The sequence below is a fragment of the Lutra lutra genome, chromosome 13 (genome assembly GCF_902655055.1).
Source record: "Lutra lutra chromosome 13, mLutLut1.2, whole genome shotgun sequence".
Taxonomy (NCBI): Eukaryota; Metazoa; Chordata; class Mammalia; order Carnivora; family Mustelidae; genus Lutra; species Lutra lutra.
The window spans coordinates 53820337-53964515 of NC_062290.1; positions in this window are offsets into that span (position 1 = coordinate 53820337).

Sequence of the window (144179 nt, forward strand, 5' to 3'; positions counted from 1 at the left end):
CGTACTTTATAGGAGAGTAAAATAAAGGTCAGAAAGGCCATAAAGCTTGTGAGTAGCAGAGCTGAGATCTGAACCAAGTCCTTAGAATTCTAAAGCCCAAGCTTAAGAGCCAGGGATGGAGAACGAGCAGAGGCAGCATCAGACATTTTGAGAATGTTGGAAAGTTCAACAGGAAAAAGTGCTGTGATTCATGACTCATGTCTGTTATGGGTGTGGAATAGAGAGTGACAGTACAAATACGGCAACTGACATTATATTTGAAACATGCTGTCTTTCCTGGCCATACCATGCAAGCAAAATGGGAGGATGATGTGTTTTGCTTAAAATGAGTGGAATGAGGAAAGGGAAGTTGAGATGTGAATTAAATACTGTGTTTGCTTTAATTCACATTTCCCCCCTTTTTTTAATACCAGGAATTTATTCTTGCTTACTTGGCTGGTCATAGGGCTAGCAACAACTCCCTGAAATGACTGCTCTCGCAACTGGACTGCCCTGTCACTAATTACAAATCTAATCTGTGGGTCTGATCTGAATGCAACATTTTTTTTTCCTCAGAGAACACAAAAGGCGGGGAGTGAAAATAGCCTTCTTTAAATGAAACAATTCCTTTATAAGAAAGATCTCACAGAAATATTTAAATTTACACTTTAGTTCAAGCTGTTAGTTTCCTAGCTCACCACAAATAGAATCAGTACATCGTGGGTATGAATGTTACTCAACATGGCTCTGCACTGTGAGGTTAGGTAACTCTTCAGTGCAGTTAGAGGCCTCCAAGTCATAAACTGCCTTTTTTGGTTTGCTTTATTATTTTTTTTAATTTTTTAAAAATTTATTTAACAGACAGAGATCACAAGTAGGAAGAGAGGCAGGCAGAGAGAGAGGAGGAAGCAGGCGCCCTGCTGAGCAGAGAGCCCAATGTGGGGCCCAATTCCAGGACCCTGAGATCATGACCTGAGCTGAAGGCAGAGGCTTTAACCCACTGAGCCACCAAGGCACCCCTGGTTTGCTTTAAATAGGAGCTCTTAAGTTCTGCCACATTCACACTCAGGTTGCCATTTATCTCTATACATGTTCAGGTCTAGTGACAATATACGAGAAGCTCTAAACTCAATAAAGATAACATTTTTCTCTCACTTGCATGGTTTTAGGATGCTTATGAAATATTTAAATTTTTTATAGAACAGGGTTTTTTTGTTTTTGTTTTTGTTTTTGTCTTGTTGTTATTGTTTTGTTTTGTTTTTAGAGAGAGGGAGACAGAGAGAGGAAGGGCAGAGGAGGAGAGAGACAATCTTAAGCCGGCTCCATGCCCAGCACGGAGCATGAATGCGGGGCTTGATCTCACAACCCTGAGATCAGGACCTGAGCTGAAATCATGTGTCTGGTGCTTAACTGACTGAGCCACCAAGGACGCCCCTACACAACAGTTTTAAATAAAATAAAACAAATACTAGTCAAACCTATCAGGAGTCAGACATGGAGCTAGTTATAATGATATAGATAGACTTACATGGTTTTTCGAGTTTTGTTTCCAGTGGCTACATAAATTTCAGTGATCGTTTATTCCTGAGGGTACCATAGATGGGATTATACATTTGAACAAGATTCTTAATTATGATATACTGTCTTGTCAGTGTACACAAGGTTTTAATCACATTACTTAGGGAATAAATACAAAGCCAGGAGTTTGCTGTCAGCACAATGATAACTCTATCTGATTAGAGCCAAAAATATAACTGAATCTATTTGTCTAGCTCTGTCAGACGTGTAAGTGCCACTTCTCCAGGGGTGATGTGGTTACTCGCAAACTGTCAAAAGAACCAAGAGAGAAATACAGTGGTATATCTCGGAAATTTTTCATCTGGCTGTGATTCTTTGGGCTAATGGAGCCAATATTCTATTTATCTCTGTATATCTATTAATCTAGTATATGCTCTAGGTACAGGAGTTCAGTAATTATATTTCAGTAATAAACGATTCAAGAATTTTTGTAGTAACTACATAATATATGATAAGAATTTCTCCCCTGTTCCTTCAACCTCTATCATTTCAGGGATTGATAATTTGGTATTCGTGTTGAATCCTTCAAAACCAATTTTTAAATACTCGAAGCAATAAATTACAAATATAAGCAAAGAAGTAAGTGTGCATGCTTAGGGAAAAGATTGGGGGCACATTTTATTGATAAATGCACTTTAATGTACATTATAAACAGTTTCAAGCAATCTTAAAAAAAGACTTCAATTGTTGAGTCTGTTTCCTGATTTGTATCTCTTTGTTTTTTTCTCCATGCTCATTCGTTTTGTTTCTTAAATTCCACATAAGTGAAATCATACGGTATTGGCCTTTCCTGACTTATTTTGCTTACCATAATACTCTAACACCATCTACGCCATTGCAAATGATAAGATTTCATTCTTTTTTTATGGCTAATATTCATATATATATATATATATTCCTACATATATATATTCTTATACTACATATATTCCATATATATACATATATATATTATGGCTGACTACCTCTTCTCTACCCATTCATCTGTCAATGGAAACTCCAGCCGTTTCCATTGTTTGGCTATTGCAGATAATGCTGCTATACACACTGGGGAGCATGTATCCCTTTAAATTAGTATTTTTGCATTCTTTGAATAAATACCTAGTAGTGCTATTGTTGGATGTAGGGTCATTCTATTTTTAACCAAGAAACAGACTTTTAACTATAGAGAACAAACTGATGGTTACCAGAGGGGAGGTGGTTGGGGGATGGGTTAAACAGGTGATGGGGATTAAGGAGTACATTTGTGATGATGAGCACCAGGTGATGTATGGAAGTGCTGAATCACTAAATTGCATACCTGAAACATATTACAGTGTGTTAACTAACAAAAAACAAAAACAGAACAAAACATTGAAAAGAGAAAGGTTCTCAATGAAAATATTTTCACCAAAGTTTGCAAATTTGAAATTTCCCTCTTTCTGCTCTTTTATACTCTAATCCTCTGATATATTCCTAAATAAGAATATGCATGTGTCTTTGGCTTCCGTTCAGCCATCAGAGTCCAAGATACTGCATACCTCATCCCTCTTTCAAACTTCTTCCCTAAATTCCTTTCTTCTTATGTGCAGTTTATTTCAACTAGATGTTAAAAGATAACAATATGATTTTGCTAATATCAATCAATGTAAGCATAATTAAAAGGTAATTTTCCAAGGAGTATTTATTATTTTTCAGGATAGTTGTTTACTCATCCATGTATATGTCTAATTGCCATTGTGATAAGTATTCTTGGATGCATCGTTATGAACATGATATACCTCCTCTTACTATGAGTTAATCTGGTCTTACTTTTCAACTGACCTATTCTTATATTTTATATTAATTTTGTGAGAATGTTTCTGAAAAGATTGGCTTAATATTAAATTTTATGCACTGCATTAAAAATACCAAAGTATACATTTATAGTTACAACTTAACCCCTTTCAGGAATTAATTTTCTGGAGAACACACACACACACACACACACACTATACAATAAGTATATCAGAACTACTATTACAAGGTATGAGCATACCAATTACCCTCAGCAAATGAATTTAGTTTACAGAGTTTATCCCTACTGAAAAAAAAATTACTTAGAAATTAGAAAAGATTAGAGAGTTAGGACTCTAGTCATGAATTTAGTGTACATTCTGGCATTCTGAAAATACCTCTGTGCTGACTATAGTGATAGAGCTACTTCATCAGCAATACAAAGGGTTCCAAACAGAGAGCCTTTATTCCTCTCAAGCACATATGTCATTTTCATTTTCCACCAGTTTTAAGAAATTAGTCTCCACAGATACACTGCTCCTTTCTGTTCTTCCCTTACTTACATTGTCCTTTATCTTTTCAAATGTATAACTAACTGTGTACCTGCTGTGCAGAAAGCCTGTGTCAAGCTTAAAGATACTCACAAGAGAGCTCATGTATTGTTCCATGGCTCTTAGACATGTGTAGAGCGGTATATTGCAAACTGCAAGTTGTAGTTTGACCCAGGTTAGGAGAGCAATCTAAAGAATGTTTACAGGGGCACCTGGGTGGCTCAGTCGGTTGGGCATGCCACTCTTGATCTGGGATCAGGTCATGATTTCAGGGTCGTAAGATCGAGCCCAGCATCAGGCTCTGCACTTGGTGGAGAGGCTGCTTGAGATTCTTCCTCCCTCGCCCCTCCCCACCTCTATAAATAAATAAATAAATAAATCTTTAAAAAAAATAATGTTTACAGAATTTCTTAAAACATGGAATAGACTGGAACTGAATAGGGCAAACACAAAATAAAACAGAGTACTCATGTATAGGGTAAAGGATCAATTGTTCAATAAACATTTGATTCAGCTTGGGGGTTGCGCACATGTGTGGAGTAGGTTGCAATCTAAAATATATTACTTCTTCTGGATCCCAGTCAAAAAGTTTTGAAAGCCACTTTAATATAAGAAAGGAGACTGAGTTGCAGTTTTTATAATGGCAAAGTCTACTTCAACATCATATCTAATGTAGTACTTCCTCTTCATAATCAAAATAATCAATATGGTAACCACTAGCTTTTCTCTCCTTTGGCTAAACATGCCATAATATACTTTTTTGGTAGTTCATGTGACTAGTTTGTTTATTCAGCTTTTATGTTATTATTTTTAACCACATGCTACTCTCCAACAAAGTTTAAATAAAAAGAGTGTACCACACCGCCCACTGCATTCATGAGCATATCATAAAAATGAGAACCTTCTTAATAACAGTAGAAGTTGACCTCAATATAAAAGATTTAATGTTTCACATGATCAGCAAGCTCACCTCCTTTCTACTCAGGCTATTTGGTAAAGTAAGAGTAAAGAGAGTCAAGTGAAATTTTCAAACTAAGTAAATTTAAAAATATGCATGTTTGACCTCAATCCATACACTTATTCCTCAATCAGACCTAAGGATAAGATCTTTATCATAAATTTTCTTTCAAGAAGTTTATTTAACTAAAAACATCTACTGCATATATATCAACCACTAAATACATATAAACTATCAACCACTAAGTACATATAAACTAACTATAAATAAGCAGGCTTCCTTGGCAACCTAAAACGGCAAATCCATTTCCCCACCACAGAGTTATGCAATTTCATTTCTTTTTTACATTGACTATGAGCATGAGCATTCACTTGTTTTACTATTTAGCCCTATAACTTTCCTGGGTTTTCCAGGCAGGTGTTAAATTGTGGAATTGCCTTGGAATTTCTTCTGAGGTTGGTCTTGGCATAAATCTTATTTCTCTTTTCTACTGCTACTTTATTTCACTGTTGTGATTGCTCCAGTTATGTTCCTTCACCTTTCCCCTTTCTGGGAAGATATGAAGTAAAAACACTATTAAAAAAAAATCATTGCTTTTTCTGTCTCAAAGAGAGGTATTCCTACCCCAAAGAATTCTCTATCTTCATCGCTTGCTAAATCATTCAATCTTTTTCATCCTTCAATTATTCTATACTAGCCCTTAACATTATGCTTCTGTGTATTTGTGTGCAAATCACTATGCTGATTGATTTTTAAAAATATTTTACTTATTTATTGGAGAGAGGGACAGAGATATGATAGAGTATGAGCAGGGGAGACAGGGAGAAGCAGGCTCCCCGCTGAGTAGGGAACCTAAAGTGGGGCTCCATTCCAGGACCCAGGGATCATGACTTGAGCCAAAGGCAGATGCTTAACCAACTGAGCCACCCAGGTACCCCTGTACTGATTGATTTTCTTTGAAAAAGTAAAATAATGCATTTATCACAGATATTTCTGATTATTATCATGAGTATTCAATAATCTTGGCTATGTTTATGAAAATAATATGTTTCCTGTTTATTTTCAAATGATTTAAAAAGTTTAAGGCTGCAAGTTTTTTTTCTTAAACAATAACTAAAAGTACTCAACAAGTGCATGAGTAAGATAATACTAATTTTTACACTTGATATGTGTCAGGTACTTTCTAAATATTATAGATAAGTTAACTCATTGAATGTTTACAACCACAGAAAAGGTACCTTCCACAGAAAAGGTACTATGATTAACCCCATTTTATAGGGAAAAAAGTGAGCCATATAAAGATTAATTAATTTGCCCAAGGAGACATAAGTAACACTATATCAGCTATGACTTGAATCCAAGGAAACTAACTCCTGAGGCAGTGTTCTTTTTTTCCCCTTGGTTTAATATTACTGCATTTATTTCATATAAATAGGTTAAGTAAGGAAAATAATCTTTTTTTAAAGATTTTACTAATTTATTTGACAGACAGAAATCACAAGTAGGCAGAGAGGCAGGCAGAGGGATGGGGGGTGGGGGTGGAAGCAGGCTCCCTGCTGAGCCGAGAGCCAGATGTGGGGCTCGATTCCAGTATCCTGGGATCATGACCTGAGCCAAAGGCAGAGGCTTTAACCCACTGAGCCACCCAGATGCCCCAAATAAGGAAAAATAATCTTTACACTGAAAAAGTATTTAATAAAATCTAATTTATCTATTATTAAAAATCAATCAATACTTTAAAAAGTTAATAAAAAATTGTCTCAAGCTAAAAGCTACATCATTCTTAATGGTGAAACAAAAGACCTTTTCTTACTATTGCATTATTTTTTACACTATGTTGTTTATTTATTTATCTATGTTGTGTTATATAAGTCACCATACAATACATTCTTTTTTTTAATTTAATTTTTTCAGTGTTCCAAAATTCATTGTTTATGCGCCACACCCAGTGCTCCATGCAATATGTGCCCTCCTTAATACCCAACACCAGACTCACCCAACCCCCTCCACCCCCCTCCCCTCCAAAACCCTCAGTTTGTTTCTCAGAGTCCACAGTCTCTCATGGTTCGTCTCACCCTCCGATTTTCCCCAACTTACTTCTCATCTCCCAGTGTCCTCCATGTTATTCCTTATGCTCCACAAGTAAGTGAAACCATATGATAATTGACTCTCTCTGCTTGACTTATTTCACTCAGCATAATCTCTTCCAGTCCTGTCCATGTTGATACAAAAGTTGGGTATTCATCCTTTCTGATGGAGGCATCATACTCCATTGTATATTTGGACCATATCTTCTTTATCCATTCATCTGTTGAAGGGCGTCTTGGCTATTTCCACAGTTTGGTGACTGTGGCCATTGCTGCTATGAACATTGGGGTACAGGTGGCCCTTCTTTTCACTACATCTGTATCTTTGGGGTAAATACCCATAGTGTAATTGCAGGGTCATAGGGTAACTCTTTTTTTTAAATTTTAAAGGAATCCCCACACTGTTTTCCAAAGCGGCTGCACCAACTTGCATTCCCACCAACAGTGTAAGAGGGTTCCCCTTTCTTCACATGTTTTTTGTTTTGTTTACAGTTTTGTTTTTTTTCCACATCCAACACATGTTTTTTACTGCCTTGTTAATTTTGGCCATTCTAACTGGTGTAAGGTGGTATCTCAAAGTGGTTTTGATTTGAAACTTCCTGATGGCTGATGATGAAGATTTTTTTCATGTGTCTGTTAGCCATTTGTATGTCTTCTTTTGAGAAGTGTCTGTTCATGTCTTCTGCCCATTTTTTGACATGATTTTCTGTTTTGTGTGTGTTGAGTTTGAGGAGTTCTTTATAGATCTTGGATATTCAGCCCTTTGTCTGTAGTGTCATTTGTGAATATCTTCTTCCATTCTGTGGGTTGCCTCTCTGTTTTGTTGACTGTTTCCTTTGCTGTGCAGAAACTTTTGATCTTGATGAAGTCCAAAGTTCATTTTCTCTTTTGTTTCCTTTGTTTTTGGAGACATGTCTTGAAAGAAGTTGCTGTGGCCGATGTTGAAGAGGTTACTGCCTATGTTCTCCTCTAGGATTTTGATAGATGCCTGCCTCACATTGAGGTCTTTTATCCATTTTGAGTTTATCTTTGTGTATGGTATAGAGAATGGTTGAGTTTCATTCTTCTACAACAGCTGTCCAATTTTCCAAGCACCATTTATTGAAGAGACTGTCTTTTTTCCATTGGATATTTTTCCCTGTTTTGTCAAAGATTATTTGACTATAGAGTTGAGGGTCCATATTATTTATTTATTTAGTGTTTATTTATTTAGCATTATGTTAGTCACCATACAATGCTTTCTTAGTCCATGGACTTCATTTTGTATATATGGTGTGTTTGTGTGTGTGTGGTGCATGGACCTGAATTCTGCTGTACATTTGATAGTAAGATGGAAGAGTAGAAAGAACATAGACTTACTGCCATACAAACCTGAACCAGCTTTCCTCTTGCTGGTTCTGTAGCATTTTATGTGTCTCAGTAGATACAGATACATCTACCTGACAAAGTAAATAGAATTGAATAATATTGTGTGTATGCCAGAATGTGTACAACATGGTGGTATGCTACACCATAGTCAATAAACATGCTTCCTCTGATTTTTGGCATTCCTCATACGCATTCAAACATATGGAGAACTATTTGATAACATCCTTGTCATCTTTCTTGCCCCAAATTCTTTTCCTTCAGAGGAAAAAAAAATTGCCAATTTAGGGTCCTAACTGTTATGCCAACTAACACTAATATATATCAATACTACTACTAATAATATATATAAATAATAATAATTTATATATATCAATTCTTGTTTTTACTCTCAGTCTAAAGACAGAGTCATCTGCAATATGTAGAGCCATATAATCTACACCAGTCTGCCCCTGCCATGAATATATAAATTTGAGGCAAACACTTTGTTTGCATTTTCCAGGGGGATCAAGTTTCAGTCACAGTGTGGAAGCTGTCGGCCAACCCTCCCTTATATCACTTCTCTGCTTCCCCACCAGTGTTCTCAGCATTTTCCAAATAAAGTACTTGTACTTTAATTCTGCTTCTGGAAGAACCAAAACTTAAGCAATGTGCCTCCACATTCTTTAAATAAACACTTGCTAAGCATCTTGTACATTCTAGTTACTAAAAATACAGCAGTCAACAAAATGGTCAAAAAGTCCCAGCTTTAATGGAACTTTCCATTCTGGTGGTTAAAAATGGAAAAAAATAAAGAGAAAAACACAGACATGTTTGTATGTGTGTGTCTGTGTGTGTGTGAGAGAGAGAGAGAGAGAGAGCCACACACAGAAAGAAAGAGAGAACAAAGGGATAGGAAGTTAAGGGAATACAAAGGATGGGGACTGGGATTATGATAACCAGGGAGACAACACTGATAAGAAACTGGAACAGAGACTGAAGGAGATGAAGACGCTACTCGTGTGAGTGCTGGCAGAAGAAATGTTCTGGCTTAGAAAACAGTGATGCAGAGGTGCTGGGGTGGCCCAGTCGGTGGAGCATCCAACTCTTGGTTTCAGCTCAGGTCATGATCCCAGGGTCATGAGACTTAGCCCCATGTTAGGCTCCACACTCAGTGATGAGTCTGCTTAGGATTCTCTTTTTCTCTCTCCCTTGTCCCTTCCACCTCTCATGCTCTCTTAAATAAATAATCTTAAAAAAAAAAAAAAAAAGAGTAGGGGTGCCTGGGTGGCTCAGTGGGTTAAGCCGCTGCCTTCGGCTCAGGTCACGATCTCAGAGTCCTGGGATCGAGCCCCGCATCGGGCTCTCTGCTCGGCAGGGAGCCTGCTTCCTCTTCTCTCTCTGCCTGCCTCTCTGCCTACTTGTGATCTCTCTGTCAAATAAATAAATAAAATCTTTAAAAAAAAAAAAAAAGCGAATAAAAACAGTGATGTGAGTGTCCTATGTCAGAAATGTGCTGACCTTTTTAGATGACGAGCAAGGACACCAACATGTCTGGAATGAAGTAAACAGGGAGGGTTAATGAGAGGAAGTCAGGGAATATTTTGTAGGGAAAGCTGAAGGACTTCGGTTTATGTGGCAAATGAAATGAGAAGCCACAAAAGGTTCTGATAAGAGGGCTAATGACCTGACTTGAGTTTTATTACCATCACTCTGGCAGTACTGAGAATAGCCTGTAGAATTCTGGGCACATTTTGAAGCAGAACCAACAGGATTTTCTTTTTTCTTTTCTTTTTTTTTTAAAGATCATTTATTTATTTATTTGACAGAAAGAGAGATCACAAGCAGGCAGAAAGAGCAAGGGAAGCAGACTCCCCACTAAGCAGAGAGCAGGATGCGGGGCTTGATCCCAGGACCCTGGGATCATGACCTGAGCCAAAGGCAGAGGCTTAACCCACTGAGCCACCCAGGCACCCCCCCAACAGGATTTTCTAATGGTTGGAAACAAAGTATGAAAGACTGACAGGATTTAGGGATAATCCCAAATTTGGGTGTTTGTTTGTTTGTTTCATTTTTGTTTTTTTTTTTACCTCTTTAACTGTATAATGGGAGATAAGGAAACTACAGAAAGATCAGGATTCATGAATATGTACAGTTTAAACTCTACTTGAAATCTAAATAAACAAGTTGAGTATGCAGATAGATATAAGAATCTAGAATCTTAAGAGTTAAGGGGTGGAGATGTACATTTAAGAGTTGCCAGCATGCAGAGGTAACCTGAAAGTAAGAAAACTTGCTGACATCATCATTAAAGAATGTAGACAAGAAGATAAGATTGAGGATGGAGCCCTGATAAGCACTTCAACATTTACAGGTCTGGATGATGAGGATGGACTAGCAAAGGATATTGAGAAAAAGCAGGGAATGAAGCAGGAAGAGGATCAAAATGGAACAGTCTGTATTTCTGTCTACTTTTCTATAAATTACAAACTTTCTAAAATGCACTTATATTCCTATAATTTTAAAAAAAATTAAACAGGTAAAATTTTGTTCTCCAAAAGTAGCAAAAATATAACATCAAAATGTTTTACTAAAATTCACAGTAAGGGGGCATGTGAGTGGCTCAGTTGCTTGGTTGATCCTCTGATTCCTGGTTTCAGCTCAGGTCATGACCTCAGGGTCATGGGATCAGGCCCTGCATCAGACTCTGCACTCAGCATGGAGCCTGCTTGAGAGTCTCTCTTTCCCTTCTCCCTCTGTCCCCCTCCCTCCCTCTCCCTCTCCCTTTAAAATAAATAAATTAATTAATTAATTAATTAAATCTTTAAAAAATTATAAAAAATACAATTCACAGTAAGTTTCTTACTTATTATATACTTTAATATTACTAGTTATTATAAAATTAAAGTTTTCTGTGAATTGTTATAGGCCATATATTTTTAGATTTCTTTAAAAATAGATATCACCAGGGAACACATATATAAAGCTTAAGTTAAGATAAATGAGTACATAAGAATCACTACATTAACTTGCTCAAAAAATATTATGTATATGTATATATATACATATATATGTATATATTTATACACACACACACACAAACACACACACATTCAAGGGTCCAAGAAGGAATCTGCATTTTTAAATAAGACTCCTGAGAATTTTCATTTTACAGATGAGAAAAACAAAATAGTGTTCAAGTGATTAAGTTATACAAGTTCTGACAGCTACTAAGTGGTAAAAATGGCATCTGAATGCAGATAATAGAAGGAAAATACATAATTACACATTAAAAAAACATTATTCTTCTAGAAGAAACTAAGAATGGCATGATCTACATGACTAAATACAGTAGAATGAAAGTGCACAAGGAATAAATGATGTAATGGAAAAGGAAGAAGGGTCTGTGATTTTGCATCCAAACTCTACCACTTAATGTTGCAATAAGCAAATTACTTCACTTACTGAAACCTCAATCTCTTCATCTGGAAAATGGAAACAATATCTATACTCACAGTGTTCAAACCAGCTTTCAAAACTCAAATAAAACATTCGTTTCTTAATCTAGACTCTGTTGCAGTTTTGAAGCACGAAGTCATAAAGTTTCTCATACTTGCACATTAAATTTGCATAACTATATACACATATAAAAATTAATCATTAGAAGCAAAATAAAATGTTTCCCAGTAAATGAATTCAAATCAAATAGCATCTTGTCTTCAAGGAGCAGCTGAATGTAAGCACCACCAATAGGTGGGCAGATCTCTTCCTCAGAATCATGCATTGTCTTCATACTTCGGTCTGGTACCTACTGAAAGACATGTACCACTATATTCAGATTCTGTGAATCAGCACTCTACTCTCCCTCTTGGTCACTAGAAAAGTCAAACTTCACTTAACTTGACTCATGGAAAAGAACTTTATTTTCTGTATGTCTATCCCAAGATATGTACAATTATAAAAGGTAGACAGAATAAAATCATTCAAGAGGTAACGACTACCTTCTATATCGTAGCAAATATGCTTCCAAAAACATTAGAAAGATCACTGAGGCATTATCAATTTCATAAAACATGGAAGATATAAGTGAATTTAATAACTGGCCATGATCCTCTGCTGTTGATCACTGACCAACATTTAAATTGGAGTCCATCCTCTACATAGACATACTCTGTGTCCATGCTTTGTGAACAAATTAGGAAGAACTCCTTTAGCACTTTACCATCCATATGACACCCTTTATTAAGGTAAGAAATATTATACCTCATGAAGTAATTCTTCATGTAAAGGTATTAGCTAATACCTATTCATTAGCTAAGAAGGAGGAAATTATTTTTCAGTGAATTCAATCAACATAAATGCCCATGGCACAATTTGTAAAAACTGCTAAAAATCTATTAGGAAAAGGGACAAGAATAAATAATGGTAGTAATGACAATATTAGTTCACCTTTATAATTGCTATGCGTAAGACACTATAAGCACCTTGGATCACTCATTTCATGGTCAAAACAACTTAAGATGCGTTATTTAAAAGCATACTTAAAAGAAAAAGAATTAAAGAACTCAATTGCCCAAACTCACCTAGATAGTAAATAGTGAAACCAGGTTAGATGAAGCAACTGCAGAATCTGTGCATTCTTACCCTCCCACTTACTCTCTTTAGTTGAGTTCTTTCTTTGTCATATGTTAATTTTCACATTAACATGCTAACATTGGTATTCAACAAAATGACAAATAATAATAAATATCTGTTGTATTACCATTACTATTCCTAGTAACAAAAGATATAATTAGGACCTTTCCCAAATACAGAAAGTAGAAAAGTTCAGTATTAGCTTTTAACAAAAACTTAATGGATTTTTTTAATGCAATTTTACACATACATAGTAACTGGAAATTCTTATTTGAAGTAAGTGTAATAAAAATATCCATCTTTATTTTTAGTCACTTGAAATTATCTTTCATAGGATTGGTTTGGAAGAATGAATAAATCTATCTACATTACACCTTGACCCTCTGGAAACCATGTGTAATTTTAGTATATGAGGAAAGTTTCTTTTCTCTTAGTGAAAGATATTATGTCCTGGATAAAATCCCTACAGTTCATCCAGGCAGTTCATCACGCTTCCCAAAAGTTCTTAATTTCAGCCATCCCAAGATGATTACAGTTAACAGAGCTTTGGCAAGGGAAGCCTGAGACACAAGTTTTAGATTACTTCTCCCCACCCTAGTTCATAGAATGGGAAAATCTTGTATTGACTGCAATCGTTCTGCTAATACACAGCTAGGGAGAAAGCCATTTATTCAGCCAGATTCTTCTAACTTCAATTGCTCCCCAGAGTAAAAAACAGGCACTCTGAGAAACTCATTCACTTTTTCAGACCTCTTGGGAAGTTTGCAAGAACTGTTCCAATGTGCTAAATGGCACCCCAGTGAGCTCTGAAAATGCATGTACCTAACAAAGTCCCCAACTCACTTTTTGGATGTAGTTTATACTTTAGGGGGAGCATCTAATTTAATATTTTATTATGAGTTTCTCTTGGTGGCTCACTTTATAGCTCTTTAGTTGCTATACCTATAAAATGATCTAGATTAGCATAAAGCATCCCAAGACAATAATGTAAAGAACCCTAAAATGTTTTCAACAATAGTGTAATTCCTTAGACTCTGAAACATGGAAATATATCCACTTGAGTGCTCAATGTCTTTGAAATATAACGCTATGAGAACTTCGCTTTTATCGTGGGGGAAAAAAGCAAAGAACTCATAATTAATTTGTATTCTAGCAGCTGACAAAATGAAAAGTGCCTCAGCCTCAGATTCAATTAACATATTTACTATATCCTCATTGAAATGCAGAAATACATTGGCTTGTGTTTATATAAATCTCATCATATTTCCAGTGGGAGAACAGAAATTTCAACATTTTATATGGATGTCCATGATCTAATTTTCCTAACAGGAAAATAGTATAACAGGCAAATTTTATATGTAGTGCTCAAATTGTTCTCAACTATCTAGACAACTTAATAGTAATATTCATTCTTTATGAGACACTTCATTCCCTTATTGATTCTCCTTTATATTCTTCTCAGTATCTTTATTGTTTACCTGACTTCCTGACATTTAACATTCTCCTATTGGTTCTTCATTTCTGCTCTCTGTCTCTCAATTTCCTTCTTTCATTAACCACATATAAGAAGAAATTCATTTATTTTTTTTCCTTTAGTCACCCCCTCAATAAAAAGAGTTACTTACCAGGAGCTATGCAGCATATATGTTATGGAGGTCTACTTATCTTGTTCCTTCCACATCTTTAAAGAAGATCATAGAAAAATATAGTACAGCTAAATCCATTTGAAAGAGTCTTTACCCTCACCATGTGAGTAATTCAAATGTGATGTGTAGGCCACACTCAAATAGACATAAATAATTGAAATTTCTTATCTCACAAATAATCCCATTTCAAACTGTCATTGGGTCCAGACAGATCAGATGATATATATATATAATTATATGTATAAAAATTATAATATCAACTCATATTTGAATAGTGCTTTATTTTCTTCAAATCACTTTTACATATATCATCTCATTTCTTGTTTATAATACTATGAAACAGAAATAATTCAGAGAAAAAAATTCTAAATACTATAGTCATCTTCTATACAAGGAAACAAAGATGAAAAAAGAGTAAGTGACTTGTTTAATACCCAATTAATTAGTAAATTTAGCCTAGACCCAAATCAAGTTGTTCCTAATAAAACAGTAGTATGCATCTCATCTACACAAGTACACTTAGATATAACAGGAATTACCTAAATAGTCAAGATCTCATATCAGGGGAACTGTTGGGAAGTGGAGTGGAGATCTGCACTGTGGTTGTATTTTTCAGGGTATGGTAGGGGGCCACAAGACCTACACCATGGGCAAGTAGCATGCATGTAAAGAAGTCATGACTGATTAACTTCTTACTTTCTCACCTTGTTTCTCTAACAGCTTTCACTCAGTATTTTAACAATCATTCTGACCAAAATGACAAAGAAACAAAAGGAAATCATTTTTAAGAACATGCTCCATCCCCATGGTCACTGGAGCATTATTCACAGAATCCAAGACAGAGAAACAACCTAAATATCCTTCCACAGATAAATGCATAGAGAAAATGCAAGGCATTAAATTTTGCTTCTAATAATTAATGTATATATTAATGCAAATTTAATGTACATCTTGAAAACCATAATGATTTGTACTTCAAAACTGCAGCACATTTTAGATTAAGAAAACCAATGTTTTTTGTTGAGTTTTAAAACCAGTTTGAGGGACGCCTGAGTGGCTCAGTGGGTTAAGCCGCTGACTTCAGCTCAGGTCATGATCCCGGGGTCCTGGGATCGAGTCCCTCATCGGCGGGCTTCTTGCTCAGCAGGGAGACTGCCTCTCTCTCTGCCTCTGCCTGCCTCTCTGCCTGCTTGTGTGCTTTCTCTCTCTCTCTTTCTGACAAATAAATAAATAAATAAAATCTTAAAAAAAAAAAAAACAGTTTGAGTACTTTGAGGATAGATGTCATTTCCATTTACAGATGAGGAGACTGAGGCTTAGGTAGGTTAAGTAATGTGCTTGCTGCCACACTGAGTAATAGAAATATGTGATCTTCACTGGTGATCTTAATTCAAATAATTAACTGTATTTAGGACAAATCAGCCATAAAAATGATCTGAGAGATGTTTTTAAACATAAAGTTATCCCATGAACTATTTGCTACTATATGGTTTTCCTCCATCTTGACAACTGTGCTATCTTTCCACCCATTTATCCAGATCGTTTTTCAAACAAAAATAAAAAATAACCTGAAACTCTGCTTCATTTAAGTAATGTAGATAAAGCCTTGAGACTAAATAAGAAAAGGACACAACATACAACACGGGGCATATGTTTTATTACCACTGAAATGACATATAGTAATAACTTAAGGGTTAGACTCCTAACTATATTTTTTTCGGTGTTTGTGGTGAAGGAAGAAATGTAGTTCTTCAGGGAATGCAGTCACACATGTGATATGTATTACATCTGCAAATACATGAGTTTTATATTTCTCAGGAGAGAGTAGGCATTCCAGTTTTGAGTTTATTGGTTAACCTTATGGCACACTTCTGTTATTTATTTCTCCTGTTAGTGCATGGGGCCATGATGAAAAGGTGACCAAGAGATGCTTTAGCAGAACCAATTACTTCTGTTGGTCTTCTACTGATAATCTTACTCTGATACTGATCATATTTTATCTAGTGAAATTGAATAGTTGAGTCCAAGTCTGCCACTTACTCTGCTTACTAAGAAGCAGTCACTGCCATTCTCATTCCTATTATTCCATGGTGATTGGCATAGTACTTTGACATAATAGGTATTTGGGAAATGTTAGTAGCACTGGACTAAGAGTTAAACATTTACAATTATTTCTAGAATGCAAGCAAACAATGGACAACACACACACACACACACATAACTTTTTGGAGATACAATAATATTTCTAAGTATTGATTATCAGGTGTCTCCCTATTTCTTTCCTTAAGAATCAGAAGAGCTTAATTCCTAATAAGTGCGTTGAGTTACACTTAATCAAAGAAGGTATAGAATAAGCAATGATACTCAGTAGAAAGATTTTTAGTGGATTTGTTGGGATATAAAAATCCTTGACACAGAAGTTGCAAATTCAGCAACTTCTATAAAGGGAAGTGAACTTACGGAAGAATAGCACAGGATGGCTAAAGGCATATGTTTAACAACCATATGTTTTGCTGAGTGCTCCCATTCACAGTTTAATGGGAGATCCAATATAAAATTCCACTTACACCTGAGTGCTTAAGGTAAAACACTGAAATGGCTAACATAAGCTGAAAATGATTTAGGCACTTATCTTCTCATGCATATACATCTTTCTTGCAAAGAAACATAGTATGGAATGCAGGGCTTTGGAACTAACGAACCCAACTGTGGAGGCAAAAGTCACACACAAATACACCAGAAAATACTGACACAGGCAAATGAATAAAAAAAATTAGGGCTTCTTTTTTAACCAAGACCATACATGGAACCCTCAATCCTTTTACTTCATCATCCATTCACAGAAATAATAATTATATTATCAGGTGTGTCTATTCTAGAATAAAGGATTTGTGCTTTGTTAATTTACAGTAAATATAGGTTTAGCTAGAATAACAAAAACGACAAAGCTCTAGACTGTGGTTTTATTAATAGGTGAGCCCTACTCAAGTTTCTAAGAAGCTGGGAAAAAAGAAAACCAAGAACCCCAACTCCAAGTGGAAACAATATTCATCATTAGAAGGCAGTGATTAGATCCATTACTTAGGACAGGAAACCAGAAAAGAGGCTATCTTGGTCCTGGAAGCCTTTATGGAAAGGTAAGAATAGAGCTGGACCTGTAAGAAATGGCATATCCTATCTTTCACTGAGAAAGGAAGAAGAATAGGAGTGATGGCACACACAAGAGCATTACATTGGGAATTAAGGAAGTCAGCAAGTAGTGAGGAAACTGACCTAATTTGAGCACAATGTTGGCGGAAATGGGAAATATAACAGCAACAAGCGAAATATAAGCTGTAAGGTAAGGTATAGGAATTAAATTAGGTTAAGGAAAGTTAAGGAGGAGATGAGGATTTTAGGCGGAGACATGAGAGCAAGAATATAATTTTTTTTAAAGGAAGATTAGCTTAGGGATGCTAAGCTTGGGTGGCTCAGTTGGTTAAGCATTGGCCTTGGGCTCAGGTCATGATCCAGGGGTCCTGGGATCCAGCCCTGTGTCAAACATCTGTTTCTCACTCTGCCCCTCCCTGCTTGTGCTTGCTTCTTCTCTCTCAAAGAAATAAATAAAATCTCTCTCTTTTTTTTTAAAGGGGGAGGGGCGTTAGGGTGCCTGGGTGGCTCAGTGGGTTAAGCCTCTGCTTTTGGCTCAGGTCATGATCCCAGGGTCCTGGGACTGAGTCCGTCACCAGGCTCTCTGGTCAGCAGGGGGCCTGCTTCCCTCTCTCTCTCTCTCTCTCTCTCTCTCTCTCTCTGCCTGCCTCTTTGCCTACTTTTGATCTCTCTCTGTCAAATAAATAAATAAAATCTTAAAAAAAAAGAGAGGGGGGGTTAAATTATCCTAGTTAAGTGAATTGAAGGAGAAGAAATCAGAGTCAATGAAGTTATCTCAGAGACTCTTGTTGAAACACTGGCTTCCGTGTAGTTACTTGCTAGGGTCCCCATTTGACTGTACAAGACAGAGAATATTTGGGACAATTCTCTAATCCAACAACAGCACGATGTTTTTCTTTATTTAGATCAAGCTCCAGATGGGTCATTACAGAAGGAAGGGAGAGAGAGAAAGAGCAAAATGATAGGAAAAGAAGGCCCATTGTTACAAGAATGATATGTTGGAAACATGTAGCCGTGGGAAGAGAACTCTAAGGATTCCAGCCAAATGCACCTTTTCTCACATATTGCAAAAATCCGTACTACAGTAGAGCTGTATATGCAAGTGTAGTTTGTGAATCCCAGTAAATAAACAAAAAGTAAAACAAACCCTAAGAGCCTACGATATGACTGAATCCAGTTCACTCACATTATTTTGAAGATGAAACTGACACATGGAGATCAAGTTATAGAAATCCATAAGGAAAATACAGTCAACTAATAAAGCCATGAAACCATCACTGTAGCGATTTGAGTGTCACTGGGCTTCAGTTTCCTCAGTTGTAAAATGAGAGGAATGCATATAAGACTACTGGACAGATTAGTCTGATTGGCCGTAAATAGAAATGCTATGATTTTTATTATACCGCAAGAAAATCAATGTTCATATTTTCTTTGTTTTATTTTTGCTTTTGTTTTCTATAATATTCCCTGATCTATTTCTTTGCTCTCAATATGGAGCACTTTTCAAATAAATGTTTTAAACAGATTAACATAATATATCACTTTACTAGAAGAAAATGTTTATCATGAAGTAGCACATATATTGGGGTTACATTAATGTTGCATATGGCACTGAAAATGGAAGAGTTAAGAAAAAAATATAGATTTATTTATATATTTTTTAAAATCTTGGGATATTGCCCTGCTTTCTTAAATTACTGGTGATCCTCCTATTAAAAGTTTGATTTTCGGGGCACCTGGATGGCTCAGTTGGTTAAAGCCTCTGCCTCTGCTGAAGTTCAGGTCATGATCCCAGGTCCTGCCTTGTTGATCAGCTCACTCTACACTGTGAGTTGGGGGATGGTGGGTTGGGAGCTGGGAGCAGGGGGGAGCTGGAATGGGGATGGGAGGAGGGCTGGTTGTTGGGGATCTGGGCCAGGAATATCAGTGATGCTCTGACACAGCTGCGGATTATGGCTCACAGCTCTGAGCTCACAGCTCAGTCCAGGCTGTGAGCCAGACAACCACCCACTGGGATAACTTGGCCCAAGAACCCCTCTCCCTGACTTTGCATCTCCTCCTCACATGGGAAAACAACACATCGGACCCCCCACCTTTGGTAGAGATGTTTCAGGGGTCCTTTAGATGTTCCATTCTAACGTCACTTTTTAAAAATATATTTTAAACTATTCTTAAAGCAAACTATTCTGTACCAAAAACAGTAGACACTTTCAGACACCTTCTCTGCTCAGATTTGAACACGAGCACCAAGTGTTCACAACTCCGGCTTCTCCTGGGTCATTGAAGAGTGTCCCCGGGAAGCAAGTAGGAAGAGAGGCAAGCAGAGAGAGAGAGGGAAAAGCAGGCTCAGCAGGGAGCCTGTTTCCCCCTCTCTCTCTCTGCTTGCCTCTTTGCCTACTTGTGATCTCTCTCTCTCTGTCAAATAAATAAATAAAATCCTAAAAAACGAAAAAGTTTTATTTTCTTTCACGGTTTTATCACGCTATAAAGTTTCTAAAAACTTATTGGTTTTCTCCTTTGTAGAAAAACAAAAATGAAATTTTGCATATGGAAGCATCCTGAAAATATTTTCAGTGTTATAGGGGAAGAAACCAAGGTACCAAGTGGTCAATCAGCTAGTCCCTCATAAGGTATTTGTTCTCTGTGCCTACCACAGGATCCTGGCTAGGCTACCTTTCACACTCATACAGAATAGTGTCCGGTCCTAAATGAATAGTGTTCACAGTATGGTTTCTCAATTTATATCTCTTCTCTGGGTTGTATCAACAGAGGGGTCTGAGTTTTGATTTTATTATTTCTGTCCAGCAATTTTCTTTCAAGGCCATGGCTGAAATTCAATTAGTTCAATCAATATAGAACTCATTCTATGTGGGTTTTTATAGTTGGCCTCACAATTCAAAACCTATTTTTAAAAAAATGTTGTGTGTTTTTTGTTGTTGTTGTTTTTTTAAATGCTGACTTTGAGTTTTCAGGTGTAATTTCCTGAAACAATGCTCATAAACTAGACTGTGCCTATTTATACACTGGCATTTTATAACTATTGTAAGGGATTTTTTTTTTTTACTACCTCAAAGTAATCAAGCAATTAGACATGTTCTTTTAAGCAAGCTTAATCATTCTCTTCTCTCTGGGTCAAATAGTGGGTACTCTTCATTGTGATATAAGAGCACTTATCAAGGGGCCTGGTTACTTTATGTGAACATTCTTCTTACTGAGTTCTGAAGACAATCTTATTTGTCTTTATATTTCCAATATCTAGCATGCTATCTGGTGCTTAGTCAGCATACAATACACATTTCTGAGTAAGTGAACCCAAATAATCAGTGAACCCAGTAAGGTCACAATATTCTCTTTGAGTCAAAAAATATAGATACATTATTACAAAATGCCTTGCCTTTTTTTTTTTTTTAGTAACTAACACCATGCTGCCTACATTCCATTCAAATAAATACTTACTGGCTCACTAATCAAGTATCCAACAACACCTCTACACGATCAAGGCAGAAAAAAAGGTTCTGGTTAATCAAACTGGTTATCTAACCTTCAAAAGTACAAAAATGGATTAGATAATACACAAAAAAGCATCTCTCTTTCATTTTCCAAAATAATTTTTTGGAAATAAATATGGATCTTGGAAAATGGAGGAAAAGAGGACATTTATGACAAAGTATAAAACAAATGTCTAATAATCTAAAAATAGTAAGATACTGTATATTTTAAAAAATATTTTTAAAAATTAATTTTTCAGCAATTGCAATATGGTATCTACTGAAAAATTATCTTTCCATTTGAAAAAATACATAGTAAATATAAGTGAATGTTACAGCCATTTGTTTTGGTTATCTTTTTTTATTTAAAGAATCTTCTTGGGGCGCCTGGGTGGCTCAGTGGGTTAGAGCCTCTGCCTTCAGCTCAGGTTATGATCCCAGCGTACTGGGATCAAGCCCCGCATCAGGCTCTCTGCTCAGCAGGGAGCCTACTTCCTCCTCTCTCTCTGCCTGCCTCTCTGCCTACTTGTGATCTCGCTCTCTCTGTCAAGTAAATAAATAAAATCTTAAAAAAAAAGAATCTTCTTGAAATTAATCTTTAATATGCCTAACATACAGATCTAAAAATTTACAAAATAATGGTTACATATTATAAAACTATACTTAAGGTACTTTTACTTTAACCTCAATCCCAAAAGTCATCCTCTAGAAATTCAAATTAATAAATATCTAAATTCACTTTATCCAATAAAAAATTAAAAAAACATATTTGTATAGTTTTTAGTCTAAACTCCACTAGCACATGTAAGAATAAAAATCTGACAATCAAATACTTAATCTGAAAGCAAGAATTTTTTTTTAATTTTTTAAGATTTTATTTATTTATTTGACAGAGAGAGATCACAAGTAGGCAGAGAGGCAGGTAAAGAGAGAGGGGGAAGCAGGGCTGAGCAGAAAGCCCTATGCAGGGCCCGATCCCTGGACCCTGGGATCATGACCTGAGCCGAAGGCAGAGGCTTTAACCCACTGAGCCACCCAGGCGCCCCTGAAAGCAAGAAATTTTGAGTACCTGTAATCTTTGTGATCTAAGATCACGGATTAAAAAAATTGTGGTGTCAGACCTTTAGGTATTAAGCTGTTAAAAGAGCTGCCTATATCCTTGGTATAACAATATGTATATAACGAAGTTCAACATTTTCCTAGGAAGCAGTAATTTTTTTTTTTGCTAAAAGTTAATACCTCCATGTGTCCAGAGAAATACAAATATCCCCTTCTTTTTCCTTCATTTGCATACTTAGGACCTCCTGCTACCCACTAGCAATGCAACCCTCACTGCCCATTGCAAATGGAACAAAAGTCTCTGAATGCCAGCACCAATAAACCCCTTCAAACTGCTCTCCAGTCTCTGTTAGAATTTTCTGGCACAGGGACAGATCTGATCAGCTTTCAGGGTTATGTTAATGTCTACAGAAAGCAAAACACTTAACATCCGTGAGTGACATATGTGACTTCTTAGAATTTTATAATACACCTATTATAGGACTCTATTTTTTTTATAGGATTTTAAACACAGTATAAGAGCTACCTATAACTGCAATATCTTGGGAGGAAAAAAGTTTGAGGAAAGGGACTGCATCTTATTCATCATCTCATTTCTAGAATTAAGCACATAGCAAGTACTGAATAAATGTCAAAATAAATGTTGAATGTATGCATGTTAATCATGGCTAAATGAAGATTTAATGACATTATTTCCCATTCAAGTTCCTGCTAATTTGACTACGGTGGGGCCAACAGGCTGTATACCTTTAAATACATTCATTAATAGATACTAACAGGTTGTCATTTTAATAAGCAGATTACCCACAGAGACAAGCTTAATTTTATAAAATTATCTACTCTAACAGTCCGGTGCTTGGTGGGAATGGGACAGAAAGAGGCAGACAAAGTGAGTAGAGTGTTACTGAAATGAATGAAATGTGTCTCCTGCATAGTGACACAATCCCTAACCCTGAGATACACATTATGCTCAGCTTCCTACTACACTTCTGTGACTTTGCTAAGATGTATGCTTACCAGTAAATACACTTTGATGAAATGTGTGTTTCAATCCGGAAGATATCAGTTCAACTTGACTATAAATCTCATGTCTACCACTTTGTTGTTGTATTAAACCTGTCTGGTGGCAAAATGGACCACCTCTTCCCTTACCGAAGCCATAAATGACTCATATTGTTTCCTAAGAAAGAGAGTACTTTTATTAAAAAAACACCAACTAGAGCTCCCTGATGATGTATCCATTGTATCTCCAGTAACAGATGAGAACATGTTCCTTTCACAGATGGTATCTATTTTTCAAACATTTGCAGAATCTCAGCTTAATAAAAAGGAGAGAGGAAAGAAAGAAAGAAAGAAAACAAGGAGTAAACGGAAAACCCCTGATTACTGAGAATAGAAGTGAAATAAAGAATGCTGTGAATCTCGGAAACACTGGGAGGAATCACCTCCAGGTCCGTGCGTGTTACAGCTCCCTTTGCAAATACTACAACATTAAAACCTTTGTGCCTTTCATGAAACACTAGACTATTTTTTCATGTGTTACAGTGAGAACTCATGTTTAGAATATGTGTAGTTTAAATGTCAAACAAAAGAATACACACATAAAATATAAGAAATTCATCAGTTGTATAATGAGTGACTTGCCTAGCCAATGTTCTCTTCTATCACCCGCAGAAAACTACAGATATATTTATGTTATTGCTATTCTACTGTGACATTGTAACTTTCCCAGCCTGAGTTTCTTAAGGATGGGGACTACATGTCCATGTTTGTACTAATGTCTAAAAATTAAGACTTTCTATAAATGATCCTTTGGTAACTGATTAAATGAAATTTAGAAAATTTTTACTCTAATGATATTAATACAATGACTTATCGTCTTTCATTCCCTGATGTTTTAATTTATTTAAAATTTTTTAAGAGAGGGGAGGGGGACAGAGGGAGAAGGAGAGGGAGAGAGAAAATCTTTTTTTTTTCTTAAAAAGGATTTATTTATTTATTTATTTACAGAGAGAGAGAGAGAACACTAGGAGGGGCACAGGGAGAGCAAGACACTTCATGCCTTGCTTGGAGCCCAGAACCAGGCTAGATCCCACAACCCCAAGATCGTGACCTAAGCCGAAACCAAGAGTCAGATACTTAACCCACTCCGCCACCCAGGTGCCCCCTGGAGAGAGAGAATCTAAGCAAGCTCCATGCCAAGCACAAAGCCTCACACCACGCTGTCTTATGACCCTGAGATCATGACCTCAGCCAAAATTAGGAGTGGAACGCTTAACCAAATGAGCCACCGAATTGCCCCTCATTTCTTGATTTTTATTTCTATTTATGCTAAAAACGTTGAAGCTATATTATATGTATAAAGAACAGTATATATATTTATATGATGTATGTCAACTATGCAGTTTAAAAAATGATGCATAAATATTGGAAGGACATGCTCCAAGCTATTAAGAATTACTTCTGACTATTGGATTTATTTTCATTCTCTCTACTTTTTTGTTAATATTCAATATTTTGTAATGAATATGTAATACTTTCATAATCAGAGACAAACGGTTAAAACATCCTGTGCTAATTCTCATTGATCTGATCAATCTAAGTTGTTTTGGGCACCTACTGTTACATGAACCACCTCTATGGATAAGACGTACATCTTAGTTTCCTATAAAATCACACATTCCTCATTCAAAATATTAATTTATTTTCTTAATTATTTGACACAGAGAGAGAGAGAGAGAGAGAGAATAAGCAGGGAGAGCAGCAGGCAGAGAGAGAAGGAGAAGCAGACTCTCCACTGAGCAGAGAGCCTGATACTCAATCCCAGGACCCTGGGATCATGACCTAAGCTGAAGGCAGTCACTTAATCAACTGAGCCACCCAAGTGCCCCTCTTCATTCAAAATAAATGCAGTTATTACTAATCCATGTATCTGGGCAATATGGATAGAAAATATTCCATTACTTAGCAACATATTTAAACTGAACAAAAAAATACAGAACAACAAAATGAGAATAATGTCTCAAGAACATTAATATCCAAAAGAGTATTAATAGCCAGTGAAATTTTTTCAATAAGGTCAAAATATTACATCATATTTCAACGAATGTTATAAACCAGTGATTAGTTTATAAGAAAAAAGTACATAATCTAGAAAGGATTTTTTTAAAAAGCTATGATAATATATATAACATGCAGTAAACAATACAGGAGAAATAAAAGGAGACCAACAAATGTGTGAAATAACAGGTTCATTTATAGCCTTAGAAAGTTGAAGTCCAGATCTTACTCAGAAAAATTTAAAGAACACAGTTCCATCATCAAATGAAGAATCACATTCAGTTATAAATTATAACCCCTGATTCTATTAGGCAAAGATGAGTTTATAAATTGTTTTTCTTTTTATTTTTTCTTAAGAGTTAATTTATTTGAGAGAGACAGAGCATGAGCAGGGGTGAGGAGAAAGAGTGAGAAGCAGACTCACCACTGAGCAGAGAACCCGACACAGGGCTTGAACCCAAGACCCCAGGATTATGACCTGAGCCGAAGGCACTTAACTGAGTCACCTAGATGCCCCTCTACATTGTTTTTCTTAAAAAGAATTAGGGGTGGGCACCTGGGTGGCTCAGTGGGTTAAAGCCTCTGCCTTCGGCTCAGGTCATGATCCCAGGGTCCTGGGATCCAGCCCCACATCAGGCTCTCTGCTCAGCAGGGAGCTTGCTTCCTCCTCTCTCTCTGCCTGCCTCTCTGCCTACTTGTGATCTCTGTCAACTAAATAAATAAAATCTTAAAAAAAAAAAAAGAATTAGGGATTGTTCTAATTTCTTAATTGTTCAATGATTTCCAGAGTCAATTTCATTTTTAGGAAATGAACTTCTATGTTAAATAGATCTGGGTTCAAACTCTGCTTAAAAACTTAAACTGTGCCCTAGACAATTTATGTAACTGCTCTAAATTTCTCTTTTCCATCAATAAAGTGGGAATAATACCTAACTCACAGTGATGCTAACAGGACTACATGAAATACTGTAAGTAGAGTAACTTAGAGTGCACTTAATAACTTAGTAGGTAGAGTAGGAACAAACATTCCTTGCCACTATCAAGGAGAGATTAAACTTGTGGAAAGAAGGTGATACCAAACTTTCCTGATTCTTGAGGCAAATAAGCTATACTAAAGAAGACTTTTAAAAAGTGTGCCCCCTCACCACAGAGAGCAGTATATTTTGCAGATGACTGGCTACCCAAAAAGGCCTTCTCACTCTCAGCAAACTGACACTTGCTACACAAAAGAATGCCAGATTTCAGAGTATGGTAGAAATCAGTCGATACTCCTGAGCCTATCTTCTAGCTCTTCACATAAAAGTTACAACTGCAGATTGAATCCTTTCATCTGTGTCAAAAAGCAGACCAGTATTAGTAGATTCTCAGAAATAAGAGACAGCTAGGCTGTAGTGGACTGATAAATGTGAGATAGAAACATGGGCAGTTGAGGGAGTGTTTCAGGTAATGAAGTCATAAAATTCTCTTTGTAGAAGAGAACATTGTGTGTGTGTGTGTGTGTGTGTGTGTGTGTGTGTAACTGACTGCAAATATATCTCCAATTCTTCATATCATCTTTGAAATGTGACTTCACCACCCTTCAAATCAACAGATGGAATATATATACTCTTCCTTTGAATCTGTCTAGGCTAGCCTTGTGACTTGCTATGTGCAATACTATGTGATAGAAATAATGCTGTCACTGTTCTGAAGCTAGATCTCAACACTTTGCACTCTCTCTTAGAGTCCCATTCCCCATGTGAGCAAAGCCAGGCTAGCCTGCTGAATGATCAGAGACGTGAGGCTAACTGTCAGCTACTCAAAAGCCAGACACATGAGTGAAGCCACCCAGAAGGGCTGTCAGCAGAAGTTGGAAAGATCAGTGAGCCCGCCAAGATTAGCCAATCCTAGTTCATAATACAAGAGTGACCTAGCAAATCCAGAGATTCTTGGGTTTATTATTGAAGATGAACTTGGGGTAGTTTACTATGCAGTAGTAGCTAGACACATGGTGTGAGTTTTATAGCATGACCTGAGAAAAAAATGAAGGATCTAGCTAATTTCCTGGTTAACTGAAAATACTCAGCCCTCATTACTTCCTTGATATTTGTCCTGTGGAAACAAGAGGATTTAATCTTTCATTCTTAGAACTCTTCAAAAGCTAGATGAGTATTTTCTTCATCTTTGAATGCTCAGCTCCTGCCTACACGGTGATCCAGCAGTTAAGAATATGGACTTTGAGATTATATTTCATAGGTTTGAAATCTGCCTGAGTGATGTTAGGTAAGTTGCTTCATATTTACAAGTTCCAATTACATAATCTCAAATACTAGTCTAATCCTGTTATCCAACTAATAGGAATTAAGTTAAATAATGCACCATCATAATGACTGATGTTGATGCACACTAAGCAAAATTATGTTAATTATTATTAGATGCTCAAAAAAGACTGTTAAAATCAACCCTTAAAATGTACAGGGGAGAACTCTGTGGACTTTATCATCTCTGGCCCTATAATCAGAGAGTTCAGTATACACCCCCTCAGGAAATGCACTACTGTGTGATTGATCATGCTTAGAATGACTATTTGTTGGATTGAGGATGATGAAAATAGTGATAGATTTTATATGAAGATGGTCAGCTTCATGTCTCCAAACCCATTTACTTCAGTATATTAAACACCAGGAAAATACAGCACTTTAAAGGACAAATGTAAAAAGCTACTGGGTGCTGCAAGCCATCTAATGTATTTGTACACACACCAGGAGGTGGATTGAGGTGGGGGCTGGATCCTCCCCTCTCTTCAAGCAGGTTTCTGCCTCAGTTATTCTCCAAGACAATGCCATTTTGAATACATAAAACAGCACTGCTTTTGTACCAACTGATATGATAATATGTAACCAGACACTTACAAGATAAAACTGGTACTGACTGGTATTAGGAGCATATGCTTTAAACTATCAACAATAGCCAAACTATAGAAAGAGTCCAAACGTCCATCAGCAGATGAATGGATAAAGAAGATGTGGTGTACACATGCAATGGAATATTACTGAGCCATCAAAAAGAATCAAATCTTGACATTTGCAACTATGTGGATGGAGCTAGAATATATTAGGCTAAGTGAAATAAATCAGTCAGAGAAAGACAAATACCATATGATCTCACTCATATGTGGAATCTAAGAAACAAAATAGATGAACATAGGAGAAGGGGGAAAAAAGAGAAAGAGATGGAAACCATAAGAGACTCTTAACAAGAGAGAACAAACTGAGGGTTGATGAAGGGAGGTAGGCATGGGATGGGTTGAATGGGAGATGGGTATTAAGGAGGGCATTTGTGATAAGTACTGGGTATTATATGTAAGTGATGAATCACTAAATTCTACATCTAAAACCAATTTTACTATATGTGTTAACTAACTAAAATTTAAGTAAAATCTTGAAATTGAAAAAAAAAGGGCAGCATATGCTTTAAATGTGTTATCTGTCAGTAAAAAAAAGTGAGATTGCTACATGTTCTATGGAATGCTAGTATAAATTCATGTGTACTAAACTGACCCCCATTTGGACTCCCAAGAATAGTCACATATACTTTAACTTGTTACATATTTGTAAAGACGTTTGACATTCTCTAAGAAAAATAATAATAATAATAATTATTATTATTATTATTATTATACCAGGAAAAAATCTGGATGAGCTAAAATGTCTCTACATTGAACTACAGTGCCCAAATGATGGAAGTCATTAATTCCATAATGCATATATTGGTTATTTTTGATTTGAAGATAATGTTAGACTTACTAAAAAGTTGTAAAATAATAGCTTCATATACCCTTCATGCAGCTTCCTCTAAAGAAACTCAAATCTCACTAGTTTTTCTATTAATATCTTATTTTGGTTCCATGATCTTATCCAGGATGCAGTATTACATTTAACTGCTTTTTCCCCCCGCTCAGTTTCCTTCAAGCTATGATAACCTTACTTCGTCTTTCATGATTTTTACACCTTCCAAGAATATCAAAACAATTATCTTGTAGAACACCCCTCAAATTGTATTTGTCTAATGTTTTCCCATGATTAAATCCTCTCAATCCATCATACCAAAGGTTTCGAGATACTGCTATGTCTTACAAATGGTGATGTTAATACCGTTCATTTGGTTAAGATGGTATCTGTGGGGTTTCCACACTGTCAAGACTTTTCCCCTCTGTAATTATTATCTTTTAGAGAGATACTTTGAGACAAGATGCATTTCCTGTTTCTCCTTGAACTTTTGCCCCCTATATTTATCAATCCTCAGTGTACCTGATCTGCAACAATTATTCCTGAAGTATGCATTTGTAAAAATGCATAATGTAACTATAATCAAGATCCATCTTAAAACCCATGATCCCTTACTTTTGCTCTCAGCCATTTAGCATTCAGATTAGCTGCCACAGTCTGCTTCTTATTTCTGGTATCATGACTGCACAAATGCTACTGTTGTATATTTTAAATAACAAACCACATATAGATTAATAGAGGCAGGAATATGAATGCCGGTTGCCATGCGAACACCTTGCACTGACATCGCCTGATAACATTAAGAGGGTCCCAACAATAAAAGCCACTGAAGGCATGTTGGTAGCTGTGAAGAAAATCCAGAAGATACCATACAGGGACGTTGTCAGGATCTGCCGCACCCCGGTGACTGTGAGCACACAGAGAACAATGGAGTATTGTTTTATTTTTTTAAAACTATATCTATAAAAAGGACAAAATGTGATTTAAAAAAAAAATGTCAGACCCAAACTTTCTGGAAGAAATTTTGGGAAGGACAACTACTTTACTTCCTTCATATTTTTTATATTGACACAAAAATGAGATATATTTTTAAAAGTTACATAAATCAGCTGCCTGGGTGGTTCAGATGGTTAAACGTCTTCCTTCAGCTCATGGTCTTGGGATCGAGCCCCATGTCTCCCTCTCCCTCTGCTCCAGCCCCCTAACACACACACACTCTCTCTCTCTCTGTCTCAAATAAATGAATAAATTAAAATCTAAAACACAATTACATAAATCAGTCCAAAACTGTACCACTGATTTTGATGAATAGTGCTTACATTTTTTTCAGCATCTTTAAGATAAATAAAATAATGGGATATCTTTTCATCACCGGCCTTGTTTCAATCACGTGGCAAAATACTGAACTGAGGGTGACCCAAATTTTAGGGGTAGATTAGGATCTCCTTTGGCAAAGAATGCAACTGTGCTATGAGTTTTGGGTCCTGCAAGTTTCCTGGATGAAAGGTTCTAACACAGATTAGCAGTGAAGTCAGATTTCCATGATTATCTTCTACTGAGCAAGAAGCAAAGGAGACACTTGGACACAAGCCATCATACTTTCAAATATTTCCAAAGAAAAAATATATTTGGTGGATAAACATACTGCCTACAGGAAGAAGCTTAATACAGTAGCATATTCCATGATTCATTTATAGCTACTAGTATACACTTCTGAACTGAAGACAAAAGAAAATCAATGTCAGTTTTTAAAAAAGATTTTATTTATTTATTTGAGAGAGAAAAGGGGAGCACGAGCTGGGGGAGGAGCAGAGGAAGAGGGACAAGCAGAAACCAAGCTGAGCATGGACCCCAACGTGGCGATCCATCCCATGACACTGAGATCATGACCTGAGACGAAATTAAGAGTCAGATGCTCAAACGATTAAGCTATGCAGAGGCTCCAAACCAATGTCTGTTTTTAAGGTAATCTGTCAAATGCAGAGCAATGGTTTTCAGCCTGACTTTCCTGGTATAATTGGAGGTTCACCCAATGTTTCCAGGACACGCTTCCCTCATCTACCAAATAAGCCAACTGGAAACAGCAAAGATTTTTTGAATGTTGATAATGACTTTAAAAAATGGAATAAATCAAAGTAAAAATATGGTGCAACCCACATACTAAAGATTTTTTTCTTCTTTATGGAAGTTTTTTTGTTTTCTGTTTTTGTTTTTTAGAATTAACATATTTATTTTAAGTGCTATTCATGTCTATCAGTTCTGGCAACAGTAATCCTAATGACACTTGGGATATTTCTTTATGGCACTAAAGAGTTACCACGAATGAGTGCCATTCATCAGAGAGGCAAAATACTGCATTAGCAAAACTGTAGAAACATTAAAACACTGACAGCAGAACAGAGAGCAGATTGTTTTTACAAAAAGCCAATGCATTTTCATCACATAGCTACAATATAGATATATTATATACGCATCACCCTCTGAATGAACAATATCAAAATACTCTATTCCACTTGAAATAATCCCTGGAATTATTCCCTCCCACTGCAAAGGTCATCTGAGAAACATCTGTATGCATGATGTTATCAATTTAATTTAATTTAATTTCTTACTGGGAATTACTGGCCAATAAAGTCTGAAATCCACTGGCTTAGATAATCTCTAAGAATGGTTGGTTCTTGCCTTAAATTCTATGGTATAAAATGTAGTGATCCGAAGGGGCATGTGCACCTGAATGTTTATAGCGGCAATGTCCACAACAGCCAAACTATGGAAAGAACCTAGATGTCCATCAACAGATGAATGGATAAAGAAGATGTGGTATATATATAAACAATGGAATACTATACAGCCATCAAAAGAAATGAAATCTTGCCATTTGCCATTTGCGACGACATGGATGGGACTAGAGGGTATTATGCTAAGCGAAATAAGTCAATCAGAGAAAGACAATTATCATATGATCTCCCTGATATGAGGAAGTGGAGATGCAATGTGGGGGGTTTGGGGGATAGGAAAGGAATAAATGAAACAAGATGGGATCAGGAAGGAGACAAACCATGAAGAGACTCTTAATCTCGCAAAACAAACTGAGGGTTGCAGGGGGCAGGGGGAAGGCGGGTAGGGAGACAGAGATGGGGTTATGGACATTGGGGAGGGTGTGTGCTATGGTGAGTGATGTGAGGTGTGTAAACCTGGTGAATCACAGATCTATACCCTGGGGCTAATAATACATTATATGTTAATAAGAAAATTTAAAAAATTAAAAAAAAATTCTATGGTATAAGCAAAATTTTGTCAAAGGAACATTTGAATCACATAGTTTAGAAACAGATGCCAAAGAGTCTGGATCATTATGTCTACACTCAACGATATAGGAGCCTCTAGCCACATGTGCCTATTTAAATATAAATAATAATTAAGTGAAATTAAATATTCAGTTCTGTAGTACAACAGCTACTTTTTAAGTACTTTATAACCACATGTGGATTGTGGCTACTATATTAGAGAAAGCATATGTAGAACGTTTCCACATTTTGGAAAGATGTTAGGGAACACTGCTCTAGAACTACCCAGGCATTTACCAGTGTGTTAAACACAGCCTGATTAACCCAATCTTGGGACAAGTAGAATTAATATGATTAAAATTATAAAAATTAATATGATTAAAAATATGTCATATATATGGAAAAACACTAATATTATTTCGTAATACATACTTTAATGATTTAGTCACACATCACCCATCTCACCATTTCAGGCTTTTTCCCTGCCTTGCCATTAAATTGGCACAGTTTCCTGTCATTCCATTGCATTCTTTTTGGGGTTTTATTTAAAAATTACAGTCTCCTGTGGATGGACAACTTATTCCAATCCTTTATTATGCTTTCATGTGTTTCCAAAGTTCATGTGAGATCATGGTAAAAACTCCTTTGCCTCTCTGGAGCTCTGAATGTTTCATTCATTGCTATTCTTACCTGGTGCATGTGAAACAGGAAAACATGGGGAAAAGTTCCCTGCCTTTGGTTGCTTTTCAGATGTGTGATTTCTCCTTCTGTATAAACCTGCTATATTACAAGACCATTATTTTGGATGACTGTCATTTGGCAAATGGATGAGGTCAAAGTATTTTTTTAATGGCTGTGAGCATCATTCTTACTATATTTGCTGTTCAGAAGAATCATTAACATATAAGTCAAAAGATATGGGTTTAATTTCTGGTCTTGGTGCTAACTTGCACTTAGACTAAGTCTCCAAATCCATTCCATGATTTCTACTTCAGTAATAAAATAAAAATAATCCTACTTGTACTATTTCCCTTGTGGAGTGGTTGGGAGAGTAAAATGCTAGTGTAAGTAAATACCTGCTCATTGAGATCTGTTAGAAAACAGAAATGCTATTACTTTAATATCCTGGTTTCCTGAGTTCATTATATATACCATATACTCACCACTTGGCACAGTATCAGAGACATACTAATCGTTTCATGTTTGTTAAATAAATAGATGGATGGATGGAAAATGAATGTATGTATCAACTCTAAATTGTTAAAGACTTTTAAAATATTCTTAATATACATAAACATACATATTATAAAAACATAAATATACAACATATATTTCATTGATTTAATTAAGTTCTACCTTATTTCACCAGAGTGTTTAATATAGCATGATATTTATTACATTATGTGGTATCAAGATGTATTCAACTTTAGAAATTCCTTATTTGTATACCTGAGGCTACATCAGGCTTTGTCACTAACCTATTACGTGACCTTGAACAAGGAATCTAGCCCACTGAAAGCATCTGAGTTTGCAAACCACAGCTTAAAGACTCCAACCATAAATTAGTCTCTGCCATGATTTTGTTAGTTTGTTCCTTTTTTGGAAAGAGGGACTTTTCCTATTCCGTTAAAAAAATAAAAAGTCCATAACTATGACTTTCACCACTTTTCTGATCGACATTTTGCTCTAAATACAAGTGCATGTATCAGTAGTTATTTTAAGATACCCATTTGATCACTAATCATTAAAATAGAACACTATCAAGCATTACTGAGGTAAAGAAATCGGAAGGAATACCATCCTTCTACCAATGCCCAGTCTCTGTTTATAGTGACCCTGTGGTAAGTCCTTCACCCTTCACGTCCGCTGCCTTTAGCACCACAGATTTATTGACAGTGATATAATGAACTTGCCTCTGATCTTGTTCTAAAATATCAAAAAAAGTAAATGTGAACTTTATTTTATTGTTCCTAGTTTAGAAAAGGTGAACAAAAGTCAATTTGAAATAATACATATAAAGTGTTCAGAATCACAGGCCTCAATAATGTTAACTCTGACCAATACTATTTTGATTTTTAAGTGGAGAATAGGTCAGTTCACTGCATCATTAAAGCCCCTTAGATTATTCAATAATAAAACCTCGAAAGCTATATAGAATACACATCAAACATAAAGAAAAATATAGAAAAGGCATAGTATGATATAATCCTTTAAAAATTACTAAATCATCACATATAGAACTAGAAAGGACCTCAGAGCCCCCATAATCAAAACCCCTGATTTTATGATGAAGAAATGTTGTTCAGGAGATGAAGGTCACACAATGGAACTGGTGGTACAGATGATTCCACTCTTGACATACCAGTATCTTTTTATTTAGTTCAACAATATTCCTCCTGGCTTGAAAATTCTAGAGAATACATTATACTATTAATGAAAATTAGTTTCCTCAGCCCAGATTTGATTGAATGCGCTTTACTGACTACATATGTCGAAGCAGAGAGGAAAGGGAAACATGTTTCAAGGGAAAGGGGTCAGCATTCACAAAAGCCTGGAGTCAAAACCAGAAAAGGTGCACTGGGAGAAGAGAAAAAAATGCAGCATTGATGGGAAAAGGGAAACAAGAGAAGGATGACAAACAAGGGCAGATAGCAAGAAGACAAAAACATACAAGGTCTTGTAAGCTGTACTGAGCAGGGAATCCGATGCTGGGACTTGATCCCAGGACCCTGAGATCATGACCTGAGCCTAAGGCAGAGGCTTAACTAACTGAGCCACCCAGGTACCCCTAGAATATTTTACCTCTTTTAGAAGGCCAAATAGTATTTATTATATATTCTCCACATGGTTACTCTGGATTGTGAAATTGTTAAGATTCAGTGACCTCATGAAAATCACAAGTGTTAAAAAAAAGAAAAAAAGAAAATCACAAGAGCTAATTTAGAAATACTGGCACAGGTGAAAAACTGGTTCAAGGTATTCACACATTTAACATTTTACATTAAGCTCAGAGTTAAGTATATAATCTGGAAAACTGGTGCATAAAAGTTACTTTAAGAATTGAATGAGATGGAGGGGCGCTGGGTGGCTCAGTGGGTTAAGCCTCTGCCTTCGGCTCAGGTCATAATCCCAGGGTCCCGGGATCAAGCCCTGCATTGGGCTCTGCTCAGCGGGGAGCCTGCTTCCCTTCCTCTCTCTCTCTGCCTGCCTCTCTGCCTACTTGTGATCTCTGTCTGTCAAATAAATAAATAAAATCTTTAAAAAAACAAACAACAACAACAAAAAAGAATTGAATGAGTTGGGGCGCCTGGGTGGCTCAATCATTTAAGCATCTGACTCTTGATTTCATTCATATCATGATCTCAGGATAGTAAGATCAAGTCCCATGCCAGCTCACGGAGGAGGTTTAAGATTCTCTCTCCCAGGCGCCTGGGTGGCTCAGTGGGTTAAAGCCTCTGCCTTTGGCTCAGGTCATGATCCCAGGGTTCTGGGACAGAGCCCCATATCAGGCTCCCTGCTTAGCAGGGAGCCTGCTTCCTCCTCTCTCTCTGCCTGCCTCTCTGCCTACTTATGATCTCTATCTGTCAAATAAATAAATAAAATCTTAAAAAAAAAAAAAAAGATTCTCTCTCTCCTCCACTTCTTCCCATTCTCTGTTTGCATGTGCTCTCTCTCTCTTTCAAAAAAAAAAAAAAAGTTGAATGAGTTCTTTTATTTTGGAGGGGGGGGCTTGTTAGTTTTTATTTGTTTGCTTTTGTTTTCATTTTATTTTGTCAAAGGCTTCTATGAGATTTCATGGAAGGTTTAAAATAATTTAGAAGTATAAAACTAGCTGAGAGTCTTAAGACTCAGAGAAACCAGAGAAGAGAAACTAATGAACTATTACAGCAACATAGATCAGGACTACCAGAGAGGCGTTCAACTCTAATATGAAGACTTCTGGATGACATTAAAAAAAAAAAAAAAAAAGAGGAGTCTGGAAATTAGTCAAGTGAAGTGCTGGAATACTAGCCAGAAGGACATAGTGCATGTAAGAATGCATAATCAACAATGAAAAAGAGCAGAACAAGGGAAGTATCACCACAGTGGGGAGCAGGGCAAGGAACTTTGTCACAATTCTACTTCTAAGCATTATCATTTCTTGCATCTGACCAAAAACTCTTGGTTTTGTTTGTTTGTTTGTTTGTTTGTTTAAAAGAAAGACAGCTTACCTTATTCCCTGCTACTACTGAAAGTTTGAGAGACAGACTTCTGACAGAATTTTTTTACCTTCCAATCTATCATTTACTCATGAGAAAATCTTACTGCTTGTTATCATATTCGAACTTAAAATTCAATAGTTTTATTTGGTAGTGCAATTGCTGGGGGGTAGAATAATTCTATTTTTAACTTTCTGAAGAACCCCAATACTATGTTCCAGAGTGGCTACACTGGTTTAAGTTCCCACCAACATTGCAAGAAGGTTCTCCTTTGCATCCTCACCAACACCTGTTGTTTCTTATGTTGTTAAATTTCAGCCATTCTGACAGACGTGAGGTGGTATCTCATTGTGGTTTTGATTTGTATTCCCCTTATGATGAGTGATGTTGAGCATCTTTTCATGTGTCTGTTGGCCATCTGGATGTCTTCTTTGAAAAGGTGACTATTCATGTCTTCTACCTATATTTTAACTGGACTGTTTTTTGGGTGTTGAGTTGTATAAGTTCTTTATGCATATTCTTGATGTCAACCCTTTATCAGTTATGTCATTTGCAAGTATTTTCTCCCATTCCGAAGGTTGCCTTTCAGTTTTATTGATTGTTTCCTTTGCTGTGCAGAAGATTTTTATCTCAATTAAGTCCCAATAGTTCATTTTTGCTTTTGTTTCTTTGCTTCAGGAGACATATCTAGTAAGAATTTGCTTTGACATCAGCTAATGTCAAAGATGTTACTGCCTCTGTTCTTCTCTAGGATTTTAATGGTTTCCTGTCTCACATTTAGGTCCTTCATCCATTTTGAATTTATTTTTGTACAGTGTGAGAAAGTGGTCCAGTTTCATTCTTTTGCATGTTGCCATCCAGTTTTTCCAACACCATTTGTTGAAGAGACTATATCAATAGTTTTATAAACAAAAAGCTTTAGTTTTAAGAGTCAACTGAATTTTTCACTGCCAAGTGTTTAGCAATTTTATTAATTTTTACATATGCTTCTGGGCTATATGGAAGTTGAAACATTACCTAGTTGTACCACAAAATGCATGACTCATTCCGATAGGGAAATATTTTTTCTATAAATATTTTATTAATGTTTAAGCCCACACCAGCCAAGAACTAAACTGCTTCATTTACTGTTTTATAGGTTTTGTATTAGTAACAGAAATAGGAATCTGTTCATTCTACATATTTTCTTGGCTATATTAAAAAGCTCCATAATCTAGGGCAAGTTTTTGCTGGTTTTCAGGATTCCACTAAACATTTCAATGTTGTCTTTTATCTCCATAACATAGGAAGTATGGTTCTTATTTAGCATCTATATCTCATAATTCCAACACCTGGAATACCAATTATTCTGTTTCTCTAGAGTTTCTGCTGGTTCTGTTGAATACTGTCTCCTTATGTGCCTGATTTTGTTTGCTGCTATGTCAGGCACTCCAAGTGAAAAAAAAATGTAAAAATAATTTGAGGTTTATGACAATATCCTCTTTATCCAGACAGGATTTTTGTGTGGTTATTCTAAACATCTTAATTCTGGAATGACTTAGTCCATTTTCAAAGATTTATATATCTCCTGTGTCACCCTCATGTCCCAAGGCAGGGATTCAGTCCCTGTGAGTGTTGATTAACTTCTGATCTATTCTTGGGTCCAAGTCCATCCAGCCCCAAACCAACTGTGGGAGTTTATTACACCTCTCACTTTTGAGAGGCCCTGAAACTTTTCAGACAAGACTGAAACTTTTGTTCTTGTAACCGTTTGTGGCTATAAAATTTCTGCTCTATCACCCATCATCTCAGTATTGTCTTCTAGAAATAGCAAATTCCTCAGGGAAAACAGGGCCCCTTGAGTCCTTGGGTCATTGCTCTGAATTTTTTACTTCTCTCAAATTATGGGCCTTTAATTCTTCACTGCATTGTAAGCTCTCTGATGCTTTCATACTTCTATTTTTTTTTTCAGTATCTTGAGTTTTCTTTATTGGGAGGGTTAGACTAATTTACCTAGTGTGCATTACTGGAAGCAAAAATCTTAGTACTATGTCTTAACCTTTACGAACAATTTTAAATACAATTTATTAATTTTTCCTATTTATTCTATTTCATTTATATATTTTTATATTACATAGAAATAGGTGGAATATTGGTTTAGCAGTTAGTATAAATGTATTACAGTCAACATTAGAAATCAGAAGCATTCCTCTCACTGATTTTCCCTTTTGCCTTACTACTGCACCAATTTTTGTGGTGGCTACCACAAAAAAAAAAAAGAAAGAAAGAAAAAACGTCACCTGAGTCATTCTGAAACTCCTCAGGTTAATTCTCCTCTTTACATCAATAGCTACTTTTCCTTCAACATACAGCATGTACCAGGCACTATGCCAAACACTTTATTTTTTTCCCCTATAGCCTTGAAAATAATTTGACAAGTATGCTATTCTATTTTGTTGATAAAAATCTGAATCCTAGAGAAGATAAATATGTCATATAGTTAAAAGATAAATAAGAAGATAAATAAGTCATATAGTTAAAAAGTGTTAGTTGTTGAATTTAACTCTAAGTCTGTTATTGACTGAAACACAACCAATTAACTCCTACACAAGTTATAAACAAAGTAAGAAATAAACTATAAGCTCTGAGTAGAAAAAGAGGTGTTTTTTTTTTAACTATTATTAATACTGTTGTGATTAGTTACTGGCCTTGCTATCACTTAGGAGTCTATAATTTAGAAGAAATATATAGAAATAAAAGCTATAAATTTAGTATTGTAGATTTCATTGGTTAGATAACTCACAAAAAAAGTCTACATGGTTTTAGTAGTCTTGGGTCTTTCTGGGTTCTCATCAACCTTTTGGAATGAAGTAATGCACCCATCTATTACAGGAGATATCCAAAGTCAGAGTTCCTAAACTGTTTATACTCACTGTACAGTTCTGAATTCCATAATTTTTGAGAGGTTCAGTTCGAAGTCTTAGACACTAAAGAACCACAGACAAATCCACATTAGTTTTAATAGGATCCCGACTACAGTGTAACTAGCTCCCCATGCCTTTGTGTTCACATGCATCCATCTATTCCTAAGACTGTGGTCAGCAGCACTCTCCTGGTTTGAGTGGGAATATCTGATTATACTGAAGGAAATGTTCACGTATGATTAAATAAATTCAGTTTCTTCTGGCTCCTGAAAGCCATCATCCTGTGTTCTTCACCTCTTCCTCAGAGCACACTGGACTTTTTGCCACATGAAAACTAATGGATTTTGCTAATATAGAGAGTTAAAGAAAAAGAAAAATTTACAGACAGATCAGAATTTAGCAGCATATCTAGAAATGGTCCATGGCAACCGGGTAAGATGGGCTGCTCTAGAGGGTTAAACAGAACACACTAACCATAAGTAGCACCTAAAAAAAAGATAGGGAGTCTGTTTGGTCTTGAGGGCAGGTAACATCTTTTTCATATACATACTTATTTACAATTTCAAGTTCTTTTATTATTTTAAAAAACACACGCAGAAAATAGAGTTAGATTAAGTGAACTATTTCCATTTTGGAAGAAAGGGGAAATTGAAGATGTTAAGATGCTTTAACTTAGCAAATGTTCAATAGTGACTATAAATGGTGTCTACCAACTTTATGCCTTGTTCAGGAACCCTCCTGCCATTGCTCATTAGGCTTTAAATGAGTATACATTACTCAGGTATCCATCAGTGACTACTTAAATAATCATTACTTAGTGCTAATTGACTGTATTATAGACTGTCTTTTCAGGTTGATCTAAATAAGCAGGCCAACAGCTGCACAATTTGTTACAAGTTGATCCCAGTTCATTAAGCCAGGTTCTGTGAATTTGAAACATCCTAAATTGGGCATGTGTAACAAATTTCAGCACCAGCCAGAACTGGAAAGCCCACCTCCACCCAGTTCACTGCTGCTGAGAATACATTTCCTAAAGATTCCTACCCTTTAGCATAGATCTAAATTGATTTCAGTTTGTCTTGGATCTGTAATAAGGGGAAATGGAGAAATACAGTCTTTGTGTGCATGCATAAGCCTGCCCAAAAGAGTGAGGTAATGTTCCTGGGAGAAAAAACAAAAACTGGTGCTTGCTGGATTGTCCCCTTGTATTAATTAGGGTATTTTCACTTCAATAATGAGTCACTGATATAAAGATATGAATATAAACTGATATAAATCTATAAGCAGCAAAACACTAAGCTCACTAGGAATGAAGACAGCACTTAGGGATAACACCACCTCCTTCCCTCTTACGAAGTCTCTTCTTCCCTTGTTGGACCCAATCATTCCCTGTCTTTCTATCTTACATTTTTTGATTGTTTATACCCTCTATTTCTTCATTACTCCGCCTTGCCATGGCTGCCCCAGCCTTTCTAGCTCGAAGTCTTCCCCATGGAATTTCAGGTTCATTCCCAAAGCTAACCTAATTCCAAAAAAAGGTCTGGTTATATCAGCATAACTGGTCAGTTATAGACAGGCTGTAGTTGACTAAGGTCCCACCACTCGTTCAAGATGGAGACTAGCAGGTGACTGGAGCTACAACAGGAGAACAAGAACTGATGGGAAATGTAATACAGTTATTTTAGGTTCTCTGAATAACAGTATTCCAACTGATATCTAGGCTTCTTTTCTTTGGTCAAATTTTCATTTTTCCTCCCTTCTTTTCAACTCCAAAACAAAAAGGGTCAACGGTTTTATTCTACGGCTTTAATTTGAAACTATTTTTATGGAAATATTTCTGATATTCACATCCTGGTAAAATGCTAATTTTAAAAATTACATTATTGGTTACCTATTTCTGATCATGGCTCCAATTGTGTATTATATTCTTTCTTCAGATCCCTTCCTAAGTAATTATAACATTTTCTTGGCTATCTATTATATTGTCATGCAACTGCATCTAGAGATTGCTGAATTTTAGTAGTGGCTGAAAACTTTCAGAATTGATAAAATTACCATGAGCTTCTGCGGCATAAAGGTAAGATATAAATGTAGAATTATTATTATACTTACATTCATTAAATTATGACCTGAAATTATCCTGTAGATGTGAGTATTATAACACCAACAGCTAACTGAGAGAAATTTCATAGGTTTATAACAGCCACCCTTTTGTAAACCTGGGTACATTCCAGAAAATCCATTCACAGCTTAATAGTACATTCTTTTCATATAAAAATACTGGTTATGTACTCCCAATGTGCGTATCAAAACTAAGGGTCTCTTTGAAGTGTGGTGGTTGGGAAATCCTCTATATGCCTCTTTGTAAAACAAAACAAAACAAAACAAAAAAGACATATAAATAAGTCTCATATAATTTCCAAAATGCATGACATATAAATTATTAGGAAGCTTGTTTCAAAAAAAAGTAAAAATCAACATAAGTTAGGCTGGCTTACTACAATGCCATAAAATCAGCAGCATGCAATTAAATTTAAATTATTTAGAATTTCCAAAACTGCTCAGTAAAATCACAATTCCTAAAAAATACTGCCCAAGAAGCAGAGTTAAGTTTTCAAATGTTTAAAATAATACAAAAATATGGGTAACCATAGATTTAGATTGTAATACAAGTATATTAACAATTCTATATTTTTTAGCATTAAGCCACAGTTTAAAGGAGGAGTTTGAATTGGTGGTAAAAAGAAATACACAGCAAGGGAAGTTCACAGTTCCAGGCAATTACTGTCATTAGGTTCTATCTAAAATACAGCTCCTTTTAACCTATGTGTCTCTTGCTTTGTTCTCAGACAGACAATGTTGGGCACAAAATGTCTTTTCATTAAGCTGTGCTGGTTCTTATGACATGCATTAGATAAATAACAAAAACTACATGTCTGAGTTCTCACCTATTCCTCCTTGTCCATACTTTACATGAACCTACCTCATTAATTCTCAAAGAGATGTTTTGTCCGTTTTTAGCACTTCTATAGTTCTAAAAGTCTTTTCCACTTTTTTTTTTTTTTTTTAATGTGAAGCCCGATAGTTTCCTACCTTGAGAATACTTCTAGTAAAGAATACCTACGAGGCCTTATTGCAATGCATTAAGTGGGTTTTGGACTTAGCCTGGGTTTTGGATTTTTGTCCACCCCTCAATGACTGTATGAGCTTGAATTACCAGACCTCTTTGTGTTTTAATGTCTTCATCTTAAAACAGGAATAACAATATTATTTACAAACTGGATTCTTGTCATGATTAAACGTGATGGAGCTCTTGGAAGGTGCTCAGCATAACATCTGATAATCACAAGCACATGTATGGGACTGTGGACTTTGAAAACCTTAAAGGTAATGCTATTCTATAGAATACCAGGTATTTCCATGAATTACATGAAATTGTTGATGTTTAACCGTCTCTGACTTGTAAAAATGGCAATTTCCTATGTTCAACCTAATACAAATCTGTGGCTGACATTTTGGTATCGCCACACGTAAATAAGCATGGAATCTACTTACAATACACCGATTATGGAACAGTAAACCTCATTCTGTTGATAAAGGGACTGGAGCTCACAAGGCCTCAAACTTACACTATTTCCTCCTTTCTGTACTGCCCTTTTATTCATCCATCTAGCAACTGAGACCAATGCTAGCCAGAAATGATATTAAAACACTTTAACACCAGCATAAACAGCTTCTGGTAACGAGTTCATTGCTGCTCTGGAAATATAAAGTGTAATATGTCATTTTTACATGTATAATAAAGGCCCTGTCACATTATGATAAGCATCTCCCAGGGCAAGAGAGCAATGCACTGTCTATTGGCAAAATTTCATTACTTTTAACTTTCCATAGCAAGAGATTTATTTTCAGAACTCTAACTTCAAAGAACTCCTCTATATTTAAAAAAATCATTTAATATTTTCAAACTCAAAATGCGCTATGTCTTTTATTGCTGTTGAAGTCACATATGCCAATTCCGTTTTGACAATTCTCTTTGCCTGAGCCACAATCACTGAAAAGAGTTGGCCTTTCTTATTTGAACAAACTCCTTCTGATTGGAGCAGAGACAGGACCTGGTGTGAAACTGAAGTCTTTTCTGACCTGGCCATTGGTACTACCAGTCTGGACCTTGTGGCTGTCTCCACTCATCATTTATATTAGTTGGCAACTTATCAAGTATTAATTGTAAAAAATGACAGGCACAGAATGACTAGTATTAAGAGAGACCCACTGCCAGAAAAACTGAAAAAAAAGACAAAGCTTTCTTGCTGAGACATTCAGACCAATATTGCAATGGATATTATCAGTTCATCCCCTTCGTGAATGCCATTATTACACAGGTCTTAGTTCCTGTGCATATATGTTGCTTTCTCTGTCAATCTTTGTTGTAAATATATTTTCTCTCCTCTATCTTGAGTATTCCAGATGTTCTCTACTACCATGTGTTACTCTTTGAGGAAAGGTAAAATAAAGAACAGGATGACCCTGCAATTGCACTGCTGGGTATTTACCCTAAAGATACAAACGTAGTGATCCGAAGGGGCACGTGCACCCGAATGTTTATAGCAGCAATGTCTACAATAGCCAAACTATGGAAAGAACCTAGATGTCCATCAACAGACGAATGGATAAAGAAGATGTGGTATATATACACAATGGAATACTATGCAGCCATCAAAAGAAATGAAATCTTGCTATTTGCGACAACGTGGATGGAACTAGAGGGTATCGTGCTTAGCGAAATAAGTCAATCGGAGAAAGACAACTATCATATGATCTCCCTGATATGAGGGAGAGGAGATGCAACATGGGGGGTTGAGGGGGTAGGAGAAGAGTAAATGAAACAAGATGGGATTGGGAGGGAGACAAACCATAAGTGACTCTTAATCTCACAAAACAAACTGAGGGTTGATGGGGGGAAGGGGTTGGGAGAGGGGGTGGGGTTATGGATATTGGGGAGGGTATGTGCTATGGTGAGTGTTGTGAAGTGTGTAAACCTGGCGATTCGCATACCTGTACCCCTGGGGATAAAAATATATGTTTATAAAGCTGTAAAAAAAAAAAAAAAAAAAAAAAAGAAAGAAAGAAAGAAAGGATGAATACCCAAGTTTTGTAGCAACATGGACGGGACTGGAAGAGATTATGCTGAGTGAAATAAGTCAAGCAGAGAGAGTCAATTATCATATGGTTTCACTTATTTGTGGAGCATAACAAATAGCATGGAGGACAAGGGGAGATGGAGAGGGGAGTTGAGGGAAATTGGAAGGGGAGGTGAACCATGAGAGACTATGGACTCTGAAAAACGATCTGGGAATTTTGAAGGGGTGGGGGGTGAGAGGTTGGGGCACCAGGTGGTGGGTATTGTGGAGGGCACAGATTGCATGGAGCACTGGGTGCTGTTATGCTGAAAAAATAAAAAAATTAAAAAAAAAAAAAAATAAATAAATAAATAAATAAATAGAAAACAAAAAAAAAAAAAAAAAAAAAAAAAAAAAAAAACAAATCAAGGTGAATCTGGCATAGAAAAGAAAATGTTTTTGTGTGGCTTATACCTTCTATAGGATGTAGAAGGGAACTCTATGTTGTTGGTAATGGCAGGATTTCCTTCTTGGCTCAAGACTGAACAATATTCCAAAATATTCCAAAATATTCCACACACACACACACATAAATAGTACATTTTCTGTATGCACTCATCCACCAATGGCCGACCCGTTGGTAGTTTCCCCATCTTGGTTATGGTGAGTAACGACTCAATGAGGGATGTGTGGGAGGGAACTAACATTTTGAGATCCTGATTTCAATTCTTTTGGATAAATAGCCAGGAGCAAGACTGGTGGATCATATGATAATTATACTTTTAATTTCTGGAAGAACCTATGAACTGTTTTTCATACTGGATATGCCATTTTGTTAAGGAGGTAGATCTCATGTTAAGTGTTCTTAGTGCAATTTTAAAAAAATAAAAGACTTACTTGGAGATGTGAGAAGGTCCCTAAAAAGGGAATACTTTAAAAAAAGAAGAGGGGCGCTTGGGGGGCTCAGTGGGTTAAGCCTCTGCCTTGGCTCAGGTCCTGATCTTGGGGTTCTGGGATCGCCCCACATTAGGTTCTCTGCTCAGCAAGAAGTCTGCTTCCCTCTCTCTCTCTGCCTGACTCTCTCCCTACTTGTGATCTCTCTGTCAAAGAAAGAAAGGAAGAAATAAATCTTCAAAAAATAAAGAAAGAAAGAGGAAAAGAAGGTATAAAGTAATTTATGTAATTTAAGCTTTGTGTTGGTAAGTTAAGTAGATATTACTCAAACACGTAAAATTTCTCCTTACCTTGTCAGAATCAACATTTAATAGCTGTATTATGTTATTTCAAATACCCAGGTGTATAGTCACACTGCTCTATCTTCCCTGACTTCTTGGCCCTGCCATCTTCACCTTATAGTGCATGTCCACCCTCTTTCAAAGTTGACATCTTCTTTTTGAAGAAGTATTTTTCCTCTCTTTTATTCCTCCAACCAAAATTAACCTCTCTCCATCTTTTAAATTCTAACAGTATATGATCCACACTTTAATTATATTGCTTATATTACAACGAAGTGCATCATTTAATTCATTCTTTGGTTTTTTTGAAATCCTTATAAACACATTTTTTTTTGAGAGAGAGAGAGATTAGCACACAATGAATTTATGACAAAACATGAGATTGACAACTTGTTGAATTTGGTTAAAGTTTGAAAGACCTGGTAATTAACTTTTTGATCCACACAACTGAATACTGCCTAATCCCCCAAAATGTTACATAATGCCCATATTTTTAAAACTCTAAATTAATTCTTCTTTTACTAGTAGCTTTGGAAAGTAAAATATATAAAAGAGTTTAACTGGTATCTTTAGGCAATCTCTATGAATAAGCAATTGAATCCATGATGTTTTCCAGCAACTTGTGGTGTTTACTGGCATACATACTTCAATTTAAGAGCTCTTTAAGGTTCAATATTTGATATGTATATAGAAAGTGTGTGGACAAACCATAAGAGACTCTTAATCTCAGGAAACAAACTGAGGGTTGCTGGGGGGAGGAGGGTATGGAGAGGGTGACTGGGTGATGGACATTGGGGACGGTGTGTGCTACGGTGAGTGCTGTGAATCATGTAAGACTGATGATCCACAGACCTGTACCCCTGAAACAAATAACATGTAATATGTTAAAAATTTAAAAAGAAAAAAAAAAAAAAACTGTGTGTGTGCGTTTGGTTTGGTTGTTTCTCTTTTATGGACACGACCCTAAATGCCTTTGTTGTATAGGGTTTTCTGAAGTAGTTAAAATGAAATTATTCAATTACTGATATTATTAGAATAGATTTTTTTTAAAAAGTAGGTTTTTTTAAACATGTAGTCAAAATGTTTTTGAAGGATAGATTAACTGTTGTTTACAGTGGAATACTGTGTAATTTGCTGTGTATAGGGACAACTGACCGTGATTGGAAACACCAGAAGGTGACTAGTAAAAGAAAATTAATAAAATGCTTTCAAAAGATTTATTTATAACTAAATTATTCCTATCTGGAGAAAACATAAAAAGCAAAACACCTACATTTTCATGGAAATGAACAGTTTCCTGACAGAATGTCTGAAAAGGATGATGGCCCACTTTAACACTACAGAGTCCTTCCTCCAGTTTCATCTTAATAACAGTAACTCTGGAACACAAATAAATGGCCCAGAATTAATAGCCAGAAAGAATTTTGGCAAAAATTAATACCTAACAAAACAACGCATACTCCCATATTATTGGAAATATGACCATAGAAGAGCCTAAAACTTTTAAGGGATATGAATTATTATGCTTTTTTTTTCTTTTACTTCTAAGCTTTCTTTAAGGAGTTTTCATTTACAATTAACACTAAAAATTACAATGCACTGTGCCTTCCATCCCTCCTCCCACCTGCTGAGGCAATATCTAACTTTGATATAATTAAACTCCCAGCCCAAAGGTGACTGAAATGAGCCCTTCTTCCAGAGTTAAAACTTAAAAATTACCCCAATTATCAGATTAAATATCAAGCAGTTTCTCTAAGTACAGTAGGCAGTCAGCCAAAAGCATATCAATTCAAGAATTCAAGTCAGTCAGGGAAGGTCAGACCCAAGCTCAACTCTGGAAAAACGCTTAGTGGCTTTCTCCATAGCCAAGTGTGTTGCTAGATAGAAAATGCCCAAGAAAAGTTCTGTCAGATGGGCCAGATGAATGCCCAGATGCCATCTCTGATACAACACAATTTAGAGCTTTGTGGTTGGATGCTTCATCTGGCAGCAGTAATCTACGAGCATAGCACAGGACTAGAAATTCTGGACATCGGTGAGAAAAGAGGGCTAGAGCTAGGTGGGTTGAAAAATGGCGAACAGAGAACAAACAAGCTAAAATTATGTCTCTTAAAAATTTGCCATTTTGATTATGCCATTTAGAAACAAGTGAAGGCTATCAGATTTAGGTTCCCAGCCATGGAAGAATAACTGATAATAAACTGTCCCTACCACTATCAATAAACATAAATGGACAAACAGTTATGAAAGAACACTTTTCAGACATAGGCAACTAGACCCAAACTGTTCATAGGATCTAGCTGAGCTAAAAAGGCAGAGATTGAGTTTGGTGCAACCGAGTGACAGGAATTTGTGAGGCAAAATCCGAAGAGAAAGGAGCTATCCAGAGAAGGCACTCAAGAATCCATATAGTGGGCGCCTGGGTGGCTCAGTGGGTTAGGCCGCTGCCTTCGGCTCAGGTCATGATCTCAGGGTTCTGGGATCGAGTCCCGCATCGGGCTCTTTGCTCAGCAGAGAGCCTGCTTTCCTCCTTCTCTCTCTCTGCCTGCCTCTCCATCTACTTGTGATCTCTCTCTGTCAGATAAATAAATAAAATCTTAAAAAAAAAAAAAGAAATCCATATAGTGCTCCCCTGAGTCTTCTTCCTTCTTCAGATTTATTGACGTATAATTGACACATAGAAACTATATATACTTATGCTGCATAACTTGATGCTTTGATACATTTATGTATTGTGAAATGATCACCACAACAAGCTAATTAACATTCTATCATCTTGGATGATAACATCCAAGAAAATGGATACCATTTTCTTTTTTTTTTTCCATGTGTGTGCTGAGAATATTTAAGATCAACTCTGAGCAAATTAAAAGCATACAACACAGTATTGTTAACTGATAGTCACCATGCTGTATGTTAACTCTACAGGACGCATTCATCCTGTAACTGGAAGTTTACCCCTTGTGATCAGTATCTCCCCATTTCCTCCTCTGTCCAGTCCCTGCAACCACATTCTACACTGCTTTTTTTTAAGATATTTTATTTATTTATTTGAGTGAGAGAGACAGATAGTGACAGAAATAGTAAGAAAGAGCACAAGCAGGGAGGAAAGGGAGAAGCAAGCTCCCTACGGAGCAGGGAACATGATGTAGAACTTAATCCCAGGACCCTGAGATCATGACTTGAGCCAAAGGCAGACGCTTTAACCAACTGACTTAATCCCAGTACCCTGAGATTATGACCTGAGCCAAAGGCAGACGCTTTAACCAACTGAGCCACCCAGGCGCCCCCGCTTTTAACTATTTTAGATCCCACATGTAAGTGAGATCATATGGTACTGGTCTTCTGTATCTGGCTTTTCTACTTAGTCTAAAGTCTTTCAGGTTCATTCATATTGTCTCAAGTGGCAGAAATCCTTCTTTTTTTAATGGCTGAACTATTCCTGTGTGTGTGTGTGTGTGTGTGTGTGTGTGTGTGTGTGTGTGTGTGTGTGTGTGAGTTTCTTTATACATTCATCCACTGACAAAAGTTTAGGTTTTCTTATCTTGGCTATTGCGAATAGTGCTGCAGATGCTGCAGATATCACTTTGAGATCCAGGTTTTCTTTCCTTGGATATATACCCCAAAGTAAAATTGCTAGATCATATGATAGCTATATTTTTAATTTTGGGGGAAATTGTATCATATTTTCCATCATAGTGGTACCAATTTACATTCTCACCAACAGTGTAAAAGTGTTCCCTTTTCTCCACAGTTTTGCCAACACTTACCTGTTGTCTTTTTGAAAATAGACAACCTATTGGGCATGAAGTGCTATCTCATGGTGGTTTTGATCACATTTCCCTGATGATGAGTGATGCTGAGCACCTTTAGTGTAGTTATCAGTCATCTGTATGTCTCCTTTGGAGAAATGTCTATTCCAGTTCTTTACGTATTTTTTAAATGGGTTATTTGTTTTGGAAGTTTCCTTTTTCTTTTCCTTTTCTCTCTCTCTCTCTCTCTCTTTTTTTTTTTTTTTTTTTTTGCTACTGATTTGTCAGAGTTCCTTGTGCATTTTGGATATCAAGCTCTTATTACATATATGGTTTGCAAATAATTTTTCCCATCATATGGGCTATCTTTTCACTTGATTGTTTCCACTGCTGTGCAGAAGTTTTTTACTTTGGTGAAATTCCACCTAATTTTTATTTATTTTTATTTTTTTAAAGATTTTATTTATTTCACAGAGAGAGAAATCACAAGTAGGCAGGCAGAGAGAGAGGAGGAAGCAGGCTCCCCGCTGAGCAGAGAGCCCGAAGCAGGGCTCGATCCCAGGACTCTGCGATCATGACCTGAGCCGAAGGCAGAGGCTTAACTCACTGAGCCACTTTTTATTGCCTGTGCTTTTGGTATCATATTCAAAAAATCATTGCCAAGACCAATGTCCACAAGTTTTTCCCATATGTTAGAGTTTCAGGTCTTATATTTAAGTCTTCAATACATTTTGAGTTCATTTTTTATATAGTGTCAGATAAAGTCCAATTTCATTCTTCTGCTTATGGATATTCAATTTTGCCAATACCATTTATTGAAGAGACTATCCTTTCCTCACTGTAGGTTCTAAGCACACTTGACTCTAAGTTTTGGATTTATTTGTGTTCTCTATTCTGTTCCACTGGCCATATGCTTGTTTTTACGCTAGTATCATACTGTTTTGACTACTGAAGCTTTGTCGTATATTTTGAAGTCTGGAAGAGCAATGTCTCCAGCTTATTCTTTCTTACGATTCCTTTTGCTATTCAGGGTCTTTTGTGATTCCATATGAATTTAAGGATTATGTTTTCTACTTCTGTAAGGAAATATAATTTGGGTTATATCCTGATACAGATATATCTCCCATGGCAGCATCCATAATAAGCACATTCTTTTGAGTAGGAGAACTAACACGAGTGGGAGAGGAAACTTACAGAGAAGCAGAAGGTGATACCCACATGTCTCTCACTATAATACAGATATAATACAGTAGATGTTACATATCTACATTTGTATAGTATAATATACACTGTATTGTTAACATGTGAGCCTATATCCAGAATCCACAGTATTCTATTGCATTTGTTAGTTTAACCTAACAGTTTCATGGGGGAAAATCTTTGCATATAAATAATACACTAATTTAGGTTTTCAAGAAGATTTATCCATGGAGGAAAACAAGCAAAAAAGCACTGACTACTTCTTGAGTCCTTACTTTGTGTGACATCAATTACTGCTTAGAATTAGGTTAAACCCTAAAAATTTGTTCCTTAACTCATATATCACAAGCTCAAAGGAACCCTTTAAAACTACCAATGAGTACACAATTATTGCTGATTTCTAAGGCTGTGAAGAGTGGATTTTAACTTTCTTTCTCCTACCATAAGTAAGCTTGAAATAAGACATTATTCTGAACACATCTTAGGCTGTTGATTCAGATAAGCAAGACTAAAATGACTTCCCACAACTTAAAGCCATATGAATATGGCCAGCAAAGATGAAGTACATTTCTCTGACCTGCCCCTTTCTACTTGTCAATAAACCGCATCAACTTAAAGTTTGTAGATGAGAAGATTCTGTATAGAATCCGATTAACTTATCAACTTTAATCTAGGAAATTTATAACCCAGTGGGTGAGAGTTATGAACAAAAAAATTCAGAGTAAATACAGCATAATCTACACTCAAGAACTGGATATTGTAATAAAAATACTCTAGGAATTGAGAAAAATGAGAGATCGTGTGATTTGGGTTAACCTGACAAACTTCTCCAAGGAAGTTAAGGATGCTGAGAGATGGATATGGTTTTGAAGAAGAAAGAGAAAAGAACAATAATCGCATGCCTGTGGGGGAGCATACATAAAAATATAGAGAAAGTCATGATCATTACAGGTAAGGAGAATGTAGGGAAAAAGGACTAACTGGAGTTGCTGGCTCCTACTGAGATCCAGGGGGATTTATAGTGAGGAGGTGAGGCAGCCAGCTCATGAAGCTGCACGGGAAAAGGAGTCCAGATTTAATAGACACAGTAAGCAATAGAAGAAAACAAGTGATTTATGAAGGTTAGTCTGACATTGATAAGGAATCACGAACACCGCAGCAATATCGAGAAATGAATTCCAAACACACAAAATGCACCAAACCCAGAATCCTTTTTTTTTTTTTGGACAGATCACAAGTAGGCAGAGAGGCAGGCAGAGAGAGACAGGAGGAGGAGGCAGGCTCCCCGCTGAGCAGAGAGCCCGATGTGGGACTCAATCCCAGGACCCTGAGATCATGACCTGAGCCGAAGGCAGAGGCTTTAACCACTGAGCCACCCAGGCGCCCCCGCCCCCAGAATCCTTTTTAATGGTTCTAAGACAGATCATACACTTAAACAGAAAATATGATATAAGCTAAATGTGGATGTATTCACTTTCTTTTATAACATGGAGCACTTCCAGGTATAAGAACACATAATAATTAGGGATATTTCTTGCAGAAATAATTTTTTTATTTTATTTTTTATTCATTTATTTTTTTTATTTTTTTTTATTCTTAACATTGTTTTATTTTTTTTTCTTTTGTACTTTCTTTTTTTTTTTAATTTTATTTTTTATAAACATATATTTTTATCCCCAGGGGTACAGGTCTGCGAATCGCCAGGTTTACACACTTCACAGCACTCACCATAGCACATACCCTCCCCAATATCCATAACCCCACCCTCCCTCTCCCAATCCCCCTCCCCCCATCAACCCTCAGTTTGTTTTGTGAGATTAAGAGTCACTTATGGTTTGTCTCCCTCCCAATCCCATCTTGTTTCATTTACTCTTCTCCTACCCCCTCAACCCCCCATGTTGCATCTCCTCTCCCTCATATCAGGGAGATCATATGATAGTTGTCTTTCTCCGATTGACTTATTTCGCTAAGCATGATACCCTCTAGTTCCATCCACGTGGTTGCAAATGGCAAGATTTCATTTCTTTTGATGGCTGCATAGTATTCCATTATGTATATACACCACATCTTCTTTATCCATTCGTCTGTTGATGGACATTTAGGTTCTTTCCATAGTTTGGCTATTGTAGACATTGCTGCTATAAAGTTTGGCTATTGTAGACATTGCTGCTATAAACATTCTGGTGCACGTGCCCCTTCGGATCACTACGTTTGTATCTTTAGGGTAAATACCCAGTAGTGCAATTGCTGGGTCATAGGGTAGTTCTATTTTCAACATTTTGAGGAACTTCCATGCTGTTTTCCAGAGTGGTTGCACCAGCTTGCATTCCCACCAATGGTGTAGGAGGGTTCCCCTTTCTCCGCATCCTCGCCAGCATCTGTCATTTCCTGACTTGTTAATTTTAGCCATTCTGACTGGTGTGAGGTGATATCTCATTGGGGTTTTGATTTGTATTTCCCTGATGCCAAGGGATATGGAGCACTTTTTCATGTGTCTGTTGGCCATCTGGATGTCTTCTTTGCAGAAATGTCTGTTCATGTCCTCTGCCCATTTCTTGATTGGATTAGTTGTTCTTTGGGTGTTGATTTTGCTAAGTTCTTTATAGATTTTGGACACTAGCCCTTTATCTGATATGTCATTTGCAAATATCTTCTCCCATTCTGTCAGTTGTCTTTTGGTTTTGTTAACTGTTTCCTTTGCTGTGCAAAAGCTTTTGATCTTGATAAAATCCCAATAGTTCATTTTTGCCCTTGCTTCCCATGCCTTTGGTGATGTTCCTAGGAAGATGTTGCTGCGGCTGAGGTCGAACAGGTTGCTGCCTGTGTTCTCCTCAAGGATTTTGATGGATTCCTTTCTCACATTGAGATCCTTCATCCATTTTGAGTCTATTTTCGTGTGTGGTGTAAGGAAATGATCCAATTTCATTTTTCTGCATGTGGCTGTCCAATTTTCCCAACACCATTTATTGAAGAGGCTGTCTTTTTTCCATTGGACATTCTTTCCTGCTTTGTCGAAGATGAGTTGACCATAGAGTTGAGGGTCTATTTCTGGGCTCTCTATTCTGTTCCATTGATCTATGTGTCTGTTTTTGTGCCGGTACCATGCTGTCTTGATGATGACAGCTTTGTAATAGAGCTTGAAGTCCGGAATTGTGATGCCACCAACTTTGGCTTTCTTTTTCAATATTCCTTTGGCTATTTGAGGTCTTTTCTGGTTCCATATAAATTTCAGGATTATTTGTTCCATTTCTTTGAAAAAAATGGATGTTACTTTGATAGGAATTGCATTAAATGTGTAGATTGCTTTAGGTAGCATAGATATTTTCACAATATTTATTCTTCCAATCCAGGAACATGGAACATTTTTCCATTTCTTTGTGTCTTCCTCAATTTCTTTCATGAGTACTTTATAGTTTTCTGTGTATAGATTCTTAGTCTCTTTGGTTAGGTTTGTTCCTAGGTATCTTATAGTTTTGGGTGCAGTTGTAAATGGGATGGACTCCTTAATTTCTCTTTCTTCTGTCTTGTTGTTGGTGTAGAGAAATGCAACTGATTTCTGTGCATTGATTTTATATCCTGACACTTTTCTGAATTCCTATACAAGTTCTAGCAGTTTTGGAGTGGAGTCTTTTGGGTTTTCCACATATAGTATCATATCATCTGGAGTCACACTGGCTGAGTTCATGTTATGGAACTACCATAACCTTAGTCACATTAACCTCTCTACCCATCATTTCATTTTTTTTTAAATATAAAGAGCTGAGGGCATTAAATCAGATAAGACAAAACTCAATAAGCATTAGTTGCCATCATCATTATCATCATGGAGAATATATTTATTTTTAATTTGGTCCTTACTAGTGGTAATTTACTGGAAAATATAATTTAAGAGTACCATATGAAGAAATGACAGCTCATGACTTAAACTTTCCCTTTTTTCTGACTCCTTTGAATTAACATTCTCTGATTCCTTTGAATTAACATTAACATTTTTTTTCCGATTCTTTTAAATTAACATTTGAAATCAAATATCTCACGGTTGTTTTATATTAAAAGTAAAACATGTAAACTATTTTTATTCTAATTACATTATTTCAGAATATGCCCGTAAGATACATATTGTAGCTATGACCCTCTGCTAGAGCTAAACTTCTATGATGGTTACTATTAAAGAGATGATTAAAATAAATTACTTTGCAGGGGAAAATACTATATATGCTGCCTTTATATTGGTTAAAAGAATGGAGAATGTTATTTTTAAAAAGAACCTTAAAATGCTTAAGGAAAGCTTTCCCCTCTTTGCATGCATATATCCTAATGGATTAAGAAATTTTGAGCAAGGCACTGTTTTCAGAATACATTTACTTTAATCACCAGTAGAATTTTCATTTCAATGATCAGTTGAATAACAAATATACAACAAGAGCATAAATAGAACTGTCAGAATTTAATTGCTCATTGTGCAATGTTTTTAGATAGACTTAAGAAAAAAAGGCACAAAATCAGTTGAGACTCCACACCAAAGCACTGGGAGAGATTTTTTTTAAAGTGTTGTAGGAAGAATAAGTCTTCTTCAAAAATGTTTTAGGACAAGAGTCTCAGAACTCTGAGATTCAAAGGAGATAAAAGATAATGCAATTGTAGCACAGGAAGTAGCAACAAAATAATAAATTTTCATTTATTTCTTTCATCTTAGAGCATCTCAAAAAAATGCTATGTGTTAGACAGTGGAGGAAAGATTTTCTTATTTTAGATTGAAAAACTATTTATTTCTTTAGTAGCAAACCCAGCTGGTAGGAGTTCCTTGCAGAGAAGTGTACCTTGTGCCATTTAATCTACTTATGAAGTATCAGAAAACTTCTGATAGTTTTAAAGAAATTAAGTGCAATAAGGTACTTCATATAGTCAACTGATGTTTAAAGGTTTTATAAAACATGCTTAGACTGTGGGTTATTTTCTCTCTTAACATGATCTAATGATTTATTACACCTGGCTTCTCTGAAGAGAGAGAAGGAAGAAAGAAGAATGGAAGGAAAGGGGATGATGAGGGAGGGCAAGAAATTTCTATTTATTTGACATAATACACATAGGAATTAAGTTGGAAATTCCTGAATCCAGATGTGATAGAAAAATGGAAGCCCTATCTAACAATCTGTCCAACAGTGGAAACAAGTTTATAGCTTACAGAGCACTTCTGCATACATGATCCCACTTAATCCTCCCAAAATTTAGAAGATAAATATTATTTTCACTTGAAAGGAAAGGGCTTTGTCCAAGGCCATGTATTTCACAGACGGCAGAGCAAGGTGAAAACTTAAGAATATTGACTCTATTTTCAGACTGCTTCCCACTTCATCATCAGAGCAACTCCATGATACTTTTTTTTTTTAACTTAAAAAAAAATTTTTTTTGAAATGGCAAGGAGTTTCTTCCTATCATAGATAACATCTGGTCACTATCACACTATCAAAGTCCCAAATTCTGTGTGTGTGTGTGTGTGTGTGTGTGTATGTGTGTGCTGTTGTATTATTATGTCAGACATCATATAACCTTAAATTCATGCTTTCTAGGAGCCAGGGACATATACTGTTGAAAAGCTAAAGGATAGTAGCACAGAATTTGGAGAGAAATAAAAATGAAGTTAAGAGATTTTTTTTCTCCACTGAAAATTATGTGATGATATTCTATGCCCAAATATGTTAACAGTTCACATGTGTTACTTCCATGCATTAAATGCCCACCTCTGGTTGCACCAGAGATTAGGGATTTGGACACATAAGTGTTATGATTTACCAAATACTTCTTATGTCGCAGGCATTTTGATCTATACAGCATATACACTGTATCATTTAACCCTATCAACAATCAGCCGTGATTAGAATTAACACCTCTATATTAAATGTAAGGAAAATTAAAGTTAGTAGACTTGCCCTAAGTCACACAGCAAATTAATGCGGTGCCAGAAATGAAACGGAAGTCAGCCTGGCTCCAAAGCCAGTGTTCATCCTCAGAATTCCTCTTCTATAAAAATTAAGATAATTAAAGATTTCCTTCTGTATGTATTTTCCTCAGCTATGTATGTTCTTGATTGATTATTTTTGCAGTGGTAGTCACTGCTGTGAGAAATACTGAGGAAAAGAATACAAGATTTAGTTAAGTTAAAGGCAGTGTAGAGACAACCTAAGCTAAGGTGATGAGAAAACAGACCAGAGATTTCCCCTCCAGGATGCATAGCAGGAGAACTGAGTCATGTTTTAGAAGGGCTGACAGCAGGTGCTTTGGTGAGAAGATATTGTGGCATAACTAAGTCTTAATAATCCTGGGTACTGAGAAGGGACTTTGAGATATGCATACTCAGCTATGCCAACTAGGTTATATAAAGGTTATTCAAAGTGTTTTGCATAGCAAGCATCCAAGATACTCAGTGTATTTGGGATCATAGCGGCACCCTAGAGACAAGAGTTAATATCCCTGAGTCATAAAACCAGAAAGACACTGAATATTTGAATGGAGGGGAAAATTACAGTGTTAAAATGCTTCTCAGTATGCAGCAAAGCAAAATGAATTTATGAGAATCTAGCTAGAACTGAAACAAGGGCGGTGGGGTGGGGATTTAGGGCAGGCAAGAAAGCCAAAATTTCTCATTAGTAAAGGATGTAGAAGCTGAAGTTAATAGTAAAGTAACAATTATTTCTAACTTAACACATAAAATATAGTATGGTTAAAGTCTTAATTTGTAACTATTACTGCTTTGAATTTGAAGACAAGAAAAATGATTTATGATGGTTTTCTCAATCAGACCCCTCCCAACTATTACTCACACACTCTTAAGTTAACCAATGGCAAAAATTCACATAGCAATTACTAGAACCAACTCCAGTCAGGTTGGGAAGTGCAACTTAATTGTCTAACACTGCACCGGAAGGTGGTTCACTGCACTTGGGCAGGACTTCACACTTTTCTAAGGAGTCAAGGGAACACCATGAAATATGAATAATTACTTTTTAGTCATAGAGTTATCATATTATGTAGTTTTAAATCCTGAGAAAGACAGGATCAAGGAAGGAAATATAACCTATTGTGAGAACACACTAGAAAGTATTCAGATAAGACTAAAGTATTCAGATAAATATTCAGATAAGACTAAGTGATCAACTAAAATTTTACAAGGAATACTCAATGAGGAATAGATGGTCTCTTGAAAAAATGGTGGTGGGAAAACTGGATATTGACATGCTCAAAGAATGAAACTGGACCTCAATCTTACATTATTTCACAAAAATTATCTTAAAATGGATTAAAGACTTAAATGTAAGATTTGAAACTATAAACTTCTGCAAAAAAACATAGAGGAAATCTCCTTAACACTGGTCTTGTCAATGAATTCTTTAAGTGTAACACCAAAAGCATAAGGAACAAAAGCAAAAATAAACCATTGGGACTACATCAAACCAAATAGCTCCTGCACAGCAAAAGAAACAATATGAAAAAGCAAACTACAGAATAGAAGACAATATTTGCAAACCATCTATCTGATAAGGGTTAATATCTAGAATATAAGGAACTTCTACAAGTCAGGAGCAAACAAACAAATAATCCTATTAAAAATGGGCAGAGGAACTCAAGAGACATTTTCTCAAAGAAGACATAAAAATGGCCAACAGGCATATAAAAAGGTGTTCAATATCACTAATCACCAGGGAAACACAAATCAAAAAAAAAGGAGAGGACACCTGGGTGGCTCAGTCAGTTAAGCGTCTGCCTTCGGCTCAGGTCATGATCTCAGCTCAACGTCCTGGGATCCAGCCCTGCATCTGGCTCCCTGCTAAGGAGCCAGCTTCACCCTCTCCCTCTGTTCTACTCCCTGCTCAGGCTTATGCTCTCTCTCTGAAGTAAATAAATAAAATCTTTAAAAACAAACAAAAAATGTGACATCATCACAACCTCTTAGGATGTCTATTATCAGAAAGACAAGAGTCTAGTGCTGGTGAGGATGTGGAGTAAAGGGAAACTTGTGCACTACTAGTGAGAGTGCAAATTTGTACAGCCACTATGGAAAATAATATGGAGAGTTCTCAAAATATTAAAACTACCATATGATCCAGCCATGCCACTTCTGGGTGTGTATCTGAAGGAAATGAAATCACAAAGATATATATATATCAAAGAGATAACTGCTCATTGCAGCATCATTCACAATAGTGGAGGCACGAAAACCTTACTGTGTATCAGTGAATGAATGGGTAAAGAAAACATGCTACACATGCAGACACAGAGTCTTTTGTTCCCTCTCTCTAGAATATTATTTAGCCATAAAAAAGGAAATCTAGCCATTTGTATCAACATGGATGAACCGCGAGGGCATTATGTTAAGTGAAATAAGACAAAGAAAGGCAGATATCATATGATCTCACTTATATTTAGAATCTAAAAAAAAAAACAAAAACAAAAACAAAAAAACCCAAATTCATAGAAAAAGAGAGTAGAGAGAGTAGAATGGTGGTTGCCAGCAGGTAGTTAGGGGGAAAGTATTCAGAAGGTACAAACTTCCAGTTATAATAGGGATAAGTTCTGAGGATGTAATATACAGCATGCTGACTATAGTTAATAAAAATGTTTTGTATACTTAAAAGTTGCTAAAAGAATACATTTTAAAAGTTCTCACTACACACACATATAAACACCCACACATACATCCAAGGGTAACTGTGAGATGATTTATGTGTTAACTAAACCTTGTTGTGGTAACCATTTCACATCATATACATGTATCAAATCATCACACTATACATGCTACACTTACACAATATTATGTCAATTATATCTCAATTAAGCTAAAAAATATTAAAGACTAAGTGTAAAATAGTAATGACAGACTATAAGAGAAGAATATAAAAATTCTATTCTTGATACTGAATAGAAAAGAAAGAAACCAAAGAAGTCATAAGCTATTGGATCTGTTCTCAGAAGTATTTTACTAAACTGTGAAAATCCTGGAATTTCTTGATTTGCCTGATTGAAATCTTAACGTGTATTAGAAAAAGAATGAGTGAGGAAGATAGCCAGTCTCATAATTTGGATCAACAAGCAAGACCCAATTTGTGACATAAATGTTACAAGACTCTTAAAAACAAGTAAACATGTATACAATCTTAAATATCTGAATTAGAAAAAGAAAGTTAAAAAAAAAATGTTAAGTGCCCTACATGTCAGAAAACCTTACATATATTTTAAAAAAATGCACAAGTGATTCCACAATCAAAGAACTCAAGGAAGATAGTATAAACATAAAAGTAAATCAGGGTGCACAGTAAGGGCTAATGACCACATTTTTAAAGAAAGACAAAGGGACACATAATCAAGGAAAAGAAGAAAGACAAAAATATTTAGTGATAACCCCAAGAAATGTAAGCCCAGAATGAACTGAGCTTTTTGAAAATTGCTATGGAGAAATAACAGGAGGCTTTAAAAGTTATTTCTGATGTTAAGACTATTGCTTGCTTAGGGCAAGATGGCATAATATTAACATAGGAGAAAGAAAAGTCTGAATTTTAAAAATTCTATTTTTTCCTTGTATTCTCCACCAAACTTAAAAAGGTATAAGAAAACAAACAAAGCTTTTAAGGATTCTATTCATCCTAATCAAACTGATGGAAAAATAATAACAAAGTAATTAACCACTGCAAATGAATTCAAGTCTCCATGAATCTTGTCAGACTCAAGAATAAAACAAAAACAAACTAATTAATTAAATTAGTAACATTCAACAAATCGTGGCAAATATGAGAGGTGCAGAGATGTATTAGTAGACAAGATACTTTCAAATTGATAATGTTGAAATAGATGCCCACTGGATTTATAAAATAATTAACAATGTAGGTAGTAGGTAAAACCACAAATACTAAAAACCAATATAGAGTCACTAAAATCAAATACCACAAACTTCCTTATTTTATACTCTTTAGATAGGTAGCACAGGCTTATAATGTTGATACATGTGTGTCTTGATTACAACAAAGCATTTGAGATATTTTATTTCTGTATTTATTAATGATGAGTGCCACATTTTAATGAAATTTTAGTGACTGCACACAAATGGAAGCAAATGTATGCAAAAAAAACCCCTCATTATACTAGTTAATATTTCCATTTCACCCTAATGGATAGCCCTTACCTGATCAGTGGAATGTTATGAAAGATAATTTAGTTACTGGATTTCAAAATCAGCATTCACATGTATCTTGACAACTTATAATGAGCAGAAATCGACAAAAAGTAAATACTTCATGGATAGATGTGTAAGTTGTATATTTGCTTTCAAGAATGGAAGGGCAATGAACAAAATCTGGACATTATAACTTACATAAAAAACAAAGACATCAAAGGTTTTTTTTTTTTTCTTTTAACCATAAATTAAATGTAAAAAGTGATAGCAGCAGTATTCTGAAACATTTCTAGAACCAAAAGAGTGCCACTGTTGACTGTTCTTGACTATTTTCTCACTACCTGTAAAGTATTAACATTCGGTGTGACCAGAAACTCTAGAAAGGATTTGCTTATTCTTAGAAATCAGAGGTCACAGTGGTAAGGGGCAAATATACTACATGACATGAAGAAGCTGCTTTGTTAGTGAAGAAATAAGTTTAAATGGGCATATAGTATTTATGTCCAAAACAGTTTTCTTCTATCCCTCTAGGAGATATAACATGGAAAGACAAATGTTACAAGCATAATTTATCTTAAGATAAAGAATAATATTCAAATAAGAACTATTTCAGGATGGACTAAATTTTCTCTAATATTGTATCTCCTTTCACTAAGACATAATTACTCAAAAAAGATGTCAAGTAGAAAACAAATAATTCTAATTCAATTTTATAAGACATTTTATTACAGAAAATTTCAGAATATTTATTGTGAATATACTATTTCCCCCTTCAAGGGCAGAAGATTGCAGTTCCCCACTGCACAAAACTCTTTTCTCAAGGCACCTTTCTCAGGACTATTAACTTGTGAATATAGTTTAGGAAAATAGCAAGGGGTTTTTTGTTAAGAAATACTTTGAGGAGGAGTTTGAACTACATTCTGAGGTTCTTTCTTTTTTTTTTTTTAAAGATTTTATTTATTATTTATTTGACAGAGAGAGATCACAAGTAGACAGAGAGGCAGGCAGAGAGAGAGAGAGAGAGGGAAGCAGGCTCCCTGCTGAGCAGAGAGCCCGATGTGGGACTCGATCCCAGGACCCTGAGATCATGACCTGAGCCGAAGGCAGCAGCTTAACCCACTGAGCCACCCAGGCGCCCCCTGAGGTTATTTCTAATTGCAATATTTTTATTGTTCTTTTTTTTCCATGGGTCAAATAATTTATTATGATATAATATTATTTTATTTTAATTTTTTTTACATTTTATTATTTTTATTTAAATTCCACTTAGTTAACATACAGTGTAATTTTAGTTTCATACATACAATATATTGATTCCACATTTCCATAGAACACCCAGTGTTCATCACAACAAGTACACTCCTTAATCCTCCTACCCACCTCTCCTCTAATAACCATCAGGTTGTTCTCTATCGTTAAGAGCCTGTTTCTTGGTTTGCCTCTCTTTCTCTCTCTCTTTTTTCACTTTTTTCATTTGTTTTGTTTCTTAAATTTCACATTATACCTTCTGTCCTTCTCTCTTCTTCTTCTTCTGGGACCCCAATAATTCTCATATTGTTTCACTTTATGATTTCTCAATGCCTCCCCTCATGGTCCATTAGTCGTTTCTCTCACTTTCCCTCAACTTCCTTCCTTTCTGACATCTTGTCTTCTATGTCACTGACTCTCTCTTCTGCCTCACTTATTCTAGCCATTAGAGCATCTATTTTAGACTGCATCTCAGTCAAAGCATTTTTAATTTTGGCCTGATTAGATTTTATTTCTGCACTAAGAGATTCTCTACTATCTTTTATACTTTTTTCAAGCCCAGCTAGTAACTTTCTAATTGTTATTCTGAATTCCAGCTCTAACATTTTACTTATATCCATATCAATTAGATCTGTGGCAGAGAGTATTACCTCTGGTTCTTTGTATTGTTGTGAATTCCTCCTTCTGGTCCTTTGGCCCGGAGAAGAATGGATGAACAAGAGAACAAAATAAAAAATGAAAAATTTCAACCATGACCCAAGCAAAACACATACCAGACAAATCTGAAGAGGTCAGAAACCAAAAAAAGAAAAGAAAAAGAAAAAAATTCCATATACTATTTTGCAGTATTTTTTGGTTCATATTTTTGGGTTTCAGTATTTTGTTCAGTATTCAATATTTTGTTCAGTATTCAGTATTTTGGTTTCAGTATTTTTGGTTCAGTTTTGCAGTCTGTATGCTCAAGTAAACTTGGTATTCACCTGCTGTTCCAAGTGGTCTTCTCGGGGCAGGGCCTGCTACACTGATTCTCCTATGTCTTTGCCTGGGAGGTGGAGTTGCACCAGCCCTTGCCAAGTGGCTGAGCTCAGTGTAAGCTGCTTCTGGTTGCTCTATATGGCTTTTGTTCCCTGAAAGCTTTCTGCACTGCTTTAGAGGATGAAAATAAAAAATGGCTGCTCCCCTATCTCCAGTCCTGTAGCTGAAAGATCTTGGCCTCCTCTCTTCAGTAAACCCTCAGGGAAAAGCAGTTTTCACTTTTGTGTGCACCAAACTCTGCAGATTCATATGGTGCGCACCCCTTCCCCCAATCCTCCTATGGGAGGGTGGTGGGTCGCCAAGGGCCTGACACTTGTGGGGTCACTGCACAGAGAGCAGTCACCCCGTATGCCAGGGTTCACAGTTTGTGGCAACCGGAGCTGAGAGCCCCTTCCTGGGCTCGCTGACCATAGCGAGTTTCCCCACTAAAATGCTTGGGAACCCTGCCAGCTCAGGCACTTCCTTTCTTTCTGTGACCCAAGGGATCCTAAGACCACACCGTCATACCTAAGGTTCTGCCCTGCTTCATCACCTGAGCACTTTTCAGGCAGAGACGGGTCTCACTGGAGCAGACTTCTACATGTTCTAATTTTGCGATCCAGGCCTATATAAATTTCTGGTAGCTAGCTTATGGAGGCTCCCTCCATTTGCTGTTTATCTTCAGATTCATCTGCTGATTCATTTCCCTGCATCTCCTACCTTGCAAAAAGTGGCTCCTTTTCTATTTGTAGAATTCCAGCAATTATTTTCTTACATTTCAGGTTGAATTCATAGGTGTTCAGAATGATTTGACAGTTATCTAGCTAAATTCAAGGAACCAGATGAAACAAAGTCCCCTACTCTCCCACTATCTTGCCTCTCTCCAAGGCAGTTTTATTTTTAACTTTTTGAGAAACCTCCATACTGTTTTCCAGAGTAGATACACCAGTTTGCATTCCAATCAACAATTCAAGAGGGTTCCTCTTTCTCCACATCCTTGCCAACACCTGTTGTTTCCTGTGTTGTTAATTTTAAACGTTCTGACCAGTGTGAAGTAGCATCTGACTGTAATTTTGATTTGCATTTTCCTGATGATGAGTGATGTTGTGTATCTTTTCATTTGCCTATTGGCCAGCTGTATGTCTTCTTTGGAAAATGTCTATTCATGTCTTCTGCCCATTTTTAATTGGATTATTCATTTTGGGGTGTTAAGTTTTATAAGTTATCTCTATATTCTATTATTAATAGGTAGCCAAGACTGTAAACCAGGAGGCATCCAGATACTCAGATTTGTAACATGATTTATAGCACAAGTAGCATCAGAGTTTAAGAACTCTAAAACTGCCAGGAGAGTTAGTGCTCAATACATGACACAAAACACAAAACATAAAAATCGGTCATAGTTTACATTCATTGATTGCTCACTTTGTAGCACCTAGTTCAGTATTTACATATATACTACACATACTCTATCTATATGTATTATTTCACTTAACATTTCTAGTAACTCCGATTAGCCTCCTTGGATAGATGAAGAAATTGAAGCTTAAACAAATTAGATAACCTTCAGAAAGTCAAAGCTAACAAGTGCTGGTGACAGACTGAAAACATAGCTCTAACCACTGTGCACTGCTCATTAGATCTTCAGGCTCTCTGTTTCCTCATCAAGGAAGAAAATCAAGATGGAACTGAGTGAAACACCAGTTTAGAAAAGCTATGGCACCTCAACAACTTCAATTTGGAAACAAGAAATGTGATGGCCTCAGCCCTTCTTCCTTCGCCCACTCTCACAGGTGACAGGGGTCATGAGGATAGCAAGTGAAGGAAGGAACTATGGAGCTAATCAGTGGGGCTAAACACCTTAAGAAGATAGCTGCCATCAGAATGTATATTGAGACCTCAGAGAAAGATCACAGTAGAAATTGCTAGAAAACATCCACTGGGACTCAGCTATGAAGGAAATAAGTTTCCTAGAGACAATCCATGTGAATGAAGTCTTTGAAGCAGGTAACAGAATCTTGTCAAGAATGTGAGATCTTTCCAATCTTTTGACCATGGGGGCGCCTGGGTGGCTCAGCGGGTTAAAGCCTCTGCCTTCGGCTCAGGTCATGATCCCAGGGTCCTGGGATCGAGCCCCACATCAGCTCTCTGCTTGGCGGGGAGCCTGCTTCCTCCTCTCTCTGCCTGCCTCTCTGCTTACTCATTACCTCTGTCTATCAAATAAATAAATAAAATCTTTAAAAAAAAAATCTTTTGACCATTAATTTCACCCTATAAGACACTACTTTTTTGTTTCCAAAAAAGAGCGCCAATAAATTGGCAATTTTCTAAATTTTCAAACCTGTAACAACTTGCATCAGAATAAAATAAGGCCATTTTTTCCATATGAATATTTATACTTAGAAGAGCAAAAAATAGAAAATATACACAGTATATAAACATTTACAATTATATAGTACAAAACTAATTTTAAATATATAATAATTACATTTAACATTCTCTTTCTTTTTTTTTAAAGATTTTATTTGACACAGAGAGAGGTCACAAGTAGGCAGAGAGGCAGGCAGAGAGAGACAGGCTCCCTGCTGAGCAGAGAGCCCGACATGGGGCTCAATCCCAGGACCCTGGGATCAGGACCTGAGCCAAAGGCAAAGGATTAACCCACTGAGCAACCCACCTTGGGATATATCTATACTCAGAAAAAAATGAATACACAAATTATTGTTAATTACTTATTAACTGCTTTTTGTATATAAAGAAGGTAGAATACCAGGGGAATTGTAAAATAATTTTTAAACAAAATATTTTAGTTGTTGATAAAAATAAATAGGTTACTACTTACATAAGCAAAATACTGAGGTGGAAGTTACATGCTATGCAACATCAGTCCTATTTACAGTTTTATATAACAGTTCTTTTCAAATGATATATATTTGAAAGATAGTCAGTGCTTTTTATAACACTAGAAATATTAAAGGTGCAAATGTCCTGAGTAGCAGAATAATTGTCTCCTATTTACTACTTGCAACTATACACCTAAAACATCAGTTGATTTATGCTCTCTAATGATTTTGATTTATGTAAGATTAAAGAGGCTTGGAAATCATGATTTTGATGAAAATTATTGCTTGCTTAAAATGGTAAGTCAAAAGTTAATTTGTAATTGCCTCTTAGAAAAGATCATTTATTGTTCTGGTGAGTATTATCAATGGCTTCTAAAATCCTATACTGTTAAAGTGATTAAGATCATGGACTCTGGAATCATATTCTTCAGTTTAAAACTTTGTATATCCACTCAGTAGCTGAGCTGATGTCACTCTAAAGTTGGGTAAACTTGGGAAAGTCACTTCAGTTTCCTGGTAGGTACAATGAAGATAATAATAGAAATAACACATTAGGTTAGATGAAGACCACACAAGTTAGTAATTATGAAGCACCAAAAGCACAAATTTTAATATATCTCCATAAGGATAAATTTGTCTTCTGAAATCTTGATGCACATAAAAAAAATGGAATCTTACATTAATCCACCAGTTTTTTTTACATATATATAAACAGAGACTGACAGCACATGGACATACAGAATCTTTTGGAGATGATGGAAATGTTCAAAAACTAGATTATGATTATGGCTGCACAATTCAATAAAATTACTGAAAGCATTGGATTACACACTTAACACAGAACAGTTCTATGGTATATAAATTATACCTCAATGAAACTATTCAAAATGTGTGTGTATATATACATATATATATACATATATAATAAATTATATACATATTATAGATATAAAATTAAGAAAAGGGTATGGGTACATATATGTATATATATATTTATGTATATGGTGGAAAAGTGAAAAGTTTTATTTGCTAAGATAAGGTAAAGATTAGAAAAAAATCAATATTAAACTTATAATTAAATATATCAGAGTAGGTATTTGTTAGTACCTTAGTAGTAAGTAGTAGTTATTGTTGAGTATCTATTATGTGCTAAGTATCTGGGGATATAAAGGTAAACAAGATACCTTCCACTGCCTTTGAGGAGGAGCTCTTGGTAAAAGGCAGGGGAAGGCAAACTAAGGTCACAGGACAAAATCAACCTGCCATTTTTTGCCTCAAGAACTAAGATATTTTATAATTTTAAATGGTTGAAAAAATAAAGAATAATATTTTTTAACACATGCAAATTGCATAAAACCCATATTTAAGTGTCAAATGAAGTTTCATCGGAACACAATCACACTCACCATTTATGTATTGTCTATGGCTATTTTCAAGTTACAATGGTAGAGGCCGGTAGCCGAAACAGACACTGTAAACCCAACATAGCCTAAAATATTTATTATCTCATCCTTTCAAGAAAACAGCTGCCAACCCTTGTTCTAAAATGGAAGCTAGAGAGAGAAATAATTTGTGGTTAATCTTATTGGCTTTAATTTTTGTTATTGAGAACCTTTCTAAAATCCATTAGTCTGAGTTTCTTCCTAGTACACCAAAGACAACCGTTTGACAAGTTGAATACTGTCGCCCCTGTCACCTTACTTGAGGTTTCTGTATTTTAAATTTCAATAGTCTATGCTCAGTACTGAAAGGACTTATATCTATGAAAACAACTATTCAGAAAATATACAAAGACTATAATGACTATATTTTATATTTTGGATTATCAGAATAATTTTCCTTTAAAAATAAATGCTTGATATTTTTTTTGTTAAAAAAAAAAAACAGAAGACAGCCATTCAAGTTATTATTAAACAACTATTCCATGAAAGATATAGAACATTTTATTTTTAAAAAGATTTATTTATTCATTTTGAGAAAGAGAGCGCACAGGCAGTGTAGAGGGAAAGAAGGAGAAGAGAATATCAAGCGGACTCACGGCTGAACAAGGAGCTCAGGGTGGGGCTCTGTACCACCACCCTCAGATCATGACCAGATAAAAAAATCAAGAGTAAGCTGCTTAACTGACCTGTGTCACCCAGGTGCCCCAAGATACAACATTTTAATGTGCAAGTAACCTTACATTCTACCAAAGATGCATTCATAAATCTGGAAAAAAAAAAACAACCCTGGCAGTCTTAAAAAAGATTCCTATTTGACAAATACACACATATTAATCAATATGTAGATTGAATCCAGTCAATCAACAATAGGGCAACAGATTAAATATTATCATAATCTTATACTGATACGCTTATCTACTGATATAAAGTGGAAGCTCATGCTTAAAATATGTGTACCTTTAAATAAAAATTATATATAAAATGCAACAAATTCAAACTCACTAACTCATAAAAATTATCTTAGTGACATTAAATTTCCATATATCCTTCCTTTGGCTCCTTTTTTTAATTCATTTATTCATTTAGTATTAAAATTTCATTTTATTGTAATATAGAATGCATCTATCAGCAATATCCCAGCAAACTTTTTGAAAACCCTGATAAGGAGTAGGGAAAGCATTTCCATAGATATACAAGGATGAGGGTAACATGTGTCAGATTTCATCATTAAACATTTACTTTAACATGTTCTTGATTTTTTATAACTTTCAAACTACATTGTGATACTCATAAAAATTCATGATTTGAAATGCTTCTTAAAATTAGCCCAAGATACCTGAAATTGTATCTTCATTTTTAGAAATGTCTTCCTAATTTTAAGCAGTATTCATAATTGTAATTTAAGATGGCTTAATTCTGAAAAGGCAATTGAAGAATTCAATCATTATATCCCATTGTAATTGTATTAATACTAAACAAATAAATCAAAGCTATGCAGAAAAATTCTGAACTGGATTACTCAAAATGATTTCGTCAAACTGTAACTGTTCTCCTAGACAGAATAATAAATGATATCTCAGATTTAACTACTTCAATACTCAATTTTATAAATATTCTTTTTTCATTCTTTCATGAAGAAGGTATGATTTGTTGAAATACATCTAAAGATACCTATGGGAGGAGGGCATTTTGGAATAATGTAACTTAGAAATTTCCCAAGACCCCCTGCTTAAATTCTATTCTTTACTTGGAATTCTTCCTCTTCAAAGGCTTAAATCCAGAAAAAGATCCATCTTGTTCATAGCTTCATTCTTATTGTTTTATTTCCATTGCAATGAAATACCAGCCACATTGGCATTGCCTCTTAATTAAGAAGAATTAGCAAAGGAGTAAATAAAGACTCCCAGTGTTTTAAGTGGGAGAAGGGCACTGCAGCTGTAGTCACAGGAGAGACAAGGCCCGTAAAGGACAATGAATAAGAGGAGGATGGCTAGAAGCAAGAAAGGGAGCAAGAATGGCACTCCAATATCAGTCAAGAAGACAGCCTCTCCTGTGAAAGTCTGATTTAAGCAATGGTAATACCAACTGTCCTCCTTGCAACACAAATTTGAAACAATATTCCTTAAAAAAGTGGCATGCTAGGCAGGCCCTGCACTAAATACATGTTTGTCACACACACACTCACACACACACGAATTATTATTACCCCCATTATGCAAATGCTAAAACTGAGGCCAAGAAATACTCAGAAACTTGCCCTCTGTCACACCATGTAAGGAGCAGAGCTGGGATTCTAATGCTAGCAACCTAGCATAATAATATTTAAGGTTTGATTTGGGTTTGAATTTTGACTCAGCCACTTTTGTATGACGTGGCCAAGTTTCTTAACCTTTCTGTGACTGTTTCCTTATGAGTAAAATGAGAATAATAGGTAACACTTGCAAAGTGTTCAGAATAATGCCTGGCACTTAGTAAGTGCTATATAAATCCTGGATTTAAAACTTTTTAAAAAGAGGAAAGAAAGCAATTATGAGACTCTATATATAGCCTATGTTCTTAACTACTACTGTAGACTATGCTGTCACTCTCCTCTTTGGATTACTGATCTATACTGTCAATGTCTGGTGTTATCACATATTCAAGCTGGTTTGTTGAAAAAAATTAATAAAGTTGATAAACCCCTAGCCAGACTTATCAAAAAGAAAAGAATAAAAGGACCCAAATGATAAAATCATGAGTGAAAGAGGATAGATCACAAACAACACCACAGAGATACAATTATAAGAGAATATTATGAAATCTCATATGCCAACATGGGCAACCTGGAAGAAATGGACAAATTCCTAGAAACTTACAAACTATCAAAACTGAAAGAGGAAGACATAGAAAACTGAACAGACCTATAACAGCAAAGAAATTAAATCAGTAATCAAAAATCTCCCAACAAGGGGCACCTGGGTGGTTCAGTTAGTTAAGCATCTGCCTTCAGCTCAAGTCATGATCCCAGAGTCCTGGGATCGAGTCCCACATAGGGCTCCTTGTTCAGTGGGGAGCCTGCTTTTCCCTCTGTTTGCTTCTCCCTCTGCCTGCTGGTTTCCCTTCTTATGCTCTCTCTCTCTCTCTCTCTGACAAACAAATAAAATCTTAAAAGAAATCTTCCAAGAGACAAAAGTCTTGGACCTGTTGGCTTCTCAGGGTATTTCTACCAGACATCTAAAGAAGAGTTAATAACTATTCTCAGACTGTTCCAAAAACAGAAAGGGAAGGAAAACTCCCAGACTCATTCTACAAAGTCAGCATTACCTTGGTTCTGAAACTAGAGAAAGACCTGACTAAAAGGAAAAATTAGAGGCCAATATCCCTGATAAACTTGGGTGGAAAAAAATCTCAATAAAATACTAGCAAATTAAATTCAACAGTACGTTAAAAGAAGTATTCACTAGAATCAAGTGGGATTTATTCCTAAACTGCACAGGTGGTTCAATATTCACAAATCAATCAATGGGATATATCACATTAATAAAAGAAAGGATTAGAACCATATGATCCTCTGAGTAGATGCAGAAAAAGCACCTGACAAAATACAGCAGCCATTCTTGATAAAAACCCTCAACAAAGTAGGGATAGATGGAACACAACATCATAAAGGTAATATACGAAAGATCCACAGCTAACATCATCCTCAATGGGGAAAAACTGAGAGCCTTTCCTGTACATCAGAAACAAGAAAAGGATGTCTACTCTCACAGTTACTTAACATAGTACTAGAAGTCTTAGTCTTAGAAATCGGAAAACAAAAAGAAATAAAAGGAATCCAAATCAGCAGGGAAGAACTCAAGAAGATGTGATACACACACACACACACACACACACACACACACACAATGGATAATTACGCAGCTCTCAAAAAAATGAAATCTTGGTATTTGCAATGACATGGATGGAGCTAGAGTGTCTCTGTGCTCCAGAGACCTTGACTGTAGCAACTTCTGACTACACATTGCCAGAAGCAAGGGAAAAAAATCTAAAAGGGGACTTACAGAATGGGAGAAGATATTTGTAAATTACATATCTGACAAAGGGCTAGTATCCAAAATCTGTAAAGAACTCATCAAACTCAACACCCAAAAAACAAATAATCCAGTAAGGAAATGGGCAGAAGACATGAATAGACACCTTTTCTCCAAAGAGACATCCAGGTGGCTAACAGGCACATGAAAAGATGCTCAACATCACTCATTATAAGGGATATATAAATCAAAACCACAATGAGAAACCACCTTACACCTGTCAGAATGGTTAAAATTAACAACACATGATGTTGGTAATTTCTGAGGATGCAGAGAAGGGGGAAACTCCTTGTACTCTTGGTGGGAATACATACTGGTGCAGCCACTCTGGAACACAGTATCGAGGCTCTTCAGAAAGTTAAAAATAGAACTACCCTATGGTCCAGCATACTAGGTATTTACCCAAAACTACTAGGTATTTACCCAAAGGATACAAAAATACAGATTTGAAGGGGTACATGTACCCCAATGCTTATAGCAGCATTATCAACAATAGTTAAACTGTGAAGAGAGCCTCAATGTCCATCAACTGATGAATGGATATAGAAGATGTGATATATATTCATACAATGGATTATTACTCGGCCCTCAAAAAAATGAAATGTTGTCATTTACGATGACATGGATGGAGCTAGGGTGTCTTATGTTGAGTAAAATAAGTCAGTCTGATAAAGACAGATACTAAGATTTCTTTCATATGTGGAATTTAAGAAAGGAAGCAGATGAATATGGTGGAGGGGAAGAAGAGAGGGAAACAAACCATAAGAGACCCTTAAAGATACAGAACAAACTGAGAGTTGATGGAGAGAGGTGGATGGGGGATGGGCTAGATGGGTGATGGGTATTTAAGAGGGCAGTTGCGATGAGCACTGGGTGTTGTATGTAAGTGACAAATCACTGAATTCTACTCCAGAAACCAATATTGCACTGTATGTTAACTAATTAAATTTAAATTTAAAAAATTAAATTTGGTTTAAAAAGTATTTATTGCCATGTGCTACTCTGAAACATTAAAGTATAACAAACAGATCAAAGAAAAGTGTTTCAAATAGTTTTGTTTTTTAAGTAGTTATCAAATATGCATATATATATATATATATATATATATACACACACATGCATACATCACACACATACACTATTTGGGTTATGCAATTATTATAAATGGGAAAAAGAGGTGGTATTAGAATTTCTCTGATAATAAATTGATTTGCATGGTTCGATTAATCTATGCTTAAAGAAAAATATAGAGATCACCAAGAAACACATATACTCTTCTTTGAATCTATGCCCTTAAATTTTTTGTGTGTGTTCTATCTTGCAAGGTACTAGTTGATCAGAATATGCCCTGAATTTATAACTAATCATCTCAATACAATATGGAAAAATGAGACCTGGTACAACCTAAAATATGCTATGAAGATCAAGGAATTTATTTGTGGAATGAATATTATCTATAGCTAATTCATTAGACATTTAACAAATATTTAATGCTTGTTAAATTTAAAAATGATAAATACATTTTGAATTGAACTTAACTGTAAAACAAATCAAAGTTGAAAGACATTACGATTTTAGTTATACCTTAGCAAAAATAAAACCTGAAGTAAAAAAATGGAAATAGAATATAAATTAATGGGAGAAAGATTGTGAAAAAATTAGGGGCGCCTGGGTGGCTCAGTGGTTAAAGCCTCTGCCTTCGGCTCAAGTCATGGTCTCGGGGTCCTGGGATCGAGCCCCGCGTCGGGCTCTCTGCTCAGCAGGGAGCCTTCCTCCTCCTCTCTCTCTCTGCCTGCCTCTCTGCCTACTTGTGATCTGTCTGTCAAAAAAAAAAAAAAAAATCTTAAAAAAAAATTATCATGGTCCTTCATGAGTAGGGTTTACAAAAGGAAAGGAAAACTCAGGTGTTGACGTGCCATCAAAAATAAGATGTGTGGGGAAACATACCAGCCTATTTCGGGACACTTATTTTCTAAAAACCAGTGCTAACCTTAGCTTTATAAAGCCTGGGCAGAGAAGTATGCAACAAGACAAGTAGCTGTTATCGCATCTCAAACAATGAGAACTAAGAGTTAAGGCAAACATGATGCTGGAAAGACATCTGAAATCTGAAAATCCAAGTCATCATTTTTCATAGGATAGAATTCTCTTTCATAGGAGAGAACTAAGCTTGCAAGGAACAGAGGGATCACATGTGAGAAATCCTTTAGAATTCTCTGCTTATTTAGGAAGTAGGGGGAAAAAAGATAAAGACTGGAAAAGGACTAGCAGTTAGCAAGAAAATGGAGGGGAAAAACTTGAAGTAGGAAGAATAAGTAATTCTTATTAAGAATTAAGTAATCTATAGGCAGAGTGATTTTCAGTTAGTTGGAGCTGAAGGGATTGAGATTCAAGTCAGCATATGAAAATCTGAACTGATTTCTCACTATAATCACTTATTTAGAAAATGAAGATTAGCAGCTAGAATAGTGTAACCACATTTGTAATAAAAAATCTTATATTTCATGTTTATAAATTAGAAAATGAAATGTCTTAACCAAGTGTGAAAGGTTCTTAAGAAATGTCTCTGCCCATTGACTTGGATAAACTTTGACCATGCAGCTGTCATTGTCACTGATACTAGTGAGCTTCAAAACTGCTCACTGATCACATTTTCCACAACATCCTAAGCATTGGTTCTCAAAATTTGGTTCACTGCTGTACCTTTGTATATAGGTACGCATATGTGCCAATTAAGTTGCTTGTCAAATCAAAATTGGAATTAACCTTTCATTAAATTTATTGCAATCTCCTATTTTGAAAGTTATCAAGTCACAGAGATCAAAGAAGACATATGGCTTCTGTGATCCAAATTGACAAAGAGCAATTTGTCACATTATCTGGAAGAATGCTCCACTGACTGCCTACGTCAGAATTCCCTGTGGTATCTATAAAAATCTTCAAATTCCTAAGCCCCAGGCTGGGCTTTTTGAATTATTGTTATAGGACTTAGGAAGATGCACTAAGTACTTTATGGTCATTATTTCATTGAAGCATTATAAAACAACTATGAAATAGCACTACATTACAATCCTCATTTTACAGATGACCTTGTTAAATAAATACAAAGTTACAGAGCCAGGGCTCAATCCAGATTCCATAGTAGGACTCCACAGTCCAACTACTAAACGATTCAATATTCCCTCTTTCCTAACTAATTTGGGCATAGACACAGGACCATTTGCTTTGATAACATAAAAATGCTATCATAGATATGTTATGTGCATAAGTTGGAAGACAAGCATAATAGGAATTCTTTCCTGCATTTTATCATTCCTTGCTAGTCTTGGAATATTAAAAATGAAGCCAAGGACAAATGGTGAATAAAGGGGACATCTTTAGCTTGTTCTCTCATGAATCAATCACCTAATATGCATAAATTTAAAAATAAGCAATAAGAACTCTTCGTTAAAGGGGAAAATACATGCTAAAAGGAATATCTTCTCTATATAGTAATTTTTTAGTGGTTCCTATTAAATACAGAAAATTGCAGAAATTACAATATTTATAGCTAAAATACCCTTAATTCCAGATATTACAAGTATCATGAAACTCCAATAGATTCTCTTTCTATACTAGTTTTCCTAAAGTTTGTAAAAATTATGTGTTTTATTCTAAAGGAGAAGCCTATGGAAAATGTTGCCAAAATAATGATCATACATTAATTTGCTTAGATTGAAGTCCTTGGCTTTATTTACTTTTAAAGAGCATTGCACGCAGGTCATGTCCAGAACATATATACACTGGCAAATAAGCAAAATATGTGTTCCTTCAGAAAGCAAATATCTGGATATTTCCAACGGTTTCATTTATCCAAATATAAGGGCATGTGGGCCCACCATCAAAGATTACTATATCCTAGTAATATGAAAAGGATAATTCAAAATAACAGAAGATAAAGAGAAAAGAACAAGCATGTGCTGAACAAATAATTCAACTACTTTTTTTTTTTTAAAGATTTTATTTATTTATTCGACAGAGAGAGAGATCACAAGTAGGCAGAGAGGCAGGCAGAGAGAGAGAGGAGGAAGCAGGCTCCCTGCTGAGCAGAGAGCCCGATGTGGGGCTCGATCCCAGGACTCTGAGATCATGACCTGAGCCGAAGGCAGCGGCTTAATCCACTGAGCCACCCAGGCGCCCATCAACTACATTTTGTTATGAGTAATAACTATGTAGTATGCTTACATATTTCAAAATAAGAAAAATAAGAACAGCCAGGATTTATTAAGTTCCTTCTATTTACCAAACATTATAGTAAACAACTTACAAATATTAGTCCATTTTCTTCTCACAATAATTTTCTGAAATCTGTATAAACTGTCACAATTTATAGAAGGATAACTAAGGAACTCTGAGAGGTTAAGTAACTTGACCCAAGTCATGTGATTTTATAGATTTAATACTTTGTACTGCAAAATAAAAAAGTCTTCAAATTGTTCTAGCCAGGGATGGTGCCGGATCCGTATGAAGGGTTTATACCAGATTTGACATAAGCACCCAGGGACAAATGATACACAGGCTGAAAGCCACCTGTGAAGCCACTGCATCACCTTCCTAGACTCCAATCAGAGGATTAGCAAGATCCCGCCTTTATCATCCCATGCAGTCATCTGCATTCAGACACCTGAAGGATACAGGCTGTAGGAGATTTCTTGGTTATGTTAACTCACTGCAAGAAACCCCAGAGTAAATATCACGATAAGCCCTTTACCTGATATCCTGGTCCTTTATTTTAATCTCTAGGAACTTGATCAACTTTACTCTGGAACAATCTTTACTCTGGGAATGTGTTCCTTACACTCTGGTAGAATTCAAGTAGAAAAGAAAATTCAGTAATTTGATTTGAATGCAATAGAAAGAACTTGAGAGAAAGTCCAACTATGTAGGTTCTATTGTTGTAATCTGCTTTGGTGTTTTCACTGTTAATTAGTAATTCACTCACCAAATTATTTTTAACTTATGTCACAGGCACTCTTTTTCATTCAAAGTGTACTGTGATAACATTTCAATTGAATGTGAGAATTGGTTCTCAAATTAACCTATTTTGTCATTATCATACCTGCAGGATTCAAAATTAATATTTGGCAGCTTGGATCACTGATTTTCACAAAAATTCATCTCATATTATAGTCTCTCAGTTGTAGAAAGTCACTATCTTATTAAATAGCTCAACGGGAAGCAATTAACTGCCCTACGACACGTAGGAAAGGCATAAATTAAACCACTAGAAATATTCAGATATTTGTTTTCTGGAGGAACACAGAACTAATGATAAAAAATATTAGCAGCTAACAACTAATTGCTTACTATGTATCCGAGCCCAAGCTAACACATAAACTTATTTATTCCTCACAAAAATCATCTAAAATTGGTATCACCCTCCTCTGGCATGTTTTGAGGAAGAAATCAAAGACCAAAATGGCACAATATCTAAATTTGAATGAATGAATGAATGAATGAATGAATCAAACAGAACTTCTAACAATTTTGGCCTGAATAGAGGACAATCTTAAGGAAAAGCTAGAAGATATGATTTCATTCTTGGAAGCTCTATGAAGCTAAATATTACTGTGACACTAATAATTATAGCTAACATTAATCTAACACTTATTATTTTCTAAGTATTTTATATACATGATCTCCCACTTAGGCTTATGAGATAAATATGGTTTAAGTACTATTACATAAATATTTATTCTCAATTTATCAACAAAGAAATTAAGACTCAGAGGTTGAGTAACTTGCCCAACCAATTACCAGGCATCTGTTAAATGACTGAGCCAAGATTCAGTTCTAAGTCCATGACTCGAGCACTTAGCCTTAGCACTACATATTCCTGTAAGAAATTCAAACTCTTCAAATTCAAATTTCTATCCCTCCATAGCCAAGTGCATATGTTCCTGAATCAATAGTGGAGTTTGTTCTTTCAGAGCTTAGAGAGAGGGAGCACAATGAGAGGGGTAGAAAGGATGCTAGATCCATTTCATCTCACCTCCTTGCCGTCCAGTTGTGCCAAAAGAACAACAAAACATTAAAGCAGTAAAAACAGGACAATTTAGGACTCATCAAGCTCTGTACTTCTATAATCAGAGAATGTATCTGTTGATGATATTCCTGTTACTGAGCAGCTTTGAGGAACTCCTGTAGGGAACATAGGAATTAACTGAAAATGATGGTTTAATTGAGTAAAATATGTATTTTTCTTTAATTATTTATCTTCAGAAATTCTATAAGATATAGCCCTTAATTTTATAACAGAATTGAACTTTTTAAGAACATATTATTCTTTACCAAAGCCCTTTTTTTCCCTTCAAAATCTTGACTAAAGGAGCAAAAAAGCACTGCAAATCTAAGTATTCATCCTAGTTCTGGCATTATGAGTTGGACCACTGTAAGGCTTCATCTCTCCAGTGCTCAATTTCCCCCTCAATAAGATGTGAGGATAAAGCAGTTAACATTCTCTATAAGAATATTTCTGAAACATTTATGATTATTCAACTATCTTCTGGAAAACTGAAAGCACACAGTTAAATAATTGAAAGTATAAAGGGAATAAAGATATTTAGCTTGTGGACACTATTTTTTCCTTGCCATATTTATTAATACATTTCCAAACAGAAGTACCAAATCAAAGACACATATAAGGTATATGCGTTCATCATGTGAGCTACCAGTTGGATCTAGCATCAGAAGCTGTACAAACCACTGTTACATTCAGCATTTACTTTGGAGAAGTAGTTTAAGGATTAAGAGAAGTAAGCAATCCCTATCATATCACATAGATTTGAATCCCAGTTCCACTGCTCCCATGGTGATGTGGGTAAGTTAACTTCTCCACAGTTCAGCTTCTCACCTGTGAAATGAGAGTGATGATGCTTACCTTGAAAGGCTGTTTAAAGGATCAAGTGGGATAAATTATGCATAGTTCTTAAAATCAATCACTGGGACACATTAAGCCTTTAACAAATGGTAGTTAATGATGTTAATTTACCTACATTTTCTTGGGAACCCCAACATATTGTTAGAGAAACAGAAACTAAATAACTTTCCCATGAATGCACAATTAAGAAGCAATGAAACTGGAATGCAAATTCAGCTCTATCAGATTTTAAAGTCTGTATGCCCTTCCCCCAAATCACACTGTTGCCCCAGACTGAAGTTCTGGTACTCATATCTCGTCTTTCCAGTTGTCTTATCTCTTCAGCTTTTAATATTCCATTTTTCCTCATAATGCCCAGTACAGGGTAAGGTGCTACAGGAAGAAGAAAATTAGCCCTTATTCCTCTAAAGAAAAGAAGGCAATAATATCTGGGTTTATATTCCAGCTCTGGCACTTACTAGCTATGGGATTTGGGGCATGTTTTTTAACTACTCAGTAAAACAATTTCCTCATTTGTAAATGGGTATAACAATTATACCTGCCTCCTAACAACTAAATGTATAGATTAAATACATTATATGCTTTTACATATTAAGCATTCAACGAATTAAAACTCTTTAAAATACATCATTAATACTCCCACTTATTTTTACTCTTGGTGCTTCCTTTTCTTCTTCATAAAATGAGTGTCCTATCTCAAAGGATTGTTGTGAGCATTAAATGAGAAACTGTGTCCTCAGAAGAGTGTTATCTCATAATAAGATCAAATAATGTATCACTTTTATTAATTAGATAATAAGTACAATATAGCTTCCAAGATCACAAAGAATCAACCACACCTAGAAGTTTTTTTGGTCCTCCACCTTCCTGTCTCATACTATTTAGGCCTGTTTCTCTGAAGTTCTTATCTATAAGGTAATACACAACCTACCGCTCATGACAAAACCAGGACCACTCACTTCTCTAACAGATAACATGCAACTGGTGACCACAGCCATACTCTAAAAGATGCAACAATTAGTGTACTGTGAAGGCATGACTGCCAGAGGCATTCATGAACCAAAGCGCCGTCCGTCCTTTTTTTTTTTTTTAAGGTCTTTTTTTTTTTTTAAGATTTTATTTATTTATTTGACAGAGAGAGATCATAAGTAGATGGAGAGGCAGGCAGAGAGAGAGAGAGAGAGAGAGAGAGGGAAGCAGGCTCCCCGCTGAGCAGAGAGCCTGATGCAGGACTCGATCCCAGGACCCTGAGATCATGACCCAAGCCAAAGGCAGCGGCTCAACCCACTGAGCCACCCAGGCACCCAGGTCTTGATTTCTTACTATAGCAAATGTTCAATGATTTTGACCCACTATATTATATCATCTAACTAAAAAGGTGGTAGGAAATATAACCCACCAGCCAGGTAAAAATAAGAACAACAAAATACCTATGAAGATTATTGTTTTTCTTTAGCAAATATATTACATTATTATATATACAATACATTACATTATAAACATAAACCCAAATGTGATTCTAAGATACTCCATAAATTAATAGTCTTTCAATTTAAAATGGATGTAGATTTGTTTATTTGAAGACTGATATCAGAATCTACAATGCTGACAACACAGGAAAAAGACCCATGGAATGCTGAAAAAATTTTTTATAGAGCTAAAATCCAACTAAATATTTCTATCAAGTCTATTAACATATGTCTTTCAATTAAATTCAGCAGACTTAAATTCTGAAATGAGTACTTCTCATCTGATGGCAAATAATTTTGCTAAAATGCATGCTGTTCTGTATATGCTAATTATCAGAGCCCAAGGAAATTGGTTCAGGGTTTCGACTCTCAGTATCTTCATTATTGGAGGTGAACTGATATGCCCCCGAAAATTTCACTGCCTTCATTTTTGAGTAGACTAAAAACACAAACCTTTCACAAAGCAATTAAAATCAGTGGGGTTTGGACTATAGTCATAAAATAGCATTAAATTCATTATGTTTACACTATGGTCTACTTTATTTATATTTATTATACTAATATATCTTTTAGGGCAGAGCACAGTAGTTTTGGTTGAACAATAATACACTCTTTTGTTAAGTAAATGATCACAGGCTTTCAAATATTTCACAGTAATTCCAACAGCTATAAAATAGTAATAGTATTATTATTTCTAACACTCTTCCAAACTGTTTGCAGATCTGCATATAAATAATGATGAAAACTAAACAGGCAGAGGCGGAAAACAATGCTTACAAAGATCAATTTTAACATTATAGAATATTTTAAAAACTTATTTCAACCAAATAAACTTCAAAGTCTAAATACTCTCATTCTCCCTGTGCTTTATTTATTTTTCTACTTTTCTAGGCCTTAGGCATAATGCCTGGAACATAATTAGAATTCAGTAAATATTTGTTTGACAAGTTTGTGAATGAATGGCAGGGGTTTTTTGTTGTTTTATTTTTATCTGCTTGGCCTTATATTGTGTTGCATATGCAATGCAGCTCCATGAATGCCAAACACTATCTGAGGATTCTTACAGTGCATGCAATTGTACATTTAAGCTCTATGAGAAGACAGGATTTTCTGTCTGGTTGACTGCTATATTCTCGTGCCTAGATCAGTTTCTGGCATATACTAGGTGCTCAATATATTTGTTGAATGAAAACTGAATGATACATATAATTCGAATGCTCTTTACATACTAAAGCAAGTAACAAAAACCCACTATTGTTCATTTTTATTCTCCAAGAATATATGAAGTTATAACTTAATTACATATTTAAAGTTTGAAAATATGGGGGAATATGTCATAGATATATAAAGTATATAGATCTTAAAATCTGTGTGCATTTCCCCCCAAATATATCCATATATAACATACACACAAACATATATATATAACACATTCCCATTCATCTATAGATATAGATATATATAAAAACACATTCCCATTCTCATATGTATATATATATATATATTTATTTATTTAAGGGCCTTTAATGTGTCAGGCACTGTGATTAACGCAGAGAGGGATTCTGCTCCCATGGCTGTGCTAATGTACCCCCAGCATAGCATTCATCACAATGTACATCCTCTATGCCTTGTCACATGAAATTCCACCTTTCAGACCCATTATTTCACTGTCCACCTCCATGTGAATTTGTAGGACACCCTATAGACATCTGCTAAAATTGGTGAATTGTTTGATGTGGGGAAAATTCCCTAACATTCTGTGTCAAAGTCAGAGAGGGAGAGAAACCATGAGAGACTATGGACTCCCAGAAACAAACTGAGCGTTTCAGAGGGGAGAGGGTTGGGGGGATGGGGCAGCCGGGTGATGGGTATTAAGGAGGGCACATGTTGTGATGAACACTAGATGTTATAGGCAACTAAAGAATCATCGGACACTACATCAAAAACTAATGATGTACTATATGGTGGCTAACTGAACATAATTTTTTAAAAAGTATGGATAGTACAAGAGAAAGAGCTTTTCCTTTCAAAATAAACATACCATGTTCTGATAACTGATAACTTACTATGAAGAAGTAACAAAATATTTCCCACTAATTTTTATAGTAATTCTAAGTTCAAGATAGTACTTTAGGTATACATATAATTAAAAAACATTTTACCTGTTTCATTTTACCCTTTTTTGATGTGTCTACCAGACATTTTAAAATTACACGTGTAGCCCATGTTAGAGTTCTATTTGATGGTGCTGTTCTAGACCATTACCTTTTACATTATTTTAGGAATATCTCTTTTTCAGATTCCTACTACATAATTTATTACATAAGATTCATATTTTTCACTAGTCAACTAAAAAAAAATTATCCTTTGTCATTCAAGAATCTGTGTTTACATACTCTAAATACCAGACCTATCAACATATGCCAGATGAGTTTCAGAAATGTTTACAGCTTCATTATCACTCTGTCCTTCATAAGAAGTGCTTCTCTTTGTTTCATACTCATTAATTTCCCTATTCTAAGATGTGATTCCCTAAACTCCACAGTCATCCAAAACCCATTCTACTCATAAATGTGTGCAAAGCAAGGGGCTAAAAGGAAAAAGAGGGTATTGAATTTTCATTGTCTCAGGGGAATAATTGAAGATAATTCCAATAAGAATAGATTTTTGATTAAACTATGGCAATAGCCGACAGCATTTCTCAAAAGGCAAAAAGAATCATGTTTATATTATAAGTCAAAGTTTAAGCATGTACTGCCTGAAAGCTGAAAATTGATTAATTTGAAGGTTTCATGAATACTAAAATAGAGAGAGAGAGAGAATGAGAGAGGAAAAAAAACCACCTACAGCACAATGGGTTAGTCTTAACTCATTGCACCTGATGGAATAACATGGCATCCAACATGTCCTCCCTGAACAAATATTTTGCAAGCAAGAACTATTTCATGGAGGCAGACAATAAAACTGTGCAGTTAAGACTTCTGCAATAAATTCGTGAGGGTGGTGTACTCTCTAAGAACTGGCAGATAATACTTGTTATACCATAAACATTGGGTTTGAAATGCTTTATGCAAATCAAAGGATTCTATTTACTCCTCCCCATCCAGAAGTAGTTTCCAGATGCAAAGAGTTTTAAGTAATATTGATCCCTTAGAACAAGAATATTCAATTATTTCACAGAAGAATGGTCACTTTTCAATTTTCTAGTGCCTTAACACCACTGAGAGCTTGTACAGAAGAGTAACATATTGAAGCATCATAGAGCAGATGTTTGGCAGTGGCTGGCAATGATTCGTCTTCAAACGTGGAATGATTCTCAGTTTCCTGTTTCATCAGTCACAACTAATCCTGGCAAATTCAAAAGCCAAAGATGTTGATACCATGGTGAGGTTGGATTTTTATTTGTGTGATGAGTATTTTAAGATAAGGAAGACAGGGTGAAGACGATTAAAATTTTAAAAAAGGAAGGAGTTGGAAGATAAGAGTTCACTCTGCCATACAATGACACAGGGCTAACCTCATCCCTGAACCCGAATTAACTCCAAAGGGAGAAACAAATGGTATTCACATTCTTTTAAACCATTTCCTAAATGGAAGCTTGTGAACCTTCAGGAGATTATGACGCTGTTCCAGAGTTCTTTCCATGAAAACTCTAAATAAAATCTATTTTCATTAAGAGTTTTAATCAAAAGTAACATTTTATTTTTCTCTTTAGACATAACACTCCAAGTGTATCTCAGGTACTCTTGTAGAAAATGTGTAGAAAATCTATGGAAATGGGATGAGTACATTCATGTCCTCTTTTTTCCTTCACCTGAACATTCTTAGATGAGATGAGGGTTTTGATGATTATACTAATTTTAATTGTTTATATTAGTCATATATTTAAAATTTGTTCTTAAAGATTTTATTTATTTGTTTGACAGAGAGAGAGAGAATGCACACGCAGGGGTAGTGGCAGAGGGAGAGGGAGAAGCAGGCTCCCTGGCGAACTCAGAGCCCAGCTGGATCCCATCCAGGATCCTGAGCTGAAGGCAGACACTTAACTGACTGGGCCACCCAAGGGACCCCATATATTTTAAAATTTAACTTCCAAAATTTATTCCAAAAGTGCTACTACTTACAGGCAGGAAATATAAGAAAGACCGTCATACCATTTTGATAAATTATTGAGAAGCGTAATATAATAATTCGACAAATTCCCAAGATAGCACCCTTCTAAGACTTCTCTAGAATATCAAACACCAATGTCTATATGTTTAATAAGAATAATATGTTTCTTTTATTTATCATGACAAAATTATACATATTCTACATGTATTATTATTCAGAGATTTTATAATAAACAGTATTATGAAGTCATCTCCCTTATCTCATCGTTTATAAGGAAGCCAGGACACATTTAAATAGTATGCTATTTCATTGGAAAATGAAAAAATAATTAAAAGTACTTTCGATTTATTTTTGATGTTATAAAATATACTAAAATTCTACCTATATTTTAATGTATTTTAGCTCCTAAACCAAAAATCCATATGCTATGTTTGAATTTTTCCTTGACAAATTATACCCTTTCTCATTTAAGTCATTTAAAGTAAATTAAATAATAGCGTAAGTAGAAAATTTTCACATTTTCTATATAAGTGTTAACTAAAATTGTATTAAAATAACAAATTTTATGACATAATATTTAGTATTATGCCAACCCAAATATTTTTAAATGATTTTTAAAGTATCCTAAAATGGTTGATAAGAATCACCTTGTAGTACATGTTAAAAAAACTACACAAACACATGTCCTTTCCCTGGAGATTATTCAGTGGGATGGGACTCAGGAATTTCTAAATAAGAACACTACGACAGCTAATCTGACTGAGGAGGAATACAGCCTGTAAATATATATCAGGGCAATGCTTTCACCTGCAGCATGAGAATTATCATCACTAATATACCATAACGATTATGGTGAATTCACATAAACTTACCCAAATTACCAAGAAGGAACTATTATCTGAATTAAACACAGGGATTTGTTTTGTTTGTTTTTGAATTCTAGACCTAATACAATGCTAGAACATTAATAGAAGAGTTTTCATCATTTGATGAATCAATGGCAAATAAAATCTAGGTTCTATCTCTCTACTAAGATGCAGGGTATGAAATTCCATAGTACATATTTTTCAAACACAGATTCATTCATTCATCCAACAAACAGTGATTGAGCACCTAACTACACGAAGGGTATAGCAAAGATCGAGACAACCACTGTCCCTGGATTCTCTTCAGGGAGACTGATGTCAAAATGTCCTTATACTATGAACTACTTCACAAAATTATGAGAAGTGGTAGGAAGCAGAATTACAGGATACTAAAAGGGCATATGACAGGGTAATGATCTGCTCTTGGGAAGGCCAAACTAGTGAAACCTGAGCTGAGCTCTAGAGGATGAGGAGGACATCAAAACTCAAGGAGGATGTGGGGAGGCTGAAGAGTGGCCAACCTCTTGGCAGACGCAAGAGCACATGGGATTCCTGAAGCACGCAAGCACATGCACACACACACGATCACAGTAAATTTAAAAGGCCACTGTGGACACGGTGTGGGAAAACAAGGAAAAAGTGGCTCTACTAAGCAAGTAAGACAGTCAAAACTAAAGCATGCAGGGACTTATCCATTATACTGTTGAAAAGGCACCTGATGTTAGATACCTTTGATAATGTTTTAGGAGGATAATGTCCTCATCACGATCATAAGCATACTAAAAACAATGGAGGAGTTCTCTATGTTGAAGAGAATATAGGGAGACAAGAACAGTTAAAGAGATCAGTTAAGAAGTAACTGCAGTGGGGTGCCTGTGTGGCTCAGTGGGTTAAAGCCTCTGCCTTCAGCTCAGGTCATGATCTCGGGGTCCTGGGATGGAGCCCCATGTTGGGCTCTCTGCTCGGCGGGGAGTCTGCTTCCCTTCTTCTGTCTCTGTCTGCCTCTCTGCCTACGTGTGATCTGTCTGTCAAATAAATATATAAAAATCTTTTTTAAAAAAAAGAAGTAACTGCAGTAGTCTAGGCAGAAGACAACAGTGTGTTGTAATAAGGTCGTGGTGATGGGGATGGAAAGTGAAAGTGACAGGGCTCAAGTTCATAAATGGGATTATTTCCCCTGAGCTTTCACCATTCTTATTAGTAGATGATGGTCATAGTATTTCTTCCTTGTAATACTCTTTTTTTATGGATAAAGGATGTCATAACTTTGGCAAGGTCATTTAATTTCTTAGGGATAAGAAAAACACACATTTAATGGATTGAGAGTGTTGACACTTGGAAAGAAGCAATAGAGTCTTGATATCACCTTTAGTGCAATTAATCAAAAGCACTGTAAGTCTGACAGCAAGAAAGCAACAAAGAAACTACACATGTATTTCTAAAAATATATGAAGACTAGTTGGAAAATTGAAAATTCAGCATAGGATACATTTATTAAAAGGGATTCATAATTGGAATCACAGACATATAAATTTAATTCCCAAGTTCAGAGAACTATTCAACAAAATTGTCAGGGGATTAGCCTGAATCTGCCTTGTGAGAATGGAAGAAAGTATAGTTTGAGATGACATGGTACGTGTAAAGACCAGTAGCTTCCTACATGTATTATGGACAAATCCCTTCCTTTTAAAATGACTTTTTGGTTGTTTTTTAGAATCATCTTTACAAGTGATTTTCCAGATATTAATCTATCACATAGGGTGAAGTATGCTTATATTTGTTAATAATATCTGCAGCTTCAAAAGAAATAAAATCTGTAAAATTCTAGTTCTTTCTAGTTACAGAACAATGGGGATTGGCATATAAAGGAGAAGATAGTAAATTTTTTTTTAACTTGTTCAAGATTTTTATTCCTTCACAAAGAACACACTCATGAGAATAATGAGGTCTGGGTTTCATTTAAATTCTAAGCTCTTCAAATAAAGAAATTGTGTTGTCTTCCTCTTTACGTGAACCCAAGCTAGCACATATCCTGGTCCAAGTTCCATTTTTTATTTTAAACCGAAGGAAGATTGTGTGTGTGTGTGTGTGTGTGTGTGTGTGTTTATGTGTGTGTGTATTAACTCCATGAGACTGTGTCTGAGGAGAACAGTGATTGTGACACCACTTTTTCAGTATTTGGTATTATGTGCTATTCTTACATAGTGAAATAAATAACACTATTTTGTTGATATCACAATATTGTTTTGGTATATTAAAATACACCAAGTAAGAAGCAGTATATCTAGAGACACAAACTGACATTTACATGCTACATTAAAATTCTGACTCTAACAAAGGATGTTTAGAAAGTACCCTCTCCACTTCTATAATCTCTAGAGGGAAAAAATGCCCAATCAGAAAGCAACACTTCTACCTTAACTTTTTATTTGATTTAATAACTTGCCATACAAGCTGAGTATGAACATGATAATAAGCTAAATTAAAATACGACAGAATCTCCAAACATACTGAAGTAAATAAAATAATATTAATGTGATCAGAAATGCATTTTTTAATAGAAAAGGACATTGCTATAACCTCAGTATCATAATGGCTATGATAGTTCTACCCATAGCACTCACCTTCTTCTCCCCAAAATGATTCTAAGTATCACCTCAAACAAGTGTTGGGATTATTTTTTAAACAATCACAGAAGAAGAAAATATTCAGAGTTAGCTTATAACTATCTTTTTAACACTTTCCGAACTTGCATAGAGTTATAAAGTGCTTTTACAGCAGCTGGGAAACTTTATACAAAAATGACTTGGATTCTACAGTGGCATCAATCATGAACTTTATATTAAAATTGAATTTTTGAAGAAATGATTAAATAATATTTATTATGAGTTTTCCAGAGTCAAAATTTCTTCATTTTAACAGTTTTAACTTACTAATGAGTGGTAATTTATTTCACCTGCTACTAATCTATAATAAAATAATAATAATGTTCCACCTTTACCTTTTATAATTTTACATTTTCTTTGATATTTGGTAATAGCTTTATAATCTTTCTGTTTTAAATGCATGTCCATTTAGTTTTTTTGTTTTATATATTTAAAACATTTTTACTGAAATTACATCTTTAATATATGGAATAAATATCAAATGATTAATATGTTTTACCCAGTATTAAAATTATTAGTGGGGAAGTTAATAATTGAGATGTAGGTCCTTGTCCTCAAAGACCTTAAAGTCTGACATTCCTAGTCAATATCCAGAACTATAAGGGTATACCACATGCACATTTCATGTCAATTTTTAAGTCATCAAACAGACAGAATAGACATAACGCATACCAACACTAAATTGAAATAGAGGCAGAGGAAGGAAAATGATACAAGAATTGGATTCAAATTCCAGCTGTGCATTCTAAAAGCTGGATCTCATAGAGAAGTCATGTAACCTCTATGATCTTCAGTTCTCTAATTTTAAATTTGGACAAGAACATTTATTCTCCCAGTTATCAAGATTTAACTAGCTGGTACAGGTAAGGGGCTTAACATCATGACTGGCACACAATTAGTGCTCAATGAAAGTGAGTATTGCTTGAGGAGCCAGGGTGACTCAGTCAGTTGAGCATGAGACTCTTCGTTTCAGCTCAGGTCATGATCTCAGAGTCCTGAGATCGAGCTCCCGTCCCTACCTGCCATCCCTGGCTTGGAGCCCCACCCCACCCCCCAGGCCCTAGTGGCCAGCCCCAGGTCAGCTCCTGGCTAGAGGTGGGGGGGTGTCCACTTGAGATTCTCTCTCCCTTTCCCTCTGCCACTCCCCCCACAGGAGCATGCACAGGATCTCTCTCTCTCTCTCAAATAAATCAATCAATCTTAGAGAGAGTACTGCTTTGCAACTGTAAACACCAAACAACAGATACAAAGGAAGAGCTAGGATTAAAATATGGCATCTGAAACACAGTTGGGTGAATAAAACCAAAGACCTGAAATGGAAACAGTGAATAATGCTTTCTTTCTTGGGGAAAACAAACACTAAAGAGAGAAAATCTCCCAACGTCAATATTTTTTATCAGACTATTAAATTTATTTATTCTGCAATTATGTTCTTTACCTTAAAATTTACTCAGCCTATTTTTTTCTGTTATAATACTGTGGATTAATACTCTACATCTTCACAATTCTGCCCTGTAAGTCTATAATCACTTACAGACATGTTTTTAAATGCTCATAATCTTATGACGGTCAAACGTCTATGCAAAAATACTGAAAGCATGTTTCCTTAAGAGTTAATTTCAAATTTATGTAAGTAATCCTAAGGCATTTATACAATATTGGTGTCAGAGGAGATGTCTCATTTTATATTTTACATTTACATTTTACTTATTTTACAATATACTGGGGCCCCAAGAAGGGCCATGAGTTCTTTAGGTACAGAAGTAGAAACAGAGCTGCCGACAGGGATCAGATCTGAATCCTAAATCCAAATGCGCTATTAATTTGTATTTTTTGGTCAACTAAAAAAATGCAGGCTGAACAGGAACTTAATTATTCAAATTATCATTTTACTTGTTCCACAAATGTTTGAGCAATAAGCAGATACAGTAAGAGGCATTGGGGCAGCTTCGGCATTACAAAATCAAAATAAGACAAATGGCAGATAACATGTTAGGAAAAAAACCTTTATCTCCATTAGTAATCAATGAGACACAATTTAAATTAATGTGATGCCATTTTAGGCTAATGAAGAGTTAACTAAGCAGAGCAAGCTCAATGGCAGCAGAGAACTGCTTAGGGTTTTTTCTTAGGAACTTTCTCTGGGTTTTTTCACATCACCAAGAGATGGGAGTTTTTTCTATATGATCTCAACGTTTGCAGTAAAAAATTATGGCTCTTCCAACATACCTTCTAAAAATTCAGTCATCAAAAAATAAAGTAGCAAGGCACAGCCAATTGTATAGGGAATCACTTAAGTTGGCCCCTGAGTTTCCTGTCCCCTAATCTCCTCCCCTTGGGTATGCATGGAGCCAGCACACAGGATAGGACATCACTCCCGTGATTTTTTTTTTAATTTTTTATTTCTTTTCAGCATAATAGTATTCAATGTTTTTGCACCGCACCCAGTGCTCCATGCAACTCCCATGATTAAGTTAATAATCAACTAATTTTTGAGCCAATCAAAAGGGAGATTATCCCTTTGCGGGTAGACCTAACCTAATAAGTTGATCCTTTAATAGAAGGAGTAGTATTAGAGAAACATTCTCTCGCTATCCTGGTAATAAGCAAACAGCCCTGTTGTGAACCATCTATGGAGATGCCATGTGGCTGGGACACACAGACACACAGACACAGACACACACACACACACACACACACAGCCTCTGACACTGACAGCAACTTCTGCCACACTCTCACCCTAGAGAGCCAGCCCCAGAATGAAGACCTTAGTCCTGGGGCTATAAGGAAACAAATTCTGCCCATAACTTGAAAGAGCTTGAAGGGGATCTTTCCCTAGTCAAAACACCATACGAGAGTGCGAATAAATGGACACCTTGATTTCAGTCTTTGTAAGAGACCCTGAGCAGAGGATTCAGTTAAAACATGCCAGATCCTTAGAAAATGTGAGATATTAAATGTGGTTCCTTTAAGCAGGTAACTGTGATCATTTGTTATGTAGCAACAGAAAACTAAGAGGCAGAGAATAAGTCTTTGTAATTGGTCTATTTTCCAAGATACAAAACACAGGGACAGGTATTTAGGTACTTAATGTACCTTGATTGGATGATCTTAATTAGGAACGGTCTCAGTAAACTGCCCAAAAAAAGCCTGCTATCACTCATGTTGGGGTAGAGTCTTGCAGTCTTTAACCTTGTGAGTTATATGTGGGCCAGACTACCTTCCCCCATTTCAGATAAGAAACAGAACCTGTAAGGGTCATGTTATCAACTCATTTTCTTTCTACTACACTATTGTCTACTTTACATTCTTTTAGGTATTCCCTAAACACTTGAGGTCAATGGACGTACCGTGGAATTTCTTATAAACATAGGGTACCTTATAAAACAAGAATGAGGTGGTTACCCTGTTTATCTTCTTGCACACTTGATCTCTACTGGGGGCACATTGTCAAACACCTCTCACATAGAACAAATGTGTTTTTTTAGGGGCCCTGAATGAAGGCAAATATGGACACAGCCTATAGTTCTTATATTCTAAATAAAGTATTATTCATAATAGTACCAAATGTAGTGGAGCTCCTGTGATATCATATATTCTTTATATATTTTAACTCTAATCCTCACACTACGCAGGCTTATTAAAAATGAGGAAAATTAGTTTTAGAAGGATTAAGTGATTAAATGACAAATTTGATGAAGGTCACACAGCTATTAAAGGATGGATGGATGCAGACATGAATTCAGGTCTATCTGCTCTAAAGCTGGTACTATTTCCATGATTTCATGTTACTGTGCTAAGGGGAATTTCAGTCCAGAAAAGTGGCAGAGAATACCAATAAACACCAGGGAGGCTCATACCAGATAATCCTTTGTTCTTATGGATATGCTTCAAAATATAACCCCCTGAATCTATCCATTCCACACTCATTATTTAAAAGTATAAAATGTTCTTATGTGTAGTACCATATTGATCACTTAATTACTTAATGCATTCGTGCAATATCATTGAAGTAAAGTTATACCCTGTTCTGACCAAGGAAAATTATGATTATTAAAATTCATGAAGTTCTCAAATCCTATTTACAAATGCACATGGATTGTAACATACTTAATAGCACTCTTGTCATAAATTGGTTTCTTCTATAGTATATAAACATGTGCTCTGAATTCAACATGCTTTCTCCATTCTGTATCATGAATTGTATAAATTTAAGAAAGCCCTTTAAATTAAGCAATTTGCTTCAGGGTTTTAGTCAACTCTTGAAGTAAGTCATCCTGGGATGCATCTCTTCAAAAAGATATTCTGTTTCCTCTAGAATATAAAAGGTTATCAGAGTTTCTGAGGCACTCAATAGCCTAAAATAATTGGCTTTTTAAATTTTTGTAATACTATTCAAGCTTTAGAACATTACACAGCTTGACTATAGAGCTTTTATGTATATTTAGGAAAATGTTCATTTTCAAACTGGGTAAACATTTGAAGAGGACAGTTATCCAAGGATGACTGCACCTTTCTTTTGTTTCTTTGGCAATCTTCATTTGCCAACAGTCATTCTCCAGCATCCAGCTTTGCAGTACATCACAACATAATACTAAATCACTGCAATGTTTCTCTTGATGTTGCATCAAATCCAATGAGAGTCTTCAAATAAATAACCTTAGCTCTCTTTTTCACCTTCTACCTTATGTCCTGCTCTTCTAACCACCTGAAAATTAAAAAATAAAATAAAATACAGAGGGAGTATTCTATGATTGAAAAGATAAATTCAATCCTCTTAAAAAGGAAAACACACAAAGACAGCTGCAAGCAAAATCCTAAGTGTCTGTGGATAACACACAGCACCTGAGAACTATAAAGGCTCGGGGAAGGTGCTGCAAAACTAAATGTTTGCTTGCTTCCGCATCATTAAACAAAGAATTCTTACTCCTAGTCCAATAGTCATGGCTGCAGCAGCCACACAGCAGCCAGCCATTCATTTATCAACTGCATTATTTCATTGCTTAATTGGGAGAAACACACCTGCAAAGATGATCTTGCTATAACGTAAACAAGAGATGCTTCTCAGATTGGAAGAAAATGTTGAATCAAGCAATTAGTAATTGGAAGATTAGGCAACTAGAATGTAGAAACTTTTCGTTCGTTTGGTTATAAAAGTAAGTATGTTCCAAGAGATTAAAATAAAGCTGGGTGGGTTTTAAAAAAAATCTAGATGGAGTTTCAAAAAGTACTAGTCACTTGGCCTAAAAAAAAATATAGCAACTGCTTCCAAAGGTTGTATAATTTACAAGGATTCAATAAATCCTCAATAATGTAAGCTAATGGCAAGGAGCAAAGATGCTAACAATTAAAAGCATCCTTCTATTTGGCCACAAATGCACTGCATTATAGATGAGCAGCTATGCTAATTATATATTACTTAGGCAAATATTAAAATTAGACTGCATTCCCTAGGCAAATATCAACTGACAAGAGGAGGGGGCTTCCAGATGTATGCAGAGAGGCAAAGGGATATCATCTTGGAATTAATGAACACATAGATAATGAAGAGTTAATTACATGAGTTTGGCTACAGGAAGATGCTTGAACCCCTGTTACTTTATTGAAGTGGACGCCAACACTGTGTCTTGGGGCTTAGCCAGGAAATGAAGCAGGTGACATGAATAAATGCAAACCGGCAAAATATGATTGCAAAGTCTGTTTATGAGACAGAATTTTTGTGAGCCTAATTATTTGCAAAGCTGTACTATGCACTTAGTCTAACTCCTTCTTTTCTATCCTTGACTTAGATGAAATTTACTCAAATAATAGGTAGAAGCATTTTACTAAAATATTTAGCATTTTTCTATTTCAATTTCATTTTGGGTATAAAATTGAATGGAAATCTACATATTTATATATCAACCATTAGTGTAGACTGGGTTTACATATAAGCTTTTTCCACTTCTGTTGCTTGTGAGTGATTTTTTAAAGTCTGTTGAATAAAAAGCTATTGCATAAAGTGCTTAACTAAATCAATTTATTTCCACCTGCATAATTTCCGAAGCTCAATTATATATCTCATCTGTTCAGGTGTCTGCAGTAGTCTTTGCTTCCTTAAAAGGTAGACTGTTTCAATGACTGGCCATTATGCTAAAAATTCTTTGTATTATACCTAAAGCTTTCTGTGTATTCCAGCTCTCCCCATTTTTTTTTTATGAGAAGAAAAAACAATTTGAAAGATAAATGCAATGCATATTTATGAAATCACTGATACTTTCCTAAACCCTCACCCAAACCAAATGACATTTGATTCTTTCAACTTGGGGAAGAATATCAATTCCACATATATGAGGAGTCACATAAGTACAGAAGATTCCAGGCATCTACAATATTTGAGATGTTTAAAAGACACTGACCACTGGAAAACCCACAAACATATGAAAAATTACCCTGAATTTCATACTGTACAAGATATTAAAGGTGGATATGGGTGAAAAGCAACTCACTGAGCTTGGGGAGTGAACCCTGACAACCACACATTCTTATCTCACAACCACTTTGCTTTTCTCTACCTTTTGAAATACATAGAATTAATCCAGAAATTTGTACATTTCTTAATAAAGGACATTTGTTAAATGTCCTTTATTTAAAGTACATTTTAGTACATTTTATTTAGTACATTTTATTATAATTTAGTACATTTTATTAAAGTACACTTAATATAAGTACTGTATTAAAAATACAAATAAAGAAATTTGTACATTTCTTATACATATTCTTTTTTTTTTTTAAGATTTTATTTATCTGACAGAGAGAGATCACAAGTGGGCAGACAGGCAAGCAGAGAGAGAGAGAGAGGAGGAAGCAGGCTCCCTGCAGAGCAGAGAGCCCGATGCGGGACTCGATCCCAGGACCCTGAGATCATGACCTGAGCTGAAGGCAGAGGCTTAACCACTGAGCCACCCAGGTGCCCCTCTTATACATATTCTTAATAAAGCTGGTCATTAGTAAAGGAGCTTGGACATCCCAGGCACCAATAACAATCTACTAAAGTTAGAAGAAAGCTGCTAATAGACCCTCTAGGTCTTGGCACTACACTGCAGCCTCTTCTATATATAGGTCTGTAATAAAGTCCACTCCTTATTTTAGATGTGAATGTACTTCCTATCAATGAGAAATGAAAAATTTAGAGGAATTTAGGACTATTAGACACTCTACCCAGGAAAAGAAATGCAGCAGTGACTTGAACAATGAAAGAAAGAGAGAAAGAGAAAGAAATATTAATTCTCACTGGAAAAATTAGGCATGGTTTAAAGTGCTTGTTATCTGCAAAGTATGTGCATTTCAAATTGTTTGAGGAAAATAGGTACTTTAGAAATACTTAAATGTGTTATTAGCCTCTCATGTAATTGGCCCTCCTAAGAAATCCTTATATATAGGTGAATATAACTGTTCAAAATAATGTCTTGATAATTCTGGACATGCCAGGTACTATCCCTGTGGTAACTAATTCTTTCTTAGATGCCTATATTACTACAGTTTTAGTAGTAGACTACAGTTACAATAGTAGAAACATGACCACAATTAGGGCCCCTAAAAGTTAATTTTGAAATACCAATTTCATAAGCAATCATATAAATGCCAGGTAAATATTTGCACACTGATTCTTTTATACAATACACAGATGAATAAGGATTCCTATTCAAGTGAACTTCACAGGTATTGGAAAGCTATCTTAAGAAGATTTCATAAGAATGATGTTTCCAGGGCTCGCCTGAGCTGGCTCAGTCGGTTAAGCTGCAGATTCTTGATTTTGGCTCAGGTATGATCTCAGGGTTGTGGGATCCAGCCCCTCATAGGCTCCACACTCAGTAGGAAGTCTCCTTGAGGATTCTCTTTCCCTCTGTCCCTCCCTTGGCTCCTGTGCATGTGTTCTAACTAAATTTAAAGAAGGATCCTTTCAGATAAAAGCACTGTTTATGAATTTTTAAGATATAATTATCTTCCAAAATACAATGTGCTTAAGCTAATTTAAACTGGTTGTGTTTTGTCCCCCCAGAATTACCAGCCATATGGATTTCTATCACTGCATCACATTTCGATTTCATATCCTCCCCAATGCCTTCTCTAAATTGAGCAGAATTGCTTCTACAGTGAGACAGCTTGCTGCTCAAACAGGGCAGCTGATGGGTATGACCGTTCCTTTTCTCTCAGTTCTTAGGGCTTCAGAAGTCTCTCAACAAACCCCTCTCCATTCAACACTTCTAACTTGCGGCTCATCAAAACCCAGGCAGAAGCTAACCTTATATGTAAAAAAAATATCCATTTAGAAGAAAATTTTAGACTTTTTGCTAAATAAAAGGTTTTGTAATTAGAACATATTAGAAAGGTTTCTTCTTCTGCAGAGTAATAAGCATGGCTTGTTTTACAGCTATTCTCTTCACAACTTAGACTTTATATTCTTGAATAGTCTACCTATGGCAGAATGACTAGCTGTCCAAGCATCTAAGTAATGGAAAAGATTAACTTCTACGGGTCGAGGGCAGTTACTAGGAACATAATACCTAACTTTAATATTCCATGTGTATCTACTATTACCGTTTGTATCTGTACATATGCATTTATACAAACATGTTTTCTGATCTTTTAAAATAAAGTCAATTCCTTCTTTTTTTTTTGACATTTTTTAAAATTTTAAGTAATCTCTATACCCATTGTGGGGCTCGAACTCACAGCCCTGAGATCCAGAGTTGCATGCTTTACCAACTGAGCCAGCCAGGTATCCAAAGGCTATTTCTTTACTATAAGTTTAATATGATTATTTTTTATCTTTCAGATGCTTTTAGATCTTTTAGATTCAGATGCATGTGGATATGTATATATATATATATGTGTGTGTGTGTGTACACATATATAATACAAATATTTTTAAAACTCACATCTGAATTTTTTCTATTAAAATATAGAAAACCAAACAAAATCTATCTCTTCTTGCAAAGTGGGATTTGTCTAATTGCCTCCTTAATTTTAAGAGAAAATATGCTCAATTATTTCTCCTTGTCACTCAGAACAATTGAAGAACCTCGAAACATTCTATTCCAGTGTTTCTCAAATTAGGATCCTGGGACCACAGCATTAGCATCACTTGTGAACTTGTTAGATATGAAAATTGCCAAGCCCGACCTAGGATTTACAAAATCAGAAACTTTAAAGTTGGTCCCAGCAACCTCTGTTTTAGGAGGCTCCCAGGTGATTCCAATGCATGCTGAAGAGCGTTTCACCCAATCAATGAAGAATGGAAAAATAATTGAGGAAGAATCCACGTAGCTCATTATTGGCTCTAGCTCTCATGATTTCTGGCCACATCCTGTCAAAAGTAGGAACCCCAATCAATCTCTTCTAAAAGTCATGCCACCTGTCATGCAGTAATATAGTGAACAGTTATGAAAACTTCTGGTACATTCATAATTTGTAAGAAATCAAAAAATATCCAAGTGCCAACTAGAAAAACATTGGAAAATGCTACTCCTTTCCCAATTAATAACCCCACTGTCACAGCTTCTATCCTCATGAGAATACCATTAAATATTTTTTCTACTCTTCTCCATGACAAATACCATGTTGTAAATAGGGCTTGTAGTAAAGGGTTTCTACCATTAGAAGCTGATGAAGAAAACACACACACACACACACACACACACACAGTACTTATGCAGTACCAGGAATAGTTTTATGACTTTCCTATTTATTGACCCTTTTTAATAGTCACAGAAACCCTTTGAAGTAGATACTAATATCGTCACATTCCCAGTAAGTGACTTGCCCAATATCTAGTAAATTGAGAAGCTAGAATTTGAAGCCACGCAGTAAGAGCTCTCAAACATAAACTGCCAATGACAAAGCATAGTAACTCCCAAAGAAGAAAGTATAACTTGTAAATATACCACCTTACAATAATAAGACTTATTTGGTCTTCTAATTAATAAAATTTTAAGTCAATACTCAACCTGAGTGACCATGCCAACAAACTGACCCTGGATTTAAACTGATAACCCATTTATCAGGCTATTTGTTAATAAATACCAAATATGAAGGAACAGGAAAATGAGAAACTCATAAGCAAAGGACAAAACAAAACAAAACAAAGCAAAACAAAAAAACAAAAAAAAAAACAGCTAACTTGCACTAAGAGGATTTTTAGTTTTCAGATTAGACAATAAAATACACATACACACACACAAAATAAATAACAAAACTGTTTCCATGTAACAATCTTTCCACATTGTTTGGGGCAGGTAAGGTGTTCAAAGAATACATATGTTCTTTGAAATATATATTATAACTGTGTTTGTAACATATATTTATATCTCTACTATATAATTTTTAATATAACCAAAATACCTATTTTGACTTTATCACAACAGGTGTGACCTTCAGTTAACCACTCAAACTTCTAAATTTTATTTTGGGGTTAGAAATGAAATACAATATCTCCCAATAGAAAAGTTGTAAAAACAGTAAAGATAAATTCCCTATGAGCCAAAAATTTAACTTTATGGAATAATTTTTTTTTAAGATTTTATTTATTTATTCGACAGACAGAGATCACAAGTAGGCAGAGAGACCCACAGAGAGAGAGGAAGGGAAGCAGGCTCCCCGCTGAGCAGAGAACCCGATGTGGGGCTCGATCCCAGGACCCTGAGATCATGACCGGAGTGAAGGCAGAGGCTTTAACCCACTGAGCCACCCAGGCGCCCCTAGAATAATTTGTTTAAAGAAATGTAAGCTTTTATATAAAAAAGTTAGTGTTAACATTTTTAAAGAACAATACTATTAAATTATATTATATTATGATACTATTCCAATATTATTATTACTTAAAATCTAAAACTGAAATTATTTTCAAGAATATTGGTTTTTCTAATGATACTCAGTTGACAAATACAAATTCCTGGTGTGCAAAGGCCAGGAATATAAGCAATAAAACCCATTATCTTAGTGTCATTTGTGTGTTTCTCACTTTCAGAAAACAGCCGCTTTTCCCATGTAACTATAGGCATAAATAAAACTGAGAAAGATCCAAAAAGATTATAGCAGTCCATAAAAAAAAACCCAATTCTGGCCAATTGAGTTTTAACTATGAATCATTCATTGTAGGATACTAAAAATGGAAACTAGATAAGCTAAATTCACTTGTGGCTAAAACTGTCCTTCTCTAACCACTTGGATTTTGGCCAAATAGAAGTAGTAGGAAAAAAATTCAGAAATATTTGAGTAAAAATCAGAGGATAAGCTGGGCTATGAGTACGGGCTTTTTAGACATAATATCTAATTCAATCATTACTAGGAAAGTGATTTAATCACTTTCTTTCTTAATGAGATGTAAAATAAACATAAAACACATATTTATAATTTCATTTCTATAACTAATAAAAATTGTTTTGAAGAAAGATCTTTGGCACATTCACAACCTATTAGAAATCACAAAGTATTCGAGGAAGGCTGACTGGCAAAGGAAATGAATATAGACAAAATGCTAAGATTTATCACCAATACTGTCATAATTATGCAATCTTTGTTTTTATTCAACAGGTTTTTAAGTCAGTGCATATATCTATAACTTTTAAATATAAATTCCTCCATAAAAATGACCTAAAATCTATCTCATTTCTGCTTCCTTCCTACTGTTCTCTTTTGTTTTAAAACTTAAGCTTCAGTAATAACTGCAAAGAATGTCTTTATTTCTTTCCACTAATGTTGAAGGCTCAGAAGAGACTTGTGATTACTCTAAAATGCTTATCAAATATTTTGGGTGGCATCTAATTTTACTACAATCATTCTCTGGAAGATGTACAATCCCTTTTTCCTTCCTCACTATTAGGTGAACCACAGTGTTAGAACTTTATGGTAATATTTAAGAGAAAGAAGCAAAAACTTCAATGACAGTCTTGACAAAGGACTATGATACTGCAGAAAACCAAATTACCTTTTTCAGAACAATGTATAATATTTCAAAGGCTGTCACCTTTGCTTAAATTGGTTTAGTTTCATCATTAAGAAGCTCCACCCACTTAAAATAGCAAGAATAATCAATTCTCCTGAATATTTTACACAAATCCATGTCAAAAGACAGAAGAATGAACTAAGTGGTCTTTTAGTGTCCTTTTCATTTTTTGGACACAGTATGACATATTAGGAAGAATACATACTTAGGAGACATTCAGCAATCTGCATTAGGCTTACTTTTTCCCTCCTAAAAAGTGAGAACAGGGGCGCCTGAGTGGCTCAGTGGGTTAAGCCGCTGCCTTCAGCTCAGGTCATGATCTCAGGGTCCTGGGATCGAGCCCCGCATCGGGCTCTCTGCTCAACAAGGAGCCTGCTTCCTCCCCTCTCTGCCTGCCTCTCTGCCTGCTTGTGATCTCTGTCTGTCAAACAAATAAATAAAATCTTAAAAAAAAAAAAAAAGTGAGAACAGTAGCTCCTTTGGAAGAGTACTATGAGAATTATGTTCCACCATCTATGTAAAATACTTAGTATGGCATCTGGAACATAGTAGGAATTTTTCTTAGGTCAGCTTCCCTAGAAAGAGTCTGAAAATGTAATTCTTGTATGATTGAGTGTTGAAGGTATGTTCTCAGGTAAAATTTATTGGGACTGAAGGAAGCAGGACATGGCAGGGAAAAAAAGCTAGTCAGAGATACGGGTTTGATTCAGTTGTTGCTGGTGGATAGCTCTAGGGGAGAATAAGGAGCAAGAAAGAAGTTGTGATTTTTAGTGTGTGCCTATTGCTGTGGTATAAATATTCTCACCCCAGCCAATTTTAAATTATCCACATGATGTCACTGAACAAGTGTTCAAAGGAAATGTTAACAGTCAGCTTCAGTGCAAACTGACCCCAGCACACCACTGGGTTAGCCTCTCCTTCAGAGACTTCTGGATTGTGCATAGCACATAGAATTACCACACTTGGAGGCAAAGGGGCTGGCCTTTAGTAAACCAGAATTAGTCTGTCATCACTGTGGGATGTCCTGGGGGAAAGGATAAAACCTCCACAGCTTCCCTTCAGGCAAGGGCAGTTCTCAGGACAGTGTTCAGCTATGAACTGTTATCACCCCATAGTCTACAGCAGGGGAGTAAGTGCTTCCGCCTGGAAAAGGTGATTCTGATAGGGCAGCAATTTCAGCTAATACAGTGCTCAGTAAATGATGCTGTTAGTAGAATACTCATGCCTCTAAGTGACTGCTGCAGTCCTGATGTATTTTATTAATATTAGCAGTCTGTTCTATTAGGAGTTTGTTCACCTTAAATAAACCAAATGACATTTGAGCTTTCATCCAAAATAGGGAGAACTAATATTTAGTAGCATAGAATCTTTTCCATAAGTAGATAATGTGCTACAATGAACTATTTCCTCCTCTCTCCCACTATATTCCTAAAAATCAGAACCCCAGGCTCTTGCATAAAACAAGCAGCAGTTTCTCTATTTCACCCCAAAAGTCTACCATAAAAAGAGATGACCCCTAAGATCTCCATGGAGATGACCATAAAGCAAATGTTAGTAAAACTACCTCTGTATGGCAATACAGATATGGAGGGAAGATGGAGGAGTTTCTTGATTTCCACCAGTATCTGGATTTGAAGAAGACTTAAATACTTTGTAGGCTGTCTGGCATTCATTCTTCACTGACTAATTACACATTATACCTCTCTTGTCTTTTCATTTGATGTTGCTAAATCCCAAGTAAATGATGGCAACAAACTATGAGAATTTAAATGGGCAGTTAAGATTTCAAGATCTGATGATGCTCATTAAAATGATGTCTGTAAAAAACCAGCAAACTAGGTAACAAATACATATTTTCTGAACCAAGAATATGGCTATAAAGTCAAGAAAAAATATGACAGAATATTAAATATAATATAAAATATTGGGACTTAAGTTGAAATAACCCTGAAAGGATAGATATATATAGTTTTATGTCTGTCTGTCCATGTATCTACCAACCAATCAGCCTATCATCTATCTACATCTAAAATCTTTAAAATGTCGGAATGGCAAGAATGGAAAGACTGTATCTGGCTTCTATAGGCTATAGGAACAAAAGTTTAAACCAATAAAATGGCATAATTTTAAATATTACAATACATTATCCTTAACTGATAGTCTTCAAATGTTCTTAAAAGCTCTTACAAAACTCTCAAATGGACAGCCTGGGAACTCTGATGAAGATTTAACTATTACAATGAGATGTAAATATGAAATTACAATGTTTTAAAGCAATGTTTTGGCATCATCTTTTATTCACATGTCAAATTCTGCCTGAACTTATCTGTTCTGATTGGTTAGAATTTTACCTATTTTATTCACATATTGGTATTTGGGTTCACAAATATTTTGCTGAGAACCCACTGGGGGAAAAAGTATGTACTGAGTGGAAACTGAAGATAAGTAGATACTGATAACAGATATACTACAGCATATGTAAAAATAGGCCTATTAATGTAAGAAATACTATAATAATAGTTTTTTGATTGAAGAATATTGAAAATAGTGATCAGCTTGGAGTTAAGTTGTAACTCTAAAATTCCTTTTCAACCACAAAATGACCCTAGTTAATCTTAGTTTAGTTGCATATAATTATTTATACCTTATTTTCAATGATAAGAATTACATGTTTATATGTATATTTTTCATCTTTTATTAACATAAAATGTATTATTTGTTTCAGGGGTACAAGTCTGTGATTTGTTGTATATTTTAAGAACTATTCTTTTTAAATAGGTAAGCTTGGCTCTTAGAAATGCATAAAGTAGGCAGAGGGCAAGAGGGAGAGTGAACACATGTTGTGTAAGTGGGACTGACTGAACCAGGTCGAAGCAGTCTACTTTGTCTAGTGCTGCTACAGATTTCTCTTAGGTGGGAAAAGCTGTGATGCTCATGAAATTTGAATGACATTTGAGAAATACCAATGCCTATGGCTTTGCCCATAGAACCATCAAGTTTATGTGGGACCCTGAAGATAGCAATGATCAACTCTCAAACATAAATGCAGGAATGTAAAATAAAAGTGGCACTGAATATCTAGATGGTAGCTTAGAAACACAACCTACACATAACTCTTAGTAATTGTATTACTTTGAACAACAACAAAAATAACATGTTATTGAAACTGTGGGTATGTAGAACGTAAAATTAGTCCCAATAAAACCAGTTTATGCTATCAAATAATACACCTTTAAATTATGCCACCAATGTTTATTTATTGCATTGTCTTATTGTTTCATTCTAATAAGTGGTGAGACTGATGTAGGACTACTAACAGTGTTTCAACTCTCTGGTTTTTTTTGTTTTGGGTTGGTTTTTGTTTATTGGGTTTTTTTGGCATAAATTCTATGTTCTTCCCATAAGATCTTATATTCCTCAAACAAGCAATACTCCAACTAAAGGCATTTTAGGTAACAATCCTTTCATATATTATACCCCAGATAAAATTCTATACTGTGACAATGAAAATACAGTGTAAGATGCTGATGCAAACCTGCACCTCTAGGAATACAATAGTGCAAAACAGCCTGACCATTAGTCCCATGAACCGGATTTGAACCAGGCTTCAAAGCTTATTATGTGTATAATATTGAACAAATTAACTTCTCTGAGCTTCACTTTCTTTATTCATTAAATTAAGACAGTTAGTAGTACCTGCATGATAGAATTATTGTATGGTCTATGTAAGATAATATATCTAAAGCTGTTACCACCGTATCTACACCAATGTAAATGCTCAGTAAATGTTTTTATCCTAATTATGCCTAGATCTGGGCTACAAAATTCATATCTAAAGCCATGTTGAGATGTCACAATCTTAACTTGAAAAATGAGACCAGGATATATGTATCAATGGTTAATATATATCATTGCCAACATAGATTTGGTAATAACTTAAAAAAAGGTAATTTATTTCCACATTATTTGTTGCCAGAAATTCAGAGGTTTACAATAAAATTTTTGAAAATATAGAGAAGCATGAAGCATCTGGGAATTTGCTATTTTGATCTATAGCCAAGCAGAAGCTCAGATTTTAGAGGGATACAGTCAAAGTCCAGTAAGTCAAAAGTATACTTTGCCATGTGGGGGGGCCACACAAAGCATTATGATCAGTAAGTTCTAGGTATGGTGACAAAATGATATAATAAAATCTTATCGGGGGTACCTGCGGGGCTCAGTCAGTTGAACGTCCAGCTCTTAATTTCAGCTCAGGTCAGAATCTCAGGGTGGTGAGTTTGAGCCCTGGGTGGAGCTCTGCACTCAGTGCTGAGTGGGCTTGAGATTCTTACTCTCCATCTCCCGTTGCCCCTCCCCGCCACTCATGTACTCAAAGAAATAAATAAATAAAAACTTTTTAAAAAAATAAAAGAAATCTTATCAAATGATTTCCAGAAGAATTATGTAAACCCCCCAAAGAGCTTTTTTCCAGCAATGAAAATAGGAAAATAACCTAAACAACAACAAAAAAATCCCAAATTCTCCTCACTCATTGCATTATCCAAACAGGAAAACATATTCCAAGGCAACGTTTAAATTGGGGACAAGGGACGCCTGGGTGGCTCAGTTGGTTAAGCAGCTGCCTTCGGCTCAGGTCATGATCCCAGCGTCCTGGGATCGAGTCCCACATCGGGCTCCTTGCTTGGCGGGGAGCCTGCTTCTCCCTCTGCCTGCCATTCTGTCTGCCTGTGCTCGCTCGCTCTCCTCTCTCTCTCTGACAAATAAATAAAATCTTAAAAAAAAAAATAAAAAAAAAATAAATTGGGGACAAATCTGAAAATGGAAAATTTCTTGTCATTTCTTCCATTTTCAAATTGATCTTCAATTTAAATAAATTAACAGGTAAAAACAGAAAACCCAAAAACAATAAATTTGAGTTTAAGAAAAGATGAGAGAAAAAGAAAGTAGTAATAATAAAGAAGTGTTATAATAAAATTTACCAGAAACGAAGAGCAGGAATCTCTAGAAAGAAGAGGTACACATGATCATCAATAAAATTCAAATGATCTACAGTGTGATCACAGTTCAGAATAGCCCCAGAGTTATCCTTTTATTCCATCTTTCCTTGCTAACTATTAAGAAGTGAAATGACATTCAATCCCTGAGTTTGGGGTGTGATTACATTTGCTTTTCTGGAGACATCTGAAATTTGATAGGTACAATTTTGGTTTAATCAAAAAATGTATTTAATTTATTGGGAAGCTACTGATGAAAAAGTTTATGCACACTATTTGGAAATATGGAGTAGATATCAGAAGTAACAGAGATTAAAGTTGGAAACTCAATGGTATGGGGTTGGTCAAAGCTTCTATATTCCTATTAAAAGAATATAAATATTTCCCTTATAAGATGAAACTAATAAAATAGAAAGCCATGGAAAGAAGAATGTAAGGAAAAGAACAACCTTCATCAATTGCAGTAAATTCTTTCTTTCCCATGGTAGGAGAAATTAAATGCATATATTCAATAATTTAAACAGCTCAAGAAAAAAATCTGATTGGTTCAATACATTTTGGGACACTTCAAAAAGTCAATACCTCTAATGAAATGGAGTATACAATATTTTTTTACTCTAGGAGATAAAATGCACATCACACTGTGCACACTGTGCACAAACACACTGTGTTTGCTTGTGTAGTCCTTAGTCAAGAAAAACAGGCACTGTTTGTCAAATAAATAAATAAAATCTTAAAAAGGGGGGGGGGCGCCTGGGTGGCTCAGTGGGTTAAAGCCTCTGCCTTCGGCTCAGGTCATGATCCCAGGGTCCTAGGATAGAGCCCTGCATCTGGCTGTCTGCTCAGCAGGGAGCCTGCTTCCTCCTCTCTCTCTGCCTGCTTCTTTGCCTACTTGTGAACTCTGTCTGTCAAATAAATAAATAAAATTTTAACAAAAAAAAAAAAAAAGAAAAGAAAAACAGGCACTGACTTCAGTAGGAGTCTAGGCTCTAATAGGTAATTAGACCCAGTGGCACTTCATAAAGGAACCCACTGTCTCACAAGGCAGAAAGTGAAGTGCAGAAGATGCTATCACATTCCAATAAAATGTATAATATTTCATCAAATATGCCTTTCTAAGCATTTAGGGAGATGCAATCAGATGAAAAAATAAAGATTACATATTTTTCATTTGGTGTGCTTGAAGACCAAACAGCCACAGATCATTTTAAAATACACATTTTTCTTATTCACCTGGAGAAAATTTCAAAGGTGACTTTGCCTGCCTGGAACAGAGTACTAGGATAACAATGACAGGAAAACACAAGACAGTAAGTGCTGTCATTCTTCTTTGTCCCATATCCCACAACCAAACAAAAGCAAGAAACCCAAGGTGAGCACAGTACGTGTGTTCAACCTGTGGTCAGCCAATCAACAAATACATAGTTAGTGCTAATTTGTGCCAGATCCTGGGAAACTGTACTGATCAATTCAGGCTTTGTTACTGGCCAAGTCTTAGTTCAGTCTATTTCAAACTTTAAGATGCATTCAAATTACCTTGGGATCTTGTTAAAATTTAGATTTTCATTCAGCATATCTGGGGGTTGGGGGGCTTGGGAGTTTGCATTTATAATAAATCCCAAGTGAGGCCCATGCTTCCTTTCCGTGGACTGCACTTTGATTAACAAGGGTCTACATTGTACAAAATAGCCATTTGGTCCCACAGAGATGGCAAAGTAGCCTAAATCCATCATTTCTCACTAGGGTATACAGTTTTTAACTTAGTTTTTAACTAATTAGTATAGTCAAACAAATGTGTACTTCAAAGCATTTTAGGTGAAAGAGCTGAACAAAAAGAAGTATCACTGGGACACCTGGGTGGCTCCTTCGGTTGGGCCTCTGTCTTCTGCTCAAGGTCCCAGGGTCCTGGAATTGAGCGCCGCATTGGGCTCCTTGCTCGGCAAGGAGCCTGCTTCTCCCTCTGCCTGACTCTCTCTCTCCCTGCTTGTGCCCTCTCTCTCTGATTAATTAATTAATTAAAAAAGTATTTCCTGACACTTTCTTGCAAAGCAAATTTCATGCAGTTGGATAAGCGCTGCATGAAAATCCAACAGTACACAAGGGAACATTTCTAGATAAAACTATACTCCACATATTAACACTAGTTCAGGAGTGGTCCACTGGATTTAGTGAAAAATCAAAATTAGGGAAGTTAGGAATACTACTTTGAATGTAAATTCCAGCTAAAAATAACCAAAAAAATTATGTCCTATCCTAAAGCTTTAATAAATTTCAAAGAAACAGTTTTTTTTTTTTTAAGATTTTATTTATTTGTCAGATAGAGAGAGTACACATAAGCAGGCAGAGAGGCAGGCAGAGAGAGAGGAGGAAGCAGGCTCCCCGGTGAGCAGAGAGCCCGATGTGGGACTCGATCCCAGGACCCCAGGATCATGAGCTGAGCCAAAGGCAGCGGCTTAACCAACTGAGCCACCCAGGCATCCCTCAAAGAAACAGCTTTTATCCCTAATTTTATTTGCTTAACAAGAAAATTCTTCCTAGATAGCGAAGAGAGAAACAAGACTCTCACATTTACAAAATTCATTATCAAGGTTTTTTAAACTATAGATTTTTAAAAATCCCTGTCTCTAAGTTAAGATACCTGAAGAATATTAAAAAATACACTTTAGTATCTTCTGATACATTTTATTTTGATTTTACTAAGATTATATGTCATCAATACAAGTTTTTGCAAAATATAACAAACATTAAACTTACATAAAACTTCACTATTTCAATTCATAGAAAATATTAACATGTTGCTTAATACAATAATTATATTGTCCTATTATCCTCTGTTCTGCTTCAAATACAAAGCATGAATTAGATTTATGCTGTATTGTTCTTAAAGAAGCAAAAATATCCATGGTTTAAATAAAATACCTTAAAGACTTAGTTTCTATTTAACAAAAAATCTTTATTAGCTGATAAAATCACAGTTTAATAACTAATTAAAGATTAATACAGTTAGAATAACTAATTATCTGATAAACTTTGATAAATCCATGAGCTAAGGTATTAATACAAATATTGTATGTTATGTTTGAATATGTTGTTACTATTCAACCTTATTGGTTTTGATAATTGTGAGTGAAATGATGCTTAGCTATAGTGAGAACAACCCATAAATATAACACTTATTGACATTTTTAACATTCTGTGAAACTGCTTACATTTACTGGGGGGAATCACTAAAGCACTAAAGCAATTAAAGTGTGGATGACGATAAAGTGAATGCAGATTAATATAAAATTAATGAAGTATCTGTAGGGTATTTAATGCCTACATCCTCATGAACATATGGTTTGTTTTAGAACTAGTAAATTGACTGCCAAAATTTATTTTGAGACTTTCAACCTTAATTCTGGTAACAAGGGTGATTTTTATTCATATTTACTTATGACTAATCAAGTAGAAGTAGAAAAATCAATTTCACTAGACTCTGGATGAAATAAAAACTAATGATTTATGTGATTCAATTATTTCTCATCTAAATGGTAAAAACCAGTGTAACACGACTATTACAAAACTATTTAAATGAAATGATTTGATGTGCACTATTATTTTTCCAGCTATTTTACATTGATTGGGAAAAAACCTTTCTTCCCCTTATAACCTCTTCCAGTCTGTCAATCATTCCCCAATTACAGTGCTCAGGATTATGTAGGAATAAACAGTTTAAAAAAATATGATGAAGGGAAATAATAGTTTATTTCCACAGGTGTTTGCATAAAGGACATAACATTGAGCAACAGGGGCACAGTAGTTAGGAATCAGACCCTCATCTAAATTATGGCTCCATCACTAGCCAGCTATCCAGTACTGAAAATGTCACCTAGCCTTATGAGATCTCATCAATAACATAGGGCCAACAACAGTACCTACAATAGCAATTGACATGACACACTATAAATGAAGCCTGTATTAAAGTGTATGATGCACAGATATACTAAGTACAACCTAGTACTATACCATGTTAAGTTTTTCAGGCTACTTATGAAATTTACCTCAATAAAGAAATCTATAAAACTTTTTCCATTTAAAAATACATAAATATAGGGGTGCCTGGGTGGCTCCGTGGGTTAAAGCTTCTGCCTTCAGCTCAGTCATGATTCTAGGGTCTTGGGATCGAGCCCCACAACGGGCTCTCTGCTCAGCGGGGAGCCTGGTTCCCCCTCTCTCTCTGCCTACTTGTGATCTCTGTCTGTCAAATAAATAAATAAATAAATAAATAAGTCTTTTAAAAAAAATACATATAAACCCACTGATATTAAAAACCATATTAAGTAGGTTCAAGTACACCCATATGTGCTACTTCTTTTACAAGTATTTCTAAATTCTAAGAATCTTCTGTTATGTTTTCAGATGATTTATGCAAGGTTTAATGCTCAACTCATTGCAGCATGAACGATATGAAAAAGGAGAAAAACACGGGACTTGGCATGAATTCTAGGTGTAAGGACAAAACAGAAGTCAGCAGAAGTGGCCTGTAGGCGGAGAATGCCCACAGAAAGGTAATATGATCTGGCTAGTCACTATAGGCAGAAAACAAGTGGGAACTGCCCAGTAGGGGCACTATTCCAATCCTGAATAAGGGGACTGGCCTGAAAAATGCCGGACAGCCAAAGAACTGGGCATGCGGCTGAGCTCCCACCATACGGGTAGACTGTGTTACTGGGTTTTGTGACTGGTCCTAACCAAGGAGAAGGGAGCAAGAAGAACCTATCTTATAATAAAATGAAAATGGAATGATAGGATGGGATATGTCTGTGAGAACACAGAATGGAGTCTAAGTAGCAGCAAATAAAATCAGGAAGAAACATAAATCTCCTAATAGCTATGATGGTTCCAGGTTCTTGGTGACTTAATTATAAACCACAACCACACTGTGGGACCAGGCAATTTGATGTTTGTTTGTTTGTTTCTTTCTTTCTTTCTTTCTTTCTTTGCCAGGCAATTTGATGTTTCTTTCTTTCTTTCTTTCTTTCTTTCTTTCTTTCCTTCCTTCCTTCCTTCCTTCTTTCTTACTTTCTTTCTTTCTTTCTTTTTTAAGATTTTATTTATTTATTTGACAGAGACACAGCGAAAGAGGGAACACAAGCAGGGGGAGAGGGAGAAGCGGGCTTCCCGCTGAGCAGGAAGCCCAGTGTGGGGCCTGATCCAAGTTCCCTAGGTTCATGTCCTGAGCCAAAGGCAGATGCTTAACCACTGAGCCACCCAGGCGTCCCTGATGTTTCTATTTTATTTAGAAATGGGTCTTGAGGGGCGCCTGGGTGGCTCAGTGGGTTAAGCCGCTGCCTTCGGCTCAGGTCATGATCTCAGGGTCCTGGGATCGAGGCCCGCATCGGGCTCTCTGCTCAGCAGGGAGTCTGCTTCCCTCTCTCTCTCTGCCTGCCTCTCTGCCTACTTGTGATCTCTCTCTGTCAAATAAATAAATAAAATCTTTAAAAAAAAAAAAGAAAAAAAAAAGAAATGGGTCTTGAAAGTTCATACCATTACTTCTTCTGCACTACCACTCCTTGAATCCGTGCCTCCATGATTTCTCACCTGGAGGACTGCAGTAGCCTCTTCACTGGTCCCCCTGCTTCTATTGTTGCTGCCTGGTAAAATCCATCTTTACAAACATAAGCCAGACTATGTAATGCCTCCCTTGAAGTCCTTAACTGCCTTGCTATTTGATTTAGAATAAAATATGAATACATTGTAAGGATTTTCAAGACATACATGATATGACTCATGGCTATCTCTCTATCACCTGGGCCCCAGATAGTCTGCATGCTACAGGCACTCTGCTCTGCTTTCAGTTCCTTCAATAGCTCAAAAATGTTTGTAACGTAAAACAACTGTATTTGCTATCATATTTTTTTAGAATATTTAACCCTTGGAGATCTTCACACAGGTAGCTTCTTTGTATCCTTCAATTCTCAGCTTGTATGTATCCTCTACAGAAAGATCTTCCCTGTCTAGCCAGTGTGAAATAACCCTTTTTAAAAAAGATATGTATTTATTTATTTAGAGAGCAGGAGGAGGGGCAGAGGGAGAGGGAAAGGGAGAGAGAGAATGCCAAGGAGACTCCCCACTGAGCAAGGAGCCTGACATGGGGCTTGATCTCATGACCCTGAAATCATGACCTGAACCAAAAATCAAGAGTTGGACGCTTAACCAACTGAGTTAAGCCCAACTCTTAACCCAGGCACCCCTGAAATAACCCCTTTCTTAAAATTATTGCTCATTTTCTCAGTTAATCCCTATAACTTTTCCTAGTTTATTCATAGTATTATTAACACTTGGAATTATTCTGGTTGTTTATTCTCTGATGTCTTCTCCATTAGAATGAAATCTCCTTGAAGGCAGGGACCCTGACTATGTTTCCAAAGTCTAATGCATAGAAAATACTCATATATAGTCTGTTGAAGAAAGGAATAAAAAGACAAAGAATCATGGCAGGAGAGGGTATGGTTACAAGTGGGAAAGAGGTGCTTATTTGTATCTCCAGATGCAATGGGCTATATTATGGCTTCCAAAAATTCATATATTGAAGCCCCAGCCCCCAACGTACTATATTTGGAGTAAGGAATTAATTACGGTTAAATGAGGTCATAAGTGTGAGTCCTTATTCTGATGGAATTATTGTCCTTATAAGACACCAGCATGCTCTTGCTTACTTCTGCTCACTCTTGTTGTCTCTTGTGCTCTTTCTTTCTCTCTCTCTGTCTTACCCAGCCACCTCTAGTCCCCACCCCTATACTGAGGAAAAGCTACAACAGGAGAGGGTACCACTATCTGTGAGCCAGGAAGAAAGCTCTCCTCACAAATCTATTAGCCAGAACCTTGATCTAGGACTTTTAACCTCCAGAACTGTAAGAAAATAAATTTATTTAAGCCACTCAGACTATTGTATTTTGTTATGGTAACCTGAGCAGCCTAAGATAATAGGTATGAGGTTCTGGAGAAAAAGGAGTCAGTCAAAATGAGACAGGAGTAGATGCCAAGATTGCAAAAGAGTTCATCATTTACCAAGGATTATTGTTATAAATACATGTGTATCATGTTTATAAAATGGCTATTATTAGTTAATATATAGGAAGTTTGTAATTAGCCAGGAACAAGAGGAAAAAGTACCAAGTGTAAAGAGTATCTGCACATGAAGTAGGAAAAGAGCTTCCAAGGCATAGCAGCATGCCACTTTCTGGGCAGTTAGCGGGGGAAAGAGGAAACAGACAGCATATAGGACAGGAAATTGTGTCGTCTGTATTTTTCACAGAGAGCTATGAGTGACATATTTTGAAGTTTCACAGGGAGTTAAACATTCATCTCCAGATTCCAGAGATGCTCGATTCAACTATTAAGTTCTAGAAAGCCTAAAACCTATGGGTAAATGCAGATGTCACACACAAACCAGTGAAGAACAAAAAGACCCAAGAAAATCCACCTCCCTGCCTCCGGCCACCTCATGCAAGACGAAAGATACTCATACCCAGCACTCTGCCAGCCTGGGCAACCTCTGCTTTCATATGTCAGTGACAGCTCAGCGTTTTGGAGCACACTTGTTCATTTATTTCAATGAACATTTATTTAATTTAAGTGAGAAAGCTATCAAAGATGTCCAAGAAGCCAGTCTGATTCACCAATTTCAGATTCACCCAGGCAAAAAAGGGGAATGAGGCAGCACAAGCTCATGAGGTTCATTACCTAGTGAATTTTAAAAAAGAGATCACTGACAAAACATGATGGTCAGTCCAGGTGGGTGGATTCTTTAAGTCCTTAGAACCCTGGCTGGATGTGATGGCATTGGCAGGAGAAAAACAAAAGACCCCTAATGCCTCAGCCCATCATGACTTTAGTCCCGAGCTCTCTCCTCCACCTCACCTTGTACTCCACATCTCAGTTATAGCAAAAGGGTTCTGCCATCTGACTCAGTCCCTGGTTAAATCTCTACCTGAGGCACAGCACAGCTTCTCACTAAAGCTCATCTCCTTCAGTAATTACTATTCTCATTCTCCCCTTGATTCTGGGGCCTTCATCTACTTCTGACCTGCAAACCTGTGTTCCCAGGCACAGTCTCTTCCTACCGATCATAAGAAGTGACCCCAAGATTCCATCAACCACATAAGCTGAAGGCAGACATACCGTAGCTAAGGGATTATCTACTTAAAACCATCTGATAAACCAGTATTTTACTATTCTTTCCTACTTAAGACCTTCAGAAGGGTAAGAACCAGTATTGGCTCAATGCCCTGCACATCGTGGAATTTCAACAAACATCTATTGGCTGAATTTCTCATGGCAAGTTATCTAGGGACATTCAGACCCTTTTTATTTTACAAAGAGACTATGTCAAGAGCCTCCCACCTGGGGTTCCTTGCCTCCAAATCCATCTATCAATCATAACACAGTCAGAAAACCTTCTCAAAATTGTAATAGATACTCAGTAAACATCTTCTGATGAAGACATAATCCTAGCCACTTTTTCTATATAAGCATTATTAAGTAGAAAAAAAAAAAGTACATTTCTCCACATACTAGTAAGAATTAAAAAAAAAAAAAAAAAAACCTAGATGTGGAAGTTGAGATACAATACTACATTCTTTTGACACTAATATAACTTTCCTAACTTGTCCTATACTTCTCAACTGATTCATTTTTCCTAAATATTATTATTATAGGTTAATTTTTATCACTAACAATAACTGATTGTATATATTTTCCTCGATATAGTAAAGCATCTTGAAAACTACTATTATTTTATTTAGTCCTTAAAATAATTATTAAACTCAGGGCAAAACAACCTAAGTGAAATGCCCAGTGTCACAAGAGGATTTTTTCTTATGGTCAAGACTAGAGAACATGTTCCTAACTCCTAGTTCAACATTTTTAAAAAGCACAAGATTCCAAAGAAATAATACCTTCCTTACAAGCTCATGTAACTGACACATTTATTTTTTGGAAGTAGTAGTGAAACACTTGTCAGAAATAGCTCTATATTAACTTCTAGTTGCTAAAGAACACTCCAAAAAACTTTCTAATTCATCACTGCCAGTCTTGCTGCCATTGAAACGTAAGTAGGTTTTTTTCCCAGACAAAAGATAAAATTTCCCAAGGGTGATGTTTGTTAACACCACAGTCTTATTTTGTCTTCATTTAGCATAAGGTCCATTTAATGGCCCATTTTGCTAAATGAACACAGTTTGAAAAGAGCTCCCTCTTTCCCTCACTAAAGGCACAGACTTTCAGAAGAGGAAGATTCATTGTCATTAAAGTTAATAATGTTAATAACTTTAAACTCCACAGTTTTCCATGCATGCCATAAAATATGAATGAGGGGTCCATTGTTTTTACTGATAACAATATGGTTTGAGTCATTTAAAATATAATTGCTAATGACTAAGACTTCCTTGTTTCATTAATGTGTCCAGCTTGGGACCAAATAAAGCTATGTAAAATCCTTTGTGTCCCAACTAATATTATTATTATTATTTGAAATCAAATTCTCAGCAACCATAGAAAGCATATTAACAGAAGGCAATCAAATATGTCTGGAGAAAAATCTTAACTGAAGCTATTGTTAATACTCCCTTCATACAGTATAATTACTTGTTTCTTAAAACTTTTTAAAATAAAGACTTCTTGGGGCGCCTGGATGGCTCAGTGGGTTAAAGCCTCTGCCTTCAGCTCAGGTCATGATCCCAGGTCCTGGGATTGAGCCCCACATTGGGCTCTCAGCTCGGCAGGGAGCCTGCTTCCTCCTCTCTCTCTGCCTGCCTCTCTGCCTACTTGTGATCTCTGTCTGTCAAATAAATAAATTTTTAAAAAATAATAAAAAAAAATTTAAAATAAAGACTTCTTTTTCTATTTATCAAAGAAGTACATTCCCATCGTCTAAAATTTGGAAATATACGTAGCCTCACAGCTTGGGAAATGATAGCATAGTATTTAGCTTTATTACCTTAGTTGCATTTTTAGTGCATATATGGAAGTACATACATAATAGTCATTAATTAAATTAGCTGGCTGGCTGGCTGGCTGGCTGGACAGGTGGGTGAATAGATTTTTCATTCAACATTGTGTCATAAGATTTTATAATACCATTAACCAACTTTAAAAAGTTGTATTTGATGTTTGTATGGTAACCTATTGCTTTATTATGATTTAGTTATTCCCTTATTGTATGCTTTATAAAGTTCAATTTTTAAAATATTTTTATAACACTTTGAGAAACATTCGAAGTGTTATATTTCCAGAATATATATAAATTTCCTATATATATGTATATATATATATTTTTCACTATTTTAGATATATTCTTAAAAGTGAACTTAACAATGTCAACGATACAAATCTTTAAGAGATCTAGATTATAACTAACACATCATCTTCCAGTAGTGGCAAATCAGTTGCACTGACTGACTTTTCCAGTCACAGGATATATTAGAGCTAACTACAGCCTCATCAGCTTGAGATTTTTTTTAATCCTTTTATAATCTTTTCTAATCTCCCAATCCATGATCATTTCTAGGTTCCAAATTTGTTTACTGTTTTAATTTGAACTGTTCTGAGTACAGATGGAATAAATAACATAAGCAGGCTTGTACTGTTTGCTTATGGTAAGACATTGTGTATGGTATGGCAAATAGCTTCATATATTAGTAGCATCAATGACTAATTTAGTCTCTTTATATACATAAGAAGGTAAATCTCAAATTCCTTCCTAACATATGGAAAGGAAAGCTTTCCATTCAAAAAAAAAAAAAAAAGGAAAAGAAAAAGGGATACTGTAATCTAAACAGGTTCCAACGGAGGTGGACATGTAGATATTTAACTTTTTAAAAAATTCTGTTAAGATACAAATAACATAAAATTTACCACCTTAAGTGTTTTTAAGTGTATAATTCAGTAGTGTTAAGTATATTCAAATTCTTTTGCAAACAATCTCCCAAACTTTTCTATCTCTCAAAACTGAAATTCCATACCCATTAAACATATCCCAATTTTCCCCCTCCTTAGCCACAACCACCATTCCACTTTTTGTGAATTTGACTACTTTAGATACCCATATAAATGGAATCATTTGGTATTTGTCTTTTTGTGAATGGCTTATTTCACTTAGCATCATGTCTTCGAGGCTCATCCATGCTACATTATGTGTCAGAATTTCTTTCCTCCTTAATGTTTAGGTATCTAATTTCTAAGTTTCTTGGATCACCTGACACAGTGCCAGCTCACTAAAGAAAGAAATCTCTTTCAATTTCCAGTTTGATATTCCTTTTACTTCCTTTCCATTCTTTTCCCCACACTCACTGATGACTTCTTATGCATAGAAGCATCCCTTGTCCCAATTCCAAGGGATATACCTAAATCCATTATTAATCCAAAATGGAAACTTAAGTATAAGGAATGCCTGGCTTGGAATCTGCCACCATATGAATCTTCGACTTCTCAATGGGATTTTTCTTTTAGCATGGAACTTATTCAAATGTCCTTAATCTCACCAAGTTTTCTTTAAGAATCTCTTTTCCAGGAATGTCTCACTGTAGTTACTCCCCTTTCTCTATATATCCTTTAAGAAGTCTGATTTTCAGGGGCACCTGGGTTGTTCAGTGGGTTAAAACCTCTGCCTTCAGCTCGGGTCATGATCCCAGGGTCCTGGGATCTAGCCCCACATCAGGCTCTCTGCTCAGCAGGGAGCCTAGGTCCTCCTCTCTCTCTCTCTCTGCCTGCCTCTCTGCCTACTTGTGATCTCTTATCTGTCAAATAAATAAATAAAATCTTTAAAAAAAAGTCTGATTTTCAAAATGTACTTTACAAATATTCTCTCTAGTTCTTGATCTCCCAGGCATTCCTTCCACTTCTAGCAACTCCTCAGAAATTATTCTCTGCATGGTAACCATATTTATTTTGTAAAATTAAATTGATATTTATTCTTTTTATCATTTTCCTTTTAAGGAGCACTCAACATGGTTACTTATGCCTTTCACCTTAAATTTTCTCATTATCATTGACTCATGCAGTACTTCTCCTTGCTGGTTTTTCTCCCTTCTTTCTGAATTCTTCTTTTCCAGTTATTTGCATCCTCACTTTTCACTTTCTTCATAAATGTTACTCATTCCCAGGTGTCAGTTCCCAGGCCACAGACTGTTAGCCTTCTCACTCTGCAAATCATCACACATTCATGAATGATATCATTCATAACCCAGGCTTCAAGTGTTGGTCCATTCCAATGACACATCTCCCTTCCACCTTCAGACTCATAAATAACAGGTACTTAACTGACACCCAGATCATTCTGGCTGCCCTAAAAACATCTCAAACTCAAATTCTGTACTACATATCATTTATAAGAACTAAATAAGAATTTCTTTTGTGAATAAATGAATAAAAGAATAAATGGATGATATACTTACATATAGATGTATCTGTCCTGACAATTTCAATTATTTCACCCCTCCCCCTAAAATCATTACTCTATTTGGTTGTCTAGCTCCTTCCCAGTCAGTCCAAGCAATCATACCAAGCCCAGAAAATCAGCACTGTAGAAAAAGTGTTCCTTAAATCCAACTGTCTGAATCCTGTCCAGGGAGTTTTTTTTTTTTTTTTTTTTTAAGATTTTATTTATTTATTTGACAGAGAGAGATCACAAGTAGACAGAGAGGCAGGCAGAGAGAGAGAGAGGGAAGCAGGCTCCCTGCTGAGCAGAGAGCCCGATGTGGGCCTCGATCCCAGGACCCTGAGATCATGACCTGAGCCGAAGGCAGCGGCTTAACCCACTGAGCCACCCAGGCGCCCCAAGGAGTTGTTTTATAACTTTATCTTTCCCTTGAAATTTTTAGAAGGGTACTGATGAAGCTATAATTTCAGATATCCCAACAGGATACTACTACTTAACTATGACTTTAACTAGTGACTTTTCCCATTTGGAACCTCAATTTCCTCATTGGTAATTTGAGGATAAGGTTAAATGAGCTCTAACAATCCTTCTAGTTCTCATACTTCATGAAAATAGGTTGAATATTTAACAGTTCAGGCACTTCCACACTTACCTTCCAACTGGGTCATAATGCATCACTTATCATATACACCAGCCTTCAGTTAAATAGATCAAAGGTCAGAAATGAGATGAGTGTATGATGGAGGAGGATTTGTAAGTAAATCACATTACTGATACTTTAGAGAGTTTCAGTTGCAGCATCCAAAGAGATAGTATTATCTCTTGGAATAACTTCATAACAAAACCTCAGAAATCTTTACCCTCCACAATAAATTGCTACAAGTGATTTTTGTCTCTTTTTCATTCATTCTACAATACAGTAAAACAGTCAAGGGCATGGGCTCTAAAGTTGCTCAACCTTTTGGCCTACAGGTTGGTTGGGGATCTTTGAGCTGATCTGGGCAGAGTATAGACGTTCTGCATTTTCATTGATCTCTCAAGTGATATGGGGATCAGACGCTGCTGGGTAGCAGATGGCACTTTTTAGTAGTAGTAGGGCTACAGAGCCACACAACCAGGTTCAAATCCTGATTTCTCAACTTATTAGTTCTATGATACGAGGCAAGTATTAACCCTATCTGACTCTCAAGTTTCTGATCTATAAAATAGAGAAGACAGTAATACAGACTTTAAAGGACTATTATGAAGATAAAATGAGATAATCTTGCCAAGTTCTTCAAATAGTGCCTGGCAAATAATACATGCTTGGTAGAGGTACTATTTAACATTGGATGAGGTTTTTCTTTTTTTCTCTTAATCCAGCTCCAACTCATATTTCCATAGTTTGCCTATCAAAGCTAAATACAGATTATGTAATAATGTTTCCCAGACACTGTCTTATTCTACAGCACTCTCAGTCAGAGTAATATATGAAAATAAAACTCTTCCAGAAATGGAAGCTATAGACGACGTGTGAAACATAGGTCTATGATTAATAAACAAATATGATAAATCTGCCTAAATTAAGACAGTTCTTCCATTGCTCAGAAATCTATAGAGTTCTTCATAGGTTTACTGAAGAAGTCCAAATGACTTAACCAGATATTCAGAGCCCAAAATACGTTTCTGACTTTGTCTTCCATCATTGCCCCTCACCTACTATACTATCTAGTTAAACAGAACTATGTGCAGGTTCATACATATATCCCACGTTTACCCATATAGTGGCTGTATATAAATGGGGAAAATATGGTTGTATTTTCCCATTTAAAAAAATGTTTTAGTTAGAATTTTTTTATTTCACTCTTCCACATTTGACAGATAATTTATTTTTCAAATTCTGAGTGTGAGATAGTCAAATATTCTACTCAACCATGCAACTCAGTACCTGAGTATATAGCATATTAGTAATATCAATCAGTCATCTCTATAGCACTTTACACACTGAGAGCTTTCTCACATACATTATATACCCTTATAAGGTAGGAATCATTACCTTCATTTGTAAATGAACAGTCTAAGTCTCGGGGTATATAATCAATTCATCAAATTTAATACAAACTTTTCAACAACATAGTGGATGTGTAATATAATTCTCTTTTAGTTTGATTAGATAAACCAAAATAACTAGGCAATTTCTGTGGAAAGCAGCTTCAAAATGGTCACCACGATCCCCTGTTACTCATACCACTGTATGATTTTTCTCTTGGGTATGGATTTGATCTGGTAACCTGCTTTCAACAAACAGAATATGGTAAAAGTAGTGGGATGCCACTTATGGGTGTAGGTTACTAAATATTGTGATTTCTGTCTTTCACATTCTCCTGATCTCTCACTTGACTGCATTGAGGAAACCAGCTGCTATTACGTGAGCTGCCATATGGAGATGCTCACAAGACAAGGAACTGAGGGCAGCCTCCAGTTAACAGCCAGAGAGGGACTTGGATCTTAATATGATAGCTCATGACTAAATCTAAGGGACTCAGCCACATAAGGGTGTTTGGAAACATATCCTAGCCCAGAAGGGCCTTGAGATGACTGTGGCCCCAGGAGAACCTAGATTACAATGTTGTGAGAAAACTGGAGCTAAAGGACGGAACTAAACCATGCCCAGATTCCTAACCTATAGAAACTATGGGATAAGGGATAATAAACATTGTCATCTTAAGTCATTGAGTTTTGGGGTGATTTTTTATGCAGTGATAAATAACTAATTCAAGTTTCAAATACCATTATAACTTTTACGTTTACAGCTAAAGCTGTATGAGATTATGTTCCCCACCATGCTGCATTTAGAAATTAATGAAGTCTGGTCAGCAAGAAGACAGAATAGAAAGGCCTTTGGATATATTTCTAGAAACATAAAACTCAACCAAAATCAATAAAAGGAATCCAAAATGAAAAGGAAGAAATAAAAGTATCGTTCTTCACAGACAACATGAGCTTAAATGTAGAAAACTTTAAAGAAACAGAACATAACACATTTTAGTATGTGAAGAAATTAGAACCCTTGTGCACTATTGGTGGGAATATAAATGGTGCAGGCACTATGGAAAACAGTATGAAGGCTCCTCAAAAAATTTAAAATAGAACTACCATATGATGCAGAAATCCCACTTCTGGGTATTTTTCCAATACCAATATCCAATTTATCCAAAATAATTGAAAACTATCTCAAAGAGGTATCTGCACACCCATGTTCCTTGCAGAATTATTTATCATAGCCAAGAGTGAGAACAATTTAAATGTCAATCGATGCTGAATTATAAGAAAATATGGTATATGTACAATGGAATATATTCAGCCTTAAATAAAAGGAAAATTCTGTCTTATGCTACAATATAGATAAATCTTGTGTACTATGCTAAGTGAAATACACTAGTCACTGAAGAACAAACACTACAGGATTCTCCTTTTTACAAGGTATCTAAAAGTGTAACAGAAGCTGAGAGCAAAACCAGAGCTGGGGAGAGGAAGCAATAGGGAGTTGCTCTGCAATGGGTAAGGAGTATCAGTCATGAAAAATGAAAAAAGTTCTAGAGATCTACCATACAACAATGCATATATAGTTAACACTACTGTAGTGTTCATGTAGAAATTTGCTAAATAGGATATATTTCATTTTAGATTAAAAAATAAATTGTAATCTGAAGATGGTATACACATGCAGATGAACAGACAGAAAAGTTTCTCAATTATTTTAGAGATTTTTAGATAATCAAGTGTTCACATATATTGTCCCATGAAAATAACAGAGGAAAATACAACTTAATGTCATTAGGTAATACGTTTAAAAAGTCATCAATTAGTGTAATTAGTTGCAAACAGCAGAAATAGAACCTATCTAAGCTCTAAAGATTTATTTACTTATTTTGGAGAAAGAGAGAGAGAGAGAGAAGAGGAGAGGGTGGGGAGGGGCAGAGGGAGAGATCTTCAAACAGACTCCACACTGAGCACGGAGCCCAACAAGGGGTGAAGTATGACATCATGACCTAAGTGGAAAGCAAGAGTTGGATGCTCAACCACCTGAGTCACCCAGGCGACCCAAACACAAAGTTTTATTTCTCTTAAGATTTTATTTATTTGCAGGCGCCTGGGTGGCTCAGTGGGTTAAGCCGCTGCCTTCGGCTCAGGTCATGATTTCAGAGTCCTGGGATCGAGCCCCATATCGGGCTTTTCTGCTTGGCAGGGAGCCTGCTTCTTCCACTCTCTCTGCCTGCCTCTCTGCCTGCTTGTGATCTCTCTCTGTCAAATAAATAAATAAAATCTTTAAAAAAAAAAAAAAAGATTTTATTTATTTGAGAGAGAGCGTGCACGCACAAGCACAGGGAGAGAGGGAAAAGCAGACTCCCTGCTGAGCAGAGCCCCCCCCCCCCGTGTCGATCCCAGGACCCTGAGATCACGATCTGAACTGAAGGCAGAGGCTTAACCAACTGTCCCACCCAGGTGCCCCAAAACCAAGCTAAGTTTTAAAAGGGAAATTTTTGGAAGTATATTAGAGACATAACCCAGTTCCTGGAATTGGCTGAAGGTTTGAGAGCCGGCTAAGCACCAAGTCAGTGCCAAGGCAGCTCTGAAAATCAGTAAGGAAAACCAAGAAACAGTATCAGAGCAGGTGTGGTACACTCAACTCATTGATTCCACCGCCACTACACTGAGTGAGTGCTCTGTTCTTCATGTCATGGGCTGAAGAGTCAGTCATGCAACAGTGCAGCTGACAGGATGAGTTTATTCATGTGCTCCTTCATGTAGGTGCCAAGAGACACTACGGCTAATTGGTTTCTGATAGGAATTACCCCCTCATCAAAATGCTAATAAAAGGAAAATTTTAAATTGGGAAAGAAAAAAAAAGGATAAATTTTACTATATTGAAGATTATTGGGTTTTGTCTGCATGCATACAAGTTTTTGTTTATTTTTCCCTTTTTTTTCCACAGTGGTTATCATGATTTGGATACAGATATTTCATTATATGCATTACTTTTTTTGTGTTTAGAATAAAAATAGACAATAGATGTCTGATACATTCTTTGAGATTTTTTCCTTTGTCAGAATGCTTCACTTTTATTTTTTCTTAATTTCAGAAGTATTTCTAGATAATTCACATGGAGTTAAAGTCCTGGCAGATGTTGCTTAGAGTAAAATAGATCACCCTAAGAATCCCCCACATGTAATTATAACTTCATATTGTGCAAATGTCATCAATCATGCATTTTTATTGTTCTAGGCACACATTGTGGTGATCCAGGTATGGAGATGGATGTTCATCTGGCCAATTTTCTTTGCTGCTACTAGAGATGGTTTATTTTCTCTTCCATCTAAATTTGAGCAAGAAATATCTTGAGTCAGATCCAAGAGCCTATGATAGCTCTATAATTTTTCAAATAAAGACAGAAGAAAATATTGTGTTACTTTCTTTGGTGGTCATTTTCATGGGACAATAAGATAACAGAATTCAAACTATCTTGATTTGTAGTCTATTTATCAAAATTCCTGTAAATGACACATTCATAACAATTATCTGTGCAGTAGAAATGTCAAATTCTACCTTAAGCCAATCAATTACTGAATAAAGATATATTTCCATGGCACAGGAATAATTTACCATCCCCAAATTTAAAAATTTTTTAAATTTTATTATTTTAAAAAAATTGGGGGGCACCTGGGTGACTCAGTGGGTTAAAGCCTCTGCCTTTGGCTCAGGTCATGATCGCAGAGTCCTGGGATAGAGCCCAGCATCGGGCCCTCTGCTTAGCGGGGAGCCTGCTTCCTCCTCTCTCTCTGCCTACTTGTGATCTCTTGTCTGTCAAATAAATGAATAAAATCGTTAATTTTTTTTAAATATGAAAAAAAAATTTCCCAGTGCAATTAGTGCTGAGTTCATTTAACATTGAGTAAGAGTAATCATATGAAAGAATGGCAATGATTCCCATGAACACGGAGAATATATTTTAAAAATTGCATATTGTGGAAAAATCTTTCTATAGATAAACACACACATACAGAGGCAGAGAGGTGTATATGATATATATACATACTTATATATGTTTGTGTGTTGTGGTACTTGGTATCAAAAAATACTATCTGCTATCTCTAAAATATGGCCACTATTTTTCATTCTTACGTTTATGTTTATTTAAAGAAATAAACATAAAAGCAGGACCACCATACCACTTGGACACAAACCTAGACCACAGCCAAGACTTGGGATGGCCTTATTATCATCAACATGAACATTTAGCATTTCTGCAAGAATATGCCAAGCCAAAAAGAATTGCACAGCTTTTTGAACATCTACTGCTTTAAGAGACTGAGTAGAAGAGGGAAGAAAAAATATTTATTATAATTTTCCTAAATTAGTAAAAACATTCTCATCTCATTAATATATGTTTCAATGGTTTTATGTAAGGTAGCAGTATGACAGTAGACCTTTTAATGAACTGTGAAATTGAGGTAATTTTAAATCAAGACAAAGGGGGCAGAAAACTTGGGACTGTATAGAAATAAAATAATTCTTCAAATATTGTCCTCTGCAAATGGGGAAATACACACACACACACACACACACACACACACACCCCACAAACACTCTAAAGCACTGTATTTGTTTCTTCAAGAGTATGAGGTTAGAAATATGAAGTCCATTCAATAAAGAACAGCCATTTCAAATTTTCACCTACATGCAGACAATGATTAAATATTTTCTAGAAGGATCAGAATAATTTTCAGTATCTCTAACAGCTGAATATTTTCTGTTCTCATGATCTCAATCTAGAAAACGTAACAGAATAAATAATGAATATTATAAAACATGTATATATTTTAACGGATATGGGTATATTCTTCATTGTGGTTCTCAAATTGAATATTTTCTTCAAATTGTAAATGCAATATGGAGTATTTCTTTAAAAATAAATTATTTACTATTTTATTAAAAAAATTAAATGAATGATATATTCTATGCTTTTCTTTATCCCCAAGCTTAATTAGGACATAAATTTAACAAAAGTAGGGATACATTTCCTCATTTTGATTCACTTTCACCAAGACTTCTAAGTAATCTACATGCAAAATGCATCACAAAAAGCAATAAGCTTTGATAATTTCAGACCTATTTATGTTCACAGACTCCAGAATCAATGTCTATACTTCTTTTTCAAAAAAAAATCCAACCTTTTGATAGGCAAAGCACAGCCTGACAGAAATCAGTAATTATCTTCCAAATATATCCAAATTATCATAAACACATCTTAGATATTCTGTAACTATTTTGATATATTTGATATTTAGAATCTTAAAACTTCTAGACCATATTTATTTCTATGGGGACAATCCATAAAATTCTTTCAGATATATTGCTTCTTCCTTGTTGTATAAGTGAACATTGAGTTCTTTTTATTTAAACCACCACAAATTAAAACCATCTGCAAACTAAATTAACATAGAGCAGATTCCAGAAAACAAAATAAGGTATTTAATAAAGCTAATTATTTCTACAATTCCTTAGTGATTCATTGGCCAATCTCCAAAAACTATTTCCAAATACTCCATATAGTGATTTCAGAATTATATTAAAAAATACACTTCTTTAACCTGATGGTATTTCTGGGTAGTAGCCAATTTTATAACAATGATTTTTTTAAACTACATTTATTTTACAAATCTATGATGATCTAAAATAATGTCCAATGATAATGCTGGTGATGAGCACAGTAAAAATTCTTTATATGTTCTACTGCACAATTCCTCTTTTAAAGTGCATATTATTTTAATTCTAAATTTGTTTGGGTATGATTTTAATTACTCATACTAGTCTCCCTAAAATTTTATATGAACTTAATTGATCCTTCCTGGAGCACATGAGCCATTTACTGAGCAGTCAACGTGTTTTAAGGATATACTTTTGCCAAAGAACCTCTCCTGTGTATTGGTGTTCAATTTCACCCTCCCACAGAAGCAGATGCAGAGAGAGGCTGAGAGGTGAAGTAACTCTTCCAGTTTCAGAGTTAAAAAATGACAGAGTTGGGATTGAGATTTTGGTCCCTATAATTTTGGTGGTCCCACTATATCTGGCCATTTTATAGTGTCACCTCCTACAATTCCAAACATTGTATTTCTGCTATATTTTCTTTTTTTAGCAATCATTTGACATAAAACATTTTCATTCCCTCTTAATTTGTACTGTACACTTCAATACCTAGACAAAGTAATGGAACAAAGAGCATGAAATCATATATAATCATAGGAAACATAAATGCATATGCACTATTTCTATTCGTTAAAACTGATTTTTTTTAACAACAATTGTAATGTTCAAGGGTAACTATATAATTTTCTCTACAAATGTGGACGATCACTACAGGATTTTGCTCTATAAGAAAAATTAGAAGAAATTATTCATGTGCCAAAAAAAATAAACAGATAAATAAAACTATAGGGCCAGTTGTTTTTCAAACATTTAAAGCTTTATGATAGTGTATGTAAATAGGGGAGAGTGTTTTATCTATGCAGTTATTTTTACCTCATCTACTAAAAAAGAATTTCTGGAAGTTGAGTGTCTTTATTGATTGTCACAGAAGAAGGTCCTTGAGGTGATAGATGTTAATTCCTAAATATCTCTAGATAAAATTCTCAGAGACTTAATGGTGTCATTAAAGCTTCCTAATGCATTAAAAAGAGTTAAACTTCAGCAGTATAAACACAATAAGAATAAGAATATCAGAGTGACATTTTCTAACCATATTTTGGTTTAATAGCTCATTTTATTTTTAATTCCTCATGCCAAAAGCAGTTCAAAGGAGAGATACAGAGAGAAAAATACACACTCATTCATACACACACACACACACACACACACACACACACTCCCACACAGAAATGTAGATAAGCTAGTCAATTTTGGATTTACCCAAACTTATATTGCTGAAAACAGACATAGCATCATAACCAATGTCATCTTTCAATAATTCCCAGCAGACCATTTCTTATAGGTGATTGTTGCTATTTAACAATGCCCATCAATAGTGAACCTCCCACAGAGAAAGGACTATGTGAAATAAAAGACAAGTAATCTTACAAAAAATGATGGTAGGAGGTTAAATTAGTACAATATTCTATACAGTATAATCCACATTAAATAGTACATGAGCAGCTTTAACCTACCCAATTCCAGTCAGAAGTGTCCAATTATCTTTTCTGAAAACATTATCATCTCTTGCTTCTCCTGAGTAGCAATGGGAAATTTGGGGGAAATTTGCTGTCATTCTCAAGATTCCAAAGCATAGTTGATCCTATAAGTACTCCTGAATTTTTCCATTTGTCACTCCAATCGTTAAACTCCAGGGCCCTTTGGTGATGGAGCAGAATGGGCCCCTTGGTAACCAACTCCATGGCAGGTTCAAAAAGCAGCAGATTGGATGGATCCTCTGGAGAATTCTACCAAACATTCGAAGAAGAAATAATACTATTCTCCTGAAGCTGTTTCAAAAAACAGAAACAGAAGGAAAACTTCCAGACCCTTTTTATGAAGGCAGCATTACCCTGATCCCCAAACCAGGCAAAGACCCCATCAAAAAGTAGAATTTCAGACCAATATCCCTGATGAATATGGATGCTAAGATTCTCAACAAGATCCTAGCTACTAGGACCCAACAGTACATTAAAAAGATTATCCACCATGACCAGGTAGGATTTATCCATAGGATGCAAGAGTGGTTCAACATTCACAAATCAATCAATGTGATAGAACAAATCAATAAGAGAAGAGAGAAGAACCACATGGTCCTCTCAATTGATGCAGAAAAAGCATTTGACAAAAGACAGCATACATTCCTGATTAAAACTCTCCAAAGTATAGGGATAGAGGGGACATTCCTGAACTTCATAAAATCTATCAATGAAAAACCCACAGTGAATATCATCATCAATGGGGAAAAGCTGACAGTCGTCCCATTGAGATCAGAAACATGACAAGGATGCCCACTCTTGCCACTGTTGTCCAACACAGTACTAGAAGTCCTAGCAACAGCAATCAGAAAACAAAAAGAAATAAAAGGTATTCAAATCGGCAAAGAAGAACTCAAACTCTCTTCACAGATGACATGATACGTTATAGGGAAAACCCAAAAGACTCCACCCCAAACCACCAGAACTCATACAGCAATTCAGTAATGTGGCAGGATACAAAATCAATGTACAGAAATCAGTTGCTTTCTTATACACTAACAATGAAATATAGAAAGGGAAATGAGAGAATCAATTCCATTTACTATAGCACCAAGAACCATAAGACACCTGGGAATAAACCTAACCAAAGAGGTAAAGGATCTGTACTTGAGGAACTCCAGAACACTCATAAAATAAATTGAAGAAGACACAAAAAGATGGAAGAGCATTCCATGCTCATGGATCAGAAGAATAAACATTGTTAAAATGTCTACACTGCCTAGAGCAACCTATACTTTCAATGCCATCCCAATCAAAATTCCACTGGTATTTTTCAAAGAGCTAGAACAAACAATCCTAAAATTTGTATGGAACCAGAAGAGACCCCAAATTATTAAGGAAATGTTGAAAAAGAAAAACAAAACTGGGGGTATCACAATGCCTGATTTCAAGCTTTACTACAAAGCTGTGATCACCAAGACAGCATGGTACTGGCACAAAAACAGACACATAGACCAGTGGAACAGAATAGAGAGCCCAGATATGGACCCGCAACTCTATGGTCAAATAATCTTTGACAAAGCAGGAAAAAATATCCAATGGAAGAAAGTGTCTTCAATAAATGGTGCTGGGAAAATCAGACAGCTATGTGTAGAAGAATGAAACTCAACCATTCTCTTACACCATATACAAAGATAAACTCAAAATGGAGAAAAGACCTCAATGTGAGGCAGGAATCTATCAAAATCCTAGAGGAGAACATAGGCAGTAACCTCTTCAACATCGGCCACAGCAACTTCTTTCAAGAAATGTGTCCAAAAGCAAAGGAAACAAAAGTGAAAATGAACTTCTGGACTTCATCAAGATCAAAAGTTTCTGCACAGCAAAGGAAACAGTCAACACAACAAAGAGGCAACCCACGGAATAGAAGAAGATATTCACAAATGACACTGCAGACAAAAGGCTAATATCCAAGATCTATAAAGAACTCCTCAAACTCAACATGCACAAAACAGATAATCACGTCAAAAACTGGGCAGAAGACATGAACAGACACTTCTCCAAAGAAGACATACAAATGGCTAACAGACACATGAAAAAATGTTCATCATCATTAGCTATCAGGGAGATTCAAATCAAAACCACATTAAGATACCACCTTACCAGTCGAATGGCCAAAATTAACAAGACAGTAAACAACAAGTGTTGGAGAGGATGTGAAGAAAGGGGAACCCTCTTACACTGTTGGTGGGAATGCAAGTTGGTACAGCCACTTTGGAAAACAGTGTGGGGATTCCTTTAAAAATTAAAAAAAGAGGGGTGCCTGGGTGGCTCAGTGGGTTAAGCCTCTGCCTTCAGCTCAGGTCATGATCCCAGGTTCCTGGGATCGAGCCCCGCATCGGGCTCTCTGCTCACCGGGGAGCCTGCTTCCTCCTCTTTCTCTGCCTGCCTCTCTGTCTACTTGTGATCTCTCTCTCTGTCGAATAAATAAATAAAATATTTAAAAAAAATTAAAAAAAGAGCTACCCTATGACCCTTCAATTGCACTACTGGGTATTTACCCCAAAGATACAGGTGTAGTGAAAAGAAGGGTCACCTGTACCCTAATGTTCATAGCAGCAATGGCCACAGTCACCAAACTGTGGAAAGAGCCAAGATGCCTTTCAAGATGAATGGATAAAGAAGATATGGTCCATATATACAATGGAGTATGATGCCTCCATCAGAAAGGATGAATACCCAACTTTTATATCAACATGGATGGGACTGGAGGAGATTATGCTCAGTGAAATAAGTTAAGCAGAGAGAGTCAATTATCATATGGTTTCACCTACTTGGGGAGCATAAGGAATAACACAGAGAACATCAGGAGATCGAGAAGGGAAGTGAGTTGGGGGAAATCAGAGGGGAAGACAAACCATGAGAGACTGTGGACTCTGAGAAACAAACTGAGGATTTTGGAGGGGAGGGTGGTGGAGGATTGGGTGAGCCTGGTGATGGGTATTAAGGAGGGCTCATATTGCAAGGAACAGTGGGTGTGGTCCATAAACAATGAATTTTGGAACACTGAAAATAATATTAAATTAAATTAAATTTAAAAAAAAAAAGCAGCAGATTTTGAAAAGCCTTGGCCACTACAGTTCCAGCTTCTTTTGACTTTAGAGTCACTATCATTTTCCTTCATCTCAACCACAGTACTTTCCCTCTTTGATGTTCTTCCAACGACCTCTCTGGACTTAATCATCCTTATAGCACATACTTATTAGTTTCCTTACCCAGAAAAATTCTTTTAAAATTAAAATATCCACTTGTGAATGCACACCTCATAAAACTACTTGATTAAAAATTTAATTTTTTGTAGATTAGATTTCTTATTGCATTTTAATACAATTAACTAATTTTAATTAAGTCAAATATTTTATATTTTAAAATCTTCATTTCAAGTAGGTTAGATATCTTACAAGTTGAATATTATTCATGCCATTAATTAATCATAATTTGTGATTAGTTAAATGTTAATTAATGGGCAGAACTGATATTCAATCCCCACGTGCCCTGTTGAGTGTCAGCCTCTTTCAAAGACCTAGGTTGAATTCAGAGAACTGTACAAAGTTCTGGGATAAATTGGTACACACCTATCATCAATTATCAGCTAACTAAGTCAAAGTCCAAGTTCAGATTCCTATGACTTTGCAGGAGTGTCCTCACAAGAAGTGCAACAGAAAAATCCTTCGGAATACAATGACTTAGAAATTGAAATCCAAGGAATACCTATTCATTTTTCCCCACTTTTAAAGTTTTATTTTATGTCAGAGTTGGTAAACAGACACAGGGGACTATGTCTATCTTGCAGTACTATCATCATCCAACAAAATGCACAACCTGGTAAGGTAAACAGGTTTATGACAATGCCAGAAAAGTCAAAGCAACTGTCAATGAACAACAGGAATAGGCCATTAAGCTTGGACTCCATATTTTTGCTAATATTTCAAAATTTAAAACAAAAGCCTTTAAAACCAGAGCAAAGTCTGAAAGATTAAAAAGAAACTGGTGAGAGCATCAGCAATATCCTCATCAGTCTCATGTGAAATAAGGTAAGCACCTCTTATTAGCTTAGAGTTAGCTATTAAAATACGTTACAGAGTATATTCTCTGAATTTCTATTTAGTAAAATACAAAATGGGAATTAAAAAAAATTACCTACTTCACTTGTAAAGATCAAGTGGCATAATGCATGTAAAAATACATAGAAAAAGGACACACATTTATTTATTTATTTATTTGTTTGTTTATTTATTGGGGAGAGAGAGAGAGAGAGTGTGGGGGGGGGGTGGAAAGGGGCAAAGGGAGAGAATCTCAAGCAGGCTCCACACCCAATGAGGAGCCCAACCTGGGACTTGATCCCAGGACACTGAGATCATGACCCAAGCCAAAATCAAAAGTTTGACATCTAAATGACTGAGTCAGGGTCACCTGGGTGGCTCAGTGGGTTAAAGCCTCTGCCTTTGGCCCAGGTCATGATCCCAGGGTCCTGGGATTGAGCCCCGCATCGGGCTCTCTGCTCAGCAGGGAACCTGCTTCCTCCTCTCTCTGCTTGCTTTTCTGCCTACTTGTGATCTCTGTGTGTCAAATAAATAAATAAAATCTTTAAATAAATAAATAAATAAATAAATAAATGACTGAGTCACCTAGGCACCTAAGGGTTCAAAAATTTTTGACTTAATTTTTAACTTAATTTTTGACTTTCTTAATAAATATACCCTGTTAAAAATAATTAAGAAATGATAAATAGCTTATGTTCTGTAATACTAAGGAAAGCATAAAGAAATACAGCATTATCCAAGCCTGTGCATGTTCTTGCTAATTTTGTCTCGCCATTATATTTTCCTTGCATTTAATTTTATTTTACTTCATATTCTTTATTCTTTATTCCTTATGTATTTTATATATGTTTTAAGAATAGAAAGTTGCTTGCTCATTTAGGAAGGCCATTTATATTAGTAAGCAGAATCCATCTTTTGCCAAGCATTCATTAAAGCTAACATAATTCATTCCAATCAATTTCTTCATTTTTATTTCCAATGTTAATGATCCAATTTGCATTCTTTGCTAAGACTCATAATTTTGGCAGTATCTGCTGGGTAGACAACAAGACTCCCATACAATTTAATATCTATGAAAAGGAGCTTTTTAGTGTTTATTTTTAGCACTATGTGTTGTGTAAATGACGGTAACTTTTAAACAAAAAATAGATACCATTTGTCTATATATTATTTCAAATAAAAGCTTAAGTTTAACAGTATCATCTAATAACACTGCAAAGTATTTTTTAATCTATCAAATTAACTCAGGGAAATTTTTCTTATAAGCCAAACCGAATTTTTTACTCTTGAAGGGGATGAAACAAATATGCAACAACAAAGTCAGCCCTTACTCCATATATTCAAATTTCTTTATTCAGGCAAAAGATCATGAAATAACCCAACTATAAATAGAATATGATCTAGACCAATGTCCATGTAACTCCTGGATCTTTATAAACCTGAACAAATGACAAAGGGATCAAGGCACAGAACATCTGCCTCATCTTGGACCTATTGTCATGTGACCCAGGTAGATGTTTTCTCTACTGAAAGGGACAAAAACATACTTCTATTCAAACACTGATGGGGATATCCAGATGCATGAAAAACAAGAGAATCACTCTGATTTAAATTAAGCATCCTATGAATTTTATAGTACTCTTCAACTGAAATTGTTTTGGCTAATGGTATTTATTGAACAATTAAAAATCATATTTAGAAAACTGCTTTAAGCTCTCACATGGCCTCCAAACACTATTGAATAGGAATCTGTAAAAGCAACATGTTTCTAATAAAGGGGGAGGCTCTATACTAAAAATAAGCTGCCATGAAATAATTTCAGATTTAATTCATGAATTAAATTCAGATTGGTCAATGGAAAATTCCTATAAAACTTTATTAAATATCCCAACTTACTGAAAAATGTGATCAGTTTTATTACTAATGATTTTACAGGGAAAACAAATGCACATATATTTTGTCCTGTGGAATCCATGTACTACAGCTTTATCTATTCTCAGCTTTCGGATTAATACAGGAAGCTGCAGTTATCATACCATCAATAGAAAAGATCTATTTGTAAGGAAAAGGAGAAAGCAGACATGCTGAGGTATGTAGAAGGTGAGAGAGAAGCATCAAAGTCATTGTTCCTTCTAATATAAAAATCCATCTCTGTAGCGTTAACTTCTCGGGCTCTGGAGTCTCCTTGGCTAGCCAATGCATCCTATTCCATTTCTGATCTTCCAGTGATAACAATCTCTTTAAAACTAATTCCCGGCAATGGGAATGATGTCATGTACTTTGGAAAGGCTCAGATGAGACAATATACAGAAAGCACTTGTCAGAATGCCTTATAGGCAATGTTTTCCTCTTATGGTCATCATTATTATTACTTCTCCATGAGGAAAAATAATGAATCATTTGCTTTCTGTTCCCAAAGAAAGAAGAAATATTACCCTTCAATTTCTCACATTACTCTTCCTACAACCATGGCATAAATTACTATGTACTTAATTCCTGGGTGTTAGGAAGATCTTTTCCTTTTATAAATGTTAAATCTCAGGACATATTTAACAGTAAAAAAATAATTTTTAAAAAGTTGCTATAGTCATCACTTACAGAGCTGAAAGATAGATCTTAATTTCCCAAACTCTTAAAAAAAATTTTACTGTCTTCCTCCTACATAATATTGATGTTAATGATCATGAATATTATAATTCACTAACTACAATTCTTCTCTTCCACATGTCTCCAAGATTTGGTTTAGTATAAATAAATACATTACCTAGATACTTCTTATTATCTTGTAGAATATTGTGAACTTTTTAAATAATAACCTAAAAATGAATGAAAAAAATCACAATAAAAATTAATACTCTCTAAAATGTACATGAATTACTATTTTATTTGAATAATCTACTGTTAAGCAGAATAACACCCAGAGAAATATTTAGTATATAATTAGCGTTTATGAGATTTTGAACTTTTAAAACTGAAAAAAGGCAGTGCGTTGTTAGTGTCAAATAAAGCTGTAGCTGTTCTTGAAAAAAAAAAAGGCAGTTTATTCCAGAGTAAACAGCTTATACTGCCATCTCAAGGAAACTAAGAGCATAGAAAAAAATCATCTCTGTTAGTTGAAACAAACACACACACACAAAACAAAACAAAAACTTCCGTCATGGCGGAGTTACCACAGAATGAAAGAAGCACAAACCACTGTGATTATAAACTAAGAATTTAGAAGCTTCCTTACCACAACATTCCAGGAGAAGTGACAGTGACAAAAATCACACAGGGAATTCTAAAAGAGCCCTCAAAATTAAAGCTTTGCCCTCTTCTAATCCAATGCTACTATAAATTGCTGTTGGTAAATACATACTGGAGGAATACAGAATAAAAGGAAGCAACTACAACAAAACATCAGTGTGTACTCTTCACTATGACAGATTAATTATAAAACTACAACACAGCCCTTAAGATGTAACTCAAACCCCATGGAGAATTTGTAAGGAAAAAAAAAAGCCCCATTAGACTTTTCACAATACACTGAGCAATTGGAAACACATTTGGCTTTTATGTGCATCACTAAGAACTGACAGGTTATAAAGTAGTGTAGTTTCCACAATATTGGGATTTTAGTTACCTCTAAATTCATATTATAGCAGTCAATCAATTGTTGGCTTTAGGCAAGAGAAGAAGATAAAACAAATGGTTTTCATTTAAAACTGAGTTTCTTACCTATTCTTAGACATGAAACTGTAGATAAATGTACTTTGGTATGTGATTACATCTCATTTATGCATATAGATGGGGTATCAATAAATAAAACCAAAATTCTAGCATATTCTGCATGCCATTAAATTTCCTCTGATAACTTCCAAGATTGAAGGACATGAAAAAGTTATTTGTGTCTTTGGAAAGTAACATTTCATTACTAATGGAACACTTCATAAAATGCTAGCCTCCTTAGATAAGTCTTTGAATATCAATTTCACATGATACATCCACTACAATTGAACAGGAAACTCACTCAGCCGTATTTTTATTTTAAGATACTACCTAGGAATAAACTGAGCATATTCACTCTTTCAGGAAGCCAAGGTGTCACTTCATGTACCTTAGATCTAAATATTAAGCCCAATATCTAAATTTTTATTGCTTCCTGGAATATATGTTTTACCCTGGAACAGAACAAAGACAAAGTAAAACTGAAAATAATAAGTAAAGCAATATATTTCAGCATATCCACTAGTTATTTAGACTACATAAAACGACAGATAAAGAATTAAATTGTATATACTCTCCAACATCCCCACTTAGATAAAAGATTTTCTGTAAAATAAAGGTATTCCGAGGTGCCTAAGTGGCTCAGTCAATTAAGTGGCTGCCTTCAGCTTAGGTCATGATCCCAGGGTCCTGGGATCGAGCCCCACATCGGGGTCCCTGCTTAGCAGAGGACCTGCTTCCCTCCCTCTCTCTGCCTGCTGCTCTGCCTACTTGTGCTCACTCTCTCTCTGTCAAATAAATAAAATTTAAAAAATAAATTAAATTAATAAAATAAAGGTATCCCACTCAAGAAATATTCAGTCTTAAAATTCAACAAAATGTCACTGAGCATATGAGATCTGCCATACATGAAACTAAATGAGAAACAGTACCTTTCCAAGAAAGACTCACAATTAGAGGATGCTGTTGGAGAGAGAGACTCATAAATAAATAATTGCAGTACAATGTGATATTTACAATTATGTGCATATTGTGTTTTATACATACCAGAATGCTGTCCTGGCTATTCAACCTCACCTGTAAACACAATGAGTCCTGAGAGAGAATGCCAAGAACTAAAGACTAGCATGCATCATTCTGAAAACATATGAGTAACAAGGTTTGTTAACTCCTACTTTAAATTTGTTTTAATATTTGGAGATTCAAGAACCAAACTGAAAATAGAAAAACACTGTGGTATATAAAACACATACTACAACTGCCACTATCTCTAGAAGCAGCAAGGTATTAATTAGGGGGAAAACTGAATATAATGCCACACTAAAGAAACCCAAGCTTATATTAAAAGATGTAGGTAGACAAGAAATTCCTCATTTAAACCTAATTATAACTGGACACTCCTCCATTTATATTTTCCTTTTGATATCAAGAAGGATAGTAGAGTGTTTTGGTTGCATGAAAGCAATAACATCTGACTTGTGCAACAAAATAATTCCACTCATCTTTCACTTAAATTCATATGCAAGTTCAAATTCTGGGTGTGGGGTAGCCTTTGATTTGGTTTTGTTTTCTTATATTATTTTGCAAAATTCAGAGTCTTTAAAAGAAAATTTTGAGGGGCGCCTGGGTGGCACAGTAGGTTAAGTGTCCAACCCTTGGTTTCACCTCAAGTTGTGATCTAGTGGTCGGTCATGAGACTGAGCTTTGAGTGGGGCTCCGTGCTCAGTGTGGAGTCTGCTTCAGAATCTCTCTCCCTCTCCTTCCCCCTCAGCCCCTCTCCCTGCTCTCTCTTTCTCTCCTTCTCTTTCAGATATATAAAATCCTTGAAATAAAAGAATTTTGACCTCTTTATGCATCATTACTATATATTTGCTCCTCTGCAAGAATATATTTTTGTCTTCTAAAAGATAAAGGAGGTATAGGAAAAAAAAATGCACTAAGGGATATTTCTATATCCTATTTGTTATATGACTCAAAAGCAACTTTCTAGATTCATCTGTATGGATAATTTTCTCTTTAATAAAAAAAAGTGCTTATAGAATTACTCCTAATTCTTTGGAGTTATTCTTTATTAATTCTGTTAATCAGTGATGTACATTCTATTAATAACTATATAAGAACCTGCAAATGAAAGAATTTGGATAGGCTCCTTAGCACACTGGAGGGAGCATGAGTGGAATATAAAATAATCTTCTCTCAAGTCTACTGTCTCCAAAAGCATCGCAGAATCACACTCTTGGGTCTCATCTCTGTTGAGGAAAAGGAAAGAAGTATGTGCCAGAGGGTTATATTACAAATGAGATCCTACTAAACTATCACTCCATCTTTCCCCACTCAGTCTTTACTTTAATTACCCAAGTATCCATGTTTATGTGAGAGAGAGGGAGACAGACAAACAGGGACAGAACACAGAGATGCAGAGACAAAGAGACTATCCTAGATCTTTATCCATCTGAATTCTGAGAGATTCCATTTCATTTTGAAAGGGAAGCTTTGACAGATCCCACCCAGCCTCAGTGTCTAACTCCTGATCCTTCCCACAATAGTTGTGTCTCAGAGCTCAGATGGCCTTGTCCCACTGGGAACTATAGGCCTCCTTTGAAAACTTAAGTGACCCAAAGTGCCCTTGCACTCTGCTCTAAATCTCAGGGCTACTGGTACACACTGAATATGGAGTTATTTGAGCCATGCACAAAAGACTGCATGATATCTATGGCACTGGGAACAGGAAAAACTAGCAGGTAAGGGTTGGTAGTGGTATATTTTGACAAACTCTCATTCTAATCTCCTCTTCCAATAACTCCAATTCCTCATGGCTACATGCATACTGAACTCACCTTCCAAGGTAGGTACTCTGGGCAGATCTTTCTCAGGCACCTTCATCCTGTCTTGTCATGGTCCTCAAATCGGGCTCTAAATTCCACAGCAAGCTAAGATGACACACCAATCAACTGTGATCAAATAAAGCTGTGTATTTAGAAGATAACAAAACAGCTTCCTAAGACAATATCATCCTCCTAGAGACAACATAGGCTGAAAGTTTCAGTTACAGTTCACAGGCTGCTGTGAAAAATTAACATCAAGTAACATCTGAAGAATACTTTGCAAATCACAAAATTCTTTCTCCTGAATTACCTCAGAATTTTCACAACCACCTAACATGCAAAAAATCCTACCAGCTTCCGTTCTAGGATAAAGAATTTCACTCAAAATATTTAGGGATTTGTCCAAAATTCTAAAGACAGTTAATAATTAAAGATGGTCTTAAACCTAGATGTATGGTTTTCAAACTTTACAGTATATCTGAATCATATAAAGAGATTATTGAAACAGAGTACTGGGTTCCAACCTCCTTTCTGCTTCCATAGCTCTGAGGTGGGGCTAAAGAATGGTGCCTCTCAAACAAGTTCCTAGATCATGCAGATACTATTGGGCCAGGAACCCCACTTTGAGAACCACTGATCTATATTTTCTAACACCAGACCCAAGGTTATTTTGCACTGAAGCAATGAAACATTTTGGTTACAATGGTTGTTTCTCAAGCCTCAAATCTTAAGTTTGAGTAAAGCGGTTCCACACTTCACTAGCTATGACAAATTATGTGACATTTCTATTTTCTCTTGGACTGCAATCATAAAGGGAGGTGGTAATAATATCTATTTCAGAATGTTGGTGAAAATTAATTGAGATAATGTATTTAAAGTGGCCTAGAATTAATAGGTGCTGATGAAATACTACCTATTTCCCTCACGGTATTATGTGGTTTATTACTTTTGAATGAACTTTAGAAAATTGCTTATCCTGTTACAATTCCTCTAAATTATACCAACACTCCAAAAATAATAAACATCTGATTATAAATCAGAGAGAATGTTACTAGTGCAGAGGTAATTATCATAAAACTACAAACAGATTTGATTTTTTTAAATGCCAAACCCATGCATAGTAAGAAACACATGTATATTTGATATTTTTCCTAAGGAATCAAGATAATTTGACAAATAAACAAGTGTGCTCTGTGTCTTTAGCTCATAGCACAGACTACCAACAACAAGGTAACCTTATATTAACTTATATTCATTAATTTTAACTGAGTAAAGCAACTACACCCTGTGAATGTCTCAAAATTTCAATGCAGAAATATAAATATGTTAGAATTCTTTTTTAAAAAATTTGTTCTCAAACTTAACTGTGTTATCAGAATTACCTAGAGAACTTAATAGATTGCCACGCTGCCCCTCAAGAGTTTCTGATTCAGTAGGTCTGAGATGGAGCCTAAGAATACACATTGCTAACAACTTCCTGGTTGATTCTGCTGGTCCAAGGGTAATACACTGAAACTACCACCTTACAATGAAGGAGCCTAATCACAGCAACAGAGAACACCTGAGGAAAAGGGTCTTCATATAACAGACCACCAGATCTTAACAATAAAAACTACCATGCTTTTATTTTCATGAATCTATGGCCTGTAAGGATGGAAATATTCTATCATTATTGAGAAGTGAATTAAATAGTGTAAAAAGACCATAAAATATAAGAAATACAAATAAATGAATTCATATAGAAATCCTTTGTGATTATTGTAAAAATAAAACTATTATAGAGTTATCAAAGAAGCCTTTTATAAATTACTCTTTAAATAGACTGCTGTTCGCAGTTAACATTTGAAAATAAAAATTAATAACCTTCTCTAATAAACTGTAAGCTTCAGAGAAGAGAGAGTATCTTATTTAACTATAGACAACACTGAGTCAAGGACATGGAAAGAGTTCAATGTGTTTACTGAATGAATAATCATGAAAGGCAAAATGATTAAATAAGAATAAATTAATGAATGGATGGATGCAAAAGGCACTATTCAACAGAATACTTGAGTACCAAATATCCTTCCAAAAGTGGATGGTGTGAGAAATAAAACAGGTTGGTATATAACATGAGTCAAACAAAATACTCTTCATGACATGAATGAACAATTACTGGGAGAAAATTAATATAAAAATATAGCAAGAAATATGTTCAGATTTAATATAAAATTGAATCAAATATAGAATTATTAATCATTAGGGGGAAAATAATCTACTGGAAACCAGAAACAAACAGGCTATTCCAAAGAACACTTCCCAAAAATTATTTCATTATATTATGGCTTCAGCAGCACAGCCTTTAAAAGGCAATGTCTGGCTTCACTTGTCTGACAAATTTAAGAATCTTATAGATTCCATAAAAGAAAGAGAAAAGCATAAGAGAGAAGAATATTGAATATTACATATTATCTAGACTTTAGTTCCCACTCAGTACAAAAAAGAAGAGCTTATGACTGCATTAATCATTTTTTCAGCTTTGCCTTAAAATTTTAAGATATCTTGAAGTCATGAGTATTAAAAACACATCTTAACACTAAGTAAAATACTCATCATACCAAAATATCATCTTCAGCAGAAAAGAGCTGGATCAGATTTAGATTCTGACATTAAATAATTTTACTCTTCTCCACGTACATGCAGTTATGGATGGAAAGAATGAGTAGGAAACAGGGCTTAAGAGTCTAATGTTACACAGAAACATGCTCATGACCTATTCTCATGATTTTTCCTACTCCTAGAAAAGGTCCTTTCTAGGTATCAGAAAAGCTGTAAGAAAATCTTGGCATGAGAAGAGCAAATATTCATTCACGTATCCATCCAATAGACTTACACTGTGGATTACAAAATACAAGAGGTACTAAATTATAAGGCTATGAAAGCTCCAATTCAGAAGGAAATCATGTAAATGCATAGGAAATGATTCAGGATGACAAAGGCAGCAACTACTCCATTTCTAAGAGTGTTTTGGAAAGCTAAAAAGAAGAGGTTTTTGTATGATGACATATTAGTTTTCAAAGGTGAACATAACAATAATGTCTGTCCTACATGCTCTTCTAGAACATTGTTAATCCCTCATTAAGTAATGGTGTCTATGTCCTCTCCCCTTGAACTTGGGTGAGCCCTTGAGACTGCCTTGGCCAATGAAGTACAGATTAAATGATGCTATGTGACTTCCAAAGTTAGGCATATAAAGACCATGCACTTACATTTAATTTTTTTATGATGTTTTGGAAGTTAACTACCATGAAAAACCTCATGAGCAGCCAGTGAAGAGGTTTACATGGAAAGAAAGGAAGGCCACCGACCCACAGCTGCAGCTGAGCTTCCAGCCGACAATCTGTTCCAATATGCCATCATGTGAATGAGTGACCTTAAGAGTGAACATCCACTTCCCACCAGAAACCACCCCAGCTAAGGTAAGCCATTCCTACAAGTCCTGACAAGTTGAAGATTCATGAGCAACACAAATCATGGGTCTTTTAAGTCACTAAGTAGGCATGGTTTCTGATGTAGCAGTAGATAAATTATATAAATTGCTAATCAATGTTCTGCACTACAGCCATGAAATAAAACAATGAGAACACAATATAAATATGAGCTGGAGTTTGTTTTCAAACAGGCATTCCATAACTCAAATGACACATTATCAAGGAGTTAAGGAATGCTATTTTTAATATATTAGTTATAAAGTAGAGACTGTCAGGATTTAAATGACCTACAGTTGGGTGGACATTTTGAAATAATAAGGAATATATAATTAAGCAGAGCAAATTGCAGGCAGTACACGTAAGAAGGAGAATGTCTACAAATAACAAAGGTACATAACCTGCTTCAGCCATGTATGTGGGTGTACGTGTGTGTATATGTATGAGTGTGTAAACACACTCTTCAAAGCACTATTCAACAAAGCCAGAATAAGGAATGAATGAAAATAAGATAATTCCATAATTACTGTAAACACTAACAATTAAGTATAGCTACAGTTAATGACTTGTTTATTTACAAATTTAATAGGTATAGGATAGCTTCAGTAAGGCTACATTTATCAACATTGTCTATTTACAAAATAAATTCAGTTGTATCACTGAGGTAAATGTCTCATTTTGTTTTCATAGTTTTTCCTTAGAAATTAAAAAAAAGAAAAACTCTTTTAATTTTCAAAATTCCCTCAGAAATTGCTATTACAACAATGAGAAATAAAATGTTCATCCCATAATTTCAAGACCTACTAAGAAAATATTTTTCAAACTTCCTATTAATTTTCTTCCCTAAGCTTCCCATTTAAGTTTCCCTTAAATAGTATTTGCTATATCTGTACCTGGCATCCTAAAATATTTTCTCAAAATCAATCCAATAATTACTTAAACACATATTTATCAAGCACTTGTTATATCCAGACACTATTCTCAACACTGAGTATAACTACTGTAAACACTGGAAATACAGCAATAAAAACAGCACAGTCCCTACACTTGTGCAGATTATGCTCCAGGAGATCCAAGAGCTTATGAACACTTAACCGCAGTAAACTGAATAACCCAGACTGGTCATTTTCCCACAGACATGATACTGAACATAACTTGATCCTGGCATCATCTTAAACTTGAACATCGCCATAATTGTATAATGTCTACTGAGCCTAGGATAAGTTGTAATTGATTTTCTCTAAATAGTCCTAAGTATTCGAGATTCATAACCACTAGTACTAGGTAACAGGAGAAGAAATGTGAATTGCAAGGAAAATAAAAAAAAACCTTTAAGTGAATTTACTCTTTTTTTCCCATTAGTTTTGAATACTTATAAAAATAAGTGACGATGATCTACTGATACCTAAAGAATCTAGCCAAGCAAAGCAAAGAATGATATGATCCACATTAACTTCTCAACCAATGACAACATTAGTCTCCAGAAATGTGTGTGTGTGTGTAAGAGAATTAAGCAAGTAAAAGTTTCAAGTGAAGAAATGGTTCTTGGGGCGCCTGGGTGGCTCAGTGGGTTAAGCTGCTGCCTTCGGCTCAGGTCATGATCTCAGGGTCCTGGGATCGAGTCCCGCATCGGGCTCTCTGCTCAGCAGGGAGCCTGCTTCTCTCTCTCTCTCTCTCTCTCTCTCTCTCTGCCTCTCTCTGCCTGCCTCTCTGTCTACTTGTGATCTCTGTCAAATAAATAAATAAAATCTTTAAAAAAAAAAAGAAATGGTTCTTAATTGGTATGAAAAAAATATCCATTTTTTTTAAAGTTGGGATATGAGTTGTCATTCTCTTTCAGAAATCTTCAGAAATCACAACGTGAGGTCCCATTGGCTAAATTCAGCTCTCAAATATATTTTATTTGAACCATGTTGTCTAGGAGAAAGGAAGGAAGGAAAGGAGGGAGGGAGGCAGGGAGGGAGGGAAAAAAACAGACCACCTTGGACAAAACATGTACTCTCTAGTTCCAGATCCTTTGCTGCTCCCTGTATATTATGGTCCTCCATAGGCATTTGAGTTTATGACCTGGATCTAGTAAGTTCATCATTTTACAGGTGAAAAACTAAAGTATTATTCAAGGCACACAATATAAAGTTATTATTGTATAAGCGGTATTTTATGAAATATTAACAATATACAAATGGATTTTTTTCACTTTGACATTTGCACTATAATATGTATGCTCTGGTCCAAAGTCTACTCAACTAAAATGTTTGATAAATCCCTTGCGTAACTTCACTACTTTCTCCAATTTGTTAAACTTTTATTTTAATCCATTCACATGAATCACTTGTAAATTTATCACAGGAACCTCAAAATTCATTTACCTCCTCATGTGACTGGATTCTCTTTCTTATCATAAAAGAAATAAAGTGTTAAAAACATAAGCAACCAGAAAGAATTCCCAAAAGATAAATAGATAGATAGATAGATAGATAGATAGATGATAGATAGATGGACAGATAGATGATAGACAGATAATATACAATAGATCAACAGGTTGATCCAGAAACCTAGCACTCTAAAATCTACATTGCAAGCAAAACAAAACAAAACAAAACAAAACACTTATCTTCTCACATAAAAAGTAATGGGAAAGGATGTTTCTCTTTACTTTCCAGATATTCAAGAACAGACCATAAAACATCAAAGGGATTATGAATTGGCACCTCTGCAAATCATGTATGTCTACTGAACAAGGACACTTTAAATAAAAACAAACAACTTTCACATAATAAGGATCCATGTAGATCGTCTTTTATTACCCTTGGTGCTCAGAATATTCATAACACAGCAAATGTTTACTTCTGTTTCCACACTGAAATTTAGTTTATCTGAACCAGGATGTCAGACTGGCTGTCAGCAGAAGAGATCCTCAGACATTAATGTTCTTAGCACTGCATTATCACTTGAAACAAGAGAGAGCGAAAGTCTTAAGAGCTTATATGTGACATGTCAGGATTGCTTTAGAGTGAATTCCTACAGTAGACAATAAAAAACCTGAACGATAGTCTGTAAAATATAAGAGTACTTAGGGGAGAGACTCTAAACAAAACAGCATCTGTTTTGTTTTTTCTATTTAGAAATAGAAATAGAATTTTTTCTATTTAGAAATAGAAATAGAATTTCTATTTTTCTATTTTCTATTTCTTTTTTCTATTTAGAAAACAAAACAAACAAAAATCTGGCAATATCTTCAAGCCAGTGGAATCCTTTACAGAAAGTCTTTCATACATATTTTTGAACTGTAAACTATTACACACAAGGTAGCTTTGCCTTCTATCTCATTCCCACAGAAATGGAAATCACCCATGAAACCACCCAATTCATGTTTTCAACTTGCCTTGAACACTTTTCTGAAAAAGTTGCTTTTTTTTTAAGATTTTATTTATTTATTAATGAGAGAGAGAGAGAGAGCATGAGGAGAGAGGTCAGCAGGAGAAGCAGACTCCCTGCTGAGCAGAGAGCCCGATGTGGGACTCGATCCCGGGACTCCAGGATCATGACCCGAGTCGAAGGCAGTCGCCCAACTAACCGAGTCACCCAGGAGCTCTGAAAAAGTTTCTTATATCTAATTTAACAATTGCAAGTTTCCTTTGTGAGAGAAATTACTTATGGATCTTGCAATGCAGCCACTATTTCTTTCTACCGAGAGGCCACTCTCTAGTGCTTAGCTATTCCCCAGACAATTTTAATGTACCTAAGGAAAAAAAAAAAGGAATTAGAATTTTGTGGATGGTGCTTCAGAGGCATATTTAATCCTACTACATTCTTATTATTTTAAAGACATGTTTATTTAAATGATAGACACTGTGACTTAAGAATAAAGCCTTACACTAGGACTTAGAAGGCCAGAATTAAATTC